This window comes from Convolutriloba macropyga, chromosome 7 (assembly GCF_964194025.1).
Source record: "Convolutriloba macropyga chromosome 7, txConMacr16.3, whole genome shotgun sequence".
Classification (NCBI taxonomy): Eukaryota; Metazoa; Xenacoelomorpha; order Acoela; family Convolutidae; genus Convolutriloba; species Convolutriloba macropyga.
The window spans coordinates 71,960,225-72,072,724 of NC_134474.1; the positions used below are offsets into that span (position 1 = coordinate 71,960,225).

Consider the following 112,500-nt stretch of genomic DNA (forward strand, 5'->3'; position numbering starts at 1 on the left):
CAACTACAGGCCTTTCATTTTTAAGGGTGAATTGACTAGATGACTAAATTTCCTAAATTTCAGAAATGAGTTTAAAACTTTACACAGAGAAATGCCATTTTGGAAGTCTCTCGGAAAATTAATATTTTCAGGAAGATGGAACAGGTGAAAGAAGGAATCGCTAAAATATATCTATGGTTCCTATGACCGACAAAAGTAACAGTTTAAACAGTTTTTTCAATCATTCAGGAAAAATCTTGGTCAAAAAATGGTACCTCTAAAGCCAACAACGGGTAGAATTCTTGAAATGGATTTTTTATTTGAATTTTGAATGCAATCCAGGCATAAAAAAACTAATCGCAACTTTGCAGGAAAATCTGTTTTCCGGGCTACACTAATTTTTCTGTATATATCAACAACAGTCGTACATATTTTCAAGCTATATTTTCAAAAAACACAAATCACCCACCGGGCTATAATCCCCTAAAAATTTCTGTACATGTTTACCCAGAGACATGTCACAAATTGATATGTTTGCACAATTGCGAAAGCAATGAAGCAATACTTATAATTTAATAACTGGAATAGACGTCTTTCTGCAATTTATGATCGCGAGGCCTCTCAATCAAATATTAGCCAAGACAGTCTCTAAACATCAAGTTCAATGTATCATGCGGCATTCTTGTATGCCATCAATTTTTCTTGAAGACGATGGCTGGAATTTTTTTTCAGAAACTGGATGAGCTGTCAAGGCTTAATTCAGAATTTAAAATAAACAATCAACTACAACTACTTAAACACACTTAAACTATCGTAGCTTCAGAAAGATTTCAGAAAACAGCTATCTACAAATCCATTAAAAACAACTACAAAGACACTGGTATAGATATCAGGAATCGGCAAACTATGTTTTTGTTCAGTGTTTTTCAAAATCAATGTTTTCCAAAACAGAGCTAGTCATCAGTCCATACTAACTTGATCTCCAAATCTTATATTCCCTGACAGAATACTGTGAAGTTTTTTTTAAAATTATCCTTCAAAAACAAAAAAATATGCCACCTGCAATACATTATATGATGAAGAAAGCGAAACAAAGACATTTTCAGCATTCCTATTTAAATTTTGACAAATATCTGAATTTTTGACGGCAAAGTCAGAGAAACAATAAAATTATTGCTTTTAAAATGTTGCTCCATAAAATGAGTAGTTACAAAGTTTTAATAGGCTAGTGATTTGAAAAACTTCTAACCCGAAGTAAATTTTTCATTAGAAAAATAAATAAAACCAGAACGCAATTGTCAGATAATCAGATTGAAACCCATCAAAGCTCAGTAAAAAGTTTTTAAAAAATTTTGCAGGTTATTGATGAAAAACTGTTTACGTTATACCCAAAACTACCTGAGGTGTTTCGTGACCCAAATTTTTGTGGCCATACGCATGAGGAAGCATATTTTTCTGATGACAAAGATTCACAAGTGAAAATTAAATCTCAATAGCAACAAAACACAACAAAAATTGAGAAGTTTTCTGACATTCAAAGGATAGACATGCAAAGAATTTTTGACATGCAAAAACTAGAACGCAAGTGTCATAGAATCAAGTTAGAACCCATCAAACCACACCAAAAAATAAAAATCTGGAGGGTATTGATGAAAGGTTACTTTAGGCTCAAAAACAACCTGAGGTGTTGGGTGATCCAAATTGCTCTGACCAGACGCACGAGGAACTCTTTTTTTCTAATGACAAACATTGACAAGTTAAAGTTAATTCATAATAGCAGCAAAAATACAAGCAAAATGCGAAGTTTTTTGACGTGCAATGGACTATTGATGAATCCAGCAAACCAACTGAAACAAAATGTTAAACCAGAAATTTTCTGTTTAAAAAAACAGAATCAGATAAACTTTCTAACAGACCGCATTCTTCTTAACAAAGCCCTAACTTGGACAAAACACCAACAAAAAACGTTCAGCTTCAAACAAACTCAATCATACCAGTTTCAGATCTAGCTTCATTTATATAAAAGGCTCACGAACGCATGCTAGCAAAACATCGCGCGGCAAATTCCGTTCATCCTACCCAACGACAAACATGAGCATTGTAAATTTCAACAGTAGCTGCACAAACAATTTCTTTATACCAACAAATACTTGAGTAAATGCAACATTTTCAGTTATCCAAAAATTTCTTATTTTTTATCCTTCTTAAACTGTTTTCTCAATCTCATCAGTAATCTTTCTTTACCTAATTTTGATTTACCTTTACTGGGAAAAACCAATTTAAGCAGGAGCGTCACGCACAAATGACAAAATTGTTCCAGGTTAGGACAAGAGTAACTGAAAGTACACAAAATTTAGAGAGGAACGCCACAAAAATATAAGAAAGTTAAAGTACGGAAAACAGTTTTAAAGCCTTAATACATTATTTAAAAAATGGCCAATTCTTTTATGCTGAAATCAAAAACCCAGAGAAAAATATACTGAGGCCTCCTTACAAAACGATCAGATTTCTATAAATAACGTTTTTGTATCTGCGAAAACACAACGACAAGGAGTATTAGAATTACTCACTGCAATAAATATTTACAAGGTGAAATATAACTGAAAAATTTTTACTACAGACATCTTAGAAAATCTGCGTTTGTTTTTTGTTAGCAAGCGCTGAAAAAACAGAGAACCTGAAGTTTGAACAAATTTCATCAATTCAACTCTCCGCGTTGAATGACAACTATTTTTTTTTGTTTCCAATGGTTTTTGTTTCCAGGGCCATAACTATAAAGTGTGTGGTACAGTTCTTTCCGAAACGTCTATATTGCAAATTTACCATACCAAAACAAATAACAGAACTAAAGTTGAAGTTACACACACAGAGTGTTGGATGCCAATCTGGTCTGAAAATGATTTATGCAAATCTGTGGATGTAGAATCTGAAATTTGATTCAAAAAGTTAATTCTCGGGACCAGCTTCAACAGATGACATAAAATCATCAATATTTCAAAAAAATACCAGGAATGCGTTTCAGGAGCATAAGCGAAATAATATTTTAGAATATTACTTATGAAGAGGGTAATTAATAAAGAGTCAACCTCAGAGGATCTTTATGTCCTTCTGTATGCCAATTTTGGATAAGTTTCTCGACTTTCTGTTGTTTGAAAGAACTTGAAGCCGAATAATTTACTAAATTTTTTCCAATATACTAGAGCACCATGAGTTTTTTATGTCAAAATTGAGACAATATAACCTCCTAAAATCGAGACAAATGACCATTTTAAATATAGTTTGTAAACTATCAATAAACAGTAAACTATCAATGAAATGAAATATTAATAAAAAGTAAACTCGGTCTCATAATACCTTTCGTTCATCGAATTTATAAAACTATACCTGAATTAGCTGATGACTTGTTAAGCCAAATGGTCTAGTAACAAAACTTTTGATTAGTTAGAGCCAAAAAGCAGGACAATACAATTTTTTTGTAGTTTCAATCCAGATAGAAGAATTAATTAGGTCAACAACAGAGGACATTTTAACAACCGAGAATTTTCAAGTTTTCCGGATTGTGAAACTTTTTCGATCATGAGAGCTTTTAATAAATCATGAAAACTTGAGAAGTCGAATTTAGCCCCAACTTGTACCATCATCTTAAGTTTGCATTTTATCGGTTTTTGCAAAGTTAGAATGTACTGTTTGTCGGAAATTTCTCATAAAAAACTTCATCAAAATTTATTAACACCTTGCTACTAAAATAACCGCTATTACACACGCCCAGCAGCATACGCAAGAGACACCTCCTAATGGCAACAAAACAGCTCAAATTGTATTATTGTTGTCAATTAGTTCAGGTCAACGACAAGGACAAGGAGATTTAAGTGATGGGATATTGCTTCATAAACGATGACTCCGTCTTCTAAATAATTTTATCTATCAGATCAAAACTTGGCCTCTTGACCACTTGATACTTGTTTGCCACTAAAGCTTATGAACATTAACTCACTAACGACAGTTAATGGAGGGTAATAATAGAAACAGTGGACATTACTCGAAATATTTTCAAAGCTTTGATGGTCTTGTAGGAAAATTTTATAAGATGTCACATGCTGGCAATCTTGACCTAATGATGAAAAAGAGGGTAACGTATTACAGTATATCATTCAGTTTGATTTTATGGCAATCTCCACTGCTCAAAAGTAGCGCTGCTCCAACATGATGGAATCAATAGATGTCTAGCGTCGGGTAGTTTTTCAGCTTGTATAAATTGTTTCTCCCACGAAACAGCTCACGATGCATGTCCCAAATCAAAACTGGTGAACAATCACCTAAACATTCTCAGAAAGTTTGGAACCTGGACTGTAATATTGCCGTCAAAAAAGTAGAAGGTTGGTTTAGAAAAGGTAAAAAAAATCAACCTATACAAATTTCAACATAAGTTTATAACAGATATTAAGCAAAGAATCACTTAAAAAAAGAATTGTACCAGAAAGCGAAATTTGTTATCATTAATTTCAAAAAATGGAGATAATCGTGAAAGTTAGAATAGACATACTTTTTATGCAGCAACACAGCATTTCAAATACTAGACAATTGAATTTATTGTTTGTTAAAACATCTTCTCTTAAAGGTTTCGGCAATTGTTAATTTGCCACTTTTGCAGCTTTTGTACAAGTTACTGTAATATTGAACATCTAGGTCTTGGGATTAACTGACCACCAAAGGCCATCGTTAGACGAAGTGGATGAATTTTTGCAACCAAATCCAACGGCTATTGAGAGTAAGCCTTGTATATCGAACGTAACTATTGGCACTTTCTCTTTTATTACCTTTATGATGCTACAATCGCTTATAAACAACTTCTGTCAAATACTTAGCTCAATAAACTGCAAAAATTGTTTTTTGGCTCATTCAGAATTCATCCACGACAAATTGTTTATGAAACAGAACACAAAAAACAGACACTTATGCCAAAATTTGAATCTTATTTAACAACAGACATTAGGCGAAGGGTCAAGTAATTGTCAAAGCTTCTCGGACCTTTATCTCATTATAATTATTAATCTTCTTAATCTAAAAACAGTCTAGGAGAACTAAAAACTATTTCTTTTAAGTTTTTTTTAAAGCTCAAATAATTATGGGTTAATGCAAGGAGCTTTCAAATTTAGCCTAAGGCTTGTTTGAGAACTTTAAGGGCAGTGTTTTTTGAAAGCAAAATTGTTTGCTTAAAGATACATAGAAAAAATGTTCTTTCAAAGATTCGCATTGTGCTCTTCAAAGGGACGCAGTGTCATATACAATAACATCAGACTGTCTAGAAAGCATCAATAGGAGCACCAGGCGCTCGAGTCAGACAAAAAGACCTGTCATCATAAAAGCACTGGCAAGCTCAACAATTGAAAAGAGGGAATTCACCAACAGAGAAGGAATTCAAGGATTACAATGACAAATTGAGTGACAGGAAAAAAGCCAAAAAAAGCAGCTGCATTACAAACATCAGCTGAAATTATATTTTCAGAAAAATTAGAAATAAAAAAAATCTCGTCAATTGTGGTTTTGTTGTTATCAGTACCCAAAACAGAAGCAGCATTAGCTTTTTGGAATTCAAGGGAGATTCTCTGTTTTGAAAAAATTGCCAGCTCTAGGCTCATTCTTTGTAATACAGAGGAATTTACATAGGTCATTCAAAAAGACCACTGTGCACGGTCCTGCAGACCCTTGAAATTCAAATGCTGAAGAGTGAAACGAAAAAATGTTTTCAACAAGATCTTTATACTTGTCATTTTTTCTCTAGAAGACGTCCGCTGTAGCAATTCCAGGGTTACCAACCCAGCCAGCATACAAACGACTGGGAGCCAAAGAATCCACCGCAGTTATATCCCACAAAATTGTTTGCTTTGTTTCCAATGCGCAGGAGTCATACCATCATGTTTTTCATTGCCGGTTCTGTAGAGATGAGCTGGTTCTAAGACAGAGGGAACACAAATAGAGGCTAAAGTTTGTTTGAACAAGCGATTCAAATTAGCGTGACCTGATAATCTCCCTGTTTTTGAGATTGCAATAAATATAATCAAGTTCTTCACAAACTTGATTTTAATAATTTTTTATCAGCCGCTTCATCTTCTCACCTGGCTATTTTAGCTCTTCTACTTTTTAGCCTCTTCGAAATAAAAATTTTTTTTCCTTAGTTGACAACTTTTTCAATATTTCGCGTGAAATCTTCATGAAATCTCCAAGTTAGCTTCAGTCTTTTCTCTTTCAGCGCAAAGTGTTTTTGGAAAGCATTTGCTCAACAAAATAAACCAAAACGAACTTAGTGTAGTATCAAAAAACAATATCAGAAATAGAAATGGAATAAAAACTGAAGGTTGAATCTTAGATGTCGGTTACTTGAATTTTGTTCTTATAATTCCTTGTTACCATCTCTAATGTTTGTTGCCATTGACACTAGCCCCAGTATTCTCTCACTTCGAAACAGTATGTACATTATGTTCAGCTACGAAATGACATAAAAGTAGTCTGCACTTGATAGTTTTTTTCTACAAAAACCAATCTCCCGTCTTTGAATCACAATTGTTGTTATGGGAAGCAATCTTTCCGGCAACCTGCCGGGTATGTTTGTGTTTTTGGAAATTTAGATTGTTATACAAAGAAACTAATTATTATATCAGATTGGTTCACTAAAAAATTCAGAACCTGCATCCTAATTATAGCTTGCAGAAACACATCAATAAGCACTGGTCCCACAGAAGCTAGAAGCCCCATAATAGTTACAGATAAGGCTAGTATAAATAAAAGACAGAAAAAAACCTGAACTCATACGAGAGCAAGGTATAGAAAAAAAATTTTGTTAAATATAATCTTGAGAAGATCTATAGAACGTTTTAATGATGTTTCGTCTCCGCAAACAACATAAAAACAATTACTAATCAAGTAATTTAACAAAACGCGTCCTCTCCAGGCCAATGAATTCTTATCTGAGGCTTTAATCAGGTATGGTTTCTTGAACAGTCCAGATGAGACGCTCCTCGAAGTAAGGCAATCTCTCACGTGACGTTGATAAAATTGTTCAGTTACCGACTAGGCAATTTAGCGTTGACCTATTTCAAAATAAATTTGAATAATTCTAACATGTTCAAATTGTATACAATTAGGACAATGGATTCTGAGAAAAGGCAGGATAAATATTCTCTCTGTCTTCTGAAAAATATCAACTTAAGCAATTTCCTCTGAACCATATAGATACGACGTAACTTAGAAGAGGTTGTACTTCGATAGAATAAAAGACCATATTGAACTAAGGGTTCGATAAGGAACGGTAATAAAAATGGAAACTTTTCTACTCTCGAACTTCCTGATTCTTGCGACCGCAACACATGTTTTGACAAGCATCTTACAACCTTATCAAAATGAACTTCGGAAACAAGATTTCTGACTAAATGAATACGCAGGTACTTCACAGAGTCTGAGTTTTGCAACCTTTCGTTTGAAGTTTAAAATCTGTCTGCGGTTGACAGAGCCACATGAGTTCAGATTTCTTAACATTCAAATATAAATTATTACGAGTGATTCATTTTTTTCAGGCAAACAATGTCCGAACCAACGCATCTGTCATTCAGTTTTTTGCAGACTACAGAAGTTTTGTAACATCCGCAAATTTCTACATGCCAAAACATTTTTAGTTAGGCTGCTAAACTTTTCAGTTAGGCTGTCTTGCTTGAGTGGATCGATATTCATATCACCCACTAAGTATAAGCAATCAATGTTTCTAGAGAATTCTTCCAGAAATTTATCAAGGTCCACACGTAAGTTCGCATTAGAGTTGGAGAGCGAATTATAATCACAGCCCACAAAAACGATTTTTTTGTCGTACATTTCAGCAGTAAAATGTTTTCAAACTCTGTGTCAAATACTTTAGCTTTAAGAGAATCTTGCGTGTGCAAACGTGAAAACAGTTAAAAAATGTATATTTATCGATTTCGAAATGAGTTGCATCCGATTTGTCCTCCATCCAGGTCTCTGTGGGACTAATGATTGTATATTTGAAGTTTTTGGTAACTTATATAGAAGTTCGTCGAAATGTTTGTTTAAAGACCGAAAGTTGTCATTGATAATAGTATGATTTGTCACGTAGAATTACTATAGCTATCGAAACGATGAGAATTTTGAGAAGAAGAAGAAGGGTCACTCACGAAAAAGGATTGTTTGCCTGGCTTAAAGCATTTTCGAAAATTTTGGGAAACGCTCTTTGAACATCATATACTGTGTTTAGCACTGTTTTGGAATCAATCGCTTCAAAAAACACTGCTATACACATTGTATGAGTTCAAATACAAAAATTTGACTTTTGATATGCGAAAATTATTCTGGTACATGTTTATTCCAAATTTTCTCAACCCAACACGTAAAAAACAACATCAGATAACAATGAAAAGAAAAAATCGTTCTTCAGGAGTAGAAAGCATTATACCCGGGATTTTCAAAATTTCGGGAATAAAAATTGAATTGATTTTAGTGATATAGCTGTAAATAATATGTTGTAAATGTGATTTTAACTGTAGGAAGTTTCAAAAATTTGATGTTATTTTAACCCGTTTCTTAAAATTAGAGTCAAAGACAATTTTACCTACTTTGTAATTGATTTCATTTAATTTTTAAAACTGACGATGAATGCAATGTTCGAAATCGTTAGTTTTTAAATCAATTATAACCATAACTATAAAGTGTGTGGTACAGTTCTTTCCGAAACGTCTATATTGCAAATTTACAATACCAAAACAAATAACAGAACTAAAGTTGAAGTTACACACAAAGAGTGTTGGATGCTAATCTGGTCTGAAAATGATTTATGCAAATCCGTGGATGTAGAATCTGAAATTTGATTCAAAAAGTAAATTCTCGGGACCAGCTTCAACAGATGACATAAAATCATCAATATTTCAAAAAATACCAGGAATGCATCAATAGGAGCACCAGACGCTCGAGTCAGACAAAAAGACCTGTCATCATAAAAGCACTGGCAAGCTCAACAATTGAAAAGAGGGAATTCACCAACAGAGAAGGAATTCAAGGATTACAATGACAAATTGAGTTCAGGAAAAAAACCAGAAAAATTCAGGAAAAAGCCAAAAAAAGCAGCTGCATTACAAACATCAGCTGAAAACATATTTTCAGAAAAATTAGAAATAAAAAAAATCTCGTCAATTGTGGTTTTGTTGTTATCAGTACCCAAAACAGAAGCAGCATTAGCTTTTTGGAATTCAAGGGAGATTCTCTGTTTTGAAAAAATTGCCAGCTCTAGGCTCATTCTTTGTAATACAGAGGAATTTACATAGGTCATTCAAAAAGACCACTGTGCACGGTCCTGCAGACCCTTGAAATTGAAATGCTGAAGAGTGAAACGAAAAATTGTTTTCAACAAGATCTTTATACTTGTCATTTTTTCTCTAGAAGGCTTCCGCTGTAGCAATTCCAGGGTTACCAACCCAGCCAGCATACAAACGACTGGGAGCCAAAGAATCCACCACAGTTATATCCCACAAAAGATGTTTGCTTTGTTTCCAGAGCGCAGGAGTCATACCATCATGTTTTTCATGGCCGGTTCTGTAGAGATGAGCTGGTTCTAAGACAGAGGGAACACAAATAGAGGCTAAAGTTTGTTTGAACAAGAGATTCAAATTAGCGTGACCTGATAATCTCCCTGTTTTTGAGATTGCAATAATTATAATCAAGTTCTTCACAAACTTGAATTTAATAATTTTTTATCAGCCGCTTCATCTTCTCACCTGGCTAGTTTAGCTCTTCTATTTTTTAGCCTCTTCGAAATAAAAATTGTTTTTCCTTAGTTGACAACTTTTTCAATATTTCGCGTGAAGTCTTCATGAAATCTCCAAGTTAGCTTCAGTCTTTTCTCTTTCAGCGCAAAGTGTTTTTGGAAAGCATTTGCTCAACAAAATAAACCAAAACGAACTTAGTGTAGTATCAAAAAACAATATCAGAAATAGAAATGGAATAAAAACTGAAGGTTGAATCTTAGATGTCGGTTACTTGAATTTTGTTCTTATAATTCCTTGTTACCATCTCTAATGTTTGTTGCCATTGACACTAGCCCCAGTATTCTCTCACTTCGAAACAGTATGTACATTATGTTCAGCTACGAAATGACATAAAAGTAGTCTGCACTTGATAGTTTTTTTCTACAAAAACCAATCTCCCGTCTTTGAATCACAATTGTTGTTATGGGAAGCAATCTTTCCGGCAACCTGCCGGGTATGTTTGTGTTTTTGGAAATTTAGATTGTTATACAAAGAAACTAATTATTATATCAGATTGGTTCACTAAAAAATTCAGAACCTGCATCCTAATTATAGCTTGCAGAAACACATCAATAAGCACTGGTCCCACAGAAGCTAGAAGCCCCATAATAGTTACAGATAAGGCTAGTATAAATAAAAGACAGAAAAAAACCTGAACTCATACGAGAGCAAGGTATAGAAAAAAAATTTTGTTAAATATAATCTTGAGAAGATCTATAGAACGTTTTAATGATGTTTCGTCTCCGCAAACAACATAAAAACAATTACTAATCAAGTAATTTAACAAAACGCGTCCTCTCCAGGCCAATGAATTCTTATCTGAGGCTTTAATCAGGTATGGTTTCTTGAACAGTCCAGATGAGACGCTCCTCGAAGTAAGGCAATCTCTCACGTGACGTTGATAAAATTGTTCAGTTACCGACTAGGCAATTTAGCGTTGACCTATTTCAAAATAAATTTGAATAATTCTAACATGTTCAAATTGTATACAATTAGGACAATGGATTCTGAGAAAAGGCAGGATAAATATTCTCTCTGTCTTCTGAAAAATATCAACTTAAGCAACTTCCTCTGAACCATATAGATACGACGTAACTTAGAAGAGGTTGTACTTCCATAGAATAAAAGACCATATTGAACTATGGGTTCGATAAGGAACGGTAATAAAAATGGAAACTTTTCTACTCTCGAACTTCCTGATTCTTGCGACCGCAACACATGTTTTGACAAGAATCTTACAACCTTATCAAAATGAACTTCGAAAACAAGATTTCTGACCAAATGAATACGCAGGTACTTCACAGAGTCTGAGTTTTGCAACCTTTCATTTGAAGTTTAAAATCTGTCTGCGGTTGACAGAGCCACATGAGTTCAGATTTCTTAACATTCAAATATAAATTATTACAAGTGATTCATTTTTTTCAGGCAAACAATATCCGAACCAACGCATCTGTCATTCAGTTTTTTGCAGACTACAGAAGTTTTGTAACATCCGCAAATTTCTACATGCCAAAATATTTTTAGTTGAGCTGTTAAACTTTTCAGTTATGCTGTCTTGCTTGAGTAGATCGATATTCATATCACCCACTAAGTATAAGCAATCAATGTTCCTAGAGAATTCTTCCAGAAATTTATCAAGGTCCACACGTAAGTTCGCATTAGAGTTGGAGAGCGAATTATAATCACAGCCCACAAAAACGATTTTTTTGTCGTACATTTCAGCAGTAAAATGTTTTCAAACCCTGTGTCAAATACTTTAGCTTTAAGAGAATCTTGCGTGTGCAAACGTGAAAACAGTTAAAAAATGTATATTTATCGGTTTCGAAATGAGTTGCATCCGATTTGTCCTCCATCCAGGTCTCTGTGGGACTAATGATTGTATATTTGAAGTTTTTGGTAACTTATAAAGAAGTTCGTCGAAATGTTTGTTTAAAGACCGAAAGTTGTCATTGATAATTTAAGTTTTAATTAACAATTACTTCTTTGCACTATTTTCTTCTGTCTTCGAACAAAACGAGCAATCAAAGGTGCCTTGCCGCCATTTCTGGAAGGGAGCTGATGACATACACTGATGTCCCTTTGCAAGCTTACCCAATAGTAACCTGTCACCTTGAGCACTTCCTCGTATGGATCCTCGTTGTTACCTCCATCTTCCAGCCCAACAATCCTCACTTTGTCTTGCCTCCCATATTGCTGAATTGCATCTGCCTCGAAACTTGCTTGTCCTTCCAATACCGGGGCACCCGCTTGACTGCTCCTCTCTGAGATCTTGTCGTGAGCACAAAATCCGCAAAAGTATGGCCGGGGCAGGAAGTTCTTGAAGATGCGCTCTGGGAGCCAGATCCTCGGCCAGCCAATGCACCCATTCCCTTCACAGCCATCACCAGTGCACTCCACCACATGCTATCTCCCATTCTCGTCCGCAGCTTGGGTTGGCTTTTTTGTATCCCGAACCATCGTTCAGCCTTCTCTGAAACTATTTAGTAAGTTTATCACAACAATTAGCGAAGAAGCGAAATGTGTTTCGCAAAGTGAGGTCTCTCAAACCTATTACTTCCTGTGCTTATTAATGGATTTTTTTGCGTAAGTTCTAACACAACAGGGATGCAGTTTTTAAAACGCTTTCCAAAGAAGGTCGTGAAGTAGTTGACCACCATGAAATAGAAACGAACCGTATCAATCAACTGAGATTCGAACATCTCACCACTACATGTTGTTCTTCGGCTGACCTTTTGACCTTTTCAGCGGTCTTCCACTCGAGTGAAGAAAATTCGAACGGAAAAAGTTAGAAATTAATTTGGATCTATTCTGTTTTGCCCCCCCCCCCCCCAGCTTAGTGAGCACAAATTTTTTATGACCCCCAGGCGCACGTGCTATTTTCTTACATAGTAACGTGCTATATAACAACATATAATTTGTAACGGGGGGTCATAAAAAACACTGGGGGCCGAAAAAGAATAGATCCAATAATTTGAGTTAAAGTTTGAGATTTTTGAAAAACAGTGTATGCACGTGCCAACTTTTGCGATTAAATAAATTGACATTATGTTGAATTTTAACGGAAAGGGACTTATCACTCCTATTCAGCAACAACAAAAGTTGCCGTAAATCCTCTGCATCAAATAATTCGCTCGCTGCTCTGTATGAAATGGGTTGTTTTCGGCAAAATTTGACCAAACTGCATAAGAGAACGGGTGCTAACCCCTTAAATGCAAACTTCACTCTAATTTAATGCTGCTCATATTACTTTATTGGCGTGTTGTTTATTAATAGTGTTTAGCTGCATACCGGAATTTCAGATGCTGGTTGTTTATAATGCTAACTGATGGAGTGAATTCTAAAAAGCAAGAGGTATCATTGCTGAGTCCAGTGGAAGTGGGGCAGGATGCCCTCGATTTGCAGTCTCAATATTCATCGACATCCACAACCTGGTAGGAAATTTTGGGTCTTTCCCATTATAGCCCCCCATGAAATTATAGCCCCCCCCCCATTATGGTAGAATTACCATGTTTGGGGGGGGGGGGGGCTATAGGTTATCTGACCACTGAGCTGGGGGGGGGGGGGCTATAATGGGAAAGACCCGAAATTTTTTACGCGTCACGTTTTGTCCTGATTTTAATTTTCCAATTGGTTAAGCGTTGAGCTGTTGCGTTGCTCCGCCTCTGTGTCGTGCGCTTATTTCGCAGGCGTCCTTTATTCAAATAGTCGATTGGAACAATTGTTGATGAAGGGAGGCTGTTGTGTGAAACTCTTGGACAAATAGTTTCAAATACTAGTTCTACGTCTTTTGATCTTCAATTTGCAGAGTTTTCCTGAAACCGCTACTTTCGTGATCTTTGCGCTTTGTTTGTGTATAGTGCTCGTCGCTAATGTTGACCGTTCGCAAATTTTTATTTGCATATAGTGGGGCAAGTCAATTAGGATTTGACTTGCGTGCCAGGAGGGGCCTCTTTTTAATTGTCATTTTTTCGCAATTCAGAGAATTTGAATTGTATTGAGGCGACTCGAGGGGTAGTATTGGTCGGACGTCTTGTTTTGATCTATATATTTTTAAAATGTATTGGAAACAGGAAATTCATTTGATTCCATAAATATTTGTTCACACGTGTCTTATCACTCCCGAAAAAAAAATATCACTCCCGGAACAAAAAAGTTATTTGAAGGCAGCTTTAAAATCAATTGAAGAATTTATTTTTTTTCAGAAATCTTAATTTGCATGAGAAGTTTTTCAAGTTTTTTAAGGTCGCAATCTTATTTGTATTTCGAGACTAGACTATGACGATTCTTTTAGACTATGAAGAGCTCGCAGCTATGAAGAGCTCCTTTCAAATTGGATTGAGAAACTGTTGTTTAAAGAAATTTTCGGTTTTTGAGAGAATACTTTTTACTTACGTCAATTTGACCTTTTCAGCGGTCTTCCACTCGAGTGAAGAAAATTCGAACGGAAAAAGTTAGAAATTAATTTGGATCTATTCTGTTTTGCCCCCCCCCCAGCTTAGTGAGCACAAATTTTTTATGACCCCCAGGCGCACGTGCTATTTTCTTACATAGTAACGTGCTATATAACAACATATAATTTGTAACGGGGGGTCATAAAAAACACTGGGGGCCGAAAAAGAATAGATCCAATAATTTGAGTTAAAGTTTGAGATTTTTGAAAAACAGTGTATGCACGTGCCAACTTTTGCGATTAAATAAATTGACATTATGTTGAATTTTAACGGAAAGGGACTTATCACTCCTATTCAGCAACAACAAAAGTTGCCGTAAATCCTCTGCATCAAATAATTCGCTCGCTGCTCTGTATGAAATGGGTTGTTTTCGGCAAAATTTGACCAAACTGCATAAGAGAACGGGTGCTAACCCCTTAAATGCAAACTTCACTCTAATTTAATGCTGCTCATATTACTTTATTGGCGTGTTGTTTATTAATAGTGTTTAGCTGCATACCGGAATTTCAGATGCTGGTTGTTTATAATGCTAACTGATGGAGTGAATTCTAAAAAGCAAGAGGTATCATTGCTGAGTCCAGTGGAAGTGGGGCAGGATGCCCTCGATTTGCTGTCTCAATATTCATCGACATCCACAACCTGGTAGGAAATTTTGGGTCTTTCCCATTATAGCCCCCCATGAAATTATAGCCCCCCCCCATTATGGTAGAATTACCATGTTTGGGGGGGGGGGGGGGCTATAGGTTATCTGACCACTGAGCTGGGGGGGGGGCTATAATGGGAAAGACCCGAAATTTTTTACGCGTCACGTTTTGTCCTGATTTTAATTTTCCAATTGGTTAAGCGTTGAGCTGTTGCGTTGCTCCGCCTCTGTGTCGTGCGCTTATTTCGCAGGCGTCCTTTATTCAAATAGTCGATTGGAACAATTGTTGATGATGGGAGGCTGTTGTGTGAAACTCTTGGACAAATAGTTTCAAATACTAGTTCTACGTCTTTTGATCTTCAATTTGCAGAGTTTTCCTGAAACCGCTACTTTCGTGATCTTTGCGCTTTGTTTGTGTATAGTGCTCGTCGCTAATGTTGACCGTTCGCAAATTTTTATTTGCATATAGTGGGGCAAGTCAATTAGGATTTGACTTGCGTGCCAGGAGGGGCCTCTTTTTAATTGTCATTTTTTCGCAATTCAGAGAATTTGAATTGTATTGAGGCGACTCGAGGGGTAGTATTGGTCGGACGTCTTGTTTTGATCTATATATTTTTAAAATGTATTGGAAACAGGAAATTCATTTGATTCCATAAATATTTGTTCACACTTGTCTTATCACTCCCGAAAAAAAATTATCACTCCCGGAACAAAAAAGTTATTTGAAGGCAGCTTTAAAATCAATTGAAGAATTTATTTTTTTTTTCAGAAATCTTAATTTGCATGAGAAGTTTTTCAAGTTTTTTAAGGTCGCAATCTTATTTGTATTTCGAGACTAGACTATGACGATTCTTTTAGACTATGAAGAGCTCGCAGCTACTTTCTGGCAATTTGCAAGCGATGTATTTTCGTTTGTCGTTTTTCAATTTTCATATGCTTGTGATCTCGGTGTTTTCTAATGGACATTTTTGAATGCAATCAAATAAAAAAATAATTTTGCTTAGAAATTTATCAACTGCCCTTTTAGTTTTTGTCCTCTTTTAGTTTTTGTCCTCTTTTGATATATCTGATATGTTGTTGGTAAAATCATCTCAAATAAGACTGCATTTTCTTGACAAATTTTTGTTAGTGGAAAAATTTTCAAGAGAAGAAACAAATCGGAGAAGAAAATAAGCTATTCTGATTTAAAGCATTTGCAGTTTTTACCATCCAAAGGATTGCATTGCGTCTCTGTATTTTTCAGGTCTATTCTCACTTTTTTTCCTTTTTGATGTCAAAGAGAAGTCAAACTAGGGTAGTGATTTTAGTCACGCTGGAGTAGTAAAAGGATTGAAGTTACTTCTAACTGCTTTTAAAGTGGGGCTTGAGAAGTCAAATTAGAGTAGTGATGTTAGTCAAGCTGGATTAGTAAAGGGATTGAAAAAGCGAGTAGAAATTGAAGCGTGATTGTTTTTCAAACTCCTTTCAAAGTGGATTGAGAAACTGTTGTTTAAAAAAATTTTCGGTTTTTGAGAGAATACTTTTTACTTACGTCAATTTGACCTTTTCAGCGGTCTTCCACTTGAGTGCTTGTAAAGTATCACACCTGCTTCTTATTATACCTATTTGCGTTTCTTTTAGTCATACTATGGACAGCTAATGCTTTTTATGTCTTTGACACTATTTGTTGTAAAAATTTATTGAATTTTTATAGTTTTGTCTAATCACATGATTTTATTAATAACGAGCTTCTCAGTTGCTAATGAGAGTACAGTTAAAGGAATTAATTGTTGCAGTTCATAGCTAACATTTTGTATGACTTCTATACTATTTTTTCAAAAAGTAATAGGGAATCGTTAAGTTTGCCCGTTTATATTGTTCAATTGGTTGACTTATCAGCAGGTCTAATAGGTTGCTAATGAGCCTCAAATTGACTGAATTGATCGTGCAGTACATTTCCAGTGCTTTTTATTAAGACGCAAACTTTTCAAAAATTATTTATTGTTCATTTGTTTTATCAGTCTAATTTATGGCTTAGTATGACTATTGACAAGTCTCTTCGGTTTTTAATGAAGTTTCAGTTTGTCGAATTATTCGTTTTAGTGTTATTGTTAATGCGTCTGATGCTTAGATACAAAGTAATTTAAAAAAAGTATCGGCAAGTTTTTCAGTTTTCGCTTTTTTTGTTCATTGTGTCTTATCCCTTAGTCCTATCAATGACAGGTGTCATCATTTGCTAATGTTGCATTATTATTTTTCGTTCGTTCAGGCTAACAGATAGTTGTTTTTTTGGCTTCGATACTCATTGTCTTCTAAAATACGCAATTTATTGAGTTATGCTCTTATTTGTTTACTTTGTCCTATCACGTCTCAAGTTGCAGCGGTTGCTAATGAGGCATGGGATAATCTATTTGTTGGCCTGAGCGGATACAGTCGTTTTTTTTTATTTGACGTTGTTTCCCTTTGTAAAATAGTGGCTGATTTTTGAGTCATGCCCGTTTTTGTTGCGTTTGTTGTGGTCTTAGTCTGAAGAAAAACAGTTCTCATTGAGTGTCTACTGCGGGGTAATTATAGCCAATCTATTGGCTCAAATTAAAGGTTTTAGAGAGCTTTAGAATCATGCCGTCATTTGTTCTTTTCCCATTCTCACCCAATTATACACACCATATTTTAGTTGTGTGTTTTTATCGATTTTTATAAATCGGTCATCAGTTGTGCTCAGTTGGTTCTTTCAGTTTGATCCAAGACAAGAAGGAGAGCCCATCCTCAGAGCACTTGGTTGCTAAAGAGGAGGCGGGCAGGCCAGCCGAAGATCGCCAACAATGGGACAACAAATTTCAGTATATGTTGGCATGTGTCGCTTTCGCAGTCGGACTCGGAAATGTCTGGCGTTTTCCATATCTCTGTCAGAAAAATGGAGGAGGTTAGTTTTGCCATCACGTTGTAATGAACGTGCCAGCAATAATTCAAAAAAGAAAGAGCAAGCACTGAATTGAGTTTTCGTATTAGCAAATTTTCAAAACAAGGCGGCATGGAAAACTTCAACCGAATTGTTGATGGCAATTCTAATACAAAGAAAAGGAATTTAGGTAGATAAAAATCTGAATTGAAGGGTTCAATTGTTTGTATCGTAACTTCAATCGTAACTTTTGTGCTCCTCGAATTAAGTAGTGAATATAAAATGGTATCCAGCCACCTAATTAAAAAACCTCAAAACACACTCCGAAGCCCAAACACACTCCGAACTAATGATAAATTCATAAAATTTATTAAAAAATCTCATAATTTATAAAATTATCGTTAGTTCGGGGTGTGTTTGGAGTTCGGAGTGTGTTTTGAGGTTTTTTAATTAGATGGCTGGATACCATTTTATATTCACTACTTAATTATATTCGCTTACTTAATAAAATTATTGAAAAAAGGATAAAATTTATTAAAAAATCTCATAATTTATCATTTTTTTCAATAATTTTATCATATTTTAAGAAATTTATAATTTTATTAAAAATGTAGAATTTGCTGAAAAAAGCACATGTAGTGCCATATACTCATTACTGAATTATGCCTTCTTAAATGAAATTTACGAACTATTTGTAAGGCCTTTATACAATGTTTTTAACTTGGTATTGTCATCTTAATGAAGATAAAGACTTTCTTTCTAACTCAAAGTGAGGAATTACAAAAAGTAACTTACGAATTTGCAACGTTTTAGGGGCTTTCCTGATTCCCTACACGTTGATGCTGATCTTCGAGGGCATCCCTCTGTTCATAATTGAACTGTCACTTGGACAGAGACTGAGGAAGGGTCCTCTCCAGGTGTGGTGGGAGATCAACCCCTATTTGGCAGGACTGGGCATAGCCTCGTGTATTGTGTCTTTCCTCTGTGCTGTATACTACAACACAGTCGTGTCCTGGTGTATATTGTACTTTTTCCGCAGCTTCAAGTACCCTTCTCCCTGGTCCACGTGTGATGCTGATGTCAACGAATGCCAGGTCATTAGGGCTTGCAGATCTATGTGAAATTAAATTTCGTTTCTAACCAAGGGTCACAGAAAAAATCATGAAAAAACCTATTACGGGAACCCAAATCTTTAATTGCTCATTTAAGTTCACGCGACTTTTGCTAAAGTTCGGAGTGTATATCTTGTTCATTTCTGATTCATCCTCTTTTCACTGGTGACGTCAACATGCTCATGCGAGTCTATGTATGTTTTCCTTATAGGTAGCCTCTTCAACCTCCTACTACTGGTACAGGGAGACGTTAAACATAGCTGACAGTCTGGACACCTCGCCCTCCTACGAGTGGAGAGTGGGTCTTGCACTTGTGATCACATGGACCATTGTTCTCTTGGCAACCGTCAAGGGCATCAAGAGCTCTGGAAAGGTACGAATAAAAAAACTGACTGTCTGTCGTGTTTTCGGAGATTGTGCTTTATGACCGGGCACGATCTGCTACTCGACTCATTTTCAGACATTTTTTCTTTGGAGGCATCAAAAGTTGATTAATTGTCTAACTCGGTGTCGCTCGTATTAATTGCTCTCGAACGTCGTTTAAGACAGCTATGGTATTTGTGTGTGTGTGCCTTTTTTATGAACAGCCTTGCCTGGCCGTTTTTCTAGAATGTTCTTTTCCTTGCGCAGTTTTACATTTCGTGAAAAGAAATGGGATAAAATGGTGAACCGGGAACTTCATTGAAGAACAGCTTTTTTGGAACCCGTCCAATTTTTGCTCCATTCACCGTACCCCCTCTTACCCAGTGAGGTTGACTTCTCTAAGATAAACCTAGCTACAGCCAACGCCTCGCCTGTTCTTCGAGAGCAATTGAGATAAATTCTTGTGACGGATAGTAGTGAATTGTAATTTTTTACTACTGGACGTGGATGCTTTATTTCCAGGTGATCTACTTCACAGCCTTATTCCCCTACGTGGTCCTAACTATCTTCCTTGTCAGGGCCCTTCTCCTGCCAAATATGGAAGATGGTCTCATGCATCTATTCAAACCAGACGTGAGTTCACCTATTCTCTTAGAACCTCATTTTCTCTCAGCTTGATTAACTATGATTCTCTAGGCCAAATCAGTGATAACAATTGCTATAATTTTGCACATTAGGCTTATGTGAATAAATAATCGAATAACCCTATATTTGACATTATAGATGTATTTTTGTGGAAATATTTATTGTGTTCGGGCTTTTTAATATGCTTTTACTTATTGCGAACTTTCGCAACAACACGAAAAGTATCGGATAGTTTTTCAAGAATGTATATTTTGGTTCATGTCCAATTTGAATTGTATTGAGGTGCTGTCCATTTAAGACTCAGGAGTATTGGAAGAGTCTCTTCTGTACGTCGATTTTATTTGAGTGATTTTGAAGCAGGAATTGAACTGTGAAAAAAGTTGTTTTTAGTTGCTCTCAAACGTAGTTTGTAGCAATTATATTACTCCTGTTGGTCTTTTTTATGCAATTTTTTGCTTGACTGGTTTTTTGTCTGAGCCATTTGACTTTTCGTCCTTAAAAACGGGATATACAGGTAGCGCCCAGCGGTCATTAAGTTTCATTGGAGACACTTAGCCGCGTTTCGTAGTCCTGAGTCTGGTGAAGCTACTGGGATAAAGGTTTTTGAAAGACATAAGAACATTTAATGACCATTTTAGGAGCTATATGTTTGGGTACTCCAAACAAAAACACGCAAATTTTTCAGCCCTAGGTGTCAAGGAACCTCTAGGGTTTGATATTAGGTTACTGCATAGTTTCTAATGGTAATGGAGTGTTTTTCAAGATTTTAACATCACAAATTTTAGCATTTTTTGACAAAACTTGCAATTTTTTCGAGATTTGTTATTATTTAAGTTTTTCCAGCCCCAGGGCTAGAAGACCTCCTCAAGGGTTCGATAATAAGTTACTGAAAACTTACAATTTTTTCAGGTTTTCTGAAAGTTTTTTTCTTTTTTAGATTTCTTCGCCCTCAAGAGCAATGGAACCTCATCTAGGGTTTGATAATAGGTTACGATTTTAAGCAATTTTTTCAAAATAGTTTTTGCAATTTCAAGTTTTTTGAATATTTTAAATTTTTTCCGGCACCAGGGGCACAGGGACCTCCTCCATGGTTTGATTATAAGCCGCTGCTTAGTTTCTAGATTTAATGGCGTGTTTATCAGTATTTCAATTGCTCGAGTTTTAGCAATTTTTTGATAAATTTTAATTTTAAATTTTGAAAAGTTTTTTTTTCCAGTTTATGGATCTTTATGAACCAGGAAACTATTTAAAGCCTGAAATAGGGATACGGGATAGTGTCCTGAGACAATCAAAAGGTTAGACATTCAAATTGTTCTGAAGATAATATCAAGAATCCAAACAAGATTCTGTTAAAATTTGCAATTGTTTATATTTTTTGAATATTTGTCTTTTTCTGAGTTTAACACTTACTGCCGAACAAAAATTTTTAAGTCTTGCAGATGGGTTACATGACAGATTTGCAGAGATGAAAAATGGCCTTAAACGTTGTTCTCACTGCGAACTCTGGAAACTTTTTTTTAAAAAAATTTTGCACTTATCGGTTTTTTTATTTGATTATTAACGAGGCTAAGAAAACAATGATGCAGAGTCGAATCTCGTGTAATATAATTCTAGTGCTCTTTCTCTCTCTGTCGGTTGGGGTTTCTTCCCTTCTCTTTCTTCACGTTTTGTCTCTTACTCTCTCTCTCTCTCTCTCTCTCTCTCCCTTTATTTAACTCTTCTGTTAATGCCGGACATCAGCTGCTGTTATGTGGCGTGTTGTCATAATATATTACACTCATTAACGCTTAATTATGATAGAAATGTTTTATAAATGACTTAACCAGCATTTTTAGGTAGGAAATCATTGTTAATTGCCCTCAAACAAAGTTTGTATCAATTATAATAGTCTTCTTGGACTTTTTATGCCACTTCTTGCTTCACCCAGTTGCCTTTTTGTTGTCAAAAACGGTATGAACAAAGAGCGCCAGGTAGGCATTAAGTACTCGTAGAGTAGAGCCTTTCTGCTGATTAGTCCTATAAGTATGCGATTCACAGAAACTGTTTTTGAGACTTATACTTATTGTATGAAGGGCGGTTCTTAGAGGTTGAACCTTCACTCCCCGCACAGCAAACCCTCCACCCCCAAAAAACTCCCTTCACTTCACCCCCAACCCTGAACATCGTCATCGTTCAGGCCGCAAGGGCACCGTGTAATCAAAAACTAACCTCCGAATGTTGCCCCACCTCCCCCCTCACTGTTACCCCTATCCCCCACCCATCAGCCCCCCTCCTGGTGCACCACCATCCCCAGCAGCAATCGCCTCACGCCCCTTCAAATAAATCCTCACTAAACTGTGGCTAGCCAACCTCTAGCCGGTCGTTTGAGATCAATTTGCCCTACGTTAGTCGGTTTTGTTGATAATATTGTGTTATATGTAGGGTTGTTTTGATAGTAGTTTGAAGTTTTCTGGTTATTAATATGAGGTTTGCGAATTCGCAGGTTTTCCAGCTACTTGCTGATTATTAGCCATCTTTCGCTAATTTATTGGTTTTGTTTTACTGCCTTAAGTAGGATTTGAAACGACGTCTAATAATTTTTAGATACCAACCTAATACAGTTTTTAACTGACAAAAAGTGAGAACTTTAGATGAAAGTCTGACACCTAGCCCTCCTATGAGTGGAGAGTGGGTCTTGCACTTCTGATCACATGTGCCATTGTTCTCTTGAGAACTTTCAAGGGCTTCAAGAGCTCATGAAAGGTACAAGAAAACCTGACCGCGTTTTTCCGGCACCAGGGGCCCAGGGTCCTCCTCAGAGGTTTGACAATAAGCTGCTTCATAATTTCTAGAGTTAATGGAATGTTTATCAATATTAATTTCTCGAGTTTTAGCAATTTTTGATAAAATTTATTTCAAAATTTGAAAGTTTTTGTTTTCCAGGTTAATGGAGCTTTATGGACCAGTGAAACTATTTCATGCTTAAAACAGGGATACTGGATAGTCTCTTGAGACAATGAAATGGTTCTTAAGATATTAATATCTTGAATTTTTGCAAAATTTCGTTAAAATTTGCACTTGTTTTTCCAAAATTTTCAATATTTTTTCTCTTTTTCTGAGTTCAACGATCATTAATGGGCAATGTAACTTTTTATGTCTTGCAGATCCGTTACATAACAGATTTCCAGAGACAAAAAATTGTTTTGAAAATTTTTTCGCTGTGAAATCAGGAAACTTTTAATTTTTGCACTTATTAGTTTTTTTTCCTATTTGATTTGATTGCTAACAAGGCTAGAAAACTAAAAAATGCAGAGTCGAATCTCATCATGGAAAATATTCCCCGGACTCCCCCACAGCAACCCCTCCTCCCAAAATTAAATTTCCCCTCATTTCACCCCACTCCTGCACATCGTCATCGTTCAGGCCGCAATGGCCCCGTGTAGCAAATGACGCACCTCCCGACGTTGCCCCATCACTCCCCCCCTCACTGTTGCCCTACCCATCCCACCCATCGGTCCCCCTCCCGGTGCACCACCATCCCCAGCTGCGCCCACCTCACGCCGCTTCAAATAAATCCTCACTAAACTGTGGCTAGCCAACCAGTAGCCGGTCGTTTGAGATCAATTTGCCCTACGTTAGGCGGTAATGTTTATAATATTGTATTATATGTAGGGTTGTTTTGATAGTAGTTTGAAAGTTTCTGGTTATTAATCTGAGTTTTGTGCCAATTCGCAGGTTTTTCAGCTATTTGCTGATTATTAGCCATCTTTCGCTAATTGTTTTGTTTTACTGCCTTAAGTAGGATTTGAAAAGACGTCTATTACTTACGGAGGTTTTGCTGTTTTATTATCTGACAAAAAAATGAGATTGTCATCTGTTTTCCTCATTTGTTTGGCAGATTTATTGTGTTCTGTTTTCTTCCACACGTTTTTAGCCTATTATGAGCTTGCTATTGTTTTGCAAGTATTTGCAAGCTTTTCTTTGTCTTCTTGTGCCCTTCTAATATCAAACAAGATGGTTACTTTTTTCATGATTTGACTTCAAATTTTTTCATGAGTAAATTAGGTAGTTACTAGATTTCTGATGGCGTGTTTTTCTTTGTTTTCTTTGAGTTGTTTCCCGAATTCTTTCGGCTGTTTTTTACTTTCCAAGAATTGGATTGTATTGGGGTTCGGTCTTTATTCGTAAGACGTTTAAACACATTTCAACAATGACTTTGATCTTTCAAAATGGAATAAACAGGTAAAGCCCGGTAGGCATTAAGGTTCAATAGAGGGCCAAAGCTGGCTCTAGTAATCTTCAAAATGCTTAGAGTTTAGCAGTTGCGTTTTTCGCCATTTTTCTGATTAGCATTGAACGGACGCTTGTCAAAGTCGATAAAAGTCTTTTGCAAGATAAAGTTTTTTATGAACATTTTTTTTTTGAGTTATATGTTTTAGTACTGCAAGCGTAAACACAAAAAAATTATACTAATTTTTCATTAAGGTTTCTGAATTTCTTTAATTTGAGTTTTCCAGCCTCAGGGGCCAGGAAACCTTCTAAATGGCCTAATAAATGGTTACTGTATGGTTTTTTGTGGTAATGGAATTGTTCTCAACATTTAAGTGTCAGGACTTCTCAATTTTTAGATAAAGCTTGTGCATTTTTTTGAAGATTTTTCTGAAGTTTTTTTTGTTATTTTTGAGTTTTTCCTGTCTCAGGGACCATGGAACCTCCTCTGGGGTCTCTAAATAGGTTTGTACAATGGTTTTTAGTGGCAATGGAACTGTTTTCAACATTTTAATATCACTAATTTTAGCTTTATTGTGATAGAATTTTTCAAGTTTTAAGTGTCGTTTGTCCAGTTTGTTGCCTCAGCGGCCAGGTTATGTTCTTTAGGGTTTGCTAGTATGTACTTCTTGTTGCTATACTAGTTGCTAGGGGCAATAGAATGGTTTTCAACTTTTTAATGGTACAATTTTTTGCTATTTTTCGATAGAATTTGAATTTAATTTTCGAAGTTTGAAAATTATTGTCATGTTGCTAGTTCATCGGTTTTTATGAGCCAATGAAACTGTTTATGGCTTTTTGTTGGGTTACTGGATAGCCTCGGGACAGAATCAAATGATTTGAAGAAATTTTCAGTTGGAATTGTTTGCATTTTTTTTGAATGTTTTGTGTTATTTTCTAAGCTAATCGGTTTTTCTGGGCCATTGAAACTTTTTTTAGCTCTTGTGGACGGGTTACTGGACAGATTTTAGAGACAAAAAAGTGAATTTCAAATTTTTTAGCAGATTGTGAAGTTATGAAACTTTTGAATTTTTCTGATTTTCATTTTTTTTAGTATGTCATGTTTCTCGATTTTCTCTATCTTAATTCGCCAATAAACCTCATTGAAGGATTGGCTTGTGCGTGGGTTAATGTGTTTTTTTAGTTAGTTCAAATTTGTTCTGGTCAGGTACAGGAGTTCTAAAATTTCATTCAGTTCTTCGGATTGTACTTTGGGACTTGGCTTATGTTTTTACTTCGTCGAACAAAAATTTTTGCTTTACTTTATTTCTTATTTTGCATGAATTTTTCGATTTCTCTAGGCTAGTATTTAAGTTTCAGTTAGCATCTCTAATGCGTTTTGGCATTGATACTAGACCCTTCGGTACAATCAACATAGTTTACTCTTTTGATAAAGTGTTTGTACAACAGTCACTTTTTATCATTGTTTTTGGTTCCTTCAATCCCAATCGGTGTTATTGGAATCAATGGACGATATTATCCGGCAATCTGTCGGGTTTGTTTTGAACGGATGTTGTTTTTAATGCTTTGATTGATTCAATGGGGCTATGTTAATGACACTCCGGCGGTTTTGATAGCGTTCAATTGCTATTAAACAAAATTTGATGCAATTATATGCTGTCTTCATTCATGCGATTTTTTGCTCAAGCGATTTGTCGTCTGCTCCTTTCGTTTCTTCGCCCTCAAAAACGGGATGAGCAATGAACAGGTAATGCACGTTGTGCATTAAGTTCTCTGCGCTTTTCGGCTTAAAAGAATAAGAATGCGATGCAACGAAGCTGTTTTGGAGACAGTTTTTAAATTCATGGTGTCGAGGGATGTTTGAGGGAAGTTTGACCCCCTGATTCACCCACCCCCGCTTCATCCCCCCAAATCTAATTACGACTCCATGCTCATTGTTCCGCTGGTAACACAGCGCGCTCAAAACTCCCTGCCGATCAGCCCACTCCCCTTCATTTAAGCTAAAGCTGGCGTCCTTAAACATTAAATAGCTGTTGAGAAAGTCAACCGCTCATCAGTCGTTTGAGAGAAATTAGCCTGACGTTATTCGGTTGTTTTGAATTTTATTTTTGGTAATTTGAACGAATTTGAACGCCCATATTGTTTTGTTCTATTGTTTATCTGAGATTTGAAGAGACGCATATTGCTCCTGATCTTCCCTGCATAAAAAGTGGATTTGTTTTGTTATTATGCAGTTCTTGTTTCAAATCAGAGAAATAATCGAGACAAATACATCTATTTTGTCAACTTTTCTTTTTTCAAAGAGCAATGTTGCTATTCTCTAATTTTTTTCAAGCTGAAGGAAATTTATTTTTGACTTGAACTTTGACTTCTTTGTTTTCGAACTTTGACTTCTGTTTTCGTTTATTGGACTTTTAGTTGCTTAGTTTCTAACAATAGTAAATAGAAATTGGTTATTTGCTGAATTTTTTATTTTATTTGAACTACGGTTAGTTTTGTTTTCTTATTAAAACAGATAATGGCTATTGCAGAGGCTGTTTTCTGTCGTAAACGACTCCGAGTCTTTTCGGAGTTATTACGTTTTGATCTTTTTTCTGAATGTTTGTTCAAGTCTAATTATACTAAGTTCTACTAAGTCTTTGTTTATTTTACTGTTTTTTCAATGAGGAGTTTTTGAATTGCCGATAGGAATTGTGCTGTATTCTTTAAATTGTTTACATATTTTAATGCTTTTTGGAGTCAAATTGTAGTGCTGATTTTTTTCACACTCAATCAGAAAATGGAATGAAAAGGCGCGTCATCGTACGTTTTAAACATTTTTTAACACTTTTTTCATTCTACATTTTAAGATGTGAAAAGGGTTTTTGATCAAAAATTTGTCGTCAAGCATTGTTTTTTGTTCACGTGTGGCAATTTTTGCAGCTAAATTTGTGCGCGTGGTGTCATTTTTTATGTTCGCTGGTGTAAGTTTTTAGTCATTGGTTTGATAAATCATTGACGTGCAGTTATAACCTAACGCAAGAAAATTAGTTCTGCTCTGACTTATTTCTACCTATAATTTCAGATGATAAATTCTAGTTGGAATATAAAAGAGTTCACCCGAATTAGAAAATTGTAATGCTCTATTGCTTGAAAAACAATGAAAATAAGGATATTTTATTGAAAATTTTTCGAGTAGCAACTTCTCTCTTCGGCCGTAGTTGTCTTTTTGACTAAAGGCTTCGACATTCTTTTCGCGGCTATTGTCTGTTAATCTTCCCGCTGTGGTTTGGTTTCATTTTGAATATAATTCATTCAATTAGAATTGTGTGGTCATGTGTTCATCGTACGTTTTAAACATTTTTTGACACTTTTTTTCATTCTACATTTTAAGCCGGGAAAAGGGGTTTTTGATCAAAATTGTGTCGTCCAGCTTCGTTTTCTGTTCACGTGTGGCAATATATGCAGCTACATGTGCGCGTGGCGTCATTTTCTATTTGCGCTGGTATAAGTTTTTAGTCAATGGTTTGATAAATCATTGACGTGAAGTTATCACCTAACGCAAGACAATTAGTTCTGCTCTGACTTATTTCTACCTATAATTTCAGATGATAAATTCTAGTTGGAATATAAAAGAGTTCACCCGAACTTGATAATTGTAATCCACTATTACTTGAAAAACAATGAAAATAAGGATATTTTATCGAAAATTTTTCGAGTAGCAACTTCTCTCTTCGGCCGTAGTTGTCTTTTTGACTAAAGGCTTCGACGTTCATTTCGCGGTTATTGTCTGTTAATCTTCTCGCTGTGGATTGGTTCAATTTTGAATATAATTCATTCAATTAGAATTGTGTGGTCATGTGTTCATCGTACGTTTTAAACATTTTTTGACACTTTTTTTCATTCTACATTTTAAGCCGGGAGAAGGGTTTTTGATCAAAATTTTGTCGTCCAGCTTCGTTTTTTGTTCACGTGTGGCAATATGTGCAGCTAAGTTTGTGCGCGTGGCGTCATTTTTTATTTTTTCGGGTATGTTTTTAATCAATGGTTTGATAAATCATTGATGTGCATTTATCACCCAACTCAGGAAAATTACTTCTGCTCTGACTTATTTCTACGTATAATTTTAGATGATAAATTCTAGTGGGAATATAAAAGAGTTCACCCGAATTAGATAATTGTAATCCACTATTACTTGAAAAACAATGAAAATAAGGATATTTTATCGAAAATTTTTCGAGTAGCAACTTCTCTCTTCGGCCGTAGTTGTCTTTTTGACTAAAGGCTTCGACGTTCGTTTCGCGGTTATTGTCTGTTAATCTTCTCGCTGTGGATTGAATCAATTTTGAATATAAGTCATTCAATTCGAATTGTGTGGTCATGAGTTCATCGTACGTTTTTTTAACATTTTTTGACACTTTTTTTCATTCTACATTTTAAGCCGGGAGAAGGGTTTTTGATCAAAATTTTGTCGTCCAGCTTCGTTTTTTGTTCACGTGTGGCAATATATGCAGCTAAGTTTGTGCGCGTGGCGTCATTTTTTATTTTTTCGGGTATGTTTTTAATCAATGGTTTGATAAATCATTGATGTGCATTTATCACCCAACTCAGGAAAATTACTTCTGCTCTGACTTATTTCTACGTATAATTTCAGATGATAAACTCTAGTTGGAATTGAATAGAGTTCACCCGAACTTGATAATTGTAATCCACTATTACTTGAAAAACAATGAAAATAAGGATATTTTATCGAAAATTTTTCGAGTAGCAACTTCTGTCTTCGGCCGTAATTGACTTTTTGACTAAAGGTTTCGACGTTTATTTCGCGGCTATTGTCTGTTAATCTTCCCGCTGTGGTTTGGTTTCATTTTGAATATAATTCATTCAATTAGATTTGTGTGGTCATGTGTTCATCGTACGTTTTAAACATTTTTTGACACTTTTTTTCATTCTACATTTTAAGCCGGGAAAAGGGTTTTTGATCAAAATTGTGTCGTCCAGCTTCGTTTTTTGTTCACGTGTGGCAATATATGCAGCTAAGTTTGTGCGCGTGGCGTCATTTTTTATTTTTTCGGGTATGTTTTTAATCAATGGTTTGATAAATCATTGATGTGCATTTATCACCCAACTCAGGAAAATTACTTCTGCTCTGACTTATTTCTACGTATAGTTTCAGATGATAAACTCTAGTTGGAATTGAATAGAGTTCACCCGAACTTGATAATTGTAATCCACTATTACTTGAAAAACAATGAAAATAAGGATATTTTATCGAAAATTTTTCGAGTAGCAACTTCTCTCTTCGGCCGTAGTTGTCTTTTTGACTAAAGGTTTCGACGTTTATTTCGCGGCTATTGTCTGTTAATCTTCCCCCTGTTGTTTGGTTTCATTTTGAATATAATGCATTCAATTAAATTCTGTGATCATGAGGTCATCGTGTTTTTGTTTAAACATTTTTTCCTAATATGCTGTCCTGCTGAACTTGTCCTCTATTGAAGGTCAATACTTTCTATATAATTAAATGTAACTCAGTTCAAAAATAGCTCTTCTGTTGTTAAGATTTAAAAATTTATGTTGCCTATTTTTAATGCCGAATCTTTTGGTGATATATTGCGTCTTAATGCCTTAGAAAACGAGCGGCGAGTACGATAACGTTTTCTTGAGTTATGAAGGGGAGTCAGGCTATGCTATTTTGGCTCTACCTTTTTAGTTCTCCGCATGTGTTCTGTTCGCCTTCTTTGCCTTATCTCTCTCATGGGACAGAGAGATTAAATTGTACAGAGCTATTTGTAGTCTCCGGTTTCAAACAGTACCCAGCTACTCACTCGACACTGCCTCCTATTTCTCCTTTTGCTATGACCACCATATATGCTATTGCTTAATACTGAGAACTTTTCCTGCTAATTTTGCGCCACATATTTGCCCGCACCAATTTTACTGTTTACACTCTATTTGTGTCAGCAGTTGTACGAAAACAATAACAAAACAACAAATTTGTGCCCTCGTGCCTTAGTTTTTTCCTCCGTGTGTGGGCTAGAGAATACCTCGTGAATTTTTTCCTATTTTTTCAATGTAACATCCGCATTTAAAATAAAAGCCAATAAATAGTAGACAAAATACGAGGGCAATGAAAACCCCTTGTAGTTTTTTGTTGTCTTTGTACCTGTCTATTGTCTGTGTCGTCATAATAGCCCGAGAGATAGGTCGAACAGGTAACAAAATACATGGGATAAAAAGCGTGACTAAATAGACGCAACTGATTAGCTATTTAGATAGCTTCCTTTTACGTTTAAATTGACAACGCATTCTCTTCACCCACTGTAATGTCTTTAAATTTAAGCTACAGGAAATAGACCAATAAATGATCAGCCCAACATAGAACAGCTCAACATATTAGTGGCTCGATCGATTAAGCGTCGTCGTTTTTTCCCTTTCTTTTCACTTTTTGTTCACTCTCCTTTTCCCTCTTTTCTGTCTTTTACCTTCTGCTGTTCTGCTAGGTGAGGGGGACGAAATCAACTGCGCACTTATTTGTACAAACCTTCCAAAAATACTGTATTTAAACAAAACATGTTGACATGATTACCAGCCAAAAATGCACAAATACCGCACGGAGCTCAGTGTTTTAAATAGGAGCTGAGCTCATTTAAGCGCTAAATTTGTTGTGCGTATTTTGACTAAAATTTTAGGCCGCTTATTAAGGATGATGCCTTTTGGTGTTGGAATTATGTAAATTTACGTAAGCACATAGAGTGCGGACTAAGCCTCAGTGACGTGTGAAATTCCAGTGCGGTTGGGAGAGGAGAGGGTAAATATGTGAGGGTGGGGGGGGGGGGGGGTGTTACTCCGTGTTGAATTGGCCTGTTTCGCGCTCCCTCTCCAATTGCGGAAATTAATTATGCAAAAGGCAACAACAGGGGAGTTCTCATTTAATTAACATCTCCCACACAAAATTGTCCCTTCCTATTACCACCATATGGCTGTACTTGTGTGAATGATGACAGAAAAATAGATGGAAGAATGCGGCACAGTTATATACAGTTTTTAAAACATATATTTATCTTTGCATTTTTCATGCCTATGTAAAATTGGATGGATGAACGCGTGTTCAAGCGTCCCGGACATGAGATAAAAGCCTTAGAAAAAACCCGAGGTTGCTTAAAAAGTTCCCAAAATTTCTCGGAAAAAATTGTTTTGCTGTTTATAATCTATGAAGGTAAAAGAGATTTAGGAAAAGACAGGAAAAATGATATTGCTTTGAAATGTAGAAGTATAGAGATATCTGCCATATTCCTAGTTCCATGGTGTCAAACTGATTAGATTTTGCGGGGTACCCAGAACTTCGGGAGTTAGTCTCTAATTTCTGCCATTTCTGATGCTTAATTTTTCATTTGCTAAATTTATAATATTTGGTTTTTCTCAATTATCGTAGTGAAACAGGGTTAGGCCGCAGCGGCTTGTTGACAGCTGCCCTGTTTCTTGTTATTCCCCATATTTCAGACAATTGTTCTTTTCATGAGCAGTAGTGCTCTATTTTGGTGACTATGTCCGTTTTTTGCGTCTGAAACTTTCACGTGTTACCGTGGCTATTTCAATCTCAAGCTGGGTTAAGTGGAAAGAGCTCGTTAGAGGGGATAGAACCATCAATCATCGGCATGTGACACGCGTTACCTCTCGGCATTGAATTATTTGAATTGCGCCCAAATTAAACCTGCCTGTATTTCTTTTTCTTTGCCACTAACCGGTCGTTCGCGTCTAATAGAAAATAGTTTTAGGGTTCTAGAAGAAAATAATTTAGGGTTCTTCCCCATTATGCCCCTACACACGAAATTATAGTCCCGCATTGAGGTCTTGTTACCATGATAGGGTGCGTGTGTATACGTTATATGACCCCTAAGATGGGGAGGGGGCTCTAATTGGAAAGAGCCGAATTCAGCATGAATGTTTGATTTAATCCCGGTCTTTTAAAATTATTTCTTGTTATTAGAAAAAGCGAGATATTTTCGAGACATGTCAGTGATGTTAACACGTTTTTCTTTTAAGGAGAAAATTTTTTCACATTTAATTGCTCACAAACGAAGTTTGTCACAATTGTTTGGGTCTTGATGGACTTTTTTTGATATTTTCTGTCTGTCTGAAACTTTTTCACGCTTGACTTTTTTATTTTTGCATAATCTCAATTGCACCGGTTCGAACATCTAAGCCGCTGAAATCAATTGGAGGCTGATGAAAATGTAAGGCAAGTTTAAAGTGATCTGAAATCGGTTTGCAATTGAAAGCAGTTCATTAAATTAAATGAATTTTTTTTAGGCTCTAATAGCATCAAAATAGGCCTTTCTTAAAATTAGATATGCCATCCTGGCTTAAGCAGGCTTCAATCGTCCTCCACACCCCACCTAATGTTTGAGGGTAATTTGTAGGAAGTTTATTGCTCTCAAACGTAGTTTGTAGCAATTATATTAGTCCTGTCGGTCTTTTTATGGGATTTTTTGCTTGAGTGATTTTTTGTCTGACCCATTTGACTTTTCGTCTTCAAAAACGCGATAAAAAGGTAGCGCCCACCGGGCATTAAGTGCTCTTAGAGCCTTTCAGATCACTAGTCTCAGTTCACTAGTTTTAGATCACTTTCAGATCACTAGTTTTAGAGACTTATACTTATGGTGTGAAGGGCGGTTCTTAGAGGTTGACCCCCCCCCCCCACACACACAACTCCCCCACACCCCCACATCAACCCCCTCACTATAATGTGGCTAGCTACTAACGAAGGCAACCGCTCGCCGGTCGTTTGAGATCAATTCGCCCGACGTTAGTAGGTTATGTTTGTTGGTTGTATAGAACTAATTTGAGCAACTCCATTAAGCAAGAATAAGATGGATTCGAGTTTCATTATCCAAATTAAAATTTTGTCTTAATCATTTTCTTGATGATTCAAAAACTTAATAACTTAAGAACTCAAAAATTTTCTCTGGTTTCAGATTTATCAATAGTCATGTCATCTCAGCCGGCTATTATTGCGTTCTTATTGCAATCCGAAGAAATTTTATATTGGATTGGTTTTTTTCAGATGTGTTCGCGCATTTTTTGATGACTTTGAGCAGAGCTATTATTTACTATTTACCTTCTCTGTCATGTTTTTTTAAAATTCTGTCATGATTTCTGCTTCGACCATATTACGTTACGCTCACTTCCAATTAGCTTTTTAAATTCATTCATTAATAGCCACTGTCAGCTTCTCAGCTGGCTATTATAGGTATATTTTTTACTACGTAGAATAAGAGTGTATTATTTTAGTGCACAGCTTGTTTTTTGGCTTCTCTGTGCTAGTTTCACTCTTCTAACGAAATCAAAAATAGAAACTAGATTAACCCATTAAGCCCAATTTAAGGTGCCCGCTGCTTGACAATGCTTTTTAATTTTGATACCAGCCCCTGTATTCTCTCATTATCAAGCAGAAGTATGTCTAACTACGAAATGGAAGAAGAATTTAAAAAAGGTTTGTACAACAATCAATCTTTTCCGTTTTTTGTGTTCTTTCAATCTCAATCGGTGCTTCAGGAAATCAATAGCAGTTATTTTCCGACAATCTGCCGGGTGTGTCTCAATTTTTTCATAGATACGTGAGTTTTCACTATTATTGAAACGTGTTTGTTCATGTGAGTTATTCTGGTGACACATCTTTCCTCACTCTAAAAATGATTTTCGTTGCTCTCAAATTGACCTTATTCAATTTGAGTACTTACGGTCAAATGAGGATGCCTCATTCTATTTAGAAGTTCTTAAAATAAGACTGAAGTCTGTGAAGTGGGGACAGACTTCAGTCTTATTTTTAGAACTTTTGGTCGTTTTTATTGTTATTTTGAAGCTACAGGTCTATGAATCTCTTGCAGCTATTTTCTGGTAATCAGCTGTTTTTAATTGCTCTTGAATTAAGTTCGTAGCAATTGTAAAATGTTGGTTTTTGTTTAATGCAATTTTTCGCATGACCGTTTTTGCGCTTTTCTGGAGCATTCTTTGACTTCTCAAGTGACTTTTTCACGTTTTCGTTCTTCCTTTTGAGTGTTCTCAATTGCTCGCACTTCGAAATAAAGCTTGTTGCTAAAATAATATCGATTGCAGCATAGCAACAAGAAGGGCCTAATAGCCGAATGGCAGTGCTTCTGGCGAGGGATCGGGAGGTCCATGGTTCAAATCCCGGTGTGGTGAACTGTTTTTGCACCCATGAAGAAAAAATATTTATCTAGGCTACAGCCCCTGCAGTAAATTGCGCCGCCTGTCGTTCGAGAGCAACTCTTCCGACTTTAGTCGATTTATGTTTCAAGTTTTTGCGCAAATGGGACGTCAAGTGACGTTGGGCGCAGTGCATGGAGGTTTTGTGCGCGTCAAAATTTCTCAATAATTTTCCGTGTCTTGTCTTTGTTTTGTTTTTGGCGAATAACCTATTTACATGCAATTTTTGTAATTGCATTTAAATAGGTTCTCAACCGGCTATTGGCTGCTCAACCGGATGTTATAGCGCTCCTATTTTTTATAATTCGAAGATTTTGAATTGTATTGGGGCGCTGTCTCTTTTTAAGCTCTGTTCACACATTTTCATGATTTTTGAAGTCAAATTGGAGTAGCGATCTTGGTCACGCCGAAGCAGGAAGTGGAGCGAAAAGGCGAGTGGTTTTGCGGCGTGAAGTTTTTTCTCTCTAAATTTAAAGTAGAGGGAGAAAACGGTGTTTGAATAAAAATTCGTTTTCTCGCTAGTGGTTTTTTGTTCATATGCGGTAATTTCACTTCGATTTTTACTGGTTTTCGATTTTTTGGATCAGATTTTTTTCTAAATGGTGTTTCCAATCCAATCATGGTCCGTTCTAGGTCTAGTTTTCTGTTTAGTCAATGGATTGTACGTCAGGACTTGTCCTGTTATGTTTTTTTACTTCGTCGGATAAAAATTTTTCGCTTTAACTCATTGTGCCGCCTTTTCGACATTTTGCGTGAAATGTTTGACTTCTCTAGGCTAGTTCTACTCTTCTCTAATTCTGCTAAAATTGTTTTTAGACAGCAGTTGCCCAGCAAAGCAGTTCAAAATGAACAGAGTCAGTATAAAAAAAAGCGAAATTAGAAATAGAAACGGGATAACCCCATAAAGCCCGATTTTAGATGCCCGTTACTCGAATGTTTTTTTTATTTACCCTCTCTAATGCTTATTGATATTATACTAGCTCATGTGTGGTCTGTCTCACTGCGAAACAGGAGCATGTCAAGCTCCAAAATGACATTGTCATATACAAATTCCTAATCCAGATTTGATATGAATTACACTTTTGTATTGGTTGAAATTCTGATATGGTAAAATGAATTTGTAGCTATTTAGAAATGGATTGTGATTGGTTTATTAGATTGACTTACAAAAACAATTGAAGAAGTTGCATGAAAGAGTTGGAAGAGATAGAGTGTTAGAATAAAGTTGCAAAAAGATGTTTTGAAATTGAGAGAATTAGAGGGAATCTGCTCAGAACCTGCATCTGAAAAGTTTTATACCATAGAATTAATAGTGATAGAAGATGGTGACAGGAAAAGAGCAGAAAGATAATATACATTAAACAATTCAAAACTTGATTATTTGTTTCGAAAGAACGCATAGCTTTATTATATATAATTTTTTTTTTAAAAATGTTTAAAACTGTGAGCGTGAGGCGAAAAAAGCTTAGAATTCGAATTGGCGATAAAGAAGGTCTATTAAACAGTTACATAATCAATTCTACCTCAACAAACTTGCATTTAATTTATACAATCGACAATCGTAAATGCTTCTATTTTACAGATAATACCTGCCCGGATTTTAATTCAATTTTATCGGGGCTGGATTTAGCCAACATAACAATTCATTTAAACCCTCAAATGTGCTTCAAACTTGATTAATTAATTTTCCTTGCCTACCAACTTTCCCTAATTTATATTGGTTTCTTATATGCTCTAAACATTTTTTGATATCAATATCTTACAACTTAAATTATTCTTACATTGACCCATCCCAGAACTTTTAGAAAAAATTTGTCTTTTTGAGATTTAAGTTACAATCTTGACAACATGGCAGATGTTGCAGCAGCTGCAAATGCTATTGCAACAGCGATTCGAGGAATTGCTCCACCTCCACCAGCAGCAGCGCCACAAAGCGTCAGCTTGACCCCATTCACGGGAGCTGTTACAGAAGACTTTAGAGTATTCCTTGAGCAACTGGAATCTTCCATCGCCCTCGCTCAAGTACCAAACGCCCAACAGGTTGGATTTTTAAAACTTCATTTGCAAGGCGGTGCTCTAAACTATTTTCTGGAATTACCAACTGCCAACAAAAACACACTTAATAATGCGTTACTGTCACTAGAAAACCGATATTTGAGCGCAAATAGAGTAGAGCTTTACAAATTAAAATTTCAAGAACGAAAGTTTAATCAATCAAAAGAGACGCCAGAAGACTTTCTGACAGACATCACAAGACTCGCTAATATAGCATTTGCAGACTCCGGAGGAAACGACTATTCAGCAGAACGAACAAGGCGAATAAGGGACGCATTCATTTCAGGAATGCCTACGCATATAAGATTGAAGCTTCTGATGCAACCGGAAACAACAACTGTAAATGACCTATGTGAATCAGTCTCAAAAAGACTAACATTAAAAAGCATCTTGCCTGATGAAGACGCTCAAGCCACAGGATTCAATTCTATTACTGACAATAGCTCAAGTAGCCTTGCAACAGCATTTAACAACATCGCGGCTGCTAATAAAAATTTAGCGTCTAGTCAAAGAGAACTCGGCAGGCAAATGAATAAAATGCAAATCTCGGTCGACCGGTCAAACAATAGAGGCTTTCATAGAGGTAGCTTTCGAGGCCGACGACAAATTCAATTTAATTCAAACCACGGAAATAACAGACCCTCGAACCACCAAGGTTACCAACGACAACAATTCGGTCATACTGGCAGTGGTTTCTATAACCAACGCGGCCGTGATCACAGATATAGCCCGATTATTTGTAGAAACTGTGGTCAACCAGGCCACATACAGAGTCACTGTTGGTTCAAACCAGTACCACAGCGAGGAACGCATGTGCCATTCGCTACAGTCCCAAAAAACTAATTACGCAGCAACAGCCTTTTCTTACAGCACTAGCTAACAGTAGTTATAATTCAGTGCCGATAACGGGTACAAATCTTTTCTATTTACCATTACACTTTCAAAGATATTGCTTTAAAATTTTAATTGACACTGGGGCATTCTCATGTGCACTTTCAAAAACTATACTACAACAAATTACTCTAAATAAACCAGCATGTGTTACTAAATTACCGAAGAATTTTCCTGAAAAAGTTTATGTGGCTGATGGCAAAAAAGTCAGAGTACTAGGAAAAGTACTTATTGAATTAAATGTTGGGTTGAATACCTATAGCGAAGAGTTTCTCGTTCTTGACCAAATGAGTACTGCTATTCTTGTTAACCCATTCTTTATCAAAAATCAAATTGTTATTGATCCGTCAAAGAAACTTTTATATTTTCCAGATGTTACCTTGAGTCTCAACTCCATAGGTAACCAAGAAAACTCAAGACAGCAAGTACTTATTACAGTAAGTAAAATAACACTGAAGCCAAATTATCAAGATATGGTCGAAGTCTCGATTCTCAAACCAGATATCGCATTTAAGAATGCCATTGGAATAATTGAGCCGTCTTCTTTATTCGAGAAAAAATCGAGCCTATGTGTCACTTCTTCAATAAACAAACTTGATTCACAACGAAGAACGAAAATTGGTATTTTGAACCTGAACCCTTTCACTGTTACTATTTCCCCACGAACTCGAATAGCAAAGTTCATTTTCTTAACGCCAAATCAAGCAAACTATATACATCCTATTGAACCATCAATTATATCGTCAATTACAGAAAACAAAATTTTCAACGAAAATAACAAAAGAAGTTCTAGAACATGGATACCTACAGATAACTTTTGGTTCCCATTACCTGAGAACTGTCATGAAAATTCAAAACTTACAGGGGTTTGGAAAATAATTTACGACACTATTGTGAAATTACGACAGGATGAAAAATTGGATCCGACAGTAGATAAAGAAAATAGAACTAAGTTTCTTTCCAAATTTGATTGGACTGACTCGATATTTTCGCATGACCAAAAGAAACATATGGAAAATTTGTTGGTCAAATACCATAAAATATTTGCTAGACATAGATTGGACCTTGGAAAAAACACGGACTGTCCAGTTAAACTGACACCGGAGCACAATAGACCAATTCACTCACCAAACCCAGCAACACCAATACATCTCAGAGACGAACTGATTGTAGAGTTAGCTCTGATGCAGTACTACGATATTATCACTACTCTACCTTTCTCGCGTTACTCGTCTCCAATATTTGCACAAAGAAAATCTTCGGGAAAACTCAGAATTTTAATTGACCTTAGACGTATAAACCACTTGCTACGCCATGATTATAACAATAATAATTATCCTATAACAACAATGGCCGACGCGACAGCGCATCTAGCAGGAAAAACGATCTTCGCAAAAATGGATTGCAGCCAAGCCTATTTCTCTATGCAAATGGCGGATAATTTGAGTGTGCAACTACTGGCATTTAATTTTGGAGGTAGAACCTTTGCGTTCAAAAGACTAGCACAAGGACTCAGCCGATCACCAACAGCATTCAGTTCTTGTGTGAGCAAGCATTTACAGTCATGTGTTGCTAGTGATAAGTGTTTTGTTTATTTCGATGACCTGGGAAGTGGTGCAAACGATGGAAACACGTTGATCGATAATTTAGAACAAATTTTCCGCTGCATTCAAAGTCTAGGTTTTAAACTGTCAATCGAAAAATGCCAATTTGGCATTCCAAAAATACGATTTCTTGGACATGAAATATCAGCCGCTGGCATTAGTCCTAATAAACCGAAAGTTGAAAAATTCCTTGCAAATGTTAGAATGCCAAAAACCATAAAACAAGTTCGTCGATTGATTGGATTCATGCAATATTTTCAAAAATTTATACCAAATCTTGCACTTAAACTGCATCCTTTCTTCAAATTATTACGAAAAGAAAGTGAATTTAACATTACGAACAACCATCATGAATCTCTGGCCACACTCAAAAAAGACTTAATTAAAGCTTGTTCAATGTCGTTGAAATTAGCTCAACCAGGTTGCCAGTTCATAATCTTTTGTGATGCCAGCTTTTACGCAGCAGGTTTTATCTTATTAATCGAAGACAATTTAGAATGTGAAGAATTAAACAAGGATAAAACTTACGCACCTGTTTCTTTTGGCTCCCATTTGTTTTCGCCAGCGCAACTTAAACACTCAATTTATGCCAAAGAATTCCTCGGAATATATTTAGCCTTTGAGTCATTCGAGCACTATATATGGGGAGTATCAACAAAACCAGTAATAGTCCTAACAGATAACAAAAGTGTCACACGTTTCTTTCAGACGAAGAAATTACCGGGAAACTTATGGAACGCTGTTGACTATGTATTATCTTTTAACTTTGTATTAGGACATATTTCTGGAAAAGCTAACGCAGCCGCAGACTATCTATCACGCATTCATGTTAACCCTAACACCAAGTTAAAGCTGAAGCTAAGCGATCGAATTCCTATAAGAGACATGGAAGTTGAAGTACTAGCACAAACACCAGATAATAGTCTTTCAACATTAACAACAGCAGTTCACGTTCCTCTTATAACTATTGACAGTGAGGAAACTTGTAGTACAATTGAGCTAAATTCCTTCATTGAGAAGCTTAAGGGACATTTAGGCATACAAAAGACCATTCACGAGTTCCGAAGGAAATTCTATTTCCCGGGCTACACAGAATTTTTGATTACTTATATAAACAATTGCCTCACATGTTTACAAGCTAAATCTCCAAAACACGAAACACTAACTATGCCGTTATCCCCCGTTAGTTCAAATACAAGCCTACCCGCAGACATGTTACAAATTGACATAGTTGGCCAATTACCAAAGTCTGGAGGCTACTCGTATATACTAACAGGAATGGACGTGTTTTCTAAATATATGTTTGCACAGCCCTTAACTTCAATCTCAGCTGAAACAGTCTGTAAATTCCTTATGCAATGGTTTATGCGGCATTCCTATATACCAATAGTCATACTTACAGATCAAGGCACACAATTTACTTCGCGAATGTTAGAAGAGCTCTCAACGCTTTTAGAATTTAAAATTGAACATGCCACTGTTAAACACGCTCAAACAATCGGAGCTTTGGAAAGGTCCCATAGCCCACTGAAACGCTATTTACGAATTTATGAAAACCAACTGCCAAGGGATTGGCATAAATATGTAGATTTCGCAGTGTTTCAACACAACACTAGTTACCATTCTACAATAGCTTGCCCTCCAACTCTTATCTTCCACGGTAGAATACCGCAAAATCCATTAGATTTACGCTTCAGTAACAAAAATATATACCACCAGCAATGCCAATGTGACTATATTTCCGATATCCAAAGCAAAATGGCGACATTATTCAGTCAAACCAAAGATAACTTAGTTAATTCTTTCAACAAATATCGGGAATATTATGACAGAAAAGCCAAAGCTGCACCATTAAAATTACATGACTATTGCATGTTGCTGAGCCCAAAACTCTCTACAGAACATGAGAAGATTAGTAACTTAGAATGCAAATGGACAGGATTATTTAGAATTGAAAAAGTTCTTACTCGAAGTAACTATTTAATAAGAAAAGTAAATACAAATAACACGCAAATCGTTCATAGAGTTAGACTCAAACCCATTAAGCCACAATATAAAATTCAAGATCTGCGGGATATCGATGACAAACTGTTTACAGCAGACCCAATGATACCTGAGGCACTGCGTGAACCAAACCTCTTTGACCACACGCTTGAGGAATTAACTTTTTCTTATGACAAAAACCGACAAGTGAAAGTCCATTCAACAATAGCAGCAGAAGCTAAGTCAAACCGTGAAGCCGAAATTTTAAGGAATATGACTGCAGAAGATTCGCCAAAAACACCTAATACAGAAAGTATAGCTGATACTTCACCATTTTATACACCAGACTCAGAAAAACAATCTAGCACATCACATACTCCGCAGTCCAGTCCTAAATCTGTCTAAAATGAACACAATATTACAGAACTTCCAACAACATACAATATACCAGTTTCAAACCTAGCTAAACTGTTGAAGGAAAAGCGACATGAACGTGAGTTGGCAAAACAACAAACAGCAAACACAGCACATACAGTTCAAACACGCATACCACAACCGCAAAAACCAACAACATCAAGCTCCCCCCAAGTAGGACAAACAGTCTCGCGATACGGTCGCATACGCAAGCAAACGCAGCACTTTCAGTCATCTTAATAACTTACTATTCCTTAATCTTTTTTCAAAATTAATTGTCTTTCATTAGTTTGTTAAAAATCGTTCTTTACTTAAAATTACTTTACTTATGACAAAAAGCCATTTCAAACAGTGGCGTTTCGCTTGAATGAACAAATCATTCCAATTTAGCTTGAGGGTAATTAGGAATAAACATACTTCAAACCAAAGTAAGACCCAGGTCTCTGAATTTTAACGCATGAACGACAGGTTCCTCAATGTTAATACATTAATTAATCAAAAATTGCTAATTATTAAAAACAGAAGGCAAAAATCAAAAAAGTACATCCTGAGCGCTTCTAGGCACAGTGTGAGCTTTCTATTGATATAACTTTCACCTATGTATCATTGCACACGGACAAGCGGAATTAGATTTACAAACCCCAATTAGCTCTTCACATGCTGGACTTGCAGTCCAATATTGTACACAATTCTGTTTTTTGCCATTTTGAAACCGCTACACACATGCTCCCACGGTTAACCAGAGCACTACACTGTTCAATACATTGCATATGTAGCTGATTTGACAAGTCAACACTTCTGATTGACTCACATAACCTCCAGCTAAATTTTCTTAGACGCTTCTTCCACAAACCTAAATAACATTTGTCATATTACATTAAGAAATATTACACTTATTTTATTCCAGTAACAACCTTCTTTATTAGAGCGGCCCTCGAGATATTTCCTCTTATTGTTGGGAAATCTGAGACTGCGCTGTAATCTTTTACTCGCACCGGCAATACCAGATTTTCGCCCACATTTACTCGAACATTGGCCTTCAGAATACTTTTGCCCTGATTGTTGAAATGCATATAAATGTTCAGTCAGGCCACTATGCCCAGAATTTCGTGATTTGTCTATTTCTCTGCTTATTTGCAAGGCACCATCCAATCCAGCATAATTTAACAAGCTCTTATAAACACCGTGTTCAATACCAGACGCATAATTTCGAAGTGTACGATCTATTCTCTTTGTGTCATTTAAATTGCAGGCTTCCCATCCCCAAACAAAAGAAACGCCAATTGTTGAAGTTAAAACAGCATGAGAAGCTAAGCTGGGTTGTCAAAGTAATAAATTGGGTTCAGGAATATAAAACTTAACATTAGATTTAACTGAAGTGTTTTCTGGACCAGCTTCAACAAATGATATAAAATCGTTAACATTTCGTATTAATTTCTCGAAATTTATGGAACGAGTTCCAGGAGTACAAATGAAATACAGTTTTTCGCCCAAGAGAGTTACCGATATAGAATCATCACCGCCAGTCTCAATATGGCCATCCGTTATCCAACTGTTAAACTGAGCTATTCCATCGATTTTCGTTTGTTGAAGTGTATTTGGAACTGAAAATTTTACCAAGCCTTCAACAGATAGACTATAGCACCAGGAATACTTGTTTATTTCGTCATTTGGACGATAAAGTTTTTCATAAATTCTGGACTCTCGACCTCTCGGTGTTATACTTGATTTTACATGAAAATAGTTATCCAACTCGATTTTAAAATCGAATTCATTATCAATTTCTTTCAAAGTGTTTATAAAATTACTGTCAAAACTAAATAGCTGATGATTCGCAAGGGGAATTGGCTTTACGACCCAATCATTGTTTACAAATTGAGAATAACCGGATGAAATAATTGCATTCGTTGCGTCAGTCCAGGAGGCCGCCCAATTTACATCAGTTACAGGAACAGGTTCCCAGCCGTGATTTCAGCGTTTCTGGATTACGATACTTCGCATTAAAATTTACTATCCGTTCATGAATGCTAGAAAAATTTGATCTAGCCCTTGTTTGCGCCATTATCTAAAAATCGTCAATTTCTTTTATCATTTGAAAATTCAATTGAAAAATTATCATTAATTGCATACTAGTTTCAAAAAAAAGAGTTTACCCATATTTATTAACAATTTGCGATTACTACAAAACCAAAAAGGCAGGGCACACAACATATACAGCAGCCAAAGGCAACTGCCACTAACAGAATATAATGATAACTCTCACCAACGTTGACATTCTCTCGACAAGGATACTCGATATTGGAGATTTCATATACCACAATACGATCTTTAATAAAAACGATACTATCAGAGCAGCACAATACTTCAAAATTGTCAGATACATTTCCTTCTGTGCATACAGAACTCAAAGCGAAGAGAACACAAAACAACAGAAACAGATTCATTCTCAAACTAAAAACGTTCTTACCGTGCTAATCCAAAATTGGATTTTGAATATACATTACCATTATACAGAACTACATAGTGCACATTTCAAGCGCACAACATTACAGCCCCTAAACAACCAGAATTATTGCATTATTTTGTTATTGAGCAAATCTTATTGATGCGCCTCGCAAAAAAAAGTGGGCCTCTACATATTAAAAATTTTAGTTCAAGTTTTGCAAAGATAGTTGCAAGTTTTGCAAAGTTAAGAATTTACAAGTTCAAGAGACCAAATATACAGATCCTCAAGCTAAAACAGGGTGGCTTGAGATCTTGTGAGTTCTACATGTAGAGACGTCTCAGTCTAAGTTTGTTGATGATGCAGTCGATTAAATACCGACAAAAACATTCCTTAGGAAAATACACTTGGCTTGATAATACAGACTGCCACAAAAACATCGTCTGAGTTTTTGTCTTTCAAAAACGCCTCTTTTGCTTCGGGAGTATTATTGCACCCAGCAGCAGTCATAAAAAGTTTCCTAACATTGCCTCAAAATGTTCACAAGCCAAGAAAAACAAAAAAAATAACGCCTACTTATTATTTAATTATGTCAATCTCTACAGGCATAAAATATTTTTAGATTGGCCACCTGAAAATAATTGTAAGCCCTGTAGTATTCAATCTTTCGAGAAAACCCTCCAAAATGATTTCTTGGAAATACCTTATATTTCTCATAATTATAGTTCACATTTGTTATAATAACAACAAAATCGAATCACAGAAAGGTATTGATTTTATATACCAACAACAGCTACTCCTTGCTGAAAAATTCGTGAATATTCAATTTCTAGTTCCTTTTCCAAGAATGAATGTCTCGTTGCAAAATCAATTCAGAAATCTTTCGCTACTTTTGAAAAACTCTTGGAATGACTATTCATTTGGTTGTCAACTGGATCATATGAACACAAATGAGACCAGTTTAAACTTCGACTATCTTCTCCATCATACGGAAAACGAATTCAAATCAGTCCAACTAGACATATTGAATATAAAAAAACGAAATACAGAGAACATTTGGAACAAAAGAGCAAACAACAACTGATAACGAACGGACAAAAAGAGGAGCCGGCCTAATTGCTTTAGGAGCATTAACAGCTGTAACTGCAAGAGCAGGAATAGCGTGTTCTCTCGGCAGCATTTTCGGAGCTTGCGGAGGATCCAGTCGAGATCGTGAAGACATCGACTTGGCCTTGTCACAGATTGAACTGAACAACCATCGGTGGGTAGAAGTTAAAGGCAAAGTCAACTCAAAAATGTACCTCATTGCTGACCAACTCGACGATGTAAACTCAGTGCAAAAGCGAATTATCCAAACGCAGAAAAATCACACGATGGTGTTGATGAAAGCAGTGGATATTATCCAAAATAACTCAAGAGCATTGATGGCATGCTCCCAATTGTTCTACGCAAGGGACCAAGTGCTTCAAGTACAGGCGAGTCTTCTGGGATCTTTTTCAGCGTTGCTAAATGAACTTAAAATGTACCGTGTTGCCATGTACAGCTATAAGCTAACAATTTTGAACTCGGTAATGATTATGGTGAATAAATTGATTCCTATGGCACTCCTACCTAGATCAGATTTAGAGGAAATACTTCGAGATGTAAACCACTGGCAATCCGACACAATTGAACGTCTTTCATTGGCTATACCAATAACACAAATTCTAACTTACTATGAAACGAAAATACTGAGAAACGTAGACATTGTTGACGATGGGATGTACTTCACATTAGCCATTCCATTTGTTACCGCAGCGACAGTTTTAAATGTGTATAAAGCAATACCAATACCCATGCCTAATGATGGAACAGACGGTCACGCATCACAGTATGCTATTGAATCTGACTTTATAGCAGTTTCTTCTACTCAGAAAATAGCGTTACTTTCACAGGACGAAATCAATAGATGTGTCGGGTCGAGTAGCTTCTCGGTGTGTATAAACGGTTTCTCTCTAGAAACAGCCCAAGATACATGCCTTGGATCAATACTTATTAACAATCATTTAACTGCTCTGCAAAAGTGTGAAATTAAAACCGTGAGATTGCCATTAAAGGAAAAAGCGAGAAATTTGGGAAATGGCAAGTGGTTAATAACATCAGCATCATCGAATTTCAAAATGTATATAAGCCCAATAATAAACCATGATCCATTGAAAACAACACCTTTACCAGGATGCCAAGTCTGCATCATTGAACTTCAATGCGGGACAAAATTGGAAACCACATTTTTAGAAATCAGAGCAGACATGTTTTCATGCCAAAACACAACGCTTCAAAAACTGGATATTAGACTAACTGACCCTTTGAAACATCTCTTATCAAAAGTTCCGGCAATTGACAACCTGCCACATTTTGCAACCATTGCTCAAGCAAGACAACAGTTCATTGAGGAAATACAAAATCCAAATGTCAGAAATTCCTAACCATCAAAGACCATCGTTGAATAAATTAGATGAAATCGCCCAACCAATTTTAATGAATATGCAGAGTATTCGACCTAGTTTAAAGAAGCGTTTCACGCAAAGTGACACTTGGAAAATGTCTGTCATAATTGGCACAATCTCTTTTATAATCTCTATTCTATGATATTACACGCTCTCATAAACTACGTTTGTCAAAAGTATAGTCGACGATATTCAAAAATGCGCAAGTTTGTTGTGGGCTCATTTGGAATTCATCCACGACCAATACTAGTGGTAACAGAAGATGAAAGGCAGACACTTATGCTACAACCTGGAAACCGACTGACAGCAGAGAACATTGTCAACACGGACAAACAACTGTCAAAGCTTCTTGGACCTACAGCTCCAAAACGAGAGGAACTCCAAGTAATGCAACCATCTTACGACGTCGACCTATTTTGCCAGCACTTGGCCAATAATCTTAAATCAGCTTAAGAAAAACATAAACACTTTAATATAATTCATATAGCTTACACGAAGTAAAGGTTGCTGCAAGGCGCTTTCTAATTTTTAACCTAAAGCTCGCATGAAAATTTTCAAGAGGCGCAGTGATCTTTTTGAGAGGCACATTGTTCTTTTAAAGAGACATATAGCTATATTGTTCTTTTAAAAGAGTCACATTGTTCTTTTTATAGAGGCGCAGTGTCATATACAAATTCCTAATCCAGATTTAATATGAATTACACTTTTGTATTGGTTGAAATTCTGATATGGTAAAATGAATTTGTAGCTATTTAGAAATGGATTGTGATTGGTTTATTAGATTGACTTACAAAAACAATTGAAGAAGTTGCATGAAAGAGTTGGAAGAGATAGAGTGTTAGAATAAAGTTGCAAAAAGATGTTTTGAAATTGAGAGAATTAGAGGAATCTGCTCAGAACCTGCATCTGAAAAGTTATATACCATAGAATTAATAGTGATAGAAGAATATTTTAGATGCCCGTTACTCAAATGTTTTTCTTATTTACCCTCTCTAATGCTTATTGATATTATACTAGCTCATGTGTGGTCTGTCTCACTGCGAAACAGGAGCATGTCAAGCTCCAAAATGACATTAAAATAGTTCGCACTTTAAAATTTTTTGTACAAAAATCATTTTTTCACTAGTTTTTTTTCTCTTCTTTCAATCTCATTCTTGGTTATGGGAATCAACGGCGGCATTCTCATTGGCGCGAGTCGTTTGTTAATGTCCACGGATGATTTTGCAGTCGCACATAACTTACCTCACTCTCTTTTTTGGTTCTGATGTCTATAATTACCTAATTTTGATGAGGTCAAAGGAGGATAACTTAATGCGGTTCTTTAAGGGTAGCTTCTAAAAATTTAGTCTGAATCAAGTTGAGACACGAATTTTTTTTTTCGTAATTTTTAATAGACAATTGTACGAAGCTCTCTACGAACATATCAAGCTGTTCTTAATTTTTGCTAGGTTTTGTCCTAAAATAAGTGTTTTTGCTGAAATGTTGGGTTTCGACATTTACTTCGTTATTTGTTTTATGCAAACCGTCGGAGGCGCGTAGGCCAAGTTTCCTTTTTTAGAACAATACCATTTTTAACACGCAATTGGAAAGTGGGGTGACAAAAAGTGATGGTGTTAACTGAAAAGATAGCATTTCAGTTAATCTTTTTTGGGTTTCAGCTAAGTCATCTGTGGAATGCGCGTGTGTGGCTGGATGCGGCTACCCAGATCTTCTTCAGTCTGTCATTGGCTTTCGGTGGTCTGATTGCGATGAGCAGCTACATGCCAGAGAACAACAACTGCTACAAAGATGCCATTGTTGTCTCTGTTATCAACTGCTTCACATCTCTTTACGCAGCTGTCGTTATATTTGCCGTCATTGGTTAGTCACAAAGCATACGTGATCATTTGACATTACTGTGGTTTTACAATAGTATTTCGTTGACTTCTCAAAAGAGTATCAATTCTCATCGTTATCAAAAACGCGAACAGCTTTAGTATTTTTTAGCCGTTGGGTTTTAAATCCCAGGTGTGCAATCACAGTTTATAGTGTTATCCCTTGAAACATCTGAGACCCTAAATCTTAATATTGTTGCTGCAATTTTTCAATTCTGGAATTTCTGGTTTATGCATGTGCTGTTAGTTTATCGATGGATATATAATCAGTGTGCACGTGAATAGGTGTCAATTGAGTTTGTAGCTGTACATGTATGTATTTTAGTTTGCACCCCTCAGTTGGTCCTCCTGTATATTCACACACCTGATTGGTGCTTAGTGAAGAGTATTCACAATGTAAGTACAACCCTATCACACCTAACTGTTTCTCTCACTAGCGTGGCCACCCTAGTCGAGACAGGATGTTAATCTTGCAAGATTCTTGCAAATTACTGTTAATCTTGCAAGATCTAGCAAGAGGATGTTAATCTTGCGAGAAAATCTTGCAAAATTTTGTGAATCTTGCAAGAAAATCTTGCAAGATTATGCATAATCTTGCTAGATTCTTGCAATATTAACATCTTAAATCGACTAGGGCACTGACTGTGACTGTTTCCAATCTGTTCTGAAATCTGTGATGTAATGTAAAAGTAACCCAACCTCAACCCTGCCTGTATTATTACTTGTGTAAGAGGAAGGGGGCTGACAGCTGTTCTCTGTCTGAACGATTTTGGGGTCTTGAAATTGTTTGAGGTGATCAAGCCGGTCGAAGCCCAGCAGCAGTCAAATTCATAAACGTCCTTTGAATTTATACTTTTCTAATCTGAAAACATTGGACTAACAGCTTTTACAGTGTAATTGTAACGTTTTTAAAAACAATTTTAGTTGTGATTTGATAATTAAAAGATAGTTATGATAATACAAACAGTTGTATCATCTGTTCAGCAACTATTAAAGCGCTCCTATTTTTACCCCTCGAACAGTACTGGAGGAGTGTCCTTTTAAATCAATGATTTCGTCGGCGTAAATTTGAAACTTGAAATCCCACACCAGCTATTATTTATGGTTACTTAACTGGCAAGCAGATTTGAAGAGAGTGATTATTTTCTCATATTGCTGTTTGAGTGTAAATTTTGTAAAGGAAGTTTGAAGCAATTATTGTAAAAGGTGTGTTATGCAAAACTTTTGCTCGACTGTTTTCTACAACATTCTTTCGATAGCTCTTCTGGAATGAGTTTTTGATTTTGGATCTTTTCCGTTTATGCCCCCCCCCCGGATATTGGGTGCAAATTAGTCCCCCCCCCCCCCCCCAAGATAGTGGGTCCCCTCCCGCCCCCCGACCGACGCACGTGCCATTTTACACAATTATTTACTTTCATGTGCTCCTGTTAAGGGGAGAGCATGACATATTGGGGGGGGGGGGGTACAACGGAAAAGATCCTTGATTTTTTGATTGATTTGAATTGCGCGCAGTTATAAATTAAGTTAGTTGCTCAAGTAAAACTGATTGTGTGCAATAACAGAACATAGCCCGTGTAGCGTAGTGGCTAATGTCCCCGACTCTCATCGCAGAGGTCGCCTATACGTCCTACTAAATTGTTTGCGTCGCCAGTCGTTCGAGAACACTTCGTCCGACGTCAGTCGGTTTGTTTGTTTTAGCTATCCTTTGTTTCATAAGACTATAGATGAGCGAGTTGTGTTTTTTCGGTAATTAAAATTAAATTGGTGCTAATTTGGAAGTTATAACTCCGCGGATTTTTATAGATCTTTGAGTTATTGTTTTGATTGACTGCTTTTAATGGGAATTGAATAGACGCATGCTGCTCCTAGGCTTTGATAGGAACGAATTGATTTCAGTTTGTTGATAATAGCCGCACAGCAATAGCTGGGGCTATTATTGATCTTCTCTTCGTTTTCTTTATTTTGTTGTCAAGTTTTTTGTTACGACCATATGACGTCACAAACAATTCAAATCTGCATTTCATGTAAGTTTTCAGTCGCTTTTTGATTTGCTTGATGAGGTTTTTGGTCACACATGACTTATCTCACTCTCAAAGTGACTTCCTCACTTTGAAATTGACTTTTCTTCGCTTTAGTTCAACGAGATAAGGTCATGTGACAGTTGAGAGTGCACCACTCTAATTGAAGGTTATTTGAGAGCAGCTATTAGAAGCAGCAACAAGTTTGACAGATTCTTAATCAAAATGTAACATCTGAGCATTTAATAAAAAGATTTTTTTTGGTCTCTTTCTTATACTAACTTTGTGAGACTGCAGATCTACGAAGCAATTGCGGCTATTGTCTTGCAATCTGCCAGCTATGTTTTCAGTTTATGGGTGCGCTTTTTTGATTGAGAAATATGACAATGAAAAATTGAATTATGTAACTGTCAATTTCTTCCTAAGCAGGGAAGTTTGTCACCCTATTGAACGTGGTGATATTTCGTTCTGAGAGAAGACTTAATTCTATATCAAGCTGAGATATGAGCGTTCGTTTTTCAGATTTTTTTATCTTAATGTTTTCGATTGTATTTTATGACTACAGGTCTACAACGCTATCACAGCCATTTTCTGACAATCTGCCAGCTGTTTTTTATTTGTGAATATCTAATTCAGAAACGGGAAATTTTGAAATACTCACGCTTTAAATATTGATGTTTTCTTTGCCATGGTCAAGTATGTGCGCGCTTCTCTAATTGTAGTTTATTTGAGAGCAGCTAATAAAGACAGCAGTAATTTATACAGACTCCTAATCAAAATATAACATATCATTAATGAAAAGAGTATTATTTTGGTCTGTCTTTTTTGATGTATTTTTAGAATGCAAATCTACGAATCTATTGCAGCTATTTTCTTGCAATCTAACAGCTATGTTTTTCGATATACTGATACATTTTGTCTGAAAATCGATCTATTTTGGAGCCATTTGAACAATTGAGTGTTTTAGCCGCGAAGCAATATCAGTGCTGATCTTGATCTCACCACTGACGGTAAAAAAGTGTTTGAAGTATTTCATCATTTATAGTTTTTTATGGAATTTACTGACAAGATTTCCAAATCAGGGCTCAATCAGTGACAGATACTATTTACGAAAGATGAGGCCCAACGACCATATGTTATGGTTTCAGAGTTAACCTCATGGTTTTTTGGCTCTGACCAATTGTTTCGTAGACTTCTTATGTTTTGCTTTCCTTTAATATTTTTTTGATGTCCAATGACTTAATCTACCCAGTCAAATGTCTAATTGGCTTTTTAAGGGGTATAAACGAACCTAGACAATGTTTTCAGTTGTTATCTAATGCACCTTAAGACTTTGATTTTATTTGTTTTAAAATGAACTTTTGAATGAAAAATGAACTTTGCCTCTATTTTTTAATCGTATTTCTCTCAAATTCTGGTGTAGTCTCAGTAAAAACCTGCTGAAATACATTTCCTGTGAGTTATAAATTTTTGTCTTTAACGGTTTTATGTTTAACTAAGTTTTTAATTTAATTTTTGATTTTTAGCATAATTGCACTTTTTATGTTCATTTTGTTTCCTTTTCGATTTACAACGTGATTGACAGATGCAATTGAATGAAAAATAAGTTGAAAAATGCGCGGCGTTGAAAAAAAGCGTATCTGAATTTCTTAATTATTTTTGTTGAATAGTTTATGCTTTTGTGGCGAGACAATCTAAATTTTTAGTGGTTTTTTCTTCCTGTTTCTTTCTTTTCGTTGTTCGACATATACTTGATAATGATTGGTCTCATTTGCTTCCCCAGGACATACAACCGAACTATTTTATTGACTTTCAAATTAACGTTTAAAAAAGATTTTTTCAACTGTCTTCTTTTTGCTTTCATTTTCCTCACCATGTAACTCAATCTCACTAATAGGAATTCTCAACTACTTTATGACTCAAAAACATTTTTTTCTTGGTTCTTGGTTGGTTATGTTTTGACTGATGGCATCGTCCATTTAATTTTAAAAATTTTTTCGAGATATCTATAGTGTTCAATTTTTGGGTTTCTTTTTGTCATTTTTATGTACTCCTTCTAATAAGGAAGACCTCTTGAAGTTAAGTTGAGAAGCAAGTGATAATTTACATTTATTGCAGATAACATCTAATAATTATAGTGACTTGAACACTGGGGTTTAGCAAAAACTGTTTGTCGGTTTTGGCTTCTGCCTGGGTTGTTAATTTGTAGTCTCGTGAATTAGTCTCATTATTAACAGGCCTAATTGGCTTCCTGAGGTGTTGTAACTTTATTCATCTCTTTGTTGAAATCTTATGTCTGTAATGGCTTTTGAAAATATTTGTTTTCAAAAGCCTTTGGATTTTTGAGCTTCGCCATTTGTCGTTTTTCTTCTAAAGCCAGGGCGTAAACCGTTTCCAATGGGCTATAATTTTATCTGTATATCGGTTTCAGTTTCAACCATTTTTTTCGGAGCATTGTTACTACTGTTGCTACGAGATTCCATAAAATGTTTGATATTTTTATATATTTGTGCATTTTAGAAGGATTTTTTTTTTTCATTTTAAGACAGGTCCAATATCTTTTCTAATGTAGTTTGGCTTCATTTGATCTGTTTAGATTTTATCTGATGCGAGTTTGAATAAGATAGACATCGAGTTTTGGTCGTAATTAATGTGTTGTTTTGTTTTTTCAATAATTTTCATCGACCCCCTAGCGTGACATTATTTTTTTCCATAAGTGGTTTATTGAACGTTATGTATGTTTTTGAAAGTTTTCTATATCTTCATCATTTGGTAACCAGTTAAATCAAGAATGTGAATGAGCGGGGTGGGAAAATTGTGCGTACGCACATTACCAGCATCCTTTTGCAAACATTACGTTGCAATTTCTAATCACTAGCGTCTTTTTTTGTGATTGGATGGAAGGGATATATCATGTTCCTGACTACATGTGTCTTGCTGACATGTAAAAGCAGCATCTATGTTCAAATATTCACTAGTGTTTGGGTTTCGGATCTTTCGGCTTTCATCCCTTTTTACAAATTCGACTTGAGGTTATGATTCGTCTGTTTCAGGGTTCAAGGCCAACCGTGACTTGGAAAACTGCATCGCAAACAACAGAAGTGGTGGCTGTCGCCTGGAGGATTTCCTTGCAAAGGTACATATCTTTTTTCGTACTCACCGCTGTTGCTTCAACGATCCTGAAAGTTAAGGAATAGATAGTCTAAAGTGAGGGTTTTTTCCTTCATGTGTTGAGTACCTCTGAAATATTTGACATTATGTTGCAAAATTGTAATTACCACTGAAATATTTGACATTGTTGCAAACTTGTAATTAACACTGAAATGTTTGACATTATGGTGCAAACTTGTATTTACCGCATTTTTAAGGTTCAATTTGTAAATTCATCCAAAAACTTTTGTTATGGACATTAATTGATCAGTGTTATATTTCTTATCGCTTAAATCCAATGTCAGCATTATTGGCCGGACTATCGCTGCTCCATTTTACTGAGTTGTAGATTTTACCAAGTACGACATGCTCACCTGTTGTTGTTTTAAGGGGGTGAGCGGGACTGGTCTGACGTTCATAACATTCACAGAGGCCATTGACCACTTTGGAGTCTTGTCTCCCCTCTTCGCAGTCCTCTTCTTCCTCATGCTCATGTCACTCGGGTTCGGATCTCTCTTCGGAACAGTCCAGGGTGTCATCACTTCTCTACACGACGCCAAGTTCCTCGCAAACGTCCCGAATGAAATTACCACTGGTTAGCGTAATACTGTGCTCTTTACTGCCAGTAAATACTGACCTTAAAATCATTTGCAAAAATAATTGAAATCAAATTTCCCCCTCCAGTGTTTTCTATGCAAATTAATCTGTCCTATATCAACTTAAGTTTTATTAGGATATATAATTGAAAATACGTGGAATGGAGCGGAATTTAAATCCTCAAATTTAACAAAGTGCGCAATTATTGATAAACCTTAATTGGAAAACAAACCTGGAAGTTAAGAGGGGAGGTCAGTGGACACTATCGAACAGGACAGCCTATCGCCTCTTTTGATCAGAAAAAAATGGCAGAGAGTGCTAGATATTTGTCGCGCCTAGGGAAATTCTCACCTCTTTTACCTTACTCCACCCACTCACACAGAAGGGTGTTTTCAATGCAAAGAATATAGATTAATTCAGCAAAGGCCGTCTAATCTAACTCATAGAGGGCCTGATATTTCCACCTTTATTGAATCTCTTCATGTTTAATAGCCGCCCTCATCTTCTCAGCCGGCTATTATAGCGCTCCTATTTTTTTACAATTCAAAGAATTTGAATTGTTTTGGGGCGCTGTCTTTTTACGACTCGAAGAAGTCCTTGGAGAAGTCTTTTTTTAAAATCAATTTTATTGGAGTGATTTTTGAAGCGGGAAATGAAACGCGTGAAAAAATTTGGAGTGATTTTGGCGCTGAACAAAAGTGAAGAGTGGGGGGAAAAGAGAGTGGTTTTTGTTCATACCGCTGTTTTTGAGACAGCGAGAAATTGATGTGTGAAAAAATTTTCTAAGCGAGCAAAATTTTTTGTTCACGTGCGGCATTTTAAAGCAGTTTTTTTCATTTATTTTGGTTAAGAGGTTTGGTTATGATTTTGTTTTAATTTTAGGCTGGTTTCGGTATTGGTTTGAAGGTTTCTGGAAATTAATATGAATTTTATGATAATTCGGAGGTTTTTAATGTATTTTGCTGATTTTCTGGCTAATTTTTGGTTTTTTTGACGATTATTTTGTTTTACTGGCTCAAATGGGTATTGAAGAAACCCCTTCTACTTGAGCAATTTTATGATAACAATTAATTTTAGTTTTGTGGGTAAGAATCATTTTTTTGTTGAGAAATATGACAAAAAATGGCGAAAATTGGAACTATTTTTCTTAATTTTTTGCAGTTTTTCGTTTTTGTTTTTAGCTAAGTTTCTTTGCCTATTATGACTTGCTAATTATTTTGCTAGCATCTGGATACCCTATTGGCTGAAGGGAATTTTTCTTTGGATTTATATGTTTTTGAAATAATAAAAAAATTAGTAACTTTTTCCAGTTTTTCAGTGAAAGTTGTTTTTTCCATAATTTTAGCCTAAAGTATATTTCAAAATTCACGTATGTGATTTTTGTAAGTTTTAGTTGTTTTGATGAAGTTATTTTGGCAGAGATAGTTTTTTCGGGATCTCAATTTATAACAAAATTTGATCAGATTTTTATCATATTTTAACAGATTTGATTTTATTGTTTTTAATTTTTTGTTTCATGACTTTGTTTCAAGATAATCATAAATTAGTGAAAGCACGTTTTGTTTGATGAGTAGTTGAATGGCGTTTAAATGGATTTTCACTTCCAATCGTTTCCGGAATTCTTCTGGCTATGTTTTTTTTTAAGATCTGTTCACACATTTTCATGATTTTTGAAGTCAAATTGGAGTGGTGATTTTGGTCACGCCGAAACAGGAAATGGAGCGAAAAAGCAAGTGGTTTTGCGGCGTGAATTTTTTTCGCTCTAATTTCGAAGTAGAGTGAGAAAACGGCGTTTGAACAGAAATTCGGTTTCTCGCTTGTGGTTTTTGTTCACATGCGGCAATTTCACTCTGACTTTTACTGTTTTTTCGATTTTTGATCGGATTTTGTAAATGGTTTTCCCAATCCATTCATAGTCCGTTTTAGGTCTAGTTTTCTGTTTAGTCAATGAAAATTCTTTGAATTGTACGTCAGGACTTGTGCTGCTATGTTTTTTTTACTTCGTCGAATAAAAAAATGTTTCACTTTACCTCATTTTGCCGCTTTTTCAACATTTTGCGTGATATCTTTTTGACTTCTCTAGGTTAGTTTCTCTCTTCTCTCATTCTGCTAAAAGTGAATTTGAACATCAGTTGCTCAGCAAAGCAATTCAAAAAGAACAGAGTCAGTATAAATAATTGATATCAGAAGTAGAAACGGGATAAACCCATAAAGCCCATTTTTAGATGCCCGCTATTTGAACGTCGTTCCTATATGTCTTAGTTACCATCTCTAATGCTTATTGGTATTGATAGTAGCCCCTGTAGCCTCTCTCTAAGAAACAGAAGTACGTTATGTTCAACTACGAAATGCCATCAAAATAAATCGGAGTTAAAAAATGTTTTTGTACAAAAATCTTTTTTTTTCAACCCGGGTTGATGTTTCTTTGATTTCATACAAGGATCATATATGATTTCATTCTGTCCATACTTGATTTCTTAGTACGATCCTTGTATGAAACCAAAGAAATCATATATGATCCTTGTATGGTTACCAAGAAATCATATATGATCCTAGTACGAATACCAAGAATCATACATCTATTTTTTAACCATTTATTTTTTTTGTTTTTATTTGGTAGGGCATCACCTATATGATACCCCGGCATCACATTGTGATCCACCAAAAGACCCTAACGTACAATATCAATTGCAAGTTGGGCGCAAAATAAAAGAGTAAGTCCAAACAAATAACAAAATTTTTGACATACTCAGGCCAGTTTATACACATAAATGCTCATTTATAAAACAAATTATTCAAGAAAAAAACTGCATATCACATCAAATTCGTTTTCTGAATACGTTTAAACCACAAAGTTATTCTTTTAGCGCACACAAAGAATCAAATGTAGATTGCACATGCGATATAATAATTTAATAAGTCCTCTGACTACATTATACGAGAATTTGTGGCACCAGTCAATGTATTATGTGTCATATATGACCTTGTATGAAATCAAAGAGATTTTTTCAACTTCCATGGAAAATCAAAATTAAACAGCTTTTAGTCTTTGAATTTTTTTGTATGATTCTTGTATGATTTCTAGGAAATCATATATGGTCCTTGTATGACTACCAAGAATTCATACAAATCCTATATGACCTAGTATGATTACTAAGAATCATGTATGACCTAGTACGAAATCAAAGAAAATTGTATGATCGTTGACCCGGGAATATCTTCTATTCTTTCAATCCCAATCATGCTTATTGGAATCAACGGCGGCTATTTTCCGGCAATCTGCCGGGTATGTTTGTGATAGTCAAGAAGAGTTGCTGTGAACTCTGCAGATTATGCAAGTTGTTCTGTTTCAGTGATCCTGTGTGCATGTAGCCTCTGTTTGGCACAGTTGTTTGCACTCTCGTCTGGCGACTATCTACTGCAGATATTCGACACATGGGTCGGAACAGTACCACTGCTGGTCGTCGCATTCTTCGAAGTAAGGCAACGTGTTCGTTATATTGAAAAACTATGATGTTAATTTTATCGGATAATTCCACTGACGGGTTATACAAAGTGTTTTTTTTTTAAAAAAATGCTGTCAGTCTTGCAAAAGATGATGCTTGAAATACGTAAATTAGCTACCGTACTGTTGGCATAATAGCGGTTCGAGTCGCCATATTTCGTACGTAGATCTAAGGTCCAGTTCTGCATCATAGAATCGCAAGGCTTGATTGGCATGATTATTGGCTGTTTTTGGAATGTAGCTGCGAGGTCGTTTACTATAGTTACTGAGATCAGTGTTCTGTATAGTTTCAATACACGAGAAACGGAACTGTTTCCTTCACCAGTGGAATGTGAACACCGCATCTTTTGGCGTGTTTCGCCCGCATAATGCTTTTATTGTTCCGACCGCACTTATTGAGATAGCTGTATGCTCAACTGTGTTGTTTGTCTGTCAATTTTGTCTGATCGATTTATTTGACGTATAAAGACAATTTGGTATTATTACGAGAGTGGGATAGTATAAAAGAATTTTTTACTTGCTCTCAAATGAAGTTCGTAGCGATTATATTAGTCCTGGTGGTCTTTTTTATGCAATTTTCAATTGATCTGTAACGCCTTTCTGTTCCACAAAATTCTTTAGATTTCACTAGAGTTTTTTTTTACGCGTGACTTTATTTTTGCGTGACCTAAATTGCTCTTATTCAAAAATTAAGTATGTTGTTAACAAAAGCGATTGTAAGAAAAAGAATTACAAGGTCCTGATAGCTGAGTGATTAATGCGTCAGTTTATTACGGCAAATCAGTCTATTCGGCCCCCTCTGATTTAAACTGCCCCGCCTGTCGTTCGAGAACGATATGTCCGACGTTAGTCGATTTATGTTTCTTACTACCAAATTTTTGTGACTTTTCTTGTGTGACACAAACCGGATAAACAGGTAAAGCACGGTGGGCATTTCGCTCTCTTAGAGCCTCAGGTCTCACTAGTCTCTATGCATTTCACCAAACTCTTTAAGAGACACAAATTCATGGTTTGAAGGGTGGTTCTTAATTGCTCTCAAACGAAGTTTGTAGCAATTGTATTAGTCCTGTCGGTCTTTTTTGTACGATTTTTTGCTTGACCCATGTGACTTTTTGTCCTCAAAAAAGGAATAAACAGGTAGCGCCCAGTGGGCATTATTTGATTTTAGAGCCTTTCAGCTCTGTTTCAGCTCAAACTGTTTTGGAGACTTATACTTATGGTGTAAAGGGCGGTTCTTAGGGGTTGAAGACACCCCCATTGTTGACCACCCCCCACAATTGTCCCAACCGACCCCCCACCCACGCTGTTGCCCACCCCTCACTCCCCCCCCCCCCCCCCCCCCCCCCCCCGGTGCACCCAGCCCGAGGGGGATGGGGAAGGTTTTTGTTCAAATTTTTAATTTTTAAAATTAAAAAAAAAATTTAGGTTCTACCCTCAAGAGCCCAGAAACGTCCTCTAGTGTTTGAGAACAGGTCACGGTATAGTTTGTAAATGTGGAATGTTTTTCCAGATTTTAACATCACGAATTTTACATTTTTTGATAAAATTTGCTGCTTTTAATTTTTTTGACAATCATTGGCATTATTAATATTTTTCAGCCTAACAGAAAATCTCCGTTAGGGTTTGAAAATAATTACTAAAAATGTTTTTTGTTCATAGATTGGCAAGATTTTGTTAAATTTTGTGATTATCAAAATTTTAGAATATTTTTGTCCATTTGAGTTTAACGGACATTAGCGGCCAAAGAAGCTTTTCAAGTCTTGCAGATGGGTTACTTGACATAACTCCAGAGACAAGAAATAGTTCGGAACATTTTCACTGCGAAATCTGGATGCTTTTCTTAATTTTTGCAATATTTTGCAAATTTTTAATATATCACTTTATTTGATTTATTTACTAACAAAGGTAGACAACTGAAAGTTGTTTAATCGAGTCAAGCTAAAGCTGGGCTCACTAAACCGTGGCCAGCTACTGAGGAAACCAACCGCTGGCCGGTCGTTTGAGAGCAATTTGCCCGGCTTTATTCGGTTAGGTTTTAATTTTAGGCTTTCTTGTAATTTCTTCAATTTGAATTGCTCTCAAAGTTTGTAGCGATTATATTAGGTCTTTTTTATGCGATTTTTCGCTTGACCAATTTTTTGTCTAACGCATTTGACTTTCCGTCTTCAAAAACGGGATGAACAGGTAGCGCACAGCGGGCATTAAATGCTCCTAGGGACTTTCAGCTCACTAGTCTTCAGGTATGCGATTCACAGAGTCTGTTTTGGTGACTTAAACTTATGGTGCGAAGGGCGGTTCTTAGAGATTGACTTCCCCCGAATATTGCCACTTCATCAGCCTCAAGTGCACTCGCACCCCGCTGTTCTCACTTACGCCCCTGCAATTAAGCTAAAGCTAGCCTCACTAAACTGCCTAGCTACTGGCGAAGCCAACCGCTCGCCGGTCGTTTTAGAGCAGTTCGCCCGACGTTAGTTGGAAATGATTGGATCTTTCTGCCGTCTTTTTGTCAAAATCAGTTAAAATCGCAACCTCTTTTGAGAATTCATTTACTCAACGCCTCTTTTACCTCGATGTAATTTTGTTTATTAAAATTGTACATATGCTAATCCGATTTTGGTAGTTTTTTTTCAAATTTTTCTCATTATTTTGTATTTTGGTTTTGATTACTAAAATAGTTTTTGTTGTGCAACAGGAGAGACTTTAATTTTGTTTTAATAAAAATGCAATCATTTTTTAGCGTTAGGTTTTTGAAAAGGAGTTAGAATTTTTTTTTCATAAATGCAGTCTGAAAAATTTATTGAACATTTTTTGCAAAATGTTTCAATGTTTCGTATGTTTGAATTCTGTTTTTTTTTCTGTTCAGGAAGATGGATCTTTGTCTTGGACGACTCGTTGTCTTTTCTATGTCTCTGTTTCGGACGACTCGTTGTGTTTCCTATGTCTCGACCGCTGAACAATGAAATATATTCGTTTTTCTTGATTTTTTAAATTTGATTTTCAACTTTCAAAAATCAAGAATTAATCTTTCTGTTGCGGCGTTCCTTACATTATGTCCATGTTCTTCACATTCTATTTTGTATCATTCTTGCTTTGTCCTGGTACCTTCTTTTATTTTCGTTATATTGATTTTTTCAGTTGAAAAATTGAATGAGTTCAGAATTTTCATAGATTTTCGTAATTTCTTTGGTTTGCAATTGATTTCTTTCAACATAAGGCAGTACTGAGAGTTTGCTAGAAAGCATTTTCCAAACTTTCCACTGATTACTGTTTATTGCAATTTTCTTCAGGCCTTGGTATTGTTTTTAAACGTTTTTTTTTGCCTTTGATTATTACTCTGTTTCTTATGTCTTTTCTATGATTAATTTAGTTTTTGAATTAGTATGTAATCATTTTATCTAAAATTTATACATCAAGGCAGAAGTATTGGTTGTTTTTGTCTGAATTGCATTGATTAGAAATCTAATTGTAGTAGTTTTCTGGTTCTTAAATTTGAGCATTCTTTTTTTTTAAAGTTTAACTTATTCTCTAAGATTATTATCTGCCGTTTGCTTTCGCGATCTTTTTGACCTTAGAACAATGAATTATTTGAGGACAATTGACAGCCTTGTCAGGTTTTTCAGTCTAGCAGTATTTTGAACTAGCAATATATGCTAATTATTTCGGACTTTTTTAACTTTACCAAACGTTCTCAATAATATAAAATTTTGCTGTATTTTTTCCCTTGGTGACAGTGGTGTAAATTCCACCAATATTTAGATCAGACCTGGGGATATAATGAGTTAATGGCTTAATACAAAGGTAATGGCTTCAGCTGAAATTACGGTTATTTGTTAAGGTTCGATGCTTTGAGTCGCTTCCGGAATTTTTCCTATGTTTTTTGTTTCGTCGTCTGACGCTCGTTTTCGTTTTGCATTTGTTCACAACGCAAAGCTAAAAAAGTCGATGTTTCTGAATGTTTCCAACGGCGTTTGCGAGGGTGACGTCAATTCTTAGTCTTTTTCTAGCAAAGGTTTGAAGATCATTTGCGTGATTAGATTTTGATCATATGTGACTTACCTCACTCAGTAAAATGTCTTTTGCAATTTGAATTAAGCTTAAGTTTAATTTGAATTGTTTTAAGTTTAAAGGTACTCCTATTTGCAGTAAGAGTCCCTAATAAAAAGGCTTCTGTCGAATGATTTTTAACATGCTGTATTAATTTATCGTTGAATGTTTTTACTTAGCTTTTTGAGCGGAGTCGTTTTTTTCCAATTTAGATCTGTATCTTTTTCTATCTCTATTATACGGCACGCAAATATATTCTTCCGCGGCTTTCCCGGCAATCTGCCGGCTATGTTAAATTTATAAAGTTTAACGATTTTTTTGTTTTTATCTTACGTGCGGCAATTTGACTCATGTTTCTTGTTGTATTTTTCCGTCAATGCTTAATTGTTGCTTAGTTTGTATACAGATCTTTTTATGGTGTATAGATGCAATTGCGTGTACATCTCAATGGGCAGCTTATGGTTTTTTGAATTAACCCGTCGGTTTCAAAAAATACCTTTTGATTCATAATTTATCCGCTTTCTATGGTGGCATATATGAAAGAATCGAATGGTTTCGGTTCTTAGCTAATGGTTTTAGAGACCAACAGTACTGGTCCTCAAAAACAAATTATATTTTCAGTTTTTCCCGTACTTGTATTGCTGTCTCGTCACTGAATGTAATTTATTACAACCCTCATCGGCTTTTTTATTGAGGCAAAATTGAATTAAATTGGTCATTCCAGTTTATTTCAGAGAAAGAAAGAGAGAGAGAGAGACAGAGAGAGTTAATTTATCCTCGCTTGCAAAGTATAAATAAAAATAAGTACAAAATAAGAAAAATTAAATAAAATAGCACAATCAGTAGAGTATATTGAACTTCAAGCAAGGATAGGATACGCAACGGGGTCATTCGACCTACTTCACAGCGCGCCCAGAAGGACCAGAAACCTTTTTTAATTTCATCATGGACGAGAAGCGTTTTTAAAATATTATTCACTTCTAAAAAAAAGAATTTCCAAAACAAAGTGTAATTCATTCAAAATTTAAAAAATCATAACTCACTTCTGTTTTCCGAGTTCTATGGTATATAAGAGCTGACATAAGCGAACTCCTAAACTTCGTTCTGTAATAAAGAGAGAAAAAAGGGAATTCTTGACAAAAATGCATATTAGGAGAGAAAAATTCCTAAAAAACATCTTAAGAACTTGGAAAAATCAAATTTTGACTGCAGAAATCGAACCTTATTTTTTGTTTCAAGTTTAACTTAATTTGCAAAAGACGCATCAGGGATAACAGGGTTCCCAAAAATTAGCCCAAAAACTTTTTGATTAATTATATTTTAAGGAAGAAAGAGTCCTAGAAACTATGATAGATAACTGAAGAATGGCGAATGATTATTTCTACGACTACAGACCGAATACTTCCCTTGACAGCTCTAGATTTCCTAAAATATAGTTTTCTTTATTCCTATGAACAGTCGACGAAAAGTTTTGATTGGTAAGATCTTCATCGTCGATGATGGAATTGTCATGCAAAAGGTTATACAGTTTACTTCCACGATACTTTATAGAGCAGTGCTGTAGTTTATTTTTTGTCATTCGAACACTTAGATAGTTTTTAGTTGATATTCTGGTTGAATAAATGCTTGTTTTTTCAAAAGAAAATAAATTGTTCAGAACACTTTCTGCGTGCATCTTGAGGATAGATCGTGACAAAAACTTTACTTTACAAAAACTTAACTAACTCATAAACATAAAGATCATGAACTGTCAGGGTATTAGTTTCTAGCATTATCTCGAAAACGCTCTCTTTGAATGATTTAAAATGAATTATACGCATAATTTTTCTTTGCATATCTTCAATAGGAACAAGGGCTGTATAAGATGTACAGCCATATACTAAAAGGCCATATTGAATTATTGGCTTTATTTTCATTTGATAGTACTGTAGTAAAGCAATCGGGGAACGTAGTGTCTTAGCTTAAACAGTATTTCACATTGTCTACTGAGTTTATTGATCATGCAATTTACCTGCTGCTTGAAAGATAGTTTATTGTCAATGATTACGCCTAGATAACGACATGAGTTTTCTATTTTTAGTTCGACGCCGTTCAAAACAAGGGGTGAACTAGAGGCACTTCCTAGTGATATGTTGACCTGTGTTGTTTTTTTTTGATATTTAGTTTAAGCTTGTTGCTATCGAACCAATTGGACACAGATTCGATGTCTGCCGTTAGTTTTTCATGGGAGCACTTGATGGCAGTCTCGTTTGTGTCATCAGCAAACTGAAAAACTTCGCTGGTCTTACAGACAAGCGGTAAATCATTTACGTAGAGCATAAAAAGAAGAGAACCTAATACTGACCCTTGGGGTATCCCACAATTAAGTGGTTTCCGGTTAGAATAAATGCCATTGCAGGAAACAAATTGCATTCTATCTTATAAGTAACTGCTCATCCATTCTTTGCATGGTCCTCTGATACCAATGAAATCTAGCTTCTTCAACAAAATGGCGTGATCGATGCAATCGAAGGCTTTTGATAAATCCAAAAATAGGGTAATGCTGTGATGCGATTGATAGTTTTCTCTTAATTTTTCCGTGATTTCTGCAATAGCGTCGACTGTCAAATGCTTTTTTCGAAACCTAAACTTCTTTTTGTGCAAAAGATCAAAACTTTTTACAAATGAGTATACTCTGTTGTACATTGCTCTTTCAAACACTTTGCTGAAAACCATGATAAGAGAAATTGGACGATAGTTATTCAGATCGCTTTTGCAGTCACCCATGTGAAGTGGTATTATAATTGGTTGCTTCAACTCTGATGGGAAAATCTGTTTTGAATGAACTGTTAATAACACTAGACAAAACAGGCGCTATTTGCCGGTAACAGCTTTTAACGATTATATTGCTTACGTGATCAGCACCAGATGATGTTTTCTATTTCCGAAATAGTTCTGGGTCTCAGCCAAATTGAAAAATCATTCTAAAAAAAAGTTCTAACAACTTTGAAGGACTGACATTTGATTCTTTTATAGTGCCATGCCATATCTCCGCAATATTATAGAAATGCTCATTAAATTTTTCTGCAATCTGGATATCTTCATTGATTATACCGCTTTTCTTTAAGCAGAGATGATCAATTCGACCTGCATCAGTACTCTTACATCTCAAGTGATTCAAGAGTTTATATATTTGTTTTGTGTCACCACTACATTTATTGAATTTAGGGAAATAAAATTTTTTCGTTTTTAGTTCATTTTCTACACGTACTCTTAATTCTTTAAACCTTTGGAGATAATGTGGAGTTTTGCTGTTTTTCCATTTACGGTGCACTTGGTTTCGCTTGTTTATTAAATTAATTATCCTGTTAGTTAAATATTTCGGTCGGTAGAAAACTTTTGATGGAGCTACGCGTTTTATCGGCGCATATTTGTTTAAAACTTCGATGAAGGTGGGATGAAAAGTCCCAAAACTAGTTATTTCTTTGTTATTAAGAACATGATAAAGGCACTCGCAAAGTGTATTGATGCTTTCATGTGGTTTAAGATAACTGGTGTCTCATAAAGTATAATATTTTCTGGAAGAATGGTTCTTTGATTTGAGATCCGCTAGGTAAAGCACAGGGAAATGATCACTATAATTTTCATGCATGAGAACTTTTACAGAGATCATCCCTAAATCAAAATTTTTGTAGATAGCATGATCTAAGCATGACCCTCCGTTTGAGGCAGGACGAGTTATCTTGTTGTTTAAGAAGTTGCATCCGTTTGCTTCTATAGTTGCTAGATATCTTAGAGTTGCATCGTTTTGCTTTAGTACGTCTTTTTTGATGTCTCCAATAATCAGGACAGGCAAACCCTTTGATAAAATTTCCAAAAATTGATCAAGTTTATCGATAAAAAACAGTTTTTGTATTCTCGGTGGCTTTTAAATCACAGCTATCAAAAATATATTAATGGTATTTGACCTTTATGAACAGGCGTTCTTCAAACGGAGAGTCAAGTTCATCAACAACAGAGACACACTTCGAACACTGTATCATTACGCCTCCACCACGAATGCCTCTAGCTTTGTTAAACACTGTGTAATTTGGAAGAGCGAAGCAGTTGGGTTCATCATTAGGATTTAACCATGTTTCCGTGAGAGCTAAGATTTCTGGGGGTTGTTGCTGACTTAGTGTAAGTGCCTCTAGGTCATTATAGTGTTTCTGAGAGAACGAGTGTTAATATGTAGCACCTTAAGAGATTTCAGCACGAAAAGTATCATTGGATGAGATATGTTCATTATCAACTTTTAGGACTTTTTAACTTTAACGCGACTTGGTTACAAAGATGGTTGATTTTTTTGCTTTTTCCTTATTGTCATTTTTGTTTTCTTGTGATTTAGCTCAATTAATGACAATCTGATCGTTCTTCCAGTAGAACATAAGTGATTTCAATTTGCGGTTGCAGTTTGTTGTTGCTGGTGTTCATAGCTCTAACACTACGTGGTTTCAAGAAAATTTTCGGGAATTTTTAATTTCCTACGTTTTGTTCTTTTTATGGTCGTCTGAGAAAGTTCCACCTTCTGTGCTTTCACAAAATAGTATTTTTTTATTGTAGCGTATTTGCTGTTCTTTTTTCTCATAGGTTACTGGGCGATTTGAATTGCTAATAGATTGACTTTTTATGTTAGCTTCTTAATGGTATTTGGTTTCTATGATTTTGCCTTTTTGTTTTGATAATTTTGAATTTTTGAGGTTGAGCCTTATTTGTTCTTCTATTTGTCACTTAGTCCTACTAATGACAGTTGTCATTGGCCTTCATTGGCAAGGCTAAATTTTCCATTGATTCGTTTTGTCTGTAGCTTATCTTATTATTGACTGGGTTACCATTGTTTGAAAATAATTTTAGAATGTCTGAATATTGCCTTCAGTGGTCGTAATGTTTGTCTCTGTTAAAACTAATAAATATAAGTTACATGATTTCTCAGCGTTAAATTTTATAATGTTGGCAATCGTTTCAATATACGAGTATGTGTTCTTAATCATTTTGATAACAATATCTAAAAAGCCTTCGCATTTCGCCAGATCGCTTTTTTAGTTTAGTCTGCAGGTTTGTAATTCGTTTCTTTTTTTGTGTTCCTTGGGCTTCAAAAATTAATTTATTGCGCATTTTTTGTATCCAATCTAAAGAAGGGAAATGTGTTTGGTTTTTTTTCTTGTTTTTGCTTTCATAATTTTGACATCACTACTTTTCCAAAGTCCGTATTTTTCTGGTTTTCAAGAACTCTTTCTTTTCTAATTTCTTCGTTTGCAATCTAAGTAGGGTTATAAGATTGACTTCAAAAAAGTTCGAATTAGTTGCTGATGGTTAGGTTTTTATTTTAAATTTTTGACTTACCTCACTCATGTTTCCCTAGAGTAACTCCTAACTGCTATTAATATTTAGTTTGATGTCCTTCATTTTAGGTGCTGAATTCACCATGTTCATAAAACCTTATGAAACTGCGGACCAATTTAGAAATTTTTTGACACTTAAACGATGCTGGCGTCAAATATTTATTTTTCTCTAACTGTTTCAATCCCAACATTGGTCAATAGGGTGAACGGTGGCTATATTCCGGCGGTCTGCTGTGTCTGCGTTTATTTTTTTGTGGATCTATTGACGGTTAAAGTTGTTGAGCATTCGGCGTTGTTGTTTAATTTTGTGTAATTAATTGCTCTCGAAGTTCGTAGCAATTACTGTAAACGTGTTTAATAACTGCCGTCAGCCTCTCAAACGGCTATTAGGTGCTTTGTTTTTTACAATTCAAAGAATTTGAATTGTATTGGGGCGCTTTTTTTAAGATCTGTTCACACATTTTCATGATTTTTGGAGTCAAATTGGAGTAGTGATTTTGGTCACGCCGAAACAGGAAGTGGAGCGAAAAAGCGAGTGGTTTTGCGGCGTGAAGTTTGTTCGCGTGGTCATTTGTTTTTGCACCCATAAAGAAAAAATTATCTAGGCTGCAGCCCGTGAATTAAATTGCACCACCTGTCGTTCGAGAGGCATTAGTCGGTTTATGTTTTTCGACCAAAATTAGATATTTTTGCCCATATGGGGTAACATTAGCGACAATTTGTTGTTGTTAACCGCGCAAGCCAGCAGTGAAGCTGTTGTTGTTATCAGTGTAGTGTTTGCAATCCAAAGAATTGGGATTATATTGGGGAGCCACCTTTTTCCAGATATTGAATTCTATTTTTAAAGACAATGAGAAGTCAAATTGCAGTAAGCATCTGACTGCTGTTTTCGCGTTTTTTTCAATTTTCTACCAGTGCTTTTAAAATCGATGCAGGTTTATCAATGGTGCGTAGATGGTATCTTCTGAATCCATCAATCGAAAGGGATTGATATTCACACCTTCGACTCTACGTTTTTAATAGCCGCACAGCGATAGCTGCGGCTATTATTGGCCTTCTCTTGTTTTTTACAATTCAAAGAATTTGAATTGTATTGGGGCGCTGTGTTTTTTTTTTTAAGATGTATTCACACATTTTTCAATGACTTTGATCTTTCAAAACGGGATAAACAGGTAAAGCCCAGCGGGCATTAAGTTTCATTAGAGGCCCAAAGTGAGCTTCAGTGGTCCTTCGAGTGCTTAGAGTGGTGCAGCTGCTGGGATGGCCTTAATTAAAGGTTAAAAGGTCATTTTTAGGAGTTTTTGGGCTCAAAATGTTGCAATTTTTCATGTTTTTTTTTGTGAATTTTCTGTTTTTTTTTTTAGTTTTAGTCCTACGTTGAAGTTTTTGAAAAATGATCAAGGCCTTTTGCGAGACAAAATAACTTTTTTTGACCATTTTAGGAGCTATATGTTTTGGTACTACTAATACAAACATGCAAAATGATACTAATTTTTGCAATTTTTTTCAAGTTTTTTGAAAATTTTTGTCATTTTTTGAGTTTTTCCGGCTATAGGGGCCAGCAAATGTCCTTTTTGGTTTGACAATAGAGCACTGCATGATTTGTAGTAATAATGGATTGGTTTTCAACATTTTAAGGTCTCGAATTTTGGCATTTTTTTAATACAAAATTTGCAATTTTTTCAAGGTTTTCTAAACTTTTTGTCAATTTTTGATATTTGTCCATTCTCAAGTGCCAGAAACCTAATCCGCATTCTGATGAAAAGTTACTGCATGATTGTTGGATTCAATGGATTTGTTATCAACAGATTAGCTTTTCGAAATTTAAGAAATTTTTTGATAAAATTTGCAATTTTTTTAAAGTTTTTTCAAAACACTTGTCTTATTTTCAGTTTTTCTTGACTCAGTAGCCAGCTAACTTCATCCAGGCTGTGATTATATGTTATTAGAGAGCTGCTAGGGGGCAACTGAATGGTTTTCAAGGTTTTGATAGAACAAATTTCTATTTTTTGAAATTTGGGATTTTTTCTAAAAATTATTGCCTATCGATCTTTGAGCCAATGAAATTTTTAATGCTTAGAATTCGGTTAATGGATGGCCTCTAGAGACACAGAAATGATTCTGAAGATATTAATATCACCAATTTTCAGCAATTTTTTTTTAAATTTTGCATTTGATTTCATTTTTTACATTTTTCGGTCATTTTTGGGTTAATCGATATTCAGGGGCCAGTGAATTTTTTCAGGTCATGCAGATATCATACTAGACCGATTTCAAAAACAAAAAATTGTCTTGAACATATTTTTGAAGCATGGATTTTTAAAGGGATGAATTTTTGCCTAAGGGAAAAAAACTTCAATAGTTTTAGTAATGAGTATATTTTTGTTTAGTTTGTTTGATTGTTTCAGTTTCTCAATTTTTTGAGATGATTTTGTTTGTGTTTTGGCTGGCTTTGTTCAATTGATCTGCTGGTCAGATAGAGTTCTTTTGAAGTTTTCATTCAATTCTTTGAATTGTATTTCAGGACTTGTCCTGTTATGTTTTTTTATTTTGTCGTCATGATTTTTGTTACGACCATATGACGTCACAGCCACTTTTTGTTCATTCGATCATGCAATTTCAACTGAATTGCATGTGTGACGTCATTTCTCGCTCTTAATGTAGCGAGTTTTTTGTCCATTCGCGTGATAAAGTTTTTGGTCACACTTGACTTACCTCCCTCTCAAAACTGACTTCCTCGCTTTGAAATTGACTTTTCTTTGCTTCAATTCAAAGAGACAAAAGGTCAAGGGAGTGTGTGTCACTCTTAGTGAAGGATTTTTGAGAGTAGTTAATAGAGGCAGCAATAACTTATACAGATTCTTAATCAAAATACAGCAAAAGATATCTCGTCCTTTAATGAAATTAGTTTTTTTTTGCTCTGTCTTTTTTTTTACTATTTTCGAGACTGCATATCTACAAAGCTATTGCGGCTTTTTTCTGGCAATCGACAAACTATGTTTTACGATTTTTCCTGCTACAGAGTTTTTGTCTGACCATTTGACTTTTCGCCCTCAAAAATAGGATAAACAGGCAAAGTCCGGAGGACATTAAGTACTCTCAGAGCCTTGCTGCATTTTAGTCTTTGAGTATGCGATTCGCCGCAACTTTAGGAGACCAATTTATGATGTGAAGGGCTGTTCATAGGCGTAAGAGCTTCAGCCTCACTCAGTTGAATTCAAAATCTTATTTTTGCTGCTCAAGAAATTGTATAACTTTTCATTTATTTTTTCAACTAAATGTGTTACTGTGGGAAATGTGTTACTGTGTTCATGTTTCTCCTTCTGATGGAAGAAAAATAACCAGACTGCTATTAGTCTCACTGTTATATATGTCTGTTTTAATTCGAGAAAACATCAAGTTTTAAATTACAAAGCATGATCTACCCATTATTATTTTGACTTTTTCTTATCTCTGCTAGATTTGGTAGATATTTAATAATGAATGTTGATGAGCGGAGTCGTATTATTATGTACAATCGCACATTATCATGTCCCTTTGTTGGTTTTACTGGCTGGTCCCTCCTCCATCAATTAGTGGCGCGAAAGAGTTCTGTTGTTTGTTCAGACATAGTAATGCAAACAAAAAATTTGTTGACTGTGGGGAACATGTCCGATAAAACAAAAACTACCACAATAATATGCGGACTGTAAGCTTTGCGTTTGTGACTAGGTGATAGCGGTTGGGTACTTCTACGGAGTGAGGAGATTCTCAGAGGACATCTACCTGATGTGTGGAGAGAAACCGAGTGTTCTCTTTATGCTCTGCTGGAAGTACATCTCTCCCTGTGTAATGAGTGTCATTCTACTTGGATTCTTGTGCAATGTTGCCACTGATGGTATTACCTACTTCAGATACGACAAAGAAATTGTGAGTTCTGGATTCGATCCTCGATTTGAAAAATAGAATTCGAATGTGGATTTCATTCATTATAGCTGCGAAGCTGTAAGCTGAGCGGAGCTACATTGCGGTGTCCTTGGTTTCTTACAATTCAAGGAATTTGAATTGTATTGGGAAGCTGTCTTTTTACAGTCCAAGAATTGGATTGCATTGGGGCTCTGTCTTTTTTGTAAGATGTTTTCACGCAATTTTTATGACTTCGATCTTTCGAAGCGGAATAAACAGGTAAAGCCAAGCCCTGTGAGCTTTGTTTCATTAGAAGCCCTACGGTAGATTTAGTAGTCTTGCAAGTGCTTAAAGTTCTGAAGCTGCTAAGACGGCCTAAATTCAAGGTGAAAAGCTCAATTTAAGAAGTTTTTGAGCCCAAATGGTGCAATTTTTCACGTTTTTTTTCTTCGTCATTTTTCGAGTTTTTTGTTTGACTAGTCTTGAATTGACGTTTGTTCAAGTTGATAAAGTTCTTTTGCAGGATATGATGATTTTTTGACCAGTTTATTAGCTATATGTTTTGTACTGCGAACATAAACGCAAAAAATGATTATACTTTCTGCCATTTTTTTTAAATATTTGACAACTTATGTCTCTTGTTGAGTTTGTCCAGCCTCAGGGACCATAGAACCTCCTTTGTAGTTTGATAATAGCTTACTGTATAGTTTCTAGATGTAATGGAATGGTTTTCAAGATTTTAATATCACGAATTTTAGAATTTTTTAAAAATAAAAGTTGCAATTTTTTTCAATGTTTTCGAAAATTTTTTTTCTTTATTTAAGAATATCTCTCGCCAGTGGCCAGGCAACCTCTTCTACGTTCTCATACTGAATGGTTCACAGTATTTTTCTTTGGATAAAATTTGATTTTCAAATTTTCTAGAACTTAATGTTCCCGGTTTACCGATCTTTGTGACCCAGCAAAACTTTTTTAGGCTTGAAATAGAAATAATGGATAGTCTCTAAATAAAATGAAATTGTTCTGAAGATATTATAACGGATTTTAGCAGCATTTGGTGAAATTTGCAATTGTTTAAATTTTTTTCATTTTTTTGTGTTGAGCTATTCATACAGGCCAATGAAACTTTTTTAGGTCTTGCAGATTATCTATTTGAGAGACCTCCAGAGACAAAAAAGGTTTTTGAACAGTTTATTGCAAAATTTGACAATTTTTTCTGAATTTTTTTTGCAGTCAATTTTTTTGCAGCATTTGTCATTTCGGGTTTTTCTACCTTCACAGGCAAATAAACCGCTTTCAAGGCTTGTGCGGGGGTTAATGAGTACATTGAATCGGATAAATTTTGGCCTTCAGTGTAAAAGCCCTAAGCGCTTTAGCAATAATTAAATTTTTTTAAGTTTGTTTATTTTAGTTTATCAACTTCTGAGGTTGGTTGTCTTTTTGGCTGGCATTGTTCAATTGATCTAATGTCAGATACAGTAGTTTGCGTTTTTCATCCAATTCATAGGATTGTATTTCAGGACTTGTCCTGCTAATTTCTTTATTTTGTAAGATGTTCACGCAATTTTGTTTCAAAACAGGTCAGGCCAAGTGTCTTTTAAGTTTCATTGGAAGCTCGTAAGGTAGCGTAGTAGTCAAGTGCTTCGTGTGCTGAAGTTTCTAGGTAGGCCGAAATTAAAGGTTAAAAGTTCATGTTTAAGAATTTTGATACATTGTATCGTTCTCGAGTTTTTCTCAAGTGTAAAAGCCTTGTGCGTGGGTTAATGAGTAGATTGAATTGGATAAAATTTGGCCTTCAGAGTAAAAGCGTTAAAAGTTTTACCAATAATTAAATTTTTGTTAAGTTAGTTTATTTTATCAACTTTTGAGGTTGGTTGTCTTTTTGGCTGGCATGGTTCGATTGATCTAATGGTCAGATACAGTAGTTCTGCGTTTTTCATCTAATTCATATAGGATTGTATTTCAGGACTTGACTTGCTCAGTTCTTTATTTTGTAAGAAGTTTTCACGCACTTTTCCTTTCATCTTTCAAAACAGTTAAGGCCCAGTGTCTTTCAAGTCCCACTACAAGCTCTAAGGTAGCGTAAGTATTCGTTCAAGTGTTTCGGGTGCTTAAGCTGCTAGAAAGGTTCAAAGTAAAATTTATAATGTCATGTTTAGTTTCTGATCCCATTGTTGTTAAAGCTGATAGCGATCCCTTGCATGATAAGGTTATTTTTTATGACCATTGTTTGAGCTTTTTGTTTTGATAGTGCAAGCAGAAACACGGAAAAATGATACTAATTTTTGCAACTGTTCAATTTTTTTTGTCAGTTTTCAGTTTCTGTAGCCTCAAGGGCCGTGTAACCTCCGATAAGGTTTGAAAAAAAGATTACTGTATATTTTCTAGTGATAATGGATTTCTTTTCAATATCTTAATATCACGAATTTAATCATTTTTTTACGAAACTTGGCGTCTCAAAATTTTTGTTTTTAATAACCGCCCTCATCTTCTCACCGGCTATTATAGTGCTCCTATTTTTTTTTTTACTTCGTCGAACAAAATAATGTTTCGCTTTATCTGAGTTTGCAGCTTTTTCAACATTTTGAGTGAAATCTTTTTGACTTCTCTAGGCTAGTTTCTCTCATTCTGCTAAAAGTGATTTTCAACATCAGTTGCTCAGCAAAGCAATTCAAAGTGAACAGAGTCAGTATAAAAATATAGAAACGGGATAAACCCATAAAGCCCAATTTTAGATGCCCGCTATTTGAACTTCGTTCCTATAAGTCTTAGTTACCATCTCTAATGCTAATTGGTATTGATAGTAGCACCTGTAGCCTCTCTCTAAGAAACAGAAGTATGTTCAACGACGAAATGCCATCACAATAAATTGGACTTAAAAATGTTTTTTTACAAAAATCTTTTTTTTTTCAATATCTATTCTTTCAATCCCAATCATGCTTATTGGAATCAACGGCGGCTATTTTCCGGCAATCTGCCGGGTATGTTTAAGTATTGCTCTCTCCAGTGGACAATGAAACTCTTCAACAGTGTTTGTTATTATGTTACTGCGTTGTTGCTAGAGGTAATGGATTGGTTTTCAATATTTAATTGTCGCAAATTATCGAAACTTTTTTAAATACAATTGAAAATGTTTTCAAATTTTCTGAAAATTATTATTTTTCAGGTTTATCGAAATTTGAGCCAGTTAATCTGTTCGAGGCTTGAAATAGAGATACTGGATAATCTCAAGAGACAATGAATTGGTTCTGAAGATATTAATATTGGGAATTTAATCAATATTTAAAAATTTTGCGTTTTTGTTTTTGAATTTTGTCATTTTCTGAGCTTAACGATCTTTACTGACCAATGAAACTTTTTGCGTCTTGAAGATATGTTATGTAACAGAACTCCAGAGACAAAAAATGGTTTTCAATGCGAAAGTTTTAGTTTTTGCACTTCTCAATTTTTTTGATACATTTGCATATTTCTCGATTTTTACATTAAGTGGTAATTAAACCTCTTTGAACTCTTGTTCATGGGTGATTTGAATGAGTAATTTGAATTTGATCAAATTTTGCTTTCAGTTTAAAATCTTCTAAAGTATTGGCAATGCTAACGTTTTTGTTTAGTTTGATTATTTTAGTTAATCGACTTTTCTGATTGTTTGGCTGGGGTTGTTCAATTGATCTGCTGGTCAGCTACAATAGTTCTGAGTTTTCATTCAATTCTTCGGATTGTATTTCAGGACTTGTCCTGCTATAAGTTCTTCGCACATTTTCATGAATTTTGATGTCAAATTGGAGTAGTGATTTTGGTCACGCCGAAATACGAAGTGGAGCAAAATAGTGAGTGGTTTTGCGGCGTTAAGTTTTTACTCTCAAATTTTAATGTAGAGTGAGAAAGTGGTGGTTGAATAAAAATTTGCGTGTTTGCTAGTGTTTTTGTTCTCATGTGGCATTTCGACAAGGATTTTTAACCATTCTTTCTATTTTTTTCATCTGATTTTTTTCTAAATGGTTTTCTCAATTCATTCTTAGTCCATTTGACTCGAGTTTTTTTTTGTTTAATCAGTGAAATTTTAATCAATATTTATCCAAATCAATGTTTATCCGAAATTTAATCAATAGATAAATAGGTAACACCCGTAGGGCATTAAGTGACCGAACAGCTCTCTTAGATTCTTACATCTTACTAGTCTCTAAGTATGCGATTCGTCAAGACTGTTTTGAGATAATTTCATGCTGCGGTTTTTAATCTTAAATGTTTGACCCCTCAGTCAACCACGGTCGCGTGAAAGTTTCCGCTCTTATTGTAAAGTGCAGTGAGAAAACGGTGTCTGAGAAAAAAATGGCTATTTCGAAAGTGCTTTTTCTTTGTGTGCGGTACTTTGCCTTTGATTTTGAAGTTGTTTGTTTTTGCAGTATTTTGATCGGTTTGTTAAGTGATTGTCAAAGTCCTTTCTAGTCATCTGGACGCTTTTTTGTTTTCTAATGCAAATGCTTTGAATTGTAATTGAGTTCTTGCTGATTCATGCAATTTTTCAAGTTGTGTGCGTGATGTCATTTTTCAGTCTCATTTGCGCGATTGGTTTGTGAATATGCATGAATTATTAATTGCCCTCAAAGCTAAGCAATTATTTTAAACGTGTAAGTCTTTTTGTGAAAAGGAGTATTGAGATTCTACGGGTGTTTTAGCTGACGCAAGTTGACTTGTACATTTGAATTTCGCTTTCGAACATTGACTTCTGTTTTCGAACACTGGACTTTAACAGTAGCTTAGTTAGTAATACATAGTGATTAAGTACTGCTGCTAATGTTCAAGGTCAAATGGCTATGATATGAAGTTTTCTTCCCAAGAGTCTCTCCTCCCTGTCCCAATTACAACCCGCCACATCTCTACTTCCCCCACCTACCTAACCCCCCCCCCCCCCCAATCAAACTATCCCTCCCCCGTACATACTACACCCCCCCCCCAACTAACTACCCCCACCAACCTACCCCCGCACCCAAGCTACCCCCTTTATCATTTACCAAGCCACTCCCCATCTTATCTACCTACCCCACCACCAACTCACGCCTTTAAATTAATAAGTGTGTCTGCTTTTTTCAAAACACTATAGTTCTATTAGTTATTTCATTTTTTTCTTTGATTTTTCCGATTTCGTTGGAACACTGGCTCTTTCTCTTCGATATTTCTGATTTAAAGATTATATTGCACGACTCTTCGTGTCGTTTCCGGTATTCTATCGTCTGTTTTTTATGCAAAATTTTCGCTGGACCGTTTTTTACTTTACGAGTTACTTTTGCGCCCTTGACTTTCGGCGTTTAAAGTGATCTAAAGTTCTCTCCCAGTCAGAATTTCAAGCAGCTGAACTCAATTAGCGGCGATTTAATACTAAATGTCAAATGATTAGTGCGCCGAAACTAGTGCCATTTTTTCACTTTAAACCTTATTTGTAGTATATATTAACCTACCCCCTTTCTCATTGACTTTCCTCACTCAAAATCGATTCAATTGCTTTAATTTGAGCATTTACGACCAACTGATTATGCCCTTACCTAATTTAAGGTTGTTTAAAGGCAGCGTCCGAAAGCAAGACTAAGTCCAGATCAAGTTGAGACATCACAGTTTGTTTTCTTACTTTTTTACGTCTTATTAATTGCTCTCGAACGAAGTAAGCAATTAGTAATTAGTGTAAACGTTTACTAATTGCTCGTTTACTAATTATTAGTAATTGTGCAAAAAGTTTGCGTGACCGTTTTCTTCTTGAAGATTCTTTCGATTTCACTTCTCGGGTGATTTTATCACGCTAAATTTTTTTTAATTGCTCTTGAACGAAGTTCATAGCAATTATTGTAAACGTGTTAGTATTTTTATGCAAATTTTTTGCCTGACTATTTTGCGCTTTTCTTCTAGAACATTCTTTGACTTCTCAGGTGACTTTTTCACGGTTTCGTTCTTCATTTTTGAGTGATCTCTATTGCTCTCACGCCGAAGTAAAGCTTGCTGCTAATATAAGCCGGTTGCAGCGTTGCAATCAATAGGGCGAAGTAGCACAATGGGAAGTGCCTATGGTTATGAAGCGGGAGGGCAATGGTTCGAATCCCGGTGGGGGCAAATGTTTTTCTACCCGCCTATCCTTCGAGAGAAGTTCTTCCGACATCAGTCGGTTTATGTTTTTTATTTTAATTGAGTCAGAAACTAAGTCTGTTGCTAAAATAGAACCGATTGTGAGGGGAACATTTATAGCCCATATAGGTTAGCGGTTAATGCAGAGGACTCTCCTCCGGGAAGTCGCGGGTTTGAAGCCCTCCCTAGTCAGAAGTTTTTCTCTACCCTATGCCCCTTCTAAATTGATTGCCTTGCCAGTCGTTCGAGAAAAAATCGACCGAAGGTGGACGGTTTATATTCCAGACTACAAGTCTGAAGCTACCCAACTATTTTCTGTCAGTCTGGTGGCTATTTTCTATATATTGTGTATTTGTTGCAGGGTGAGGCCGTTGCAGCTCCGATGCCCACTTGGGGCATTATGTTTGCACTCCTGTTAACCACAGTGTCACTAGTGGCGATACCAGTGGCGGCTATCCTGCATAAGTTTGTGTTTCAACTGCCCCCCGTGATACCCTCTTACTTTCCCGAGGAGGAGTTGAGAGCCCAGCACCCCATCGACGACAGCTTTATGAGCTCAAGGTTGGAACAGCTTTTGTTCCCGAAATAGACTGTTGATCATTGGACGATCAGTGTGTGTAGTAGGGACTTGGGTATCATAGATGCATTCTGGATCTGAAAATGGAATAAATGGATGAAGATGATGATGATGGAATTGAAAGCGGTCTATAACTCGGTTTAAAGCGTTTCGAACAACTGACTGTTCTCTGAAAAGGGCTGAGGTTTTTGGGTATCGAAAAAACCCTGAGGATTATTTAAGCTGGGCCAACATGATTCAGAAACTGAATGACTCAGATCAGTGTAGAAATAATATTTCAAAATGTACTGAGTACTCGACTAATAAGTACCTTATGAGGACCTTATAAGTTAAAAAAGTTACTACTAATGTCAAATGATTGATTTTTGCAATAATTTATAGAAATGCGGAAATGCTAATGAGCTTTACTATAAATGCATTTGTGGATGTGAATTTATGGTTCCAATGAATTGAAACTGTCCAATAATGTCAAATAGATAGACCACTGTTGTTGAAATTCGTCTCCTCGAGTTATATGAGCTCCCGTACCTAACTGGAATTCAGTACTGAGTCAGAGTCTAATTCAGGTCAGATTTTGCACTGAATTTGTCTGATTCAGAGCTAATTCAGTGATTCATTCTGAATTGTCTTCTAAATCAGAAGAATACAGAATATTTTTTCTGAATTTTACTCTGATTCAGAGAAATTCAGAAATCAGAAGGAAAAATAAGGTTCAGTGTCAATCAGTACTGATTCAGAACAATTTCAGAGTAATTTCATGATTTATTACTGATTCAGAAGGAATTCAGAACCAACTGTGAATTCACAGTTGGTTCTGAATTCCTTCTGAATCAGTACTAAATCATGAATTTACTCTGAAATTGTTCTGAATCAGTACTGATTGACACTGAACCTTAGGTACGTGCTGCTTTATCAAGAGGTCAATTTCATCTGGTAAGGGTTGATTTTTCATTGGTTCAGTTTGAAATCCTAGGTTGGAAGACTAAATATCCCAGTGAATATGAATAAAGCGTCGTACAGTGGTATATTTTGTTGATCAGGGTTTCTTTGAAGGTTATAATAATTTTTGTGTCAATATTATAATCAGCCATAGTTCATAATATATAGATTAAGTTAGTTATATCGATTAACCAGCTGTTCTGCAATATTCAGTGCTAACTCACCAATACATATATTGATCTATAAATATCCGTTTATTTTCTTGTCAACCGGTAACTCTACCGGACATTATGTCTATCTATTGTTAAACTTTAGCTATCTTCTTCATTATATATATCACAATTATATCTGCGCCATCCATTCAATGATAAACCTGCTTTTATTTCTACTATAGTCGCTAAATCTTTGTCGGTCGTAACTTTCATGTAAAATTTGTAGATATTTGACAATTGTGTATATCTCAGGTAGCCTGCAGTAAGTTAATAAAAGAAATTATAGCCAATATAATCTTGCATTGAGGTCATAATTGTAATCAACAAATCTAATAGTTATAGGCATCATATTACTGCACAAGATTTAAACTTTATATCAATTCTTCAGATTAGCTAGTGCGTAATTTACATCTTGCAATGGCTTCTTTTAAAAACAGTTTAAGCCAACATAATCACATACTTAGCTCATGGGGAAAGTGGAAAATATCAACTTAATTGCTTAACTCAATTAATTTTTGACTCTCATTTCAAATTTTTTCATCCGATTTTAAATTTCTTATAGTTGCCTTCAAAAAAAGTTAGGTTATTTCGCTCATTTTGGTCTTTTCTATGCGATTTTTGTAGGATGAATTTTCCGTTTGACCATGACTTTTCGAGCGAATTTTTCACGCTTGATGTTATTTTTGCTTGAGCTGTTTCTTTCTTTCATTCAGAATTTAATTTGCTAACTTAATTCGCTTCAGCTTACTAGTCAAATAGCGACACTATCCCCCTCACCGACAAATAAGGAACAAATGATGCCGCCGGTCGCTGATGAGCAATTCGTCCGACCTTTTTTTCAGTGCTGTATCGGCCAGTTTTTCTCATGAGTTTTAGCGTGATCCATTTGACCTTGGGTAATCTGTGTATAGTTTGCTGAAGCTTCTGAGGAACGCTTGAGAGAATAGAAATGCATCTGCTTATCCTTAACAGCCCATGACCACTATATACAGGCTAGCATTTCTAAAAGTAATCTAGCTATTACCGAAGACAACTCGGCGGTTGTTTGAGAGCATTTCACTTTGATAATGAATCATGAACAAGTAATCAGAAACACGCATGTGGAGAGTAGAGGAATATTTGGCAAAAAAAATTTAGTTCGATTTTTGGCGAACAAAAAGCAAACACAACTCATTTTAGTTCCATCGTTTCAATAAAACATATTTTCAGAACGTAAAACTGATAAATTTTGGTGATCTGATCGATTGGAAGGACAACTAAATTCAAATTTCAGGTTCTTGTGTTCAAGTTCTTGAGTTTCTTTAGAGGTGTTAGCATATAGATATAAATGGAAATCCTGCAGAGGAAAAGAACGAGTGGAAGAATACCAATGACAATGCAGAACAATTTGTACAACTAAACAGTGAAAGAGTTGGCCTTCATACGATTTCATGTCAGCTGATTTTTCAACTGCATTTTTAATTGCTCTCAAACGAAGTTTGTAGCAATTAAATCAGTACTGTTGGTAGTTTTTTATTCGATTTTTCGTCCGACGCATTTGACTTTTCGTCCTTAAAAATGGGATCAATAGGCAGCTCACAGCGGTCATTAAGTTTTATTAGAGCCCCTTAGCCTCGTTTAGTAGTCCTTCAAGTGCTTAGTGTGATGAACCGGGAAGGCTGTAGTTTAAGGTTAAAAGATCATTTTTAGGAGATTTTGAGCCCAAAATGTTGCAATTTTTTGTTTTTTTTTGTCATTTTTCGATTTTTTCTGAACCAGTCTAAAAATCAGGCTGGTTTATGTTGATAAAGGTCTTTCGCAAGACATAAGTACTTTTTCTGAACATTTTATGAGCTGTAATCCAAACAAAAGCACGCAAATTTACACTAATTTTTATTTTTTCAAATTTTTAAAACTTTTTGTCTTTTTTTGAGTTTTTCAGCCCCAGGTGTCAAGGAACCTCCTCTAGGGATCGATAATAGATTAGTGCATAGCTTTAAAAGCTATTAAAATAGTTTAAACATCACGAATTTTAGCATCCTTTGACAAAATTTGCACTTTTTGAATTTTGACTTTTATTGTCATTCTTCAGGTCCTTTCAGCCTCAAGGGTCAGAAAACTTCCTTAAGGGTTTGATAAATAGGTACGGAAAATTTATTGGCCATTGAGAAGTTTTCAATATTTAAATATCACAATTTTTAGCATTTTTTGATAAACATGAAATTTTCAATTTTTTTGAGAATTTTTGTCGTGTTTCAGGTTTCTTCATACTCAAGAACCAAGGACCGTCCTCTAGGGTTTGAACAGATTACTGTAGAGTTTGTAGATGTAAAAGAATGGTTTTTGGAGATTTTAACAGCAATTTTAGCATTTTTTGGCAAAACTTGCAACTTTTTGACGTTCGCAATTATTCAAGTTTTTCAAAACCCAGGAGCAAAAAAACCTCTTAGAGGGTTAGATAAAAAAGTACTGAAAAATTTTTTGTGGCCAAAAAAGTTAGTTTTGGACTTTTTGATATCACAATCATTATCAACTTTTTAATAAAATTTGCAGTTTTTTGAAAAATTTTGTCATTTTTTAGGTTTCTTCAGCCCCAAAAGCAAAAAATAATCTCTTCTAGGATTTGATAGTTTGTAACTGCATAGATTCTAAATGTAATTGAATGTTGTTGAAGATTTAAATAACACGAATTTAAATAATTTTTATAAATAAATGCAATATTTTTCAAGATTTTTGAATTGGTGTCTCTTTTTAAGGTTTCTTCAGCCTCAAGAGCCAAGGAGCGTGCTGTAGGTTTCAATAATACGTTACCGCAAAATTTCTAGTTTCAATGGAATGTTCTTCAGGATTTTAATATAGCAAATTTAAGCATTTTTTCTCAAAATTGTTTGCAGTTTTTTCAAGTTCTCTTGAACTCTGGGGGCACAAGGACCCCCTCCGAGGTTTTTATAATAAGCTGCTGCATAGTTTCTAGAATCAAAATTTTAAACTTCCGAATTTCAGCAATTTTTGATAAAATTTCAATTTTCAAGTTTTTATCAGGTTCCAAGTTTATCGATATTTATGAGCCATTGAAACTAATTAAGGCTTGAAATAGGGATTCTGGATAGTCTCTTGAGACAATGAAATGGTTTTGTAGATAATATTATCACAAATTTTAGCAAGGTTTTGTTAAAATTTGCAATTGATTTATATTTATTGAATATTTTTGTCCTTTTCTGAGTTTAACCATCATTAAGGGCTAACGAAACTTCCTAAGTCTATAGATGGGTTACACGAGAAAACTCAAGAGACAAAAATGGTGTTGGAACGTTTCTTTCTCTTTAAAATGTGGAAGTTCTTGTTTTGAGTTTTGGATTTGAGTTTGAACTGGGATTGATCCTCATTTTGTCTGGTTGATCAAAATTATAAGCAAGTCTTTTTAGCTACTAGTCTATGGTGTATGAGGCTAGAAGTTTTAGTAACTGACATTGTCAAGAGTGCTTTTGCAAGTGCTGAGCGGGTCAGCTCTGTTACAGACGGTTTGTTGTAATGTTTGCAAAAGTTGCACGTTTTTGTATTCTATTGACGAGCACCTGTGAATGACTTAGCCAGCAAGCTTTTGAGTGCAGAAATAGTGGCCTGATCCATGATTTCTAAACCAGAGTTAGACTTTCGTGTGTTAATGTTTAGGTTACGCAGCTTCCAGAGTTGCAATAGCCTGCTGTTCGCTCTTTGTACAAAATTTTTGCAATGTTCTTTCCCCTTGAGACGTGGAGTAAAAAAAGTTCCTAATATATTTTTCATTTCTGTCTTCCTAATGGATACTTTTATGTTGAATTCAAGAAAATATTTTTTCTTTGAGGTGGTTTTAAAGATCAGTTAATGAGCTTCAAGTCAGTCTGTTTTTTTCATTGAGGCACACCAGTCAATTAGACTGTTCAGTGATGATTGGAGAAATTTTTGAATTAATTTGGTGGACCGTGACCTATAGTAGAGAAAAACTTTGTCAGCGAATTCTGAGATCTGGACTGGAGGCAAATGACTGAGGAAAATGACTGACATATATGAAACAGAGAATATAAGCAATTATGCTCCCTTGAGGTACTCCAGATGCTGGGCTGAAGCTATCAATTTATCTCCAGGAAAACGCTCCAATGTAATAAAAATGTTTATGTCTACCTTATGCTTGAAATATTTAGCCCAATTGAATTTAATTTGTGAACGAGTCCTAGGCGCCATACAGCATCGAACGCTTTTTTGACATATCCAAGCATATCAAACAAACCATTTCGGACCACTGAAAGGCTTCAAAAACGTGCTGAGTTAATTTAATAAGATTGTCTGGTGCAGCGGTGTTTCCTGTAAGCACTCTGAGTCTTACCTATTATTTTTTGAAATTCACAAGTTTCCATGACAATGATTTTCACAACAGTTTCACATTAATCTGACTAGGCAATTGCTTAGACTAATGGGTTGATCGGTTTCGGCTTTCAACGGTCATTGTCTTGTTTTGGTATCATTTCAATGTGGGAGTCTTTCCAATCAACTGTAACATACGAGTTGTTTATGGAGCTAGATTTGAGGAGAGAGGCAGGGGATATAACTTGCAGTATGTAGCGATTTTTATCCATGTCAGGGCATGTTTTTCTGGACTCTCACGAAAATTCATCAAATTTTGTTGTAACCACAATGCCAAAGTGTGCAATATCTCCATTTGTACTTATTACTGCTTTGGTTGCCTTTTCAATTTGATTAGAGCGTTCAGAAATTCTTGATGTTGCTGTTTCGTGATTTATCATTGTCTTCTAGCAGCTGTTTGAAAATTTCATTTTTGTCCTTGTCTGTGACGGCCATGCAATCTCTGTAGAATAAAATTGTGCATTCTGTTTTTTTTTATTTGGGCTCGTTTTTAATCGTTATTTCTTTTATGCTCTCCGTAGACATTTGGTACTCTTATCGCTGGCACTTTTCCAGACTTTTGCTCAATTTCTCTCTTCTGACCGCCTCATTGATTGTTCAATTTGTTCCTGTCTGTTATTTATCTCCGTTTTTAAAGAAATGTAGTGATCGCCAAGTGCAATTTTGAGCTATCTTCGTCTTTTCTTCACTTGGTCAATTTTTGTGTCCCGATACTCTAGGGGAACTCTTTCTTATTGACGCAGGAGTCTTCCAAAGGTTTGTGTTTCAATTCAACTAATCTGCTGCTGAACTGATTTATTTAATCTCTTTGGGATACTGCGCAGGCTGGAGATTCGGTGGTCTGTATGATTTTCTTGCGTTTTCTCTAAACTCTCTGTAATTGATTTCTGATTTTAACTGAAAAGTTTTTTCTCTTATGAGATTCATTGTGCTGATTATAATTCTGTGATCTCTGCCTAGATCTTCTGATACTTAAAAATTGTTAAATTGCGAATAAAGTGAATTATCGTAAAGGCGCGGTTCTAACATATTTTTGCATTTTCGATCCAATGACTGTTTGATCAAATGACTGATAAGTATGATGACCTTTGTTAAGCAGTTTGAAACCGCTCTCGTCGAAAATATTTTGGAGCATTTTTCCGTATTCAGAATCTTAGGAGCAGTTTAGTTTTTTGTTGGGAGCCTTGAAGTCGCCACATACGAAGACATTTTGCAATTTTCAGTCAACAGCGGCTTTCCAAGGAATTGTAAGCAGTTATTATCCAAAAATCACCAAAATTGAAAGGAAAACTTTATTATTTCTATAGTTCGTCCATTGCTATCATTTTTTCTCCTGGTTCTTTTTGCTTTAGCAATGCTTTCCTTCAATAAGATAGCAGAGCCATAATGACCGTTAGTGCAAGTTGCCATCGCAACGACGTAGGCGTTGAGATGGGTTGTTCTTTCAAGTTTTTAACTTCATTCAAGCAAATTACCTCTATATCTTCTTTGCTGAAAATAGAATAAGATCGCTTGTTTTGTTGCATAATCCGCGACATTTTGCGAAAAGTTCTGGTTTTTTTCTAGGTTAGTTGTCTGTATTGAAAGAACATGAAATTTATTTGCGTTTTTAATCCTGCCATTTTATCTTTGGCCATCAATTTTTTCATTGAAGATGCGTGAGGCGCTAATAGAGACAATATTGATTATGTCACTGTAGGACTTGGTGTTTATCAAGAACTCTTCGTATTTCGCTCAAAACTTCAGCTACTAGAACAGCTATTTTGTTAGTTGATAATGGTAGCTCAGTGTTTGCTTGGGGTATGAATTTTTTGGGTACGGCTGAGAATTTCTCATATACCTTTTTCGAGGCCTCAGCTAACCTGAGCTGATATGCTGGACAACCACGAGAAACTGTCGCATGAACACCACCACTTAAACACTTAGAATTTTTTTCAAACAGTGCCCTTTTAACACTGATCATGCGAGCAGCGAAGACATCGAATTGCATTGCTGCATTCCCTTGCTGAGTGGCCAAATTTTTGACATTCAAAACACATCTTTCAATGTAGTGCTTTTGCACTCTCTTCACATCGGTATAGCTCTCAACTTATTTTGATGCCATGTATTTGAGCTGCGCTGACTTGATTATTTGATTCCTTAGTCTTAAGTATTAGTTTTGTCGGTTGGCCAGTTGCTCGAGTTGTTATTCGTGGAATTTTGGTGACATTCATTGCGTTGTTGTTCAGGAGTTCTTCTTTTTACCCCATCTTCAGTAATGCTGTGATGAACGTGTACTATGAAGAAACTTGATTTAATTTTAGGCTCAGGAAGTTTGTTTCTGGCAATCACAAGGAGATTTCGACAGGCCTGATTTAGTTTTTTTTACAGCATGAGGCATTCTCTTGAAGCAAGGTCCTCTGGTTGATTTCAAATTTTGGTGTTTTTCTTCAGTTCACTTACTTGGTTTATCTTGATGGCTGGAAAATTCGACTTGATTGCTTTTGCAAAGTGAATTTGTGATAATCTTGGATCAATTGAGACAACCATAGTTCTTACGCTATTGGTTGTAGTTGGCACTTCATTTTGGAATTGTTTTCTTTTATTTCGCACTTCAGTGAAATCGCTTTCATTTTGTGTTGATTTTCCTGCTGTCACTCTGCACTCAGATAAAAGTCTGCCAATTTGGCTCGTATTAAGAGTCAGCCTCAATGAAGCTCTTAATTTTCAAAGTTTCTCTTTACAGACTAGATCCGGCCATTTTTTTCCAATATAAATAAACATTGGTAGTTAGTTTGTTGAGAAGTCAGCGGGATCTAAAGTAAAAGAAAGAGAAAATTAAAACAGCAACTTCAAAAGCTAAAGCTGAGGAAGATGTAGATTTAAGACTTTTAAAGAATAAAGATTAATCTCTTTTTAGAAAAGTCTCGCTCCCAAAGGACGTTCCTACACAAAGTGGAGAACTTGCTTGTGGGTTTCCTATCTGACTTTGAGGCAATTATCCGAAAGTGACATTAATAGCGCTTTAATCATCATAGGCAGAATCAGGCTGGTTAAAGTAACAATAGCTAAAGTCTTCAGGTAAATTAGTTTGCTTTATTAAGTTTTGTTGTGAATTTGTTCGGTCGAAGGGAAGTAGTTGCTATATATATATATATAATAATAATAATAATTGTCTTTTCACCAGCACTCATTTTATTTGCTGTACCTTAGTTAATTTGATTTCAAAGCAACATTTTTTAACTTTTCTATAATAACACTCTTCCTTTTTTGAAATATCTTCACAAGCATCACAGATGTCAAGACAATGTATTACGTTATATGCACTAGTTGTCTTTTAAAGAGCATGTAAAAATTCCAGGTCAATAATAAAAATGGGCTTGAGCCAAAATCGAGCAGCAAATGTGGGTTGAGCTAAAGTCGAGATGAAAACTTGAGTCAAATTAAAGTCTTTTCATGGATCATTTGAGTCAATCATGATCTTTTCGAAGCGTTTTTTGGTCAGCATGGTTTTTTCATACGCCGATGTTTAAGCCAGGAAAAAATATATTAAAAATCATATCATGGCTAAAACAAATTCTTTTAGATCCCCATTGAAACGAAGCTTAGTTGCTTAGAACAGAAAGATACTAGCGCAAGGTTATCATTGGAAAGATCTATGCCAAATGTTATGTGGCAAGATAACAACAAAAACTGCGCAAACTTTCAGAGTCTTTGCATGATATTAGCAATCTTGGATAAGATTGGATACAAGATCTTGGCGAGAAAATCAAGAAAAGTACTTCAATCACAACTGAATCACAATTCAGACCAAGTTGTAACAATGAAATAGCGCCATTAAGCCAAATTTAGATCAAATTTATAGGATGAATATATTTATTGTAGCGCCATTAATCATATGCGCTTATTCGACGCATAACCGAACGTCATTGTCGTGGTTTCTTGGTTTTAATACAAGGATCATTTATGATTTCTTAAAAATCATAGAAAGTCATTTATGAAAAAAATGGAAATCTTATTAAGATCATACTAATATATAGTCTATGATTTGTATAGTATCATATATGATCTTAGTATGATTACTAAGAAGTGTCGGCTCGGGAGGTCAAAGAGCAGACTAAACTCATCGTTATGTTGAAGTGCTAACTTTTTTTCAAAAGCTTTAGCGTCAATTTTTGAACTTGTTTATTTTTCGCTTCCCTTGTATTAATTAGTGAAACTCCCTAACAAATTTCAAACATGACATTTTAGTTCTTGACATTTTTTAAACTTCCCAACTTAAGAGTGTAGCTGCAGTGATCAATGCATACTTGTTAAAAAAGCTCACAAATGGTGATGCTTAAAGCAAACCTACGATATTTTTTCTCTAACCTTTTTTTGCCACTTTTGGCCAACGCTACCTAAGGTAAGTTAGCATTAAATTGTTAATTAACGATACAGCATTAGCAAAATCACCTTTTTGAATATTTCGTGCTAAATATCTTATTTCTGCAAAAGTTATTTGCGGCTAACCTGTAAATGATCAGCAAAACTTTCAAGGTAAAAAATCAAGTTTTGGGGATTATGAAGGCGGCTTTAGATATAATACAATTTGCTTTTACGGTTGGATGTTTGCATGCCTTTGAACTAAGACCAAGCAACACTGACACCAGACATTTTTGGCTATTTTTTTCCTACTATGACGCAAAAAAAACTATTTAAGAACGTTACCATTGACGCTATTATAAATTATGTAAGTGACGTCCAAGCAACAAAATTAACGACCTTAAGAAGTTTTATTTTAAAAAAAGTTCTGGCAATTAATATATTAATATCCGATATCCTCAAATCTGCAAATTGATACCTGGAAGCGGCGCAGATTAAATACTTGTTTACCATGAAGAACACAAAAAAATAAATTGCACTCAATTGATTAAATTTTTATGAACAATTAAACAAAGAAGATCAGGATACACCGTGTTGAGGAAAACAACGAAAAAACAACAATCTTTTGTAAGAAATAGTCGTTTTCGTCATTTTGCGTTCGTTTTCTTCGTTTTCATTAGTTTCCATCGTTTAAGTCGTCTTTTACTTGTAAGAAATGATCTTTTGTTCATTTTTTGTCGTTTCTTACGTCGTTTTTTTTCAAAAGAAATTGTCGTTTTTTGATCGTTTTTGTTGTTTTTAGTTGCTTGTTCTCAATGCACAAAAAGCGCTGAGTTCGAAGGAGACTAGGAACTTTTAGAACCCTACTAAAACCGGAATTTGTGCCACATTGTTTAATTCTGTGAGCACCTCCGACTCAAACAACTAACACAAGCCCTTAGAAGTAAATACACATTGTTTACAATTAAATTTTGCCTACTTCAAAGTTGCTGTTTGACAATACATAGATTTTTGATAGCAGCGAGAAAGAAACTAGTACTTATTTTAATAACCAGTTGATAATTTTGAAACACTTCTTGATAATAAATCAGCAAACAAATCAGTTAGCTACCGCAAAACCTTCCAAAACTGATTATATTAATTATAAAAGTTGCTGGGAATGTTGAAAAAACAAGTTCGTTGGTCAATTGTTTTTAGTAGTCAAAAAATTTCGGTTTATCAACTATGCTCATGCCACAGCTTTAAAAAATGATTTAACTATTTAATTTTACAAAAATAAAATAAAAGCTTGCATAAAGATCTTCTACAAAAAAGATCAATCAGAGATGATAATACTTTTCCAAAAATTTGTTAACTCTAATCTGTGTAAGGACTATTGGTCTACTATTTTTGTTACAAGTTCAATCTCGGGAATAATTTTGAAACTTTTATTAAAAATTCTCATTCGCTTTCAATATAAAAAAAGGTACCTTTCAGACCACAAGTTTCATTTGTTAATTGTCTATTACAAATTTCTTCTTAAATCAAGAGAAGCCGCAAAACAAAAATTATGTCTGAATTTTGAAAATGTTATCAAAATTTTTAGCCAAAAAAGTCTCCACTCCAACTATTCAGTGACGCTCTTCTGTCTCTAACGGTTACAATAACACTCTACATTTAACAATTTTTAACTATATTAAGATATATTTGCAAAATTGAGCCAAATTTTAGCCAAAATTACAGAAAATGTGAACAGAAACAGTCGAATAATCGTAAAACTTGAAACCTCGATAACTCCCAATATCAAACAAAATATGAGAAAATCTTTTTAATTCCATATTCTAGGATGTACGTGCTTTTTAAAGACACCACTCCACTCACAAATCTCTACGATGAATGTATCGATTAACCAAAATTGACTGAACAAAGAAACCTAGTAGAGTATATAATTCCTCCCTCCCCACTAACGTGGTGATCGGAACAATAAATGCCCACGGAAATAAACCACATTTTAAATTTCATTTTTGGTCGTGATACTTTGTTATGTTATGATAGTTTCATATCAAGTCCCACGGTCCACTAAGGCATGGCCATAGCCCTCGAGGCGTGGCAAACGCGCTAAATGCACAGCTCGTTAAAACTCAAGTGCCTTTTATATCCTATCTAAAATGAAGTGGGGTTTTTTCCGTGGGTTTTTTCCGAAACCGAAGTCTTGAAGTTCACCATAGTATGCTACAATCTGCTAATGCACTTACATTGTCATGCGCTATTTTTAAAGCGTGAACAATTCTTTCAGTGCCCCATTTAGTAGCTAATAACAGTTATTTTTTTTTTCGAGAAATAGAAACTTAGACTTAAAGGTCTGACTGCTTCAAAAATTTTTAACTACAAAAAAACGTGACCTTTATCGGACTCGAACCATTTAAATTTATGGCCAAAGATGGATGTCCTGAGGTCCTGTAGGGACATCAAAGCAGAACAGAATGGGCTGGTACAACATTGAATGTCATTTAAAGATCACCTTTCTAGACTGTTCATTTCGATTTCCAATTATTTCAACACGCTCATTTGTTCTTCAACTGTCTATTGTGGTAGCAATTAAATTGACAGATAGAAACTGAAAGTTTATTTTCTCTCAGCCATAATTAACTTGATTTTCACACTCAATTAAATTAATCAATAGGTGTGCTCACTGTTCTGCCAAAAAAAAACATTTAAACTCCGAATTTGCGTCAAAAACCATCTCAACTTAATAAGGATATTTTTAACTAAGCTGTTCTGGTTCTGTGTACAGTGTAGGAATAAAAGCTAACTTAGAGAAACTGTGGGAATGTATAAAGAATATAAGTTACTAAGTTCTAATTAGAGGCGCGGTGTAAGTAAAAAAAAAGTTTAATTATTTAATAGTTTTTTTCTTCATAAAAGAAGGTTCCATGTCGATAAAGTTTCTCGAAGGCGCCTTAAAGTGTCTCTGGATAAGAGCGCGTCAGGAATTACAAATGTCAACGCTCTATTTGAACTTGAATTAGCTACCTTAGTTACTTTCACTATTTGGGGGAAATGAGGGGAATTTGTAAGTTATTAAAATAACAACAAAACTGCTCCCACAAAACAATAAAAGGTAAGAGTCAAAAGTAGTAAATTATGAATGGGAAAAGCCATTCATAATGAAGGGGGAAAAGTTATCTCTAGTTATCCCAGTCATGCTCCAATTTTTGGCATTTCATCGCATGGCTGTTTAACTGGCCACTTTCTCTTCACTTTATCTCTAACTATGGCGAAAGAATTCTTTTCTATAGATAAATCCTGCCTAGTAGAAATATGGTAGTTTTCTGATAAAAATCTGTGTAATTTGTATTCATCTGTATGGTGTAATTACCTTTTCTTGAACCAACTTTTCAAATTTTTCAGTTAGCAAAAAATCTTTTGACCCAAGTGTATTCGAATATCACTATTAAAATATTCAGTTGATTTCTGGTTTTATTTTATAACCGTCAACTTACGCTGTGTGGCTAAACATACCCGGCAGATTGCCGGAAAATAGCCGCTGTTGATTCCCATAACGCCATTGGGATTGTAAGAAAAGAAAATATCAACAGAAATTGATTTTTGTACAAAAACATATTTAAGTGCGATTTATTTTGATGTCATTTCGTAATTGAACATACTCCTGTCTCTCAGTGAGAGGCTACAGGGTCTAGTATCCTTACCAATAAGCATTATAGATAGTAATAAAACTTATGAGAACAAAGTTCAAGTACCGGGCATCTAAAAATGGGCTGTATGGGTTTATCCCGTTTCTGTTTCTGACTTTGATTTTTTTTAATACTGACTCTCTTCATTTTGAATTGCTTTGCTAAGCAGCTGCTGTTTAAAAGGACTTTGAGCAGAATGACAGAAGAGTGAAACTAGCCTAGAGAAGTCAAAAACATTTCATGCAAAATCTTCGAGTCGTAAAAAGACAGCGCCCCAATACAATTAAAATTCTTTGAAATGTAAAACAATAGGAGCGCTGTAATAGCCGGCTGAGAAGATGAGAACGGCTATTAATAATGACGAAAAATTCAATTTTTTCTCAGGAAATAGGTGTAATTTTCTTGTTAAAACTGCTCAGCTGGTAGTAATTTTGTCCACTTGGCCTCCATGAGAAGATAGTTTGCCCTATCTTAAATTTCTCATGTATAGGTAACTGTGTTTACTTTTGACACTCAATTATTGAGCTCTGAATGAGAAAGATTTGCGCAATCAGATGAATATTGTTATCAACCTTTTCAAATTTGATACAAAAAACTTAATTGTGAAAACTTTATGAAGTTAGTAAGGTTATATTGTTACATGTAACTTGATAAGAACATGAAAATATTCAGCACTCAAATTTTTTGAGCTGATCTTGTGACTTAACAATTGATGTGACTTTATTCCTAATGCTTAATAGAAACTTAGACTTAAACATTTGTCTGTTTAAAGATTGATTGATACAGAAGCATGATCGTACCAGTCTTGAGCCATTTAACTTTGTGACCAAAAATGGATGTCCTGAGGTCTGCCACTTACATCCAAACTGCGTTTCACTGTTTGTCGTTTCACAATGATTTGAATTGTTACCGCCAAAATTAGCGAAACGTTGGAAAAAGATGATAAAACCAGCACCTGTATTTGCAAGTCATTTTAATGAAACTAAAAATTTAGAAAAAGCAAAATAATATTTTTTTTCTATAGCTTTGTTTTCGAGTACTTACAAACAAATTTTATAAACAGCTGAATTTTGAAAAATTGTTTCAATTTTCAATGAGAAGTTCAATGTCTTAAGGTTTTGGGTTCCTAGGTTGCAACTGTTTGAAATAGAAATAGTTCACCATGTATAAATTGTGAATAACTTCGTCGTTTGTAGAGGGGACTAAAAAACTGAATATCTGTTCATTTTTTATATTTATCTATCTGATTGGGCATTTAATTGTTCCGATCCCACTTAGTGAGGCAAGAGGAGAAGAACTGAGAACTGAATTGTTTTATTTTCAACCAATTGCGGCCAATGAATGTTTTTACTGAAGCGAATCGTGATGGGTACCATTTAAAAGCCCGTCAATTGAAGAATAAGTTAAAAAAGTACTTTTCCGATTTTTTTCTTGCGCATTTTTGTATATCACAATGACTTGAGTAGTTACACGAAGTCTTTTCTATGAAAATATTATATAATGTAGAAACACTGGTTATATTCTAGAGCTTTGTTTTAGCCTTCTTGCAAACAAACGTGATAAACAGCTGAATTTTGAAGAATTGGTTCAATTTGCTGGGAGAATTTTTGTTTTCTGCTTAGAAATCAAATTTTGAAAGGAAACGTAGTGTCAATTTTTGTCTCAACATAGAAGAAGTTGTTAACATAGATGTGCTTGAAAAAGTCAAAAAACATTCTGCTTGAATTTCACTTAAATGTTTTGCCTGAAACTGTGCTTGATTAGAAACACGTTTTTTTCTTCTTTTTGGATACTTTTATTAATTTTGTTTGAGTCTTGAGGTCTGTTATCTTAAAAAAGTGTGTTATCTTAAATATTATAATATTCGGATTATATATATTTCCCTAAGAAATTTAAATACAAAAAGTTTCAATACTTCGTTTTGCATAATTTTTAAGATTCCAAAAAATTTAGTCATCTAACAGAGTTTGGATCATTGAGCAACAGTTTTTTCTCTAATAAAATGAATAAACGTCTCTGAAAATTGAAAATTTTAAAGATATGGCTTAAAAATGGAAATATTTTGCTGATCGAGTCAATTTGCTCGTGTCAGCTTGCTCGAGTCAGCTTTCTTGCCAAGAATAAGGGTTTAAGGTTTTAATTTTTAAGTTGCAAGGGTTTCAAAAAAAAATTTCAAGGTATCCTAATCCATCCTTATAGAAATAAATCACGATGTATGAATTTTGAACTTCGTTGTTTGTAGAGGCGACGGGACAACTGAATTGTAGTCCATCTCTTTTATATGTATCTATCTGACTGAGCATTGTTTTTGTTCAGTCAATAGCTGATGATCGATACATTTAATAGACATAATTGTGATGGGTGTTATTAGAAAGCCCGACAAGTGAAAAACAAGAAAAAAAGTATATTTTTCCGAAATTTTGTCTCTGTGAAGAATTGTATATAATGTTTTTAGTTTGTTACAATGAGACAGGGTTTTTGTATTTTCTGTTAAATAATTTTGCAGAACTTTTGTTGATTTTTCTCATAGTATACCCTTTTTTCTATTCTATCACTTTTTGGCATATTTTTAGAAAGTGAACACTAAATATTCAAGTTTATGCAATTTTATTAACAGAGCAGTTATATTAAGAAATTTAATAACTATTCCCGGAAAATATTTTTCACAATATGTTTCTAAAGTACTTTTACATAATTCATTAATAAATTCTCTTTTAGCAACTTGTCAGTATTGGGTGAATTTATTGGATTTCCGAGATTTTTGCATCCAAAAGAGCAAAATGACAAGCCATAAACTAACGTTTCAAAAGATGAAGCACAAAATTCAATTAATGAATGTTTCATTTGTTGAATTTATTATCCTTTCTTGGAACCGGGTACCAATTTCAATATTCAAAGAAGTTAGATTGGAATCAAAGCCAAAGCTAGTTCACATTTTCCAGGAAAGTAATGACCTAGTAGGCAGGAAAATTGCAAAAAAAGACTGGTTCACATCGTAAGTGGTTTTTTACTGCAACTTTTGGCCATTTCATGAACTACATTTCTTAGTCTCCGGAAAATGACACACCGGAGAATTAAACACTTTCATGGTCTCCAGTGTTTAAAGTCAATTTGCCGTGTATTCAAAAATTGGTCACTTTGGTTTGAAGTTTGATTTAAGAATTGATATTTAAAATTTAGCACTATCGGACAGTTTCCCAGTTTTACTATGATGACTTATCACTGTGGTAAATCTGTTGCACTATCCATGAAGACACCGGAAAAATATTCAAAAAGATGAAAAAAAGAAGTTTCAAATCTTGAATGTTTTTGTTTGTTTGATTTTTTTGCACGTTAAAAGTTGAAATTTCCCAAAATTACTCATCTTAGCGATGGATGAATTCTGAGCAAGGGTTGGTAACCCATTTTGTTCGATCCATGCTCGTTTATTCTGTGAAAAATTATATTTTGCTCTTTTCGATGTGCGTGACGCAATTCGAAGAAAATGTCGGAAACAAAACCTATCTTAGTAAATTGAACCCTAAGGCTTCTTTCTCAGTTAAACTTTTCCTAGCATATGAGGTATTAAATGTCGTGGGTTTTGATGTTACTCGTTCAAGGGAAGAAAATTCCTTTGTGAACTTTTAAAATGACATTTAGAAGTTTTTAGAACTGAAAAGGCTTCCAGGTTTCACTGCAGCACTAACAGTATACGATTGATCGACTTTTTGCCTCAAACGCAAACTCAACATTAAGTTCAAACGGACGCAGAATTGAGCTCAAACTTTTTTGAATAGCTATTTGCTTTAAAAAATATCATATTTTCTAAGTTTGAATTTTTAATTAGCCTGACTCACTCTCTTTTTTATTTGCGGAAAATGAACTTCTTCTTTTTCGTGCTTTAGCGAATAGCTTATGCCTTATGACTTCTTTTTTAGTAACTGTTAGTCATAATTTTGAACTTTTATGTCTTTTGAAATATTTAAGCTTCATATTTTTGTAACTGAACCGACGACACAGTTTGGCATTTTGCAATTCTGAAACAGAATCAGGAACAATTGGGACTTCGTGGGGGAAAATGTGGGACTACTTCGTGACAAAAATTTGCTGTGTTTTGTACACTATGATAGAATTGATTGACCGTAATATCTGCCAAAACACTCGACTGGATAAAATTGTAAGTAGACGAGCTTCTTTCGTCGGCCTTACCAGTTCATTCATTGAGTTTCGAAGTAGTAATTGTAGCAGTACATTGTAGCGTCAATCGGTTTTCAAAACACCAATTCTAAATGTCTTATTTGGTACTTACCAAATGTCAACAAAATATTACTGCCAAATTCTGGCTGATTGGTTATAAATATAGGCTTCACCGAATCGAGTTTTATCACCTATCATCCCATCCTTGATAAATAGGGTAATTTTTTCAAAACCCACAGCAAATAACACTTTCTGTTCAGTTTCAACATCTCGTTTGGAGAGAAAAACACATCCTCCAGCATTATCCATTATTTGAACTCAGTCGTTTTTAACTATTATAAATTTGAACAGTTGATGCATTAACTGTTCACATTTATCATATTTAATTACGACAGTTCAAAGAATGGGAAATGCCGGAGAATATGTTTTTCTCTCCAAACAAGATGTTAAAACTGAACAGAAAGAGTAATTTGCTATAGGTTTTTAAAAAAATTACCCTATTTACCAAGAATGGGTCGTTGAAGGCAATCAATGCAGACATTGGCTATATATGCAAAAAATTGTGACCAGTTCCGACCAGAAATTTTTAAAATATACTTATAGTTTACATTTCGAAGCGCCATTGAATTCGAAGCGCCAAAATTCACAACTGTGTTTTTTAAAGACATACGTTCAAGAAAATCTTTGATGAATTTCATGTTTGTTGCAATAGGAGCATTTTCGCTTTTCAAAACTTATACCAAAAGATTTTCACAACTTATGCCAAAAGTTTTTCACAACTTATGCCAAAAGTTTTTCACAAATTATGCCAAAAGTTTTTCACAACTTTTGCCAAAAGTTTTTCACAACTTATGCCAAAAATTTTTCACAATTTATGCCACAAGTTTTTCACAACTTATGCCAAAAGTTTTTCACAAATTATGCCAAAAGTTTTTCACAACTTATGCCAAAAGTTTTTCACAACTTATGCCAAAAGTTTTTCACAATTTATGCCACAAGTTTTTCACAACTTATGCCAAAAGTTTTTCACAACTTATACCAAAGTTTTTCACAACTTAAGCCAAAAGTTTTTCACAACTTATGCCAAAATTTTTCACAACTTATGCCAAAAGTTTTTCACAATTTGTGCCACAAGTTTTTCACAACTTATGCCAAATGTTTTCACAATTTATGCCAAAAGTTTTCACAACATATGCCAAAAGTTTTTCACAACTTAAACCAAAAGTTTTTCACAACTAATGCCAAAAATTTTTCACAACTTATGCCAAAAGTTTTTCAAAACTTATGCCAAAATTTTCTCACAACTTATGCCAAAAGTTTTTCACAACTTATGCCAAAACTTTTTCACATAATATGCCAAAATTTTTTTCTCATCTTATGCTAAAAGTTTTTCACATTTTATGCCAAAAGTTTTTCACAACTTATGCCAAAATTTTCTCACATTTTATGCCAAAAGTTTTTCACAACTTATGCCAAAACTTTTTCACATATTATGCCAAAATTTTTTTCTCATCTTATGCTAAAAGTTTTTCACAACTTATGCCAAAAGTTTTTCACAACTTATGCCAAAAGTTTTTCATAAATTATGCCAAAAGTTTTTCACAACTTATGTCAAAAGTTTTTCACAACTTATGCCAAAAGTTTTTCACAATTTATGCCACAAGTTTTTCACAACTTATGCCAAAAGTTTTTCACAAATTATGCCAAAAAATTTTCACAACTTATGCCAAAAGTTTTTCACAACTTATGCCAAAAGTTTTTCACAATTTATGCCACAAGTTTTTCACAACTTATGCCAAAAGTTTTTCACAACTTATACCAAAGTTTTTCACAACTTAAGCCAAAAGTTTTTCACAACTTATGCCAAAATTTTTCACAATTTATGCCAAAAGTTTTTCACAATTTGTGCCACAAGTTTTTCAAAACTTATGCCAAAAGTTTTTCACAACTTATGCCAAAAGTTTTTCACAACTTATGCCAAAAGTTTTCACAACATATGCCAAAAGTTTTTCACAACTTAAACCAAAAGTTTATCACAACTAATGCCAAAAATTTTTCACAACTTATGCCAAAAGTTTTTCACAACTTATGCCAAAATTTTCTCACAACTTATGCCAAAAGTTTTTCACAACTTATGCCAAAACTTTTTCACATATTATGCCAAAATTTTTTTCTCATCTTATGCTAAAAGTTTTTCACATTTTATGCCAAAAGTTTTTCACAACTTATGCCAAAAGTTTTTCACAACTGATGCCAAATGTTTTTCACAACTTATGCCAAAAGTTTTTCACAACTTAAGCCAAAAGTTTTTCGCAACTTATGCCAAAAGTTTTTCACAAATTATACCAAAAGTTTTTCACAACTTAAGCCAAAAGTTTTTCACAACTTATGCCAAAAGTTTTTCACAACTTATGCCAAAAGTTTTTCACAACTTATGCCAAAAGTTTTTCACAATTTATGCCACAAGTTTTTCACAACTTATGCCAAAAGTTTTTCACAACATATGCCAAAAGTTTTTCACAACTTATACCAAAAGTTTTTCACAACCAATGCCAAAAATTTTTCACAACTTATGCCAAAAGTTTTTCACAACTTATGCCAAAAGTTTCTCACAAATTATGCCAAAAGTTTTTCACAACTTATGCCAAAAGTTTTTCACATATTATGCCAAAATTTTTTTCTCATCTTATGCCAAAATTTTTTCACATCTTATGCCAAAAGTTTTTCACAACTTATGCCAAATGTTTTTCACAACTTATGCCAAAAGTTATTCACAACTTATGCCAAAAGTTTTTCACAACTTAAACCAAAAGTTTTTCACAACTAATGCCAAAAATTTTTCACAACTTATGCCAAAATTTTTCACAATTTATGCCAAAAGTTTTTCACAATTTGTGCCACAAGTTTTTCAAAACTTATGCCAAAAGTTTTTCACAACTTATGCCAAAAGTTTTCACAACATATGCCAAAAGTTTTTCACAACTTAAACCAAAAGTTTTTCACAACTAATGCCAAAAATTTTTCACAACTTATGCCAAAAGTTTTTCACAACTTATGCCAAAATTTTCTCACAACTTATGCCAAAAGTTTTTCACAACTTATGCCAAAACTTTTTCACATATTATGCCAAAATTTTTTTCTCATCTTATGCTAAAAGTTTTTCACATTTTATGCCAAAAGTTTTTCACAACTTATGCCAAAAGTTTTTCACAACTGATGCCAAATGTTTTTCACAACTTATGCCAAAAGTTTTTCACAACTTAAGCCAAAAGTTTTTCGCAACTTATGCCAAAAGTTTTTCACAAATTATACCAAAAGTTTTTCACAACTTAAGCCAAAAGTTTTTCACAACTTATGCCAAAAGTTTTTCACAACTTATGCCAAAAGTTTTTCACAACTTATGCCAAAAGTTTTTCACAATTTATGCCACAAGTTTTTCACAACTTATGCCAAAAGTTTTTCACAACATATGCCAAAAGTTTTTCACAACTTATACCAAAAGTTTTTCACAACCAATGCCAAAAATTTTTCACAACTTATGCCAAAAGTTTTTCACAACTTATGCCAAAAGTTTCTCACAAATTATGCCAAAAGTTTTTCACAACTTATGCCAAAAGTTTTTCACATATTATGCCAAAATTTTTTTCTCATCTTATGCCAAAATTTTTTCACATCTTATGCCAAAAGTTTTTCACAACTTATGCCAAATGTTTTTCACAACTTATGCCAAAAGTTATTCACAACTTATGCCAAAAGTTTTTCACAACTTAAACCAAAAGTTTTTCACAACTAATGCCAAAAATTTTTCACAACTTATGCCAAAAGTTTCTCACAAATTATGCCAAAAGTTTTTCACAACTTATGCCAAAAGTTTTTCACATATTATGCCAAAATTTTTTTCTCATCTTATGCCAAAATTTTTTCACATCTTATGCCAAAAGTTTTTCACAACTTATGCCAAATGTTTTTCACAACTTATGCCAAAAGTTATTCACAACTTATGCCAAAAGTTTTTCACAACTTATGCCAAAAGTTTTTCGCAACTTATGCCAAAAGTTTTTCACAACATATACCAAAAGTTTTTCACAACTTAAGCCAAAAGTTTTTCACAACTTATACCAAAAGTTTTTCACAACTAATGCCAAAAATTTTTCACAATTTATGCCAAAAATTTTTCGCAACTTATGCCAAAAGTTTTTCACAACTTATACCAAAATTTTTTCACAACTTATGCTCCGCAGGTTACTGGTTCCAGGTTACTGATTTTTCTTGTTTTCCTATTTGTACAATATCATTGGCTCTTGAAATTTGCGGTTGTGTTCTACCGGGACAAAAATTTATGCAAAAATTTCTTTAAAAAAAGCACGGCTCAATGTTTAAAAAATAAAGGTCTGATAAAATGGAAAAAAATAAATATTAATGGTTTTTGCGACTAATTTTTATGGATCTGTATGAAAAAAAAATTAATTCGAACCTCCTAATTTTCCAAAGACTTTTAATCTCTACGTCATAATTTTTGATTTACTTCTCAACTTTTTCTCTACGAAATGTATTCCTTTTGTTAAATGCAAGGACAATATTAAAACAATTATCGCATACACTTAATCATCTACTACACAATACATGACAGTATTGTTAATTCAAAAAATTAACGTCCACAACTGTTTTTTAACATAAAGAAGTGATGCTGTCCTCTCAACCTTTGGTTTTGATAGAATCAAAGCATGTGTAATTAAAACAACATTCAGATATAAAAACAAAACAACAATATAAGAATGGAGTAAAAACAATAGATAACTGCTTATACTAATTACAAAAAAAAACAATATTAATAAAGAAATGTTTATATTTATAGTTCTTGTTAAGGCTTTAATCACTTTTGGCACGCAGGCTCTGTAACCCTACCCAACAAAAGATTAAAAACAAAAAACTACCAAAAAAAAACAAAAAACTTTTATTCAGGTCTATCACTTCAATATTAAGAGCTTATCTTTTCTCAAAATAATTCTAGACTGTCAGCTCGTTTGATAGCCTCATGTAGTTTCCCTTCGAGTTATGTTCCACTGCCTATTTGTATGACAAATGAAACGCGTGAATCGTCTCGCAGTTTGCAGTTTTACCTAGGCCGGGGTTTCCTGACTTTACTCGAGATCAGACTACTTTTTCCAGACTTTACCCTCTGTGATCAAGAATTTTTTCAGCAATTTGGCCTCTAATTAAGACTTCACCCCCACTCCAACCCCACCCCCACCCCCTGACGTTCAAGCTAATCTGTGATCAAAATGCAATGTCTTGAAAATTTCAACCGTACATCTTTTTGGTTTGTGCTTCTATTTTATTTACCTTGAATAAGCGAAACAAAAAGGAATCAATTTCAAGTCTTCATCGTTTTAGTGCCAACTAAGCAACACCCTGGCCAATATTTGCAACTGCATCTCAACTATGACCAGACGAAGCACTTACAATTCTCAGCATACCCTCTCGGTCAAACACCCCAAGCATCATACAACGATGTCAAAGGTCAACAACTTTCATAGCCTCCTGGTGCACCCCTTCGGGTTTCAACGTGGGGCTCTCTTCTGGCTGTTTGTCCTCTCCCTGGGTTTGTCAATTGGGGGGTCGTCAGCAGGTGTGATGGTGCACAAGGGGGGCTCTAGAAGTGCAGGTGGTGTTAGAAGTGGAAGTTCATCACCTACTAATGTGTTCCTAAGAATGCGCTACTTTGAAGAAGATGCTCTTCATTGTGTTGACTGCATTGACAAAAGGCATCATTGAATTGATAAAATATTCTTTCTCAGCGCCAATTTTGACGCTGAAAAGGAAAAGAGAAGCGAAAATTTTGGGTTCAGTTTTTACATTCACTGCAGCGCCATTTCGCTATTGGTGACGGGAAATGTGCGAACAAAAAATTCCAGGCAAGTGCGATTATCAAAATTCAATAATCGCAATAGAAAAAATCATGCATATAGGGTTGTATGGAGAGCTCTTTCTATGTTGTTTCGGGTCCTATGAAGTTCCTGCCTGAACCCCTATTCATTCAAAAATATTCTTATTTTTTAAGGAAATCATTTAATCTGTTAACCTGTTCCTTAGAAGAAATAATATCCAACTTGATTCCGGCCAAAAAAGTTTAAATGTTCCAAAGATTTTTTTAAAAAAACTTGAAAGAGCAAAATGAAGAACTTTGGAGCTTTATCAGCTCATTAGTTAGTACTCTTAATTGTCAACTAATTGTCAACTTAATTTTCAAATTACTTATTTTTAATCACTGTTTTTCAGAACAAGTTTTGTAAAAAAAAAGCGTAGAAACTGAAAACTAACGACTGAAAAATTTAATTTTGATTCAGTCAATTTTGTGCGTCAACGTCTCGAGAAAGAAAGAACCCATTAAGGGCTTAATAATTATAAACATGTAGAATTTTTATGAATACGAATATTTTAGAGAATACGAACAAATAATCTCATCATAATCGGCAGTTGTTGAGCAAAATTTTTGGTTATTGTCACCAATTCTATTTCATCAATTGTAGAAGAACTTACATTCTTTATGACAGTTTCACCTTCTTCTCTTTCGAAAAACATATTCAAAAGGAATTAAAAAAATCTATTGAGGCTCTTCTGATTGCTAAAATAGAGATTAAATTGCTCAAATTTTCATAGCTGCGTTTTCAAAATTTTAGGTGTTAAAAATCCAGTTTCTTGGGGAAACCGAGAGTAGGTAAACAAGGTGAACCATAAATCGCATCACAACTATTTGGTTCAGTTCATTGCAATGCTTTAACTTAGTCTCAAAAATTTTGTGAAACAGTTCTAGTATTTATTCCTCTAGATTAGTTGAGTCAGTGCTATTTACGGAAGAGTTTTCTTTGCTGTGATTCTGTCGATCCAACTTTTTTCACATTTTGATTTTTTGCAAGTTTCGTGTTTAGTGGTTAATGCTTACGAAATTTTTTTTTAATTTCTCGAGTCGAATTTAGTGACGGATTTCAGAGTTGGTTAAAGGGAATATGTTGTGTTCAGTTCAGGCTCTCTTTGGAAAAATTTTTAGATCGGATGAAAGTTTTGAGAAACCCGAGTTCTCAGCATTGTTTTTGGGGGTTAATTCAAAGATTCTTTTGAAGTTGACACGATAATTGCGGTTCCGCTTGGCATTTTCACCAGAGCCAACTAGTCAACTAGGAATAATGTTCTAAAGTGTACTTTGAGACTACTCAATTAAGAATAGAGACGAAGAGAATTTAGCGACTTTTCAGCAAGAAATATCTTATTTCAACCAGCTAAGCAAAATGGGGCAAATATTCGAACTGAATGTTTTTATAAGTTGTCTCAATTTTTTTGAGCTAATGGTGACACCGTTTACGCTGGGAGGTTGTTGCTAAAAAGATTGAGGCATATATCAGCGCTTTCTTGTTTCTAATCCTTGTTAATCGTAGTTTAATCGTGTTCGCTCTGTATATTTGTCTTTCAGAGCACAGCTCACCAACTCGATTTGCATTCGCTCGATGGTGCGGTCTATTTTTGCAGCTGTGATAAAAACAAGACGATTGAGCTTGATGTAAATAGTTGATTTTTAGGGAAAGTTTGTGAGCCATAATTGGTCAAAAGCTTCTGAGGAACAATTGAAAGAGATTTAAGTCGCCTAAATTTATGGCGAAAAAGATATCTACTGTTAGAGTTGGATTTAAAAATATTTCATACTCAACCTTAAAAATGTTTTGACTGCATGGGCTATATCAATTGTCTATTTATGGAATTATGTCCGGCAAAACAAAAATTTGTCTTGGCAAAATTTTGAAAAACTTTTTGGTAAAAAAACAACAGAATTAGTGAGAATTTGCAGGATAATTTTACATGTCTAAAAATATTAGGCATTTGATCAAGAAAAATTTGAAAACGTTGCAGTATTAATTAAATTAAGGCAGACCCGAGGTGAGCTCCTTTTACAGCCTTATGGTGTAAAGAGTTAGGGCTACTTTTTTCTACGCGCGAAGTAGGCTTACCTAAATCTCTCAGAATAACCGACTCGGTAGAACACTGGAGGTATATTTCAATTATAACGGTGACTATAAAGAGTAACACCGGAGTCAGAGATACGCACATCGTGCATCTACTCTAATAGACTGACTATAGTTAGTGGAGTTCTCTCTATATAAAAGAGAAAGTGTATTCTCAGTCTCTGATTGGATGGCGGTATTTCTACTGCTACAAAATGTTGGCTCAACATGATCTTACGTGCCACAAAGTGAGTAACGCTATCAAGAAAATCAAAATCAAAGTATGATGAGCTGTTAAGTTGCCATCGGTTTTGCTTCACTGTGCAGTCATATGAGTTTGTACATCACATCCCTAAAGCAAAGCCGTGCAAACAACTAATACTTCTCTTTTTAATTAAAAAAGAGATTTAAGGAATTAAGGTCAAACTGCAAATGGTACGATTAGGGGTGCTCAAGCCCATTAGCCACCTAGGAAGGGTTGGGGGAGGTTTATTTCCATTGCCATAGAATTGCCCAGAATATCACGTAAGACTGGCAAATTTTGGATTCTTTCAAGTTTTTTCAAAATGTGTCCCATAAAGATCGAGTAGGTTTCTGCCTTTGTTTTTGATCTGTACTCGGAGAGACATTTTTGATTAGTCGTTTTAATTCAAAAAATTGGTAGATGTTCAAAATTGCTGATTTGATTTTCAATGATGCCCTTGATTGGTCCTGTTAGAATATCGGAAGAAGGGGACACCTTCGAACCCAGAGATAAAGAGATGTTCCTGCCCCGGATGACCCTCCCCACCCTTCCCAAAATACCCAAAAGGGACCAAGATGACGGGGATGACGGAAACAACAGCACCAAAACCCGGGATGCCAAAAGAAACTTTGCTATCTCTTCAGCGGCCAGCGATATCATCCGACATCTGGATCAGTACTATCGAATCAAAACTCCCCTCTCCAGAATTGGGCCGACTCTTTACCCGTTTTTGTTCATGTGATCTTGGAAAACCCTGGCTACTTAACAACTACGCTTGGCCTAGCTGCATATTCTATGTGTATACATATCTACACTGCCAATTTTAAATCCAAATATCATCCGTCAAAAAGACAGTCATAAAAGTTGTTAATAAAAATGTAACATTTGTTTTAGGGAAAGTCAATTTTGGCATTCTGTAAACCTCTTATTGGGAAAGTTCTATGAAAAAACTTTAAGATCTGAACATTGGGCTATGCAATATTTGGGCTAAATTTACCCGGGTTGATCACACCTAACAGCCAAGAAGCGGACCTCGAAAGATTTTGTGTATGGCGTTTTAATTTAAGTAACCACTATAACATACATACGCAGGAGTAAATATTTGCTTTACAGAGACATTGAATAGTGTTTGAACAGTTTGAGATCGTTGTATTGCTTTGTAAAATTCGGTAAAAATCGTTGATGGCGTTTTTTGAATAGTAATTTCAATTTATAATGATCAACCCGGGTGGTGTGTGCTCGTAGTTTGTTTTCTCCATAGGAAAAGTCAATCTCTGCTAACACCCCCGAAAAGCACATGAAATAACTGCAAAATTTCAAAATTCTTGGTGCTTTTTCAAACAATCGATAAATTTTTTTGTGGATTTTAAAGGACTGGAGAAAATGAAACTATGGTTAACCAAAATCAACAGAGTAAAAATGGACCTTAATTATTATCTTACAACTGATTTAGAAAATACCAAATTAAAATTAAAATTAAAATAAATGCATGACCAATCTTGCTCTCTTTCCTTACCAATTTCGGGATCTTTCCCATTATAGTCCCCATTGTGCTATGTTTGCCATGATTGGTGGTGGTGGTGGGGGGGGGGGGGGGAGCTATAACTGGTAAGACCCGAAATTTCGATTGCCTAAATTCTGAGTCCATTTAGAGTGTTCAGCAAATTTTTGTGTTGCCACTTCTCACATTATGAAACTACTGGCTTCGAAGGAGTTTGCCAGGAATTCGTCCCCTGCTAAGCTGAACTGTATTTAAAGAAACATATAAGAAATGAAGATAAGAATCCTGAAGTTTGGTAGGATTAGATCTACCAGCGCCTAAGCGCATGAGCAATATTGAAAACGCACAAAAAGGATCCATCAAGATCTATGTACTTCTTGCTGAATTTAAATTTAAAAAATCACAGATACTCAGCACTAATTTACATCAGGGAGGCGCGGCAATGTGAATTCGCTCATATTGTCGCGACACCGATCAGCAACGTTAACGTTTTTGACTTAATTGTTCACAAAATGAGAAAGAGATAGAACATTTTCAAAAAATACTTATTGTTCAAAAATAATTAGTGTATTAAGAAATCGCTTTCAGCTCAAACCCATATACAAAATACAAAATAAAACATTAGAGGTGATACCTGCCATTCCAGAGAGTACGGGACAAACAACAAAATCAAATAGTAACAAAACCATTACTTACGACCAAAACTCAATGTCTTTCAATTTTTTTTAAAAAAATCTTATTGAAAGAGACAAAGTAACATCAGATAAAAACTAAATTGAACCAAATAAATTGCATTTCACCAAAAAAAAGACGAGATTTGTCTTGATTTAAAAACTGACAAGTAGACAGTAGACAAAAAGGGCTAACTCGAAAATTACGGTTACACTTCTTGCGAATTAAATTCATGCGAACCATTTACTATCAAGTGAAACCCGTCAATCGCGCTCTTTTTTACTTTTAAATAAATCCATTGAGAATTGCCATTCTCCAGAATATCGCACGACTACAAAAAGAACAAATAAAGGTGAAAATCATAAAGTCAACACATCTTTGAGATCAAACGTTGTCGAAGACTTGAAAAGCACAACATGATCACTATAAATGTTGATTATAATCAAATTTTCAGTAAAAACAACAATATATCTCTCCTAAAATTGAACGCAACGTTTCTCTAATGAAACTACGCTGAAAGAGAGGCTAAAATAAGATAGAAACTGGTAAATAGAAGAAATCTTTCTTTTTGAATAACAACTTTTTAACACCATCAGATATAACAACCTTAAGACCACAAAAAAGGTCAATAGGTTAACTTGTTACTGCTCAAGAAGCAAATTTGTTATCACAATACTGCGACTAATTCAAAAGACTACAAATTAGCAACGAATGCTGGCAAACTCAACAATTCACAAACAATTTTACGCAAACGGTGCACAAGTCAAAGAACCGTGAACTTTACTCTGAATTTTTTTCTATGTTAACTGGTATTCTTTTTCGCATAATTTTGACCTGTCAAAATTGAGCTTTGGTTTGAAATCAATTTGGTCTGCAAGTAACATAAAAAACAAAAAGGCAAACAAATTTTGAATCAAATTTACAGTGTCCCATTACAATCCGAATAAGGTTTGAAATGTAACATTCCATTTTTAGAACAAAACTGACATTCAATTTGCTAATTTTCTTTTAACATGGAAAATGTGTTGCTAATTTTAACAAAAATGTTAATTTGACCAAGAGGACAACAACACAAAATATATGATGATTTTTGGATACTTATGGAGATATGTTACAAAAAACCAATATGTATCGACGTAGACCATTAGAAACGTTCTTTAACAACTCCTTCAATGCCGAATTAGACATCTGATACACTTAACCATAAGCCTGCTAAAAACAACATTGTTGCTAGTTAAACACTCGGTTTCTCTAAAAACTTACAGAAACAACACGTCGGAGCTTTACTAAAAAGTGCCATACTTTTCCAATGAACCATATTTGAACATTAATGGTATTTTTTGTTAAATGAACGTCTGAATGAAAAGGGACTTGATGGTAATTGGGATTTAAAAAATTCCAAAAAGTTTTTTAAAAGGACAGACATAAAATACAATCAAATTTAGGAGCAGTTAAAAACTGATTTATTGTACAATATTGCGTTTTAGTTGTTTTTGTAGAAAAATGTAATATATCAAAAGCAAGTAAACTTTTTTTAAGATATCAGCTTCAATTAGAGAGGGACCGCAAACGTGTTAATTCCAGAAATCTTTCTGTCAAACCGGAGGAACAATTAGCCCATGTCGGAGTAAGCGATGATTTTTTCAGCAATTTTTTTGGCTGCCCTCACGGTCAAATGGAAAACTTTGACCGTGAGGAAAACCAATTAAGCATATTTGATGCCATTTTTTGGTGAAAGAAACTCGGAATTTGCCAAAACTTAGCTGAAAATTAGCCAAAAAGCAGTCGGTTCAAACAAATCGCCAACTCCCTATTCTCTTAAAAAGTAAAATCATTGAATTTTTCGTTAGAAATTTTATCAATTTTTAACAAAAAATGCAAAAATGTTGGAAAAAGCAAGTTAGTCTAAAAATTGCAAGTTAGTCTATCGTTCACAAAGCTTTAAAACACTCTAAACCCTCGGAAAAAGCAAAATGAAAAAATAATATATTTCTATGTTTGATAATATTTCTAATGAAACCACTCACAAGCCTGTACGATAAACATATTGAGCGGCAAAAATTGACTGAACAAAAACAGATGAAAAAATAGTTCGTCCCCCACTAAGGTGGTTCGAAACAAATTTACGTCAGACCATACAAAGTGATCACAATTGAACCATACAACCGTTCTCAAATGTCTCAGAGCAAAAGAAACTCAAACTAAAGCAACCAGAAGGATTGGATGGGTATTTTTAGGTTTGTGTTTAATCTGTTATTTCAAAGTTGCTTGCACATTGGAAATTGATGCAGCTAAACCAACAAAACTCAATAACAGCTGGCATTTCAGTCAACAGTTTTGAAATGTTATTGACCCTATCTAGCTTGCAGCTCAACAACGCAATTTAACGGCTGATCTGTCAATCAATTATGACAAGGAAAGCTGCACACTGCATATTTAATTCCATCGACTGAAAATTTGTCCAGATATTTTACTTTTGCGGTCCTCTTTTGCAACTCTATATCCACTATAGCCTCCCCGTTGTAATTTAACTTCACAGCTAAACGCTAACCTTAGTCTTTGCTCCATCAAATAGGACTCTGTTTGCTACTGATCAAACAATACGGGATCTTTCTACGTATACCAAGCCAATCCCAGAAAGAAACAAATTCGAAGAGAAAAACATATGTCTGAAACATGTTTATGCAAAAATATTGAAAATTATATTTAATTTGCGTATCTCACTTTGTACTCACAAATTGAAACCACAGAAATTTTGGTGTTTAGAAGTTGAGTTGAAGCTCGACTATTTAGTAGATACAGGATACAGTAACTAAAAACTTGCAGTCCCAGAAAAGTTTTCAATACAAGGCGCAGCAACAAGTTATCGCTCAAAATTAAAAAAAAATGCAAACACAAAAACATCACGTTTTTTTTAATTTTCAAGATATTTTACCTTTGAAATAATTTGTAAAATTTGAGCCTGAATTATTAGAAGAAAGTCATTGACAGCGGCTGCTATAGATGAGTTTTCTGCTATGCTGTTGTTGATTCCTCCATTTTCTTCTCATCACGTAACTACAACTGTTTCTGTTACTATAACAAAAACGGTAACTAAAACTCTAATAGAAATAAAACACTAATTAAATTGATATGGCAACAAAAATCGATAAATTGTATGCCTAATAAAAATTGATTCCATTCCTTCTTTTGCTGATCACATCTTTTAGCCCAAGCTATGCAAGCTCAGCTTCGATACCGTTTGCCCTCTTTTCCTCGTCATTTGGCGATATTGAAGCGAGCTTAACGACAGTTCTCCTGTAGACTCCGTCTCTCGTTGAAACCGTTGCTGATGGAATTGCTCACACAAAAACTGCGAATGCTTCTGTATCTGGAACAACTTTTTTAGTGCCATCGTATGTCACTGTCTTCGATCAAACAAACGAAATCAGTTCGGGGCAAATTTCTGTCATATTCATTTTTTCATTTTTTAAAAGTTGGCAGATAATGATTTTTTCAGAATTTATCTTAGATAATATTTGAGTAAACTTTGGATTGTCGGAAGAGATTTGGATGGTCAACTAATTGCTCTGCTTATGCGAAAATGTTAAAAAGACACTTTTTGCCCAAAAAGAAGCTTTTTTGTGTAATAGCTTTCAAAACGTTTACTGTAGAACTGACTGGTCCAAACGGTATGGCATTCAGTGCTCGCTCAAGAAGAAAAATGTTGGATGAAAGATTTTTTTCACTTAATTAGCGGTCCCCCAAAACTGCATATTTTCCTTCATACAACCATTCATTAACTAGCCGCTTCCACGCTATTTCAAAATGAGGTTGTACTCATTCCTAGTTGAACTAAATGTTTTTCATATCCTTCTTTGTTACGTGCTGCGATATACTCCTAGAACTATTAATCTGCACCAACGAATATTCTGATGCACACTGATGTTTTTCATTGTTTTGCGTCTTTGAGCTATTCATTGTTTTGAAAAATTATTTATATGTTATTGCCATTTTCCAACTTTGGAACAATGTCAACCACTCTTAGAGACTTTTAAAAGAACGTCACCATCATTTTCCATTTCTTCGGCCTTTTTATTGTTAAGGGCAAACCTAGTCTACTGTAACATTGGCAAAAACTTGTGGAGCAAAAAACTTTTATTTAGGTAGCTGAGCTATCAATGAAGCAGTTTTCTGTGCTCTGTTTTTCAGATGGAAAATTTTTGTGCTTTATTGAGCGTTGAACACTTCCTACACCAATAATCCCGAATCAGTGATGATCAATGTTTCTGATTGATTTTTTGTTCTAGTTACGCAGGAACAATTCGACAACGTGATGTTTCCTATATATCTTTTGCGCCTTAATCAATTGTGATTTTATATTATTGTTCATTTGATTTATTGGTAGCTTCTATGATCTCTGCTGCTAATCGTCTCACTTCTGCAAACAATTTTTCTGGACACGGTTTGAGTTTTTTTGACAATATAATTGCTTGGAAAGTTCTGCTTCTAAAAAGTGAACATTTTAAGCGTAACAAAATACAAAATTACTTGATCGATCAGAGCCTTCAGTTATCTTTCAAGCCCAATATATTCTTGGCTTTAAACTCTTCTATCAAACTTTTATATTCTTGTCAAGCTTGTCTAGTAACGATAAATCGGCTTCTTGCTGCTTGTATGCTTGTGTTAGGTTTTTTTCGACCCCTTTATTGGAGTGCACTTTTTAATCTTGCTCGTCTACGTTTTGTTGCTGGTTTGCTCGACTGATGTTTGGATGTGCCTTCAGCATTCCGCTAAACAGTTTGGAGAGCACTGTTTTCTACTGACAATATCGGCGAAACAATTGCAACGGCTGGTCTCCCAAAGGATTATGACAAGAAAAACTCTACATCGCACAGGCTATTACAGCGGCTTAAAATCTGTTCGGATATTTTGCTATCGCAATCGGCCTTGTAACTTTATATCCGCTATATCCTTTACGTTGCATTACACTTCGATTTTATGATTATTTGTTATTCTTAAAGTTTTCAATATCCACTCGGACTGGGTTTGCTACAGATCACACAATACGGAACCTTTTTTGTATACCAGTCCAATACCAAAGAAAAACAAATCGAAGACAAAGATATATGTCTAAAAACCTTTTTATGCAAAAATATTCAAACTTATACTTAATTTGCTTTTCGTTCTTTGTCTTCACGAGTTGATATGCCATCAGCTAATGATTGTAACGTTTGAATTGCAGCTCGGATATATCGTAGATACAGCGCATAGAAACAAATAATTTACTGCTCAAGAAAAATATTCAATGCTAGACACAGAAACAATTTACTGCTCAAGAGTCGTTAAGAACAAGATACGATAACGCACTGCTTACGATAGATTATTATTGCATTATTTTTCTGATTTGTAGAAAGAAAGTTGAGTTCTCTGCTATGTTGCTATTTTATTTCTTTTTCTTCTTATCGCGAGACTATAACTGTAACTATAACTATATCTAAAACTGTTACTATAAAAATGTCTAAACAGTTGCTATGACAACAGAAAGAGCATAAATATGGTTGACTAATACAATATAGTGTTTCCCTCTCAGTTTTTATGCTGTTAATTTTCACCCATTGAAAACTCGTGATGTTGCAGTATATAGATTTAGATGATCTTCTTGCCATGGATGAGTGATTTAATAGCAATATCTGAAAGAATTTATTTAAGTCGCTCTATGACAAAGTTGACCCGTGTAAGAGAACCCAAAAGCTTGAAACCAGGCAAAATTCATTTCTGATATACAATATGATCAAACTGTGATGTGGGTTCAGAGCTTACAGCAAACTTTTTTTCACAGGTTTTTGGTCGTTCCGTTTGAAAAGTTACAAAATATGATTCCTCAATTTAAGTTCTCTAAATGCGCAGTTTGTAACAATAAGTTATTTGGGACTTTTACTTAAGACACACAAGCACAATTGTCGTCGTTACGAAACACTGACTTTCGGTCAGCTTAAATGAATTGATTGTTGACTGAGACTGTAAAGTCTCTTACTGTTATCTTTTGCTCTTCTCATTTCGAACTGATAGTCCACGCCTAGAAATTGACATTCAGTTCAGATCCTCCAAAGCAGAGTTATTCTGACTCGAACAAACTACTAACCAGCAAATATTCAACTTTGTTTCTATCTACTTGCTTTCTATCTAGGGTAAGCAAATAACTTACGAGTGGAGTTATTCGGTGCATAATTCTTTGAAAACCATACATTTTCATTTCTCAAATCTAGTTCACTGCATTCTTTTTCGAATGAAAATGTAGTTGAGTTTTGCGCGATAGTAAAAATAGAGATTGTTTGAAATTTATACTTGAATGGTGAGAAAAATCGGCTCGCTTCTGTTTTTGCTCACACTAACTCTTCCAAACCATAGCCGGTGCTATTTTTTAGTTTATTTACTGGTTAATTGCTTTCGTTCAAAGTTTGGAGCAATTATTGCAGTCATATGTTTCTTTTTACGAAATGGAGCTGAGAATTGGTTTTCTAATTGTTATTTGCGATTCAAAACCATTTAGTTGTATTGAGGCACTGTCAGTACGAACCAATTGCGAGTATTGGTTTTCTATCAGTTTTTATAAACTTTTACCGAATGTGAATGCTTTTCTATCGTTATTTGCGACTGGAAGAGGACTTATGGTGACTTTAAAATTTTTAAATTGAAAAGGTGCCAGTGAGTCTGGAGGCAATAGTGATTGCGCTTGTGTTTGTTTTGGTAAATCATCCGAACAAAAGTAAAATCAGATAGAAAAAGTAAACGATTCTCTGAGAGAGCCAAAAAAAGTTTTGCTGAGCGGAAAGAACGTTTTTGTTCATGTGCGCATCAAGCAGCTGTAATTCTAATAGCTGTTTGAATAATGATCATTATTTAATAGACCTTAAGATGGTCATTTTGCCGCTTAAGAAGCTTTCTTAAGCTCCTATTGTATTTTAACCGGAAAGATCATGACTTTAGAAAGAAATTTTGTAAACTCTGGTGGTCTGGTCCTTGATATAATTCTTATTATTTCAAGTTTTTTTTCTGTGAGAAATTTTGTACTGAAATTTAATTTCGACTCTCTTGG

At 35.0% G+C, this 112,500-nt stretch overlaps 2 protein-coding genes across 3 annotated transcripts; both read left to right on the forward strand.

Annotated features, from left to right (window-relative positions):
- The first annotated feature begins 13,078 nt into the window (after positions 1–13,078).
- On the forward strand, positions 13,079–77,833 carry LOC142343302 (sodium-dependent neutral amino acid transporter B(0)AT3-like). Of its 2 annotated transcripts, none has more exons than XM_075395127.1 (11): positions 13,079–13,213; positions 17,591–17,778; positions 18,568–18,848; positions 19,078–19,239; positions 19,752–19,862; positions 47,824–48,025; positions 53,111–53,193; positions 53,598–53,802; positions 57,158–57,282; positions 70,425–70,622; positions 77,071–77,833. In XM_075395127.1, the coding sequence occupies exons 1-11, from the start codon at positions 13,098–13,100 to the stop codon at positions 77,296–77,298; spliced, it is 1,899 nt and encodes a 632-aa protein (XP_075251242.1). In that variant the 5' UTR covers positions 13,079–13,097; the 3' UTR covers positions 77,299–77,833. The 2 variants fall into 2 exon arrangements, with proteins under 2 accessions (XP_075251242.1, XP_075251241.1); XM_075395126.1 differs by lacking the exon at positions 13,079–13,213 and adding an exon at positions 14,748–14,875 and having other exon boundaries at positions 77,071–77,832.
- A 17,108-nt stretch (positions 77,834–94,941) lies between these two features.
- LOC142342511 (uncharacterized) lies at positions 94,942–104,273 on the forward strand. Its single transcript, XM_075393859.1, has 3 exons — positions 94,942–94,991; positions 100,406–100,776; positions 103,724–104,273. Exons 2-3 carry the CDS (start codon positions 100,454–100,456, stop codon positions 103,989–103,991), a joined length of 591 nt encoding a protein of 196 aa, XP_075249974.1. The 5' UTR covers positions 94,942–94,991; positions 100,406–100,453; the 3' UTR covers positions 103,992–104,273.
- The last annotated feature ends 8,227 nt before the right edge of the window (positions 104,274–112,500 follow it).

Bases quoted from the DNA above. Each gene is read 5' to 3' on its own strand.
- LOC142343302 (XM_075395127.1), top strand. From the start codon at position 13,098: ATGCTAACTGATGGAGTGAATTCTAAAAAGCAAGAGGTATCATTGCTG. The intron at 19,240-19,751 runs GTACGAATAAAA...CTTTATTTCCAG, and splicing joins GCATCAAGAGCTCTGGAAAG to GTGATCTACTTCACAGCCTT. The intron at 53,194-53,597 runs GTACATATCTTT...TGTTGTTTTAAG, and splicing joins TGGAGGATTTCCTTGCAAAG to GGGGTGAGCGGGACTGGTCT.
- LOC142342511 (XM_075393859.1), top strand. From the start codon at position 100,454: ATGACCAGACGAAGCACTTACAATTCTCAGCATACCCTCTCGGTCAAA. The intron at 100,777-103,723 runs GCATCATTGAAT...TGGTCCTGTTAG, and splicing joins GTTGACTGCATTGACAAAAG to AATATCGGAAGAAGGGGACA.